This window comes from Haliotis rufescens, unplaced genomic scaffold, assembly GCF_023055435.1.
Source record: "Haliotis rufescens isolate VD_foot unplaced genomic scaffold, xgHalRufe1.0.p SCAF_1, whole genome shotgun sequence".
In the NCBI taxonomy this organism is placed as follows: domain Eukaryota; kingdom Metazoa; phylum Mollusca; class Gastropoda; order Lepetellida; family Haliotidae; genus Haliotis; species Haliotis rufescens.
The window spans coordinates 86,870,194-87,014,372 of NW_025963779.1; the positions used below are offsets into that span (position 1 = coordinate 86,870,194).

Here is a 144,179-nt window from a genome sequence, read left to right on the forward strand (position 1 = left end):
CCTTGGAAAGGTCAACCATGGGACTTTGCCATTATTTCGGGTGGGACATTGGTGGTTTACGCAGTTGTTATCAATATCTCACCACATGACGATGGAAAGGCGAGAAAATTGGCATCAAACCCTGTACTCGTGTGTGTGGATTCGAACCCGGACCTTTAACTTGTCAAGCGATCACAAGAACACCCCATGGTGCCTTGTCGAGTTTAGCCAGGAAATATAAAGTGTGCAGTATTGGTACTACCAGTGTAATATATACTAAAATAAATACCGCAATAGTCACGTACTATTTACAAATACAACATTGTTAATAATCAATATTGTCCCGAATAAGATTTTATTGATGTACCACTGTTTAACATAAATCCCGTTTTGTGTTAATGAACGCGTCACAAACATCGATTGAGATAATGGTATTGCGATGTTTTTTCTTTAGGTACGAGTCTATAGATGAGACCCCGTCGAAATACATAAAACTAGCAGGTGCCCTATAAATGACAGCGTGAGAAAGTCTATAAATTGATCTTTATTACTGCAACAACACAATAGAAGAAAATACAAACATGACAAAACGAATTAACGGCCTTCAATCATGTTAAGTTTGCAACTTCAAAGACGCGTTGAGAGTTGAAGACCTCATATTTACAGATCAACTGTAGGCGGTAAGATTCGCCCGTGTTTGTCGTTACGAAGCTATCAACGGGATGGACTGACGAATCCAGTCGCCCAGAGTTCGGTCAGCGCTCAGCATATACGTTCACTCGACTGCATGTTTTTATATACACAGGCTTAATGTTGGCGAGCATGTAGTGTCCACGCTGAGACCGACTTTTGAAACTTTTGATATTATTGTTTGAACGTTATTAATCGTAACAATTTTAAATTAACAGTCAATTTTAGAGTTCGTAGCATTTGAGTCACGATTCTAAGATGTTGGCTATAGTTGTATTGGTTTTGGTTTTGGCACCATGCGAGGGGATAGAGAATGCCTGGTTTTCTGTGTACGGGGAGCCGGATTATGCTCGTCCTGTGTCCCAGGGCACCGACTGGGGTGAGAAGACGAGGTTGGGGTGCTCTCGCATGTGCGGTCGAAACACCGGGTGTTCGGCGTTTCAGTTCAAGATGACGAACGCCCGACTCGGAAGTTGTGTGGTGTTCGAAACTCTGACACTCAGGAAGAACATGGTGTCGAGTCCGGGAACTCAGTACTATGAGAAGGTATGTATATGCCCACAGATATATGTCATGTCGGTCTATAGTCGATCTGTTTGTATTGTGGATGCGAGAAACGAACAATAGATCATCTTTGAATGTCTCTAAAATACTGCATGGAATATTATTGAGTGAAGAAGATTCGGGAATCCTTTAGATCCGATTCTAGGCCCAAGCATACTTCACATTTCGTTAAACATATTTTATTTTATATAACTATCTATGCAATATTTCGTCCCCAGCGCACATAAATACTATATGACCTCAATTGGAATGTTAAATCTACGACAGTTATAATTTATAATGTTTTGTGCCTAGTGTAAATATGATGTTACTTTTCCGTCTGTTTAAAAAACAATTATATGATGTCTGCCTTCTTATTTATTTCTTAATGCTGGAGTGGAGTAGCCTATATTGTGGTTTAAGCTTTCACACCAGGTGTTTGCGAAAAGGGTAAGTATGCCCTGCGCTATCGACAGTACCCGCCACTCACACAATTTGCATAATTTGCTGCAAACACGTTACATGTGTATACTTTTAAGCATCCTGGTCAAGTGTAGATGGTCCACAAGTTACCTGTTATTCGCTAAGCATTTCAAGGAAGCCGTAGATAAGTATTTGTGTATGGGATTTTGTGGAGGAAAGAGTGAAATGTAGTAAAGGAAACCATGAAATGCTGTGAAGGAAACCATGAAATGCTATGAAGGAAACCACGAAATAATGTGAAGGAAACCATGAAATGCTATGAAGGAAACCATGAAATACTGTGAATGAAACCATGAAATGCTATGAAGGAAATCATGAAATGCTATGAAGGAAACCATGAAAAGCTGTGAAGGAAACCATAAAATGTAGTAAAGGAAACCATGAAATGCTGTGAAGGAAATCATGAAATGCTATGAAGGAAACCACGAAATACTGTGAAGGAAACCATGAAATGCTGTGATGGAAACCATGAAATGCTATGAAGGAAACCACGAAATAATGTGAAGGAAACCATGAAATGCTATGAAGGAAACCATGAAATACTGTGAAGGAAACCATGAAATGCTATGAAGGAAATCATGAAATGCTATGAAGGAAACCATGAAATGCTGTGAAGGAAACCATAAAATGTAGTAAAGGAAACCATGAAATGCTATGAAGGAAATCATGAAATGCTATGAAGGAAATCATGAAATGCTATGAAGGAAACCACGAAATACTGTGAAGGAAAGCATTTAATGCTATGAAGGAAATCATGAAATGCTGTGAAGGAAACCATGAAATGCTATGAAGGAAATCATGAAATGCTGTGAAGGAAATCATGAAATGCTGTGAAGGAAATCATGAAATGCTATGAAGGAAACCATGAAATACTGTGAAGGAAACCATGTAATGCTATGAAGGAAATCATGAAATGCTATGAAGGAAACCATGAAACGCTGTGAAGGAAATCATGAAATGCTGTGAAGGAAATCATGGACTGCAATGAAGGAAACCATGAAATGCTATGAAGGAAACCATGAAATACTGTGAAGGAAATCATGAAATGCTGTGAAGAAAATCATGAAATGCTATGAAGGAAATCATGAAATGCTGGGAAGGAAAGCATGAAATGCTATGAAGGAAACCATGAAATGCTGTGAAGGAAATCATGGATTGCTATGAAGGAAATCGTGGAATGTTGTAAAGGAAATCATGAAATGATATGAAGGCATTAATTGATCCAGGCAAAGTCAATGAAGACAAAAGAATTCAAGTACCATCAATTCTATTTCGAAGAAGGGAAAGTGCAACACAGTGATTAAAGAGGAATCTTGCTTGTTATAGTCAGTTCTTGTAATCTCTTGACAAATTATAATTAATTGTTTCAAATTGTGTGTCAACAAATACACATCCGCCTCCGTAAATATAACATAGAAGGCGCTGTGTTTAGCTACCCACGTTAATTGAAATACAAGTCATCAATGTGCTGTTTCCACAATCAATACGGGGGCGGTCGGGTAGCCTAGTGGTTAAAGCGTTGGCTCGTCACGCCGAAGACCCGGGTTCGATTCCCGACATGGGTACAATGTGTGAAGCCCATTTCTGGTGTCCCCCGCCGTGATATTGCTGGAATATTGCTAAAAGCGGCGTAAAACCATACTCACTCACTCACTCACTCACAATCAATACGCCACAAGTTGCCTCCAGCAAAAACAGTGTAGTCTCGTTAAAAAACGCGTGTGCCATCATCCGAAATAGGGGAGATTTGACAAAGCTACATCCAATATAAGTGTTTAATTAACGCTAATATATAGCAAGAAATAACAAACTGTCTTTTGGATTCCTATGCACGAGTAAACTGTAAACTAAGCACTCGTGAACACATAAAGATTGGCTGCAAATCATATGGCACTATATGACAAAAGGACCTTTTCACTCATGTTTCTATTCCTATGCGTTTTCTGAACTCGAAGTGAACAGCAACGGGTCTGAAACTTATACTTTCTTAAACATTGCATGGCAAAGATATTATCGTGCGTAAATATCAAATGCTCGCATAATGACATTTTTATTCCTAATATATGATATTTGCCATTAATAATCTCTATTTATTGTAGGCTGTTTATGGGGCCCAGGTACGCTATATGCTGCAAGAGAGTGAATGGAAATGGAAATATATTCAGATAATCGTGTACAGATTTATGGTTTATTGAGAACTAGGTCCATCTGGACAAAGCTGTTTCACAGCAAATGGTTTCCGAACCAGCTGTTGTTTATTTTCTTTATAAATCAGCTGGTAACAGAATAGACAGCAATCATACTCATGGCATATTTGTGAGTGAGCGCAGATTGCTTTTTTTGCAGATGATGGTGTCTTACCTATAAATACCGTTATGAATTTATAAAGAAAATTACATTTATTAGAATTATTCTGTGATAAATGGGTCAATCTAATATTATTGTTTTAGTAATGGTAGATATTTGAAGAATTCTAAGAAATGGTATTGCAAGGGTATATAGATATGTCAGTCATTACATAATACATGTGTAAGTATTTAGGTGTCATAATCCCTTCCAGGGTTATTTCGTCCAAAGCTTTGTGAGTCCAAGGCGTTACAAGTTCGAAAGGCATGCTTTCCAGTTCTTAAATTGCTTTAACTGTGATGCAAAATGAATATATTCCTCAAGCTTCTTCTTCAAATATTAGCAGCAGAGCCTCTGAACTTGTTCACAGCAGACGGAATTCAAACTTAAAGTATCGTTTTGATTAGTTTGTGTCACTGGATTTTCTGGGTTATCGATCACTGGAGTGTCTGGTTTGTTTACAGGCCGCAATCGCTTAGCAAGAGTCCTGGACCCACTTGCACAAAGCAATCTTAGCCCTAAGATGATTGTAACTCCCATACATTAAAATAGGCTTACAATGGTCTTATCGCTAAGATCACTTAGCAAGAGTCCTGGTGGGCGGCGTCAGGCAATACCTGCTTACTTTGTTATACACATTGTGTGAATGGCGCATGCTACCTACCGGTCGGGCAGGACATGTTTACCCTTTACCTGGTGCCATCATTGGTGTCAACTCTCAGTGGTCCATTCATATATATTTCACAACTACTTTGCCCATTACGCTCTAAGACTGGAAAATGAAATAAAAAAGGCTCAATTAAACAGACAGTACCTAGCCGCAGTATTTCTGGACTTCAGCAAAGCCTTCGACATGGTATGGCATGACGGACTCCTCACAAAACTAGCACAAAATGGAATAGAAGGGAACATGGCAAACTTCTTAGACAGCTTCCTGCAAGAATGGTCGCTATCAGTTAAAATAGGGAACAATCAATGTGATCCTATGTCATTGGACAATGGTACACCACAAGGCAGCATTATAAGCCCAACCCTGTTGAACATCATGATCAATGATCTTTTTGATCATGTCAACTCTCCTACCCAAACTTCTAAATTCGCTGATGGCGGAGCAATATGGGTAAAACACAGAGATATTTCACAAATCCGAAAAAAACTCCAGTCAGCCCTGGACGGGGTAGATCTAGTGTGCAATAAATGGGGGTTTTCCCTTTCAAGTGAAAAAACTGTTGGAGTTCTATTCAAACGCCGGGGGAAAGATGCTATGATACCCCGTGTCTCCATAAAAGGCAAACTAAGAAGAGAGCAGGCAATAATTATCGATCTGGGGACGAACATCAAACCCTTTGGTTAATAAGATATGGCAAGACAAAATCACTCGAGACGAAGCCCTAGCTCGGAAAAATCTGGGATATTAGTACGTGAATTCATCCGAAGTCACAATTGTGATGACATTCAGCCTCCAGAAAGTCACTACAAAGGTTACACCCTCCCTGGACTTTAAAAACTGACAAAGTTGCCACTGCTTTAACATCAGAAGTCACTAAAAAAGAAAACCAAACCCCACTACGATCAGTAGCTATCACTAAAACTACCTGGGACAGCTGGGCCCATATTTACACTGACGGATCCAAGAATCCTATCAACAACAGTGCTGCTTACGGGATCCATATCCACAGCTCCAAACCCCAAGCACATTCGGTTCGCCTGCCTGATGGTCAGTTAGTATTCACTGCTGAATTGGAGGCAATTCTTCATGCGCTCAAACTCATACCGGAACTTCCGGAAGCAAAGGCAGTCGCCCTATCAGACTCGCTAAGTGCACTTCAAGCCATCAGCGACAGAAACTCAAACTCCAGGCCAAACACAGTCAACAATATTCTATGTGAATTTACAAAACTATCGGACCAAGGGCAACAGGTGGAGCTGCGTTGGATCCCCTCTCACATAGGTAGTCATGGAAATGAAAAAGCAGACACACTGGCGAAGCTAGCTCTAGACAAAGCGGGGATACAGCCTATTCCCTTTAGTAAACTAGAGATAAAAAACAAAATCAAATCCTCTATAGCCCAAAGATGGCAAGCCCAATGGGAAGCAAGTAAGATCGACAGATGGCTATACGAAATTCAACCCAAGATCCAACAAAAGCCAAACTCATACTCAAATGAAAGGAAAATTAAAGTTGCCATCTCACGCCTCAGACTCACAAAAAGTACTATGACAAGGTTTGTTCATCTTGCAATCAGGCTGAATCAATTGCTAACGTGTTACTAGAAAGTCAAGACCATGCCCCAGCCCGGGCTAGGTTAAAACAAGAATTGCAGTTAGATCCGCTATCTGCCATACATCTCCTGAAGCCAAACTAACTCTATTTCTGAGAGTAAGGCAGCTACTCGAACGTATATAAACAGAGCAGCCAGGGATAAAAATGAAATTATATCAATATACGAAAATAGAAATCATATCAATACTGAAACAAAATGTGTAATCTGTTTTCGGAGATTCCATAATTTGCATAAAAAAGTGATCGTTGTACTACGCCGCACCCGGCACAACGACTTAACGGTGTGGTCGAGCAAGTTCTCCCACTGATCATGGCATTGTGAGATTTAACGGTAAAATCGTGCAAACTCGGAACAAAGCATTGTCCTACATACTGGTTGTCAGTCTATTCGAACACACCCTCCTGCGGTTGGTCAGTTCATAACCAATACAAAGAAATAAAAATAATTTAACATCACCCCAGTGACAAAGAAATTACTGTCTGGATGTGATGACATGGGGGGGTATTATAATCAATTTATCACGGTCTATTGGAACGTATTGTATTCAGGATCAACACCACCATCGAAATTGTATTGTGCAGAACGATTGCACTGCTGAGAAGGACACGACCAATAACGTGTCCCAACTTCAAACAAAACTTTATTGTGGTTCTGTGGTGATTCTGTAGGAAGCTACGCGAGGTTCTGATTGTCTAAAGGGTATAGATCTCTGTGTTGTTGATAAAGGTCTTTGCTTCTAACAGTCTTTATCCAGACAACATAAAACACTCCACATTATTCAACACCCGACTCACGACACAACAAAGCCTTGCGTAGCTCCATACGAACAGAACAATGCGAGATGAACAGTTAAAACATCCTTACATATTAGGACACAAAGGCCATTGTTCCAAGAGAAGTTGTAGGTACTCTTAGCAATAATTGTTTCAAGTTTATTTACTTAAGGATCAACACTTACGACAGATAATTAAAGTTTTTCAACAAACATGAATAAATGTAAGCAAAGAGTTCAAACGTACTTACATACACTGCTGTCGCACAACGTTTGGCTTTAGTGTAACTTTTTTTGCGGTTGAACGCTATTAAAGGAAGCTATCGAGCAAAACCCAAAGGTTGGAAGACTTAAAGCAACATGTGACCTTAACACGCCACAGTGAAATTTTGTTTTCAACACACGACACCAGTGTTATAAATACATGTTAAGACCTTTGTGTAGATGAATCAATTGACTCTAAAACTACAACGATAATATTAGAGTAGTACATTGTACTATAGACCTCCTCTGGCCTCATCAGTACCATGAACAATGATTGGATGATAAGTTGAATTAAGCAGCGTTTGGGAAAAACACTCGATCGCTACTTTTAATGCTGGTGTTTCTCCAGAACCGAGCACTTAACAATTTACCTCTATACATTAGGGATTTTCGTGGATTGGAATTATGGCCTGGAATTCAAGTGGCGTTATTTTATTAATGGAGGGCGTTATCGGGTCGTATACGGCTGCAATAGTTATGAACGGTGGTACCCTACATGAATGTATTGTCGTTCCTGCTGCAGCGACACTTCCAACTACAGCGTTACCCACATTCTCGATTATCCAGTGTATTAAATCTCTATTTTGACGAGTACCCTGGGCCCATTCGGAGTCAAATTACATGACTCATTAGGGAGACAATTCTCTGTTCAGAGTGATGGAGGTGGTGACAGGGAGGACATTAAACCCTGGATTATCGAGCATGCACTGACTCAGAGTGAGTGAGTATAGTTTTACGCCGCTTTAGCAATATTCCAGCAATATCACGGCGGGGGACACCAGAAATGGGCTTCACACATTGTACCCATGTCGGGAATCGAACCCGGGTCTTCGCCGTGACGAGCGAACGCTTTAACCACTAGGTTACCCGACCGCCCCGCACTGACTCTGCCCCGCACTGAATACCCTGGGCCCATTCGGAGTCAAATTACATAAGGGAGACAATTCTCCGTTCAGAGTGATGGAGGTGGTGACAGGGTTGTTATCCTAATTGGGAGGATATATAAACCCTGGATTGTCGAGGATGCACTGACTCAGAAGGACAACCAAAAGCTGTTTATTTCGTTCCAGAGGACATGTGAAGTGGACATGCCTATAGACGCCACAGTGATGCACTTCTCAAACTACCATACAGCTATGTTCAGTGGGCCGAAGGTCAGAGTCTACAAGTTTAACATAGTGGGTACCACGATCACTTCCGTTGCTCGGGTTGGTGACTACTCCACCACTGACTTATACCCAGGCTATACAAACTCAGTGGACGCAGCATTTGAGTTCATAGGAACCAACCCTACAAAAACTATACTCCTGAAAGGTAGGTCTGACGTGTTTGTTAACATGCTGAAACATAGATGTGATTTTTAATATGCTAAACTGCTGGAAAATACAATGTGAACGTGGGTTTAGATTCCGTAATCAAAACGCCTTAACGGTTTAAATGTGTTTAGAATTGTATTTAAAATTATAACTTTTAAGGATATAATTTAAATTAATTATATTTGAAAAAGCGATCTGACAATGATCATTTCTTTCATGACTTTTACTTTATTTCATTGGCCTATGATTGAATTTCAAGGATCTTAACTGAAGTACTGTTCAAAGAGCCATTAAACCGAATTCACTTATTAGCTCATAATAGCGTACATGCTGGTTAATTAACAATTATTGTCGTGGCTCTGTATGTGTGTAAAAATCCAAATCACTTTTAGTGCTAAGACCATGCTGCAGGTAGTGTCCGATTTTAAGTTCTTTGCAGGCTGAAATGTTGAAATTATCTATATTTCGCTGAATGGTAGGACTGTCCAAGATTCTGAAATTTAGATATGAATATGACTGATTGTCTTCAGAATAATTTGGTCATGATAATTCATTTGTGGGACCCTCCCTTGCAGGTACAAAGGAATCTTGCTTCCAGAGAGCTACGAGCGGAGCCTTCACTTTCAGCGCATGTGCAGACACTCACTACTTCAGCACCTTCTTTGCCAGCAGTGGTTTGTCCCGCGTGGACTCGATCGCCGTAGACAGCACCACCTCCCCCGACCTGCACGTCACGGCTAGCGGCATCGTATACCATCTTCGTTATTCCAGCAGCTCGGGGAAGTTTGAGATAATACAAAACCATGACATGCTGCTGCAGACCGCAGGTAACCCATGGAGCGGAGCCTTTAAAGGTGCCACAGCCATGTTCAGACTGACCTACAAACGTTTTTACCTCTTTGAAGGTTCAAAATATGTCAAGTATGACACTGTCTCGAAACAGTTCGTTGGAAATCCATCAATCATATGTAGCGACTGAAGCAGACGCTTGGACTTTCCTGACCCACGTACGTTTATGTATGAACACACAATGCCACTTTAGAAAGTGGTCAAATTTAACAAATGTTATTTTGGGGATAACACTTTCTCAGTAAAGTAGAGATTATCGCACTTTTTGGGTTGAGTCCCGTCGGGGATTCGAACCCACACTGCCATAAGGTGACATCTAATCGCCAGCACACAATGGGAGCCGTGTCACTTTACACTTGTCAGAGGGGTACACAAAGTATGTCATCTATACTACCAGTTGTCGGACTTTCATTTTTTGGTGGAAGCCTCGGTGGCTGAGTAGGTTAGATCGCTGACTTTGTGTGCTGGCGATTAGTACTTTAACTGAGAAAGTGTTATCTCAAATATAACATTTGTTAAATACGTATATGTACCTTTAATACAGATTTTACTAATGACCAAAAGGTACCTTGTACATATTTCCTTTAATCCTAGAGGTTTGTCACTGGAAAAATGCAATTTTAGCAAGATTTAATGAGATAATAGTAATGCTTTATTCGTTTTCTGAGGCAAATTTTCATAATTCGGTTTCATCCTAAATCCTTTCCCGGGCAATAGAAAGTATATATCCATGTTTGATGATGGCTAAAAATGGTTATTCGATGGTGATGTATTTGATACGGGTAACGCAGTTGTGCTTTACGCCTGAAGCTTGCGGTGTTCCGACGACAGTGTTTCAGCCAAGTAAAGTTTTGATAACGTTTGTAATTGTTTGGTCAAATTCAAGTGTCAACTTTCTATTGCCCGGCAGTTTATTTACATGGAGTTGAGGAAATTAAATTTAATGCACGTGTTAGGTCATCTCGGTAAGATTTAAGCAGAATCCCTATTGAGTGAGTGAGTGAGTTCGGTTTTACGCCGCTTTCAGCAACATTCCAGCAATATCAAGACGGGGCACACCAGAAATGGGCTTCACACACTGAAACCATGTGGAGAATCAAACCCGATTCTTCGGCATGACGAGCGAACGCTTTAACCATTGGGCTACCCAACCGCCCCTGAATCCATATTAGAACTTGATTTACTAGTGCCCGTGAACGTCACATTTACGACACAATCATGGGGGCAGTGGAATCTTTTATTAGATGTGACTTGATAACACATTCATGTTAACTATAGAAAGTTCAGTTACGTATTTGTATGTACAGATACACGGGGTATGGGTGACCCTGGCTACTAAGCCACCGAACAGAGTTGCGTTTCTTAGCATCACCGGGATCCGATCATCAGTGGTTCGAACTCCGGACTCCCCACTCGCCGTGATATTGCTGGAATATTGCTGAAAGCGGCGTAAAACAATACTCAGTATCACCTGTTGCAGTGCTTGATTACCAAGATAATGATTACTCATGACAGCAATGATGAATAAGTGTGGGAATCAGCGCGACACTATTGTCAATAGTGTGGCGCCATCTTGAACCAGGATGACACCGTAGCGAATTAGCGTGACCCCAGATATCAATGGGGATGTTATTCTCTTGAATCAAATATTATTTTGTTGTGAAAAGTGTGACATTATACGTGATGATATGATACCATGTATACAGAGTATGATAACTTTGACAGGAAAGGTTTGTCTTTCATAAACTGCCTATTTTAATTTTTACTTAAGACAAAATTAATTTGCTTTGTTAAAGTATCGTTTGTGCTTGAAGTACGATTTGTTAAAAGGGAAGTATCAACAGTACATGATGTGCTTTTAAGTAATGTTGTAACTTTCAAGTCGATTACCCTTAAGTGTTGCGGGGCGGTCGGGTAGTCAAGTGGTTAAAGCGTTCGCTCGTCACGCTGAAGACCCGGGTTCGATTCCCGACATGGGTTCATTGTGTGAAGCCCATTTCTGCTGTCCCCCGCCATGATATTGCTGGAATATTGCTAAAAGCGGCGTAAAACCATACTCACTTACTTAAGTGTTGCGGTCAGAAGTTTGTATTTTTAAAAATTATTAATAGTGTTAAGAATGAATAGCGTTAAACAACATACACATACATGTAAGTACTTCTTTGGGATGGGCAACAGCTAATGTGATGAGGAATCTGTTTACTAAAAGCTGTCTTAAGTAAGGCATAATATGCGCCACGCTCATCCAAGCCCTGTCGTACCTTAGGCAGTTGTACCATATAACCCTACAAGCTGTAGTTGTGTTCATTCAACATAATTCGCAGTATACTCATTCCAATGTAGCCATTCTTTGCCACAATTTACGAACACCAAATAGGAAAATAATAGACTCAAACAGGTAATGATGTGTTTTAAGTTACATGTCAAGTTTTGTTTGACCACATTTGTACAATCTTCCCAAAGCAAGAGAAATAACTGACTATAAAAGTCCAGTTTCCATCCCTGCCGAACTAGGCTGGTATTTTGGAGTTACATGTGGGCTGGACTAACGAGTCTATGCATAGTCAAACCAAAATCGCGCAACAAAATCGAAATCCGGTTCGTACACTGTCGTGAAGATTTCGGTCGATTACAGGATTTGCTAAATCGTTGTAAACAAGTATTTTCCCAATCTTGTCATGTTTTTCATCAAGGTGCTCACGTGATTTGAATCACTTCGCGATGTAAGACCCGTTTTATCACAATATAGATCTTGATTATCGATCAGATCGTTTTGACTGGGCGCTGCCATTTTGTTTTAAACAAACGCAGGTGATACGAGAGGTGGAATATGATTGGTCCATAGGAGAGGCATAGAAGGGACACAACTCGTAATAACCACTGGTGGCGATACGATCGAGCCCAGGAATTCCAGCCTAGTTCGGCAAGGGTGGAAACTGGACTTTTAATGTCAGTTAACTCCCTTGCCTCGGGAAGATGCATTTGTACAAAATAGCAGACATAACGACACAGGCAGTGAACAACATTAACCATTTACCCTAAGTTTATTATGCGTATTATGCTTAGTTAATAAAACGGCTCCGTTGAATTTATCGCCACTTTGACCATATATTAATAGTCACTCCCCTTGTTTCGAACTACGGATTACCCAACATATTGGCGATGGTCCCTAGAACTTTCGATAAATATGGTCATGTCACTACATTTATTTTGCGGATATCTCAAAGCAACCGACTATTCTAGTTAGGGCATAAGGACTTTATTCCAGACATAAGGACTTAATTCCAGAACTGTTTTGTTAACAGCCGAACGGTCTAGCAGGAGAAAGACATCATAATATAAACGACAGGAAACATGCAATCGTTTCGCCCTGCTTATCAGTGCATATATATAGAATGCTCTTTATCAGACCAATCAATACCAACTTATATAATTTCTTTAGATTGTATCACAGTGTGTTATCGTGTAAACCAGAAGTCGATCAACATAAAGAAGCACTTAAATGTTAGACGGAAAAAGAAAATAGCACAAAATAAATCTTTTCTCATGCGGCTTGTTGATAAGGAATACAACGTACCGGGACTGCATGTTTTATACTCTCGTTTTTTAGCCCATGGGCTTGAAGTCGGAAAAAGATAACGCTTGAAGAATTGATCTCCCCTACCGGATGTTCTTCAACCTGTGGTGTTGCACGCTTCTATATGGCCAATTAGCACCAATATTGCACCTGAAGCGCTGTTAGTGCTTTCCACGTTCACAAAACACATTGAGCCCATGACGTTGGTGATATTCTAGATTCTCAGTGTGACATTTTAAATGCATATGTCAGACACGCATAACAGCGATAATGGTTTGTTGTTACTTTTTGTCATTTTAATTTTAACGTCATGTCTAATGTTAAATAAAGTGTTTCGCTCTCATTCCTTTTCTATTTATTGTTTTGTTAAAGTAGGGATATTCATTTTTGTCCTTTTGCGTTTTAAGCCCTTGACTTAAATTTAGATAAAATGATACTCAATTAAAACAGGCAAAATCTGTTATTAAGCCCAGGGCTTAAAAACGGGCAGTCCCTGTAATAGCTTCATTATGAGTGGTAGCATTATCATGATGTCATTCAACGTGGTGCTTCCAAATACCTTATTAATTTCGACAGGGCATGTCCTAAACATAGGCGCAGGAATAACATGTGCGAAGCCCATTCTTGCTTTCCTCCGCCGTGTTTTGGTGAGACAACTGCTTCATGAGACGCACAACTATCACTCACTCACTCACTCACTCACTCAATCACCCATCCAACCACCAACCCACTCACTCACTCACTCGTGGAATTTCAGACGTTTTAGGAGGGCTTTAGCGGAGGTGATTATAATTTTACGACAACCATAGAGCAAAACCAGTTTTGAGAATATACCTTAAGTGCACACCGTAGCATTCTAACCCTGTAACGAACAAACTGGGCTACCTCACCGTCTTGGCTACAGCTAGAAGCAAAAATCCATCAAACACCGGCACAGTTATAAGTAGTTGGATCATTTTATTTTAGTTTATCAGCATTTGGTTTTACGTACATACACATGTGAAATCCAAAACAGTGTAATGATTTCAAATTTCTCAACATGTTCATGAAGTGGGATTCTAAACGTTGTGTAATGTTTTCGCGCCATAACGTGTTCTGGGCATGGCTGACGGGGAGGTGATATCGACTACTAACTATATTCAAACGTTCATAAGAGATCAGAATATGGTTTTCGCCCATTTATGAGTGGGGCCGATTTCGCCAGCGAAATATGGGGCCGTTATGACCATCATCCAGATACGTCATGACGTAAAGTACAAAGACATATAGCCGAGACACTGCCATATGTTCCCTATTGCTGTACTATGACAATAAGTACTCTTCCGGTAGGGGTGAATAAGAAATATTATCATGTTATGGATCAAGATTATATACAGATATTGTTCATATTTATTGAACTATATTGATATATCCAATATATTATAGGTTCGGCCAGACTTCCTTTTGGAGCGGTTACGGACTTTTGGTCAAAACTTCAGGGCAATAGGTAACAAAACATTTTTTATAAAAACTCCAACTTGAAATGTTTGTTTTCTTTTTTCAAAATGTTAAGTATATGGATATAGAGTTGGGGGGAAAAACAAATTTATTCTTAACCCAAGTTATATTTATGAAGGTCTGGCCTTTTGTGTTTAGTATAGGTTCATTGCGAAGGGAACAACTAATTACCATATACAAGTATACATGATCGCCGTAATCAACTTGCATGACACAACCTCGTACAGACACAGTTGAGTCAGCGGAGAACTTCACATTTCTAGTGATTGACAAGCGCACAATTGAAACAGTGCTCTGAATAAGTATATTACAATAGACACGTGTCGACATGTCACTGGCTTATTTCTAGTGTGTTGACTGTGGTTGCACTTCCAGTACTGAATGAGATGACGCGCAGGTCTTACAGATGTCGGTGTCTTTGATAAGCCCATCTGATTGAAAACAGGCGACGCAATCTGTGCGTGTGAAAGTAAACAACAGGTGTAACCAATATTGTCTTAATGACTTTATCAGTATTGTCTTAACGTAAACAATAGATGTGACCAATATTGTCTTAATGTAAACAACAGATGTGACCAATAGTGTCTTAATGTAAACAACAGATGTGACCAGTAGTGTCTTAATGTAAACACAGATGTGACAAGTAGTGTTTTAATGTAAACACAGATGTGACCGGTAGTGTCTTAACGTAAACACAGATGTGACAAGTAGTGTTTTAATGTAAACAACAGATGTGACCAGAAATGTCTGAATGTAAACAATAGATGTGACAAGTAGTGTCCGAATGTAAACAACAGATGTGACCAGTAGTGTCTTAATGTAAACAACCGATGTGACCAGTATTGTTTTAATGTAAACACAGATGTGACAAGTAGTGTCTTAATGTAAAAACAGATGTGACAAGTAGTGCCTTAATGTAAACAACAGATGTGACCGGTATTGTGTTAATGTAAACAACAGACTTTATCAGTATTGTCTTAACGTAAACAATAGATGTGACCAATATTGTCTTAATGTAAACAACAGATGTGACCAATAGTGTCTTAATGTAAACACAGATGTGACAAGTAGTGTCTTAATGTAAACACAGATGTGACAAGTAGTGTCTTAATGTAAACAACAGATGTGACCAGTAGTGTCTTAATGTAAACACAGATGTGACAAGTAGTGTTTTAATGTAAACACAGATGTGACCGGTAGTGTCTTAACGTAAACACAGATGTGACAAGTAGTGTTTTAATGTAAACAACAGATGTGACCAGAAATGTCTGAATGTAAACAAAAGATGTGACAAGTAGTGTCCGAATGTAAACAACAGATGTGACCAGTAGTGTCTTAATGTAAACAACCGATGTGACCAGTATTGTTTTAATGTAAACACAGATGTGACAAGTAGTGTCTTAATGTAAAAACAGATGTGACAAGTAGTGCCTTAATGTAAACAACAGATGTGACCGGTATTGTGTTAATGTAAACAACAGACTTTATCAGTATTGTCTTAACGTAAACAATAGATGTGACCAATATTGTCTTAATGTAAACAACAGATGTGACCAGTAGTGTCTTAATGTAAACACAGATGTGACAAGTAGTGTCTTAATGTAAACAACAGATGTGACCAGAAATGTCTGAATGTAAACAATAGATGTGACAAGTAGTGTCTGAATGTAAACAACAGATGTGACAAGTAGTGTCCGAATGTAAACAACAGATATGACAAATAGTGTCTTAATGTAAACAACAGATATGACCATTAATGTATGAATGTCAAAAACAGATGTGACAAGTAGTGTCTGAATGTTAAGAACAGATGTGACCAGAAATGTCTGAATGTAAACACCAGATGTGACAAGTAGTGTCTGAATGTAAACAACAGATATGACCGGTATTAAATGATTGTAAACAGGCCATAAACACTGCTTGTCTAAAGTTAAACAACATATATGACCTGTATCATCTTATTGTAAACAACAGATGTGACCCGCATGTCTTAATGTTAACAACAGATTTGTTAAGACATTGTCCGATTGTGAAACGGCGATGGAACCTGCGTGTCTGAACAGATATTATCAGTATTGTGTCAGTGTAAACAACAGATGCAGTGTTTGAATGTCAATAACTGACAGTGTCTGAACAGCAGATGCATTGTCAGGATTGTAATAACAGCTACGACAAGAAGAGAGTGCTTCAGATTGTGTCTAGAGTGGTGATGTCGTGATGGGGACGTCACTTCTCTCTGTAGTACCGTTCTCCTCCACAATGCTTATCACCTCAGGGCTGACGTTGTAGATCTCCTGGCGTTTCAGCAAAGTTCTGAAAATAGACAATACAAAAAATATACCCTCTTACGTTCGTGTGGCAGTTATTCGTTGACTTCTGTTTCTATTAAATGGTTCATTTGTGCTGAATCGATTGGTTGGTGATACGAACAGTAATGCCTACAGCTACAGTTCCCTCACACTTCAGTGAGCCACTTATAACCTGACATTATCTATTGTCCTTACCATTTGCCTAATTTCCACTGTCTTCGCTACATGCGTTCTGAAACAGGTTCAGACATTTTAACCTTATTGTGGGAACACATATCTTATGCTGTAGATTATAGAAAAACGAAAAGAGTGTATGTCGGTGCTTTGTCGTTTACAACCAGGTTAGGTGCAAATTGTGATGCTTTGAGCCAACTGGAATCGTGTTATGTTTGTTTGTTTGTTGTTTAACGCCGCACGCAACAATATCCCAACTTTATGTCAGCGGGCTGTAAATAGTCGAGTCTGGACCAGCAATCCAGCGATTGACATCGTGAGCATCGATTCACGCAAATGGGATACAATGACATGCATCAACCAAGTCAGCAAGCCTGACCACCCGATCCCGTTAGTCGCCTCTTACGACAAGCATAGTCGCTTCTTATGTTCCTAGGTTTATTATACCATATATGCATCAACCAAGTCAGCGAACCTGACCACCTGATCCCGGTAGTCGCTTTTTACGACAAGCATGGGTTGCTGAAGACCTACATGTATTCTACCCCGGGTCTTCACGGGTCGGATTGTGCTGTAGCCATTACCTTCCACAAGAAGGATCACTTTCGAAGCCTTAGGGAATCAAAGAATGATGTTTTAAATTTTTTACATTTAACAATGATTTTATCAAAATACGAAACATACATGCTACATAGTATTATATTCCCTTTGCGCAAAGGCTTAACTGTCATAACATGTTTATTCATACGGTCAATGCATCATCATTAATACTTGAAGAAAGTTTTGTGTTTCAGTTCATCAAAGAAATGTCAGCATTTTACTCCGAACGATTAAGCTGACCATTAGGGCCCTGTTTGATCTTCAGTTATTGAGCACGTCATCGACGACTTTCGTCTACCAATTGTCCACCCCTTCTTCCCATATTTCACATGGAAAACATTAAATGCAAAATATGTTTACTGTAGAAATAATTAATTTCCTATCAATGAAGATTTCTCAGTTCTGTGTATGGGATACGTGACGTGTAAGGATCCACACCCGGATGTAGAGGCTGCCCATGTTGAACTTGTGTTTGCCCCGCCACTCAATCATTGCCTGAGTAATTCAATAGAAGACGTTGAACACAATCACCTGCAGTTACAGATTGATGGCCTTTAGTCCGATATCTGATTATTGATGAGAAATGAAATTAACGCAATGATCCAGAATGCATAAACACTGGTAAACAACCTTATGATCTATTACTGATACGGATGGTAAACACTAGATACACACATGTGATTGATTAACACATGCTGGTGAAAATGTCGGAGTCGTCCAATGGGCTCTGTTGTTAACAGATTTTTTATGACTATGAAAAGAGTTGTAGCGCTTTTATTAATTTATTTATGGTGTCCACAAACGTATCTCAACCGGTGGTGAAGTTAGTCATGATATGATGGGAGAGCTAGAAATATAGCAATACCCGCAATATTCGGTTATCCCTGGCTGAAGGGGGGTCGTGGGGGAGAGAAAGAATGAATGTCTACAAAACCTATATATCGAGAGGATAATGAGTTTAATAACGATTAAATTGAACTTGCTGGGACTGTCGACTGGCCCGCATATCACGAACACCCCCATTGGTATACGATCAAGTCATCTACTTGGCGTGGCCTGATGGTTAAAACGTTCGCCGTGGTGCCCTGTTTGATTCTAAAATAGTTCCTTTTGTGCCCGTCGTCACCATAATAGGTGGGGTGAATTGAACTGTGGTTTAACGCTGCGTTCAAGAATATTGCGTGCATGCGCGCGTGCGTGCGTGCGTGCGTGCGTGCGTGTGTGTGCTGGTACTAGTCCGGACTAATACCGATTTTATGGTGCTTGCCTACTGAGATCATGTGACCATGCCTCAGCTTAACATGAATACTTTTAATGCAGAAACGTCTTTTGGTATGACGCAGCCGGGGAACTATCTATAAATAAAAAGCGACTCAAACAATTTCCATAAACCTAGGGGCGGTCGGGTAGCCTAGTGGTTTAAGCGTTTGCTCGTCACGCCGAAGACCCGAGTTCGATTCTCGATACGGGTACAATGCGTGAAGCCCATTACTGGTGTCTCCCGCCGTGATATTGCTGGAATATTGCTAAAAGCGTCGAAACACCATACTCACTCACTCACTCCATAATCCTAAGAATTCATTACTTGTCCATTGTACGATTTCGCCAATATCCTAAGCACGTGTCACTAAATCGTCATAAATTAGTAATGACACCAGCACAAGTAAGAGCATAAGTCTCCACGCCACACAGGAACTGTACCCCGGCCACTGGTTCAGTGTGCATTCTCAGCTCCCTGCGGAGTATGCGACATGTTACTGATGTTTTCCTGCTGAAAGCGGCGCAACGTTTCACTCAACTCAAAGGTACAACTGAGGTTGTCATAAACATAATACCTGGAATGGTTACATACTTGTTTTGTCAGCGGTGGATTATTGGAGTTCTCTGTTCACCCCTTATTGTAATGTTATTGTCCGATGGTTGAGGGGATACTATGTGTCGTATACACAGCATTATCACTAAAGCAACCTCTAACATTTAAGATGAGAAGGTTGACGGAACAAAGTTCCATGTAAACAGAATGCCAGAACATTAATACGTCATAACCGCTGCTCTAGAGCAGATAGTATGTGCCTTTAGAACCCACAGATGTTTAACTAGGTCAGGCCAAAACATGCGACAGCCGAATTTGAAAATATACTCATGAAATAATCCTTTCAAGATTTAAGATAAAGCGAAAATATATTTGAAAATATATTTATGAAGATAAAAAATACATTATGTCTTACAATAGTACATTTTGTGACTTTACAGTGTTTCATTATAAGTATCTATCTGACTGGACGCAATCCTTCTTGGCTACAGGTATAGCGCTACTTTTTGTGAACTTCAAATAAAATCTTCTTTTTTTTAAAAACCTTTATTGATTTATTCTCATCTTAGTTATGATCTATGTCAACATCCAACAGCCAAGATATATCTGTGCAAAGTTAATAGGACGACAAGGTAGCCTAATGGTTAAGGCGTGCGTTCGTCACACCGTAGAATGTGAGAACGACATGTTGGGGATGTCTTCATTGATGACATTGATAAAATATTTGTGAGACTAGTCCTAAAGGAAATGCACCAAATTCATTTACTTTGCAAACTCAAGATTCTACACGAACACGTATTTCACCGAAAGAAATCCCAAATAACGAGTTCTCTGTATACATCAGCGACTATCTGTCTGTGTGATATGGCTTCAACGCTCGATGAGCTGACTTACTTACACCACGTGACCTATTGACAATAATGTAGAGGCTGAACCAAGGCTTACCACCCTCTCACAATGGATTCGTCCAATCGCAACACGTATACCTCCAGGGTGATTACTCAAGAGGTGTTTGTTTGTTTTGTTTGTTCTTTAAGGCCGCACGCAGCAATATCCCAACTATATGACAGCGGTCTGTAAATAATCGAGTCTGGACCAGACAATCCAATGACTGACATCTTGAGCATCAGTAGGGGCGGTCGGGTAGCCTAGTGGTTAAAGCGTTCGCTCGTCACGCCGAAGACCCGGGTTCGATTCCCGACATAGGTACAATGTGTGCATCCCATTTCTGGTGTCCTCCGCCGTGATATTGCTGGAATATTGCTAAAAGCGGCGTAAAACCATACTCACTCACTCACTCATGAGCATCAGTCTACGCAATTGGGATACGATGACATCCATCAACCAAGTCAGCGAGCCTGACCACCCGATCCCGTTAGTCGGCTGCTGAAGACCTATTCTACCCTATTAATACCTCTCCCTACATAGAAATCAGGTAACAAAGATAGTCAACGTGTATACATTATATTTACACAAAAAATACCTTGGTGGTCAGTTATCAGGCATGTGACATTTTCCTGCGTTGGGCGGTGGGGTAGCCTAGTGGTTAAACCATTCGCTCATCACACTGAAAAACCTGTTCGATTCCCAACATGGGAACGATGTGTGAAGTTCATGTGTGGTCCGTCCACTATGGCGTGTTGCAACACCCAGCCCACTTGTTCTTTATCTGACCTATTATCACCCCAGTCCTGTTTGACACATCAATGATGGCAGCGTGTATACATGTAGATAAAGGCCATGTCTACCTGAACCTGCGACCGGCTTCCTTCCTAAGGAAGCCAGCATCGCCTTTCCGAGCAAACTACGCTGGGATCCTGGCTTATCGGCCATCTTAATCCCATTTACATCCCCCGCCCTTAATTACAACATTAAGTACAAACACAACTCCACACAAAATGTGTCTACACTATTAATTGTATTTCAATGTATATTAATTTCATGGTCGTGACCCATCTGTCACGTTGTTTGTCAAACACCCTATGGAGGAGAACTGGGAAAGTTTTATCAGAGAACGTAACTGAAGCGAATATTTACAAAAAGACTAAACTAGAACCTCAATATTTTGTTCGCGTGAATGATAAGCCCGTGATTGTTTCTGTGGATAAAACAGCAATCATTGTGAGGACACTTTAAATAAATCACTTTGTTCGTGTGGTTTAAAGACGATGTAGGTTATTTAGCTGTCTTTGTTATTCATCCTTGTCAGGAACAATATGGAATACGTTAAGGTATGATATCATTCCTTGTCGCAAATAAAATAGATACTTGTACAATTATTATAGAAAAACCAGGTAGAGCAATTAGCAGAATCCCATGGTCACGGGCAAACTCACTCACTCACTCACTCACTCACTCACTCACTCACTCATAATCAATCCGTGTTAATATCCATATGGTACTGTTTGTCTGACCCCCAATACATTCAGTCGCCTCGTAAGAGTAGCATTGCCTGTGGGTAAAACTATGGTCTGAGATGTAGAGGACATCTTCGTGGTGTTTTAGACGTTAGATGTGGTGGTTGGGGTACTCACTTTTGCCTGTTGTGGTATGCCAGGAACACGACGATGGCTATCAGAGCCACCCCGCCCAGAACACAGCCCAGCACGATCTCCCACGTCGTGTCACTGTCGCTCTTTAGGGCAAAGTCCTTTGGATCCTTCGTAGATATTCCCAGGGGAACCGTTGTGGAAAGACTGGGAGAGGTCTGGACCCGTGTTATGGTGGGCTCTGGTGATGCTGTAGACATGGAGGGTGTAGTGGATGGGGTTGCCGTAGAGGCAGATGGCGTCACTGATGAGGTTTTAGATGATGGACGATTGCTAGAGGTAGGTTTGTTGCTGCTGACAGAAGTGGATCCGTCGCCATTTGAGGTCCCATTTCCGATGGAAGGTTCGCTCGTTGAGTGGGTACTTGAGGTGCCAGTTGTCACCGGTATATGGGTGCTTGAGGTGCCAGTCGTCACCGGTACGTGGGTGCTTGAGGTGCCAGTCGTCACCGGTATATGGGTGCTTGAGGTGCCAGTCGTCACCGGTACGTGGGTGCTTGAGGTGCCAGTCGTCACCGGTATATGGGTGCTTGAGGTGCCAGTCGTCACCGGTATGTGGGTGCTTGAGGTGCCAGTCGTCACCGGTACGTGAGTGCTTGAGGTGCCAGTCGTCACCGGTACGTGAGTGCTTGAGGTGCCAGTCGTCACCGGTACGTGGGTGCTTGAGGTGCCAGTCGTCAGCGGTACGTGGCTGCTTGAGGTGCCAGTCGTCACTGGTACGTAGGTGCTTGAGGTGCCAGTCGTCACCAGTACGTGGGTGCTTGAGGTGCCAGTCGTCACCGGTACGTGTGTGCTTGAGGTGCCACTCGCCACTGGTACGTGAGTGCTTGAGGTGCCAGTCGTCACTGGTACGTGTGTGCTTGAGGTGCCAGTCGCCACTGGTACGTGAGTGCTTGAGGTGCCAGTCGTCACGTGGGTGCTTGTCTTTGGCGTTGAGATGTTTGAAACCTTCTGAGGTGTGCTTGTGTCGGGTGACGGGGTGCTTGCATTGGGTGAAGAGGTGCTTGCGTTGGGTGACGTTGTGCTTGCGTTGAGTGATGAAGTGCTCATGACGGGTGACGAGCTTCTTGTGTCGGGTGATGAAGTGCTTGTGTCGGGTGACGAGATCCTTGTGTCGGGTGACAAGGTGCTACTTGTCTCCAGGTTCGTAGATATACTAGATGATTCAACACCGACTGCGGTGGACATCGTTGCTGATGATGATCTGGTATAAGACGCCGTTGAGTGTTCTTTGAATGAAACAATACAAGATTCAGTGGGAGAAAATATGGTATGAGATCCAAATAAGGAAAATATCACTTTGGGGCACACATTCATGCCGATGCCCCCAAACCCCGATATAGGTATGATATGTGGTGTAGCACAACAGGCCACTGGCGGAGTAACATTCGATCAGATCTTTGATTACCTGTTGAGACATGACGTGTTTCTGTTGTGGTGGCGTCTGTGGCGACATCCGTGGAAGTGGAACAGTCTGTGATGGGCTCTGTGGGTACTGTCGTGGCCATGGAGGTCCGGGTGGTGCGGGGACACAGTGGGTTTGTTGGGTAGAGCAGACAGTCTGTGAGGCAGTCTTGTCCATAGTAGGTTGTGTCACAATTGTACCGAAACAACAACATGATTCTGACGAGAAAGAGTATTTGCTTTAATATGAATACGGTTCATAGCGGGAAAAAGGAAAAAAAAAGCCACATCAACATTTGTAATGAGGACGTGAGGCGACGGAACTATAATTGAAGGTTGAAAGGGTCAAATTCGTTCTTTGGCACACAGTTCTGTCAATACATGAGAGGGTGAAGTGGGTTTAAAGCCTGGGTATAAAAAACACAAGCGTGTGTACAAGTACGAGCATGTGTACAAGTACGAGCATGTGTACAAGTACGATCATTGTGTATAAGTACGAGCATTGTGTATAAGTACGAGCATGTGTATAAGTACGAGCATGTGTACAAGTACGAGCATGTGTACAAGTACGAGCATGAGTATAAGTACGAGCATGTGTACAAGTACGAGTATGTGTATAAGTACGAGTATGTGTATAAGTACGAGCATGTGTACAAGTACAAGCATGTGTATAAGTACGAGCATGTGTACAAGTACGAGCATGTGTACAAGTACAAGCATGTGTATAAGTACGAGCATGTGTATAAGTACGAGCATGTGTACAAGTACGAGCATGTGTACAAGTACGAGTATGTGTATAAGTACGAGCATGTGTACAAGTACGAGCATGTGTATAAGTACGAGCATGTGTACAAGTACGAGCATGTGTACAAGTACAAGCATGTGTATAAGTACGAGCATGTGTACAAGTACGAGCATGTGTACAAGTACGATCATTGTTTATAAGTACGAGCATGTGTATAAGTACGAACATTGTGTATAAGTACGAGCATGTGTATAAGTACGCACATATGTACAAGTACGAGCATGTGTACACGCACGAGCATGTGTACAAGTACGAGCATGTGTATAAGTACGAGCATGTTAATAAACCAAACATGATCACAACGCGAACTGCGATAAGGGGGTACTACTCTTAACAGCAAATGTCGACGATTTTGACGACTGGCAACCATATTATATGAGTGAATCCATGGGTTACTTGGTCTCAGCACTTACACTGAAGGCGAGGCTACCCGCAACCCTGAGATGTTCTGGTACAAGAAGTGGTCGGAAGACTCCTGTAGGGTCACGTTGTAGTGCATCTCATCCACGGCCTGTAGCGTCATGTTGCTGCTGACGACATCCATGTCCTGGTCAAACACCTGCACCACGATCTGAACCACGCCCTGTAAATAATACGCAATACGTCAAACACCTGCACCCCGATCTGAACCATGCCCTGTACATATTACGCAATACGTCAAACACCTGCACCCCGATCTGAACCATGCCCTGTAAATATTACGCAATACGTCAAACACCTGCACCCCGATCTGAACCATGCCCTGTAAATAATACGAACTGAGTCAAACACCTGCACCCCGATCTGAACCATGCCCTGTAAATAATACGTAATACGTCAAACACCTGCACCCCGATCTGAACCATGCCCTGTAAATAATACGAACTGAGTCAAACACCTGCACCACGATCTGAACCACGCCCTGTAAATAATACGCAATACGTCAAACACCTGCACCCCGATCTGAACCATGCCCTGTAAATAATACGAACTGAGTCAAACACCTGCCACACGATCTTAACCACGCCCTGTAATACATACGTACTAAATCAAAGACCTGCAGCACGATCTGAACTACGACCTGCAAATAATATATACTGAGTCAAACACCTGCAGCACGATCTGAACCACGCCTTTCATATATCAACGAATCCAACAAAAACGCTAAGATTATTCCAAAAACGCTATTAAAGTGACACCAAGGTCACAGTTCTGATATGGACACAAGCAATAAAAATTGTAACGTCATCAAACATGTGACAAAAAAATGACGATATTCTCAATGCGTGGCAACTGTGTCATCGAGTCATGGAATCACAGATGTCCCACTTCCGACAAACATTTATCCACGATTATACACTGCATCATATCTCAATGTAATATGATAAATACCCTGGACTCTTTCCTTACCGTGCCTGCTTTTGGAACCATATTAGAAACACACGAGGCTATATATAGTCGTCCAATCAAATTACACCCATGAGCCAGAGAAACCCTATGCAAAGTTAGTGATAAGCCATGCAGATGGTGACGTCACTCCCAAACCGAAACGAACGGGTCCAGAGAATTTATCCTAACCGAGTGGAGATATAATGCCCTGGATTAAAGGCGGGGGCAACATCTGACAAACACAACACACGTACTGGCCACTTCTTGAAGTCAAAGGAGATCGGGTTGATGGCGTGTTTATATTCATCGGAGAACATGAAGGAGTTGGTGTCGTTGATGGGGCGCCTGGATGGCCGCTTGTTGGTGATGTTACCTCTGCAGAAATAGAGGCGTAAACAGATTAGTGGCTACTGTCCCTGACACAATAATACAGGTTTCATGCTAATGAGGTTGTTGTTGAATGTAAACTGCCGAGGAAAGGATAGTATACACTTGAAAATTGGATTTGAAAAAAAAAATACAAACGTTATCAAAACGTTCCTAGGCTCACATGTTGTGTGATCATGTGTGATGCATGTACTATCACCTGTGATACTTGTATCAAATACATCACCGTCGAATGAACATTTATTGTTTGTTTCATTTTTAATGATTCCACAAATTACATGAACTCCTGTTTAGAAAGGGTCGTATAGACAAACACACATTGAAGTGGCCGTAGTTGTAACACGTTGGTTAATCTTAAACTAATTGTATTTAACCTATTGTATTGTATTTTCCCATTGCATTTAACGGTCAAAATGTAAGCGTTGTCCTTTGCCAAAGATATACAGTGCGTCGCCCATGCTTAGAAAATACCTGTCTTTCCTGAACATACAGGTCAGAGACAAGTACAATAAGTATCGAGACATGGACGCTTTATGATGCATAGACCTAGATACGAGATACGATACATGCCATGACGCACATCATGGCTACTATATTGGATGTTTAGTTGTCGAGGGTATTCCCAGACACGTATAACCTGAGTCAGATATATGGGCACTCTTCTGTAACGGGAACCCACAGAAACATTGCATTCAGCCAGAACATTTACTTGAAGCTAGGTTTACCAGGATGTTTTCCAAGACGTTTACCTGAACGATTGATCACATGGACGCTTACTGGTATGTTTACCTGGACGTTTTCCCGGACTCGTAACTGGACGTTTACCTGGAAGTTTTTTTCTGGACGTTTACCTGGATGCTTACCTGGAAGTTTTCCTAGACGTTCACCTGGAAGTTTTACTAGACGTTTACCTGGACGTGTACCTGGAAGTTTTTCTGGACGTTTACCTGGAAGTTTTTTCTGAACGTTTACCTTTGACGTTTACCTGGAAGTGTTTCTGGACGTTTACCTTGAGGTGTTACTGGACGTTTATCTGGACGTGTACCTAAAGGTATTCCTGGACGTTTACCTGGAAGTGTTTCTGGACGTTTACCTGGAGGTGTTACTGGACGTTTACCTGGACGTGTACCTAAAGGTATTCCTGGACGTTTACCTGGAAGTTTTTCTGGACGTTTACCTGGAAGTTTTTCTGGACGTTTACCTGGAAGTTTTTCTGGACGTTTACCTGGACGTTTTACTGGACGTTTACCTGGACGCCTTACTGTGATGTTTACCTTTAAGCTTACCTGTACGGTTCACTGTGATGTTTACCTGGGCGTTTACCTGGAAGCTTTCCTGGACGTTTGTTTACGTGGACGTTTACCTGGAAGTTTAACTGGACGTTTACCTGGACGTTTACCTGGACGTTTACCTGGAAGTTTTCCTGGACGTTTACCTGGACGTTTACCAGAACGTTTTATTGGACGTGTACCTGGACGTTTATCTGGAATTTTTCCTGGACGTTTACCTGTCCGAGTCTGACACGTGAACACTTACCTGTCCAGTCCATACACGGACACTTGGAAGATTAGGTCGCATGTTTCCATGCAATGTCCAGCACTGTCTCTCTCTCCGTCACAACATTCTCCGTCATACCCCAGGTTTCCGTTGTTCTTGTAACCCAGGAAACCAACGAAGAACTTGCCGTTGGAAGATGTCGGTGGGACCTGAGATAAATGATATTCTACATGTCGAATACATTCACGTAAAAGTGTATCATGCAGAAAGAATGAGGACACAGTTGGTATTCAAACATGTATAAGTAATTTCAGAAACGGCAGTAATTCAGTCAATCATTGTACATGATTGAGTGGACCATCGGCCCCAATGCAGTAATATGGTTCAACGTAAGATCCGTTACTTGTATGATATCTGGTCAAGGTTATCTGAAACGTATCAAGTTAAATCAGACTGATATATTCTTGAAACCCAAATGCATGTTTAAAAAAAAAGCAAATGTATCATAGAACCACTAGAAAATCAACTATGTAAGTCTTGCTCATTTTAGGCCTCGAGACACAGCAAGAATTCCGAGAGGAAAAGGTTCGCGTCCTGTACCTTTTGTATTCCACACATGGCCAAAATCCGTTTTACAAATCAGCATCTGTAATTTTGACAAACAGTTAAGTAAATATTATGATGTTCAGTGAAGTCAACGGTGTTTACCAATTCTCCGTTTAATCCGTTATTGGGGAATAAGGTTATAAACAATGTTGTTCCACTTTCAAAACAACCACGATTTTGATGCAGATTATCCTATTTTCACTTTCTTAATAACACCCGTGAACATCCGGGCTAGAATAGGTCTTCAATAACCCATCCTTGCCGTAAAAGGCGACTATACTTTCGTAAGAGGCGGCTAACGGGATCGGGTGGTCAGGCTCGCTGACTTGGTCGAAGCATGTCGTCGTGTCCCAATTGTATAGATCTATGCTCACGATGTCAATCACTGGATCGTCTAGTCCGGACTCGATTATTTACAGACCGGTGTCATATAGCAGGAATACTGCTGACTGTGGCGTTAAACAACAAACAAACAATAAAAACATAGTACAAAATATACTGTGTTCATTGAGTAAGGTCAGTCTGTGGAATCTGACTTAAGGTATTTGGTGCCTTCTCTGTTATCATCACAATCCTTTTGCTCCAGCTGTCCGTGTAACCGAGGTAACCGCGGCAGTCTGAGTATGTGTCACTGCCGACCTCCCTTGACAGTGTACCCCTATACGGAGAGACGTACAACACACACAGGCATGGGACTCATTAAGTTAGTTCGTCACCCCGAAGTCTCAACACTCTACGATCAAAGGGGCAAGCCTACGGCTCTTAAACAATGTATTTAAGATTAGGACACATTCATTCTAAAAGAAACTGTGTACGCTAAATATTTTTAAAAAAAAAGTAAATTGTCAAACCAAGACACTTAACGCTCTGGGGCTGAAAGCGCTCCTTGTAACTGGATGAAATCTACACCGAGTATTTGGTCTTTGTTTATATCCTACCAGAGTTACGCTAATCCTGATTGGAAAACACTCTTGTGAAGGTGGAGGTGATTGTTGGTAAAAAATGTATGTTTGTATAGATGCACTTTTAACCTCAGGGATAAATTAGTTTACATGAACTTTTTTTGCAAATAAGTTTATGTATCTTAGCTCTTCGTGATACATTACACTGTATGTTTAAAACAGTCTTACAAGAAACACGTGTTCGGCTGTGATAAAACTGATTAAATAATAATGCGGTAGCTCAAACAATTCGTTCTATTCCAAATTGCTATATAAATGTCTAATTCACATATTGAATGCTACATACAGCTCACATGGTCTAGTGTAGTCTGTCATACATACCCTGAAACAATATATCCAATAAGATGTGTCTCGTGTGTTCTCTATGGTGACAGGTTTAAAATGTTTTTATCAACTAATCCAAATTTGTCTTGTGGCTACCAAATGAAGATGCAATCCCGTTCATTATCCTGTTCCAGCTACACTGGTAAAAGTACTTTTACAAAAAGGGTTTCACCTAAACACTATTACTGTAAGAAATCTTACAGCAAAGATAAATTAAGAAATATTGAAATCCTTTCATGAATTTAGATCAACCTCTGGTAGATTTCCAAATTTTATCTATCTGCAAACTATATTTAAACTCTAATGTATCTCAGTTTTGCTACTAGTTTTTACTTCAAAGTTTACAACTGTATTTTATATAAAACAAGTAGCTTATTATTTACCCTTGACTGTGGATTATAATTGATGACATCGTATGACATCTTGAGAGGTCTTAATTCATTTCTTTATGAAACAAATGTTATATTTGGGAAAATACTTTCTTAGTAAAGTACAGATTCTCATCCTTTTGGGGTTGAGCGTTCAATATTATTCTTTACATTTTACCAATCCGGCTTCACGCATTTTATGAAATAAATATGTTTAAGCAAATGTATCTAATGTTGACAACTTGGTGCCACACAATCAACTAGCCTGATAACCGTAGACTTGCATTTGGTAGAACAATGGTTGAATTTCGTAAAACATAACTCCGGTAGGGAGAAAGATAAACTAAATGTTATCCATATGTGCAGGCAACAAAGTCTGCGTTCTGAGGGTCATGTTTGACCATCATTGCAACTAAAGACACTATCTGACCGATGGACTGCGGTTTTTCTTTCGATGGCATTCCGGAAGATGTGATGGAATATTAGTCCTCTATAGTTCTAGCCTTCAACTCACCGTCGCCACACAACACAACAAAATGTACATCCATTTCTCCATGCTCAACCAGATCACCAAGGATCACACTATAGCCACTGATTAGCTCAAGAAGTGATGCTGTAGATTTAAACTCTTTCAAACAAAACGATAAATGGTGGTAGTTTAGTAGGTTCCGCTTCTCGTGGTTCTTCCACTGACAGGCTCTTCTAACTTTTGGTCTGATCGTCCAGCGTGTGACCCCGGGTACTGCGAGAGTGTGTAGCGACAGAGGATGTTGGAATAGAGATAGAAAGTGAGCGACATCGTGACCCCACCCTGCTGATACAGATAATCTCTGACCTCGGGTGGACATGTTCATGCCCGCTTCAGTTATCGCCCCTCTTCACGGGTGCGTCCAGCGTTAATGTGAGTGAGTGAGTATGGTTTTACGCCGCTTTTAGCAATATTCCAGCAATATCACGGCGGGGGACACCAGAAATGGGTTTCACACAATGTACTCATGTCGGGAATCGAACCCGGGTCTTCGGCGTGACGAGCGAACGCTTAACCACTAGGCAACCCGACCGCCCCGCGTTAATGTGACGTGTCGTGGAGTGACATTGTTAAAAATTCAATTAAACTGACCTTCGGTTTTCATCGTTTCTCTCTCGAGTATTTATATTGATAAATTGATAAAGTTCTCAGTGACATTTTGCTGATTTGTGTGTGAGTGAGTGAGTGAGTGAGTGAGTGAGTGAGTGAGTGAGTGAGTGAGTGTTTTACTCTATGCTGAAACCCATAAGCAACGTACTCTGACAGAACAAGAATCAAAATCGGATTGAATCTGGTATTTGAACTCATGATAATCAGGTCTTGTTACAAATATTTCAAGGTGTTTTCTCATAAACCTACAGAACAAAACCGTTATTCAGATGTTGCAATGTATGTCAAGCCAAAAAGTGTTTGATATGGCAAATAGAGTTCCTTCTTCGATATAAGTTGTAGGCTTATCGCTGGTATAGAGGAAAAGTCCTTGGTGGGTTTGACTAGGCAGCGCTTCTTGGGAGAAGTCCCATTCGCTGTCTGGGCTGCGTGGAGAGGGGGCAAAGGCCCTGAACTGATGATGAACCTAACCAGCCTGACTGTGCCAGGATCACCCAAACCCTCTTTGTTGCATTTTTTAAATTTTAATCTGTACATCATCATCATCATCATGGTCGTCGTCGTCGTCGTCGTCGTCGTCATCGTCATCGTCATCAGCATCAGCATCAGCATCAGCATCACAAAATTAATAAGATAACAAAGGTGGAAAATAACAAAGGGTAGAAACTAAAAAGGGAAGCCAACATATGATTGGCGCTGATTGTGTTGTCCTTACATGTACATATATATGCTCTCTGCCTCATGGCATTCATTCACCTGATGAAGGAGTAAGCATACACTCCGAAATGTTGTGTTCCTCATAATAAAGAAGCTGACATCCATATATTCTCTTCCTTAAAAGTCACGAGATAAAACCCTACAAGGTTAAATGTGATTTACACATAAAACACACTATACTTAAAATGTAGCAGGGCGATCACAAGTATAAGTGTCCATACTACACAACAGGTCACACCCTGGCGTTAACAGTTACGCCTTGAGTTTACACATTAACGCTAATGGTAGGCAGTTTTAGTTGAACCATGACTTGAATATGTGCGTCTTTAGCTTGGTTCTGAAAATAGGCAAGTGTTGGAGCAGTTTTCAGATGACATGTTAGAGTATTCCATTTGGTGGCAGCATATATTCTGAAGGATAGATAACCAAAGGTTTTCAGCTTCCATTTGGGGACTTCGAGCAGGTTTTCATGGCCGGAGTTGAGATTTCTTGAGGGACAATAAGACTTTAGAAGTTCGTTCAGATAGCATGGGCGGGCCTGTTACTTGAATGCGCTGGAAGCACTACACAAGACAAGTCATCCGAGGCTGCTTATACCAAACAATGTTAATATTGTAAGCAAGTGTACATTTGTAAATAGCACATGCTAATTGTCCATCTAATAACACCAATAATCAATAGGATACATATGTATATGAACTTCTTCTGACATATTTGTAATGTAAAGTGTGTGTGTGTGTGTGTGTGTGTGTGTGTGTGTGTGTGTGTGTGTGTGTGTGTGTGTGCAAACTTTTACTATAGATCCATCCATCCATCCATCCATCCATCATCTATCTATCTATCTATCTATCTATCTATCTATCTATCTATCTATCTATCTATCTATCTATCTATCTATCTATCTATCTATCTATCTATCTATCTATCTATCTATCTATCTGTCTGTCTGTCTGTCTGTCTGTCTGTCTGTCTGTCTGTCTATCTATCTATCTATCTATCAAGACTTTGAAGTCCACTCGTGCACTTACTGGCGTTGAACGTATTTTAGTGCTGGCGTTATGCTGGTCATTGTAATCAACACTTAGGGAAAATGCTGATGCCGAAACGGCGGCTCTCGCTCTTCTAGAAAGTATTTCATACTTTAACGAAAGAAACTCACCAGTTTACTGTGCCTCTCTCGATAACGAGAAAGCCTTCGATCGTGTTTGGCTTGACAGTCTCTTTTATAAATAACATAAATTTGGTATCAATGGTAAATTATGGAGAATTCTACGTCTATCTTACAATTCGATGTAATCATGTGTTAGCTTTGCTGGCTTCAAATCTGATGTTTTCCCTGTTAAACAGGGTGTAGGTCAGGGTCGTGTCATATCAGCATGGCTCTTTACTCTTTCTATAAATGATTTACTTCATGAACTAAGCAATTCCGGTTGTGGACTATGTCTCCCATGGGGACGATGCACAGGAATACTGTTAGCAGACGACACGACCTTGATCAGTTGTAACACAACAGGTCTTCAAATGCTCCTAAACGCTGCAGAACATTATGGTAACACGTGGCAGTTAAAATACAATGTGTTCAAAAGTGCTGTCTTTTGGATATAATGAAAAAACAGTGTCGCCTGAACATCTTTACATCGGTAACATAAAATTACCTGTTCAAAAGGCAATTGTCTATGTGGGAGTGGACATAAGTACTGTTAAAACCTCTGCACAAAGAACGAGGTTAGTATGTGAAAAACTGAGAAAATTGATAAATGTAAACCATGATTCTGGCCTGTACTTTGGTGGACTTAATCCTATAGCCGCCGTGCGCATCTGGCAACGAGTGGTATTACCCTGTGGCTTATATGGATGTAATGTGTGGGGGAAAACTATCCTTAAAGGAATATAAAATGCTCGAAATCACTCAACGCCATTTCTGTTAGAAAATCCAGGGTTTTAATAAGCGTATGCCTAAAGAAATAGAGAGAGACACAATTGGTGTTATATCAGTACAAGGATACATTGATCAACAAAAGCTTTTTCTCCTTGGTAAGCTATGTAATTCAAACCTAATGTATATTTTCAAACACATGTTTCTCGTCCGACTTGGACAGTTTAGATATAAAGCAACACTAGTTAATAAGAACAAGTGGGACACGAAATCACCAATCTTTAGCATGCTACGTCTTATCTCCAAATATAATTTGTCTGACGAGGTTCCTGATTATATAATGTGTTCATATTTCACCAAGAAACGATTATGGTCAAAACTGGTTAAAGAAAAGATTCAACTACACGAAAAACAATTACTAAACAATGCGCTTCTGAGCAGGTTATCTCTGTCAAGGTATCTAACAATACGATCTGGACGAGAACATAGGTTAAGGAAACTTGCTTTCGACAGACCAGAATATTTTACTTCCTTAGCTAGACTAGTTCGCTTAGGTTCAATGCCAATAGAATCAAAGGAATGTGTTTATGGAACAGTTGCGAATGATATAGTGAAACACGTTTTCACGTCATGTCAAAAGAATTTAGAAGAAAGAAATACCATATTTGATAAATCATTTATTTGCTTGTTGTTAAAATATTTGTGAGAATCTGGACAGACGATGATACCTTTCTGACTTTTCTGCTTGGTGGTTTACCTAAGCAGCTTGAAGATGAATTAGACTACAATGTATGGGCAGAGAGCATGATAAATATTGGTGGTGCAGTTAAAAAGTGGGATGAAGTCATCCGAAGCTGCTTATACTAAACAATGTATATATTGTAAGGAAGTGTACATTTGTAAATATCACATGCTAATTGTCCATCTAATAACACCAATAATAAATAGGATACATATGTATATGAACTTCTTCTGACATATATATAATGTGTGTGTGTGCACGTTTATACTGTAGATGTTGTCTTTTCACTGTATACCTCTTCATGAAATGGAGGAAATAAAGAAGATCGATCTATCTATCTATCTATCTATCTATCTATCTATCTATCTATCTATCTATCTATCTATCTATCTATCTATCTATCTATCTATCTATCTATCTATCTATCTATCTATCTATCTATCTATCTATCTATCTATCTATCTATCTATCTATCTATCTATCTATCTATCTATCTATCTATCTATCTATCTATCTATCTATCTATCTATCTATCTATCTATCTATCTATCTATCTATCTATCTATCTATCTATCTATCTATCTATCTATCTATCTATCTATCTATCTATCTATCTATCTATCTATCTATCTATCTATCTATCTATCTATCTATCTATCTATCTATCTATCTATCTATCTATCTATCTATCTATCTATCTATCTATCTATCTATCTATCTATCTATCTATCTATCTATCTATCTATCTATCTATCTATCTATCTATCTATCTATCTATCTATCTATCTATCTATCTATCTATCTATCTATCTATCTATCTATCTATCTATCTATCTATCTATCTATCTATCTATCTATCTATCTATCTATCTATCTATCTATCTATCTATCTATCTATCTATCTATCTATCTATCTATCTATCTATCTATCTATCTATCTATCTATCTATCTATCTATCTATCTATCTATCTATCTATCTATCTATCAAGACTTTGGAGTCCACACGTGCACTTACTGGCGTTGAAGGTAGTTTAGTGCTGGCGTTATGCTAGTCATTGTAATCAATACTCCAACATTTCTTTTGTTGTCGTAATGTCAATAAACCATTCATCAATCATGCCAGAAAACGCGATGTCTTCAAATATACCACGGATATTGATTTGGGTACTGGAGAACATATGTACTTTGTCCAATACTAAACCAGTTAGACCTCACACATGTTTCGTCAAATAGGATTTTTTTGTGTAAATAATGAATATCAAGCGTCTAGTGACTGTTCCCTTCACGGAGTTGCGCTCAGACAGGCGCGCACACACATTCACTCACTCACTCACGCACGTAGGCACTAGGTGTCACATACGATACGCATGACCAGGGACACGTCCGTATCAGACGTCATCCATGACGTCACATACATTTCAATTCATTTTTGTACAGGTGTTCTCTAAGTACTTTCGTCTCCTTTTTTCATGTTCGTTTATCAAGCATTATTCTGTGGTAAGGGTTTTGGAGCACATATTGATTGTTGACCCATATTATGAGTATGAGCGTAAAATGTTTTATATAGATCGATATGATGTCAACTGGTCTGAGGACGCAGATATGAGTCTCCTGTTACACCTAAGTGGATATACATTGATCAATTACATCTCATCGTGTTCTACAATCAATTACGATTATCACATACTGAAGGTTACATGAAATATAGACCAAAGATTGCTTTAAAAATAAAACTATGAAACGATACACAATTCTAATCTACAAAATAAATACTTTGACAGCATACATGTAGTTTGCGGTTATGTCTGAACATGACTAAATATTTCGGTCATTGCATTAATTGACTGAAAAATCGGTCCATTTATGTCACAGATTGGCTGTGACTATGATACCGAATTGTATTCGTTTTGGTGTTGAATTTCATCAATGATAAACTACCGACATGAAACTGAAATATAAGTAACTTCCTTTCCTGTCTAGAATTTCTACCCACGGTGTGACGAGGAACACCTCTTCCGAGATCAACTAAGTGAGTTAGGGAGTGAGTATGGTTTTACGCCGTTTTTAAGAAAAGTCGAGCAATGTCAAGGCGGGGGACAGCAGAAATGGGCTTCAAACATTCTACCAATGTCGGGAATCGAACCTGGGCCTTCGGCGTGACAAGCGAACGCTTTTACCACAGGGCCAAGGGAACTTACAGGTTGGGGAAGGAGAATTGTTCCATCTCTTTACTACGGGACAAGTCGTACCTACTTACAGAGAACGTAAAGTTGATCATGAACAACGTGGGGTGAAGGGCAACCGGGTGTATCGAAAGGGTATGGGGTGAAGGTCAAACATGTATATCTACAGGGGCTCGGGAAGGAGGTCATACATGTATATATCTACAGAGGCACGAGGTAAAGGTCAAACATTTATCTACAGGAGACGAGGTGAAGGTCAAACATAATAATTATATGTCTGCCAAAGATGCATATATACAGGGCATGGGGTGTCTAACTACAGGGCATGAGGTGTCTAACTACAGGACATGAGGTGTGTAACTACAGGGCATGATGTGTCTAACTACAGGACATGAGGTGTCTAACTACAGGGCATGGGGTGTCTAACTACAGGGCATGAGGTGTCTAACTACAGGACATGAGGTGTCTTACTACAGGGCATAAGGTGTCTAACTACAGTAAAGGTCGGACATGGCTCAGGGAGAAGCCCCGAGTATAGGAGTGGCCACGAACACCTGCTGATATAAAGACGCCGCTGCCGTCTCCGGGGTGTACTCGATCATTCAGGCTTTGGTTGCATCTTAACTTGTTTGTGATATTCCGTATATGTTTTAAACAATCCTGCTTCCCACGCTGTTATCTGTAATCTACAAGTTTAGGTGTTCTGCTATTACCGACATATGGCACGGCCTACGGTAGGTACAGTCAGCGCCAGGGAGACAAACAGGGATATAGACGCCCGGGAAACATTGTAGCTGTCGCATAACAACTGCCATTTAGCGAAAATTGAAGATGAGGACGTAAAATAAAAGTGAAATGATTAGTCAGGCAGTAGCCATCAGAGTTTCATCAGACGACAACTAATATTACAGTGAGACATGTTAACATTGAGTAAAGATGACTGCGTGTCCGTCACAGTAACATCAGACAACTAATATTACAGTCAGACATGTTAACATTGAGTAAAGATGACAACGTGTCGGTACAGTAACATCAGACAACTAATATTACAGTCAGACATGTTAATATTGAGTAAAGATGACAGCGTGTCGCTACAGTAACATCAGACAACTAATATTACAGTGAGACATGTTAACATTGAGTAAAGATGACAGCGTGTCGCTACAGTAACATCAGACAACTAATATTACAGTCAGACATGTTAAAATTGAGAAAAGATGACAGCATGTCTCTGCAGTAACATCAGACAACTAATATTACAGTCAGACATGTTAACATTGAGAAAAGATGACAGCATGTCTCTGCAGTAACATTAGACAACTACATGTTACAGTCAGACATGTTAACATTGAGTAAAGATGACATCGTGTCCGTCACAGTAACATCAGACAACTACATGTTACAGTCAGACATATTAAACATTGAGTAAAGATGACAGCGTATCGCTACAGTAACATCAGACAACTACATATTACAGTCAGTCATGTTAACATTGAGTAAAGATGACAGCGTGTGTCTCACAGTAACATCAGACAACTAATATTACAGTCAGACATGTTAACATTGAGTAAAGATGACAGCGTGTCCGTCACAGTAACATCATACAACTACATGTTGCAGTCAGCCATGTTAACATTGAGTAAAGATGACATCGTGTCCGTCACAGTAACATCAGACAACTACATGTTACAGTCAGACATATTAAACATTGAGTAAAGATGACAGCGTATCGCTACAGTAACATCAGACAACTACATATTACAGTCAGTCATGTTAACATTGAGTAAAGATGACAGCGTGTGTCTCACAGTAACATCAGACAACTAATATTACAGTCAGACATGTTAACATTGAGTAAAGATGACAGCGTGTCCGTCACAGTAACATCAGACAACTACATGTTGCAGTCAGCCATGTTAACATTGAGTAAAGATGACAGCGTGTCCGTCACAGTAACATCAGACAACAACATGTTACAGTCAGACATGTTAACATTGAGTAAAGATGACAGCATGTCGCTACAATAACATCAGACGCATTACAACCACTTCAGTCAGAGATGGTTAAAATTAGCAACAGAGATTCATCATGACATCACAAGCATTTAAACTGTTTAATTTACTTGATAGATCGGATATTGACTGATGTACTAATGGAATGCCAATAAAGAGTGAACTGCATCATATATATTAGGGGGTGTTATATAGTGTTGCCTGTGACGTCACCTAAACCTGTCTCATATTGTCGAGCCAATAATCATTTGAAGCGCACGTAAAAGCTCTTACGTCCACCACACATTCCCGACATGCTTCTCCAAGACACTTTTTTCTAAATAAAGAAACAACAGCCACGTAGAATAATCAGTCCTTGAAATGGTACGAGTGAGTGAGTGAGTGAGTGAGTGAGTGAGTTGGGTTTAACGCCGCTTTTAACAGTATTCCAGTTATATCACGGCGTGTCAGCTTAATGTGGGAGGAAAACCTGAAGTGATGCAGGTCTCAGACGTTTACCACTTCCGTGAAACCCATGAGCACGGGTATGGTGCTGACAAACCTAGAAACATAATCGGGGCGAACCGAGATTCGAACCCACAATCATAGGTTTCTGGCGTGGCCAAGGGACGCAACTCTGCACAGCGAATCGCGGCGCCTTAGACAACTGGGCCCCCCGTGCCCCCCGAACCGGTACGACATATCTGAGAGGCATCATGTCTACCATGGGCTAGTACACAGTAACAGGAGGAAAGTATAATTATACAGTTGTACTATAACATATAGTTCAAGTAAGGCCATTTCTGGTGTCCCCCGTCCTAATTAGTTATTGCTGAAATATTGCTAAAAGCGGCGTGAGCCATACTCACTCACTAAGTAAAGCACTGCTGATTTGACTAATCATTCGGTTTAATTCATGGTTTGTTGAAAAATAATAAATGATATCCTGTGATTTTCTCAACAGAATAACAAATTCGTGTAAGTACAAAAAAGCCTTTGAAACACTCAATTGAACATTGAAACAATGATTTAAAAGTTATGAAATTTCTTAAAACTTAATCTATACCTGTATGAACGAGCATGACATGCATTTGGAGTCACTTTTGTTATTTTGACTTAGGATCGGTGGGCGAAATAGGAAATAGATCTAGGAATAAAAATAGTATTTCTTAAAATGCCAAGTGATTTGGTATTAGTGTCGCGGATCCCCGTAAAATGATATTATTCAAATATATTTCATATTGGGGGCGATCGGGTAGCTTAGCGGTTAAAGCGTTCGCTCGTCACGCCGAAGACCCGGGTTCGATTCCCGACATGGGTGCAATGTGTGAAGCACATTTCTCGTGTCCCACGCCGTGATATTGCTGGAATATTGCTAAAAGCGGCGTAAAACCCTACTCACTCACTCACTCTTACTGTCTCATTATGTATTATGGCAGACCTGTCCGCAGCAAAACAGCAAAAAATAATTTATTTGATTGAGAATAAATAAAACCAGTAGGTAAGTCATGCTCATCTTGCAAAATTGCAAAATTGCTTTTTCTCATGCCTATGCTGCTATTATATACTATTTGCTATACTTTGGGTAGAAAGTCTATCCGAATATGGGATTATATTGACGTACGATTAGAGGCTTTAAAAAACTAAAAGAGCTCCTGAAAATAAAATAGTTCTTGTATTTTCTGCCATCATCACTGAACATGTTTGTTTTTTTAAGAACAGTGACCTAAAAGCAAACCATGAAATAAAAACAATCGACGCCAATATTGGATGCAAAATACCCTGTGGTTATCAGTAGACAATACAATTCTGCATTTCGTGCTGTTTTCGCTCTTTAAAAAATAAACTATAATTCAAATTAAAATACACATGATCTGGAAACGTTATTCCAGATTCGAACAAGCATAGAGATCCATGCGACTGGTTTGAAAGCAGCCAATGACTTGTCAGCGAAAGGCTTAGAGTGACTTCCCTTAGATAACACTATCCCGAAACAGGAAACTGAAAGTAGGATTCTAAGAAATGCCGAACTTCCTTGAACAGGCTATTTGTTATCTGTCTATGCCAGCAATGACGTCATACATGGGGGCAAGGCTTGATTACTCCTTGGACGGATAAGTAATGTCACTTTGGCATCTGACTATGACACCGGGAGCAGCCTCGTACATACTGAGGTTCCCGGAAAGTTATCTATAGCATTTCAACTTATCCGAGCATCCGGCTGTGGCCATATACGACTAACTTGGCAGTGTGATTTCTCCACCAGCTTAATCCAGGTAAGTCTCATAGGCTTATAAATCGGGAACCCTTCTTCCGTTATGACTTCTGCCAAAGGTTAAACTTGCTGATGCACGAATTAAGCACCTGTTAAAACAGTGTCATAAGAGGTATAGGATATACACCCAATGGCTCCTGTGGATATCTTAATATATAATATATACTGTGCATGTGTAAGGGTTGTTTTTTTTAAATGTTTTCCATGTGATTATGCTTCATTTTTTTTATGAACAACATATGCCTTTGAAGTGTGTGTGTGTGTGTGTGTGTGTGTGTGTGTGTGTGTGTGTAGATGTTGTACAGTTAATCTGCTGATTACATGAGACATGGTCAATCCCAGGATGCTACACAATCGTCATCTAACAACCACGTGTAACTCTCCAGGTGTCACTGCCAAACAAACCACATCATCCGGCAAACACATCTCCCTGTCAGGCTGTCACTCAGAATGTCACTGCCAAACACACTGAACCATCCAGTAGACACATCTCACTGCCAAACAAACCACATCATCCAGCAAACACATCTCCCTGTCACTCAGAATGGCACTGCCAAACACACTGAATCATCCAGTAGACACATCTCACTATCACTCTCCAGATGGGTAGAGAAACTGTATTGTCATCCATCATAGCATCAAGTACATCACACAAGACCCGTGAAGATCCGGGGTAGAATAGGTCTTCAGCAACCCATGCTTGCCGTAAAAGGCGACTATGTTTGTCGTAAAAGGCGACTAACGGAATCGGGTGGCCAGGCTCGCTAACTTGATTGATGCATGTCATCGATCCCAATTGCGTTGATCGATGTTCATGATTTCAATCACTGGATTGTCTGGTCCAGACTTAATTATTTACAGACTGCCGTCATATGGCTGGAATATTGCTGGGTGCAGCGTTAAACAACAAACGAACAAAACAAACAAACATCACACAAGACATGCAGGAAGCCTTCATTAGATTGATGTTGAAAAAAAATCAATTCTGATGAGGGTGAAAATATCAATGCTGTCTCGTGTCTGATTGCATGGAGTGAGTATTGTTTTACACTGCTTTTAGCAATATTCCAGCAAAAGCACAGCAGGGGAAACCAGAACTTGGCTTCACACATTGTACCCATGTCGGGAATCGAACCCGGTTCTTCAGTGTGACGAGCGAACACTCTGACCACTAGGCTACCCGACCACCCCTGATTGCATGGAAGTCTGGGTGAAGTACCCATGAGATCACGACCTCCATTTCAGGACCCTATCCCCTCCTGCTATTAATTAGCTCACATCATGCTTTGTTTGTTTGTTGTTTAACGCTGCACTCAGCTATATAAATAGATATATAAATAATCGAGTCTGGATCATACAATCCAGTGATTGGTGTCATGAGCATCGATCCACGTGGTTAGGATATGACGTGGTTAGGATATGATGTAACAACTAAGTCAGCAAGCTTGACCCCCAATTCCGTTAGTCGCCTCTTACAAGAAGGATAGTTGTCTCTTACAACAAGCATGGGTTGCTGAAGATATATTCTAACCGGAGTCAAGGGTAAGCACATGTCATGAGTGTTTGGGTTTGGTTTAAAGGGTTTGACAGTAATCATGTTCTGATGATAGGTGAGCATGATCAGCAAAGGTCATCAAAAATATATATCCCCAATAAATGCGTGCGCATTCAGTTTGTTGCGGCCTGCGTGATTTACTGTATTTGGTGCCATTGAAAATGTGGCAGGTTTTAATAATTACGTTTCAGACTTTATGGGGATTCTGTCTTGTTTGTAATTTGTGTGGCTATTTCAATTTAAAAAGTGTGTACATATTCCATAGTTTCATTGCTCTCTGCTGATTTTCTTTAGTAGGCCTGATAACCGTGCTCATGCATAAATCAGTTCGAGGTTCCTCCCATTAAGTTGACATGTTGATATAACTGAAAAATTGTTCAAAGCAGGCTGCCATGATACAGCTGTAGCATAAACATCAAACAAACTGGTCACACTGTTGGGGGCCTGGGATACTGCCATGCCATACTGTAAAACTTGAAATTAACGTGAGCGTGAATTAAATGCGAAAAATGTGAGTGGTCTTTTGCTGGCATAAATTAACTTCACATTTATGTCTCCAAATGACTATCAACATTAAGACAGGCTCACTGCACACTTAGGATAGTGGAAATACCAACTTGAATATAAACACAGACACGGTTTATTGAGCAGCAGTTGTAACAAGTATATAACAAAGTTATCAGGTCATTCAAAGAATAGGGATTACACAATAGGCTTTCGGTGAGTTATCACTGCTGGGGTCAAGAGTTGTACCCGCTCGTATCAAGCTTGTTGACACCGTCTCCTCATACCATTCAGTGAACTGTTGTTGGTTCAATAATTTTATTGCCTTTGAACTTCTTTAATGCCAGTCAACAGAGTTTTAATCCTTGGTTCGCGACAGCAAGTCAGAAAGCTTCACCCTGACTCTGTATACCTTCATATTGGTGATACCACTGTGTACCCAACTGCCAGTGCCCGTAATCTGGGAATCACCTTTGATTCAACAATGGCCATGGACACTCATATTTCACTAACCAGCAGAGCATGCTACCGTAGCATCTATAACATCAGTAAAGTCCGCCATCTACTTGATACTCCAACAGTTAAATTGTTGATGCAATGTCTTGTGACATCCAAACTGGATTACTGCAATGCATTGTTTGCTAATCTTCCCATGAAAGCCATATCAAAGCTACGACGCATTCAGAACTCTGCAGCTAGATGCATCTCTAAAGTTCCAAGATCCAATCATATCAGTCCTGTCCTCAAAGCACTACATTGGCTTCCAGTCTCCTTTCGTATAAACTATAAGATATGTATCATCACTCACGACTGCCTCAACAATAGCGACTATCCAGACTATCTCAAAGATCTTATATCCCTGTACTCTCCAGAGCATGCTCTCCGATCCTCTGGTGGAGCTCTACTGTATCAGCCTCTGTCTACTTCTGCTATGTCTGACCGTGCCTTCTCCTTTTGCAGTGCACAGTTATGGAACTCTTTGCCTTTGAATCTGAGAAACTCTGCTTCTAAGGAAACGTTTAAGTCTCTCCTCAAAACCCACTTCTTCACTTCAGCTTTTCAATAGATCTCCTGATTGTTGGCATATGTACATAGACATTACTTTTTAACTTTGTCACAGCGCCAGTGAGCAACTGTCGATGGATATTAGGCGCTTTACAAATCAATTATTATTATTATTATTATTATTAAACATATAACTTGTGTATTGTTTTTAGGAAAACTGTTTATTGTTTTTATGGAAGTGTTTTACTCAGTGCTAATAAGCGCTGCTATTTGCTGTTTGATTGGATTAAGGTAAGGATATGTATCATTCCACTGGGTATGGGGTGGGGGAGTCGCATTGATATTTTTGTCTAAGGGACAGCAGTCGTATTAATTTGGAAATGCATACATTTCTAGATTTACACTATCTTCTCTCTTGACCTTCGCATGACTCAATACAGTGAGACAAACTTCAGGTGACAGACATGCGTCAAACATGTCAAACAAATTTATCAAATGTGCTCTGATTGGTTGAAAGTCACCTATCACTTTATTGGCTTGGAGATTGTGTTTTGGACACAATCTGACATGAATCCCATCGTAGAACTTGTTTACACCCAGCACAGAAAGATGAGGCAACACGGAAATATGCAGTGGCTTCTGGTTTATATTTCCTGGTTGCAGTGCATTTTTTATCAGCATTGACGTGATGAAACCAAGGTCAAGGAAATGTTGTTATGCAACAATACAAGTATGTAACATGAATGATTAACACTGAATAATCAGGTTTTGTTTCCTCCTGAACGTTATATTGGGCTCTGCCACGTTTCCCTGAGAGTGGGGGGGGGGGGGGGCTAGCCTTGTGGTTGAAGTGGTCGCGCGTCATGCTGAAGACTCTGGTTCGATTCCCCACATGGATGCAATGTGTGAAGCCCATTTCCATTGCAGGAATATTGCTAAAAGCATCATAAAACTAAACTCACTCACTCACTCATTCCTTGAGAGTGATTCTGATCCTGAGAGAGATAAGGGCAATCCCTCACAATTCACCATCACTATTAGGAAACACTGACCTACAAACTTTTACAGGTTTAATCTTATAAAAGTTGACCTTTTTTTATAAATAATAAAATGAAATACATGCCCATTCTGAAGGTCGTTTATTTCAAAACATATTGTCCCACAGGTCACGTCCGCAATTATATGGGGTTTCATGTTTCCTATCTGTTACAAAAACGACCCAGGTCTCATTCACGGCCCAGTTCGAATGGCATGTCCTGAAAATAGCCATCCATCCATTGAAATAACTCTCAAGTTCTATGAAGGGTTTGTGATAAGAAAACGAAGATGAGACATCACTTTGAAACTATGAAATCCCTGCTTGCCTTAAAAGGCAACTAACAGGATCGGGTGGTCAGGCTCGCTGACTTGGTTGATGCATGTCATGGTATCCCAATTGCGTGGATCAATGCTTATGTCAATCACTGGATTGTCTGGTCCAGAATCGATTATTTACAGATCACTATCATACAGCTTGAATATTGGTGAGTGTGACATTAAACAACAAATAAAAAAACTTTATACATCTCCCAGTCATCATGCTCAAGTGAGTCATGTCAGTCATGGTTGACAATGTGGCTGCTTCTATTTTTTGTATATGATGAAAATCAATAATAACTCAACTTTTCTTTTCAGCTATGAGTTCCACAAATTACACCCAGCCTGTGCCAAGTGATGGTGTGAAGATTAACTTCTATGGTGGCATTCCCTGCTTGTTGATCCCAGAGAGAGAACTCCCATTATCCGTGGAAGAAATATGTGAGAAAGCTGCCAACCATGTTGTCTCCCAACTGCCATCTTTCTCCGACGATGAAGACACTGCCAGTGGAGACAGTAGCCACAGAATGGCTTCATTAACACTCCCGATGTTCTCCCTCATCAACCATGAACACAATCAGTGGATGACGATGAGGGAAAAACTCACTCGGCACGATATTCTCTATGAATTCTTCTTCAGAATACGGTTTCGATTTTATAATGCAAATTTAAGCGATCTGGAAAAATTAGACAGACAAACATGGGAGTACTTGTTCTGGCAGTTCCATGATGACTTTGTTAGCGATAGGTTTTCCACTATGTACAATAAGAACCTTGAACGGCCTAAAGTTTTGGGTTTCGTTGTGATGGGGTATTTCATCCCGAAACTCTGTACCATGGTACAGAACAGCCCAGCTCGAGGTGGCAAGTATCATCCCCTTCAGTCAAACAACGGTCATCCCAGAGTTACAGTCTGTGGTCTGAAGAAACATTTGCCAGAAAGAGAACGTCTCAATTTCAAATGGCCGTGGCCCTATTATCGGTTATATCGGAGTGTTAAGGAGGAAGTGGGGAAGTTTGCCTCGGCCCATGGCAATATTGGTGTGGAGAGATACATGCACACGTACATGAATGGTGTTCTGGAGGAAGTGGCGAAATATGGGTCAGAGTGTTACCATGCAATAGAACTTCTACAAACAAACCCGGAGAGGACACAGCCTGTGGACATTGTCGTGGATCCGTTCTGTTCCAAGCCTCCGGGAATCTACTTCCACATGGTAGGTACTTTCGGTCATGATAAGGAGAAATGCAATTTACACAAACAGAACTGACAACATCTTGGAGGCTGTTGAATTATTTGTATTTTTATATTGTACATGTTGTAGCATTATCATGATGTTTGATGTTTAATTACATATGATAATGCTAATGTTTCCATGGTTACATACGCAATGCTGAATGAATTTCTTGCTTCTTGCCTTGTTTTAAGTTCCAGTACCATCTATTTCTCATCTATGGCACATCATTTTGGCATCATGATTCTTTTGTCGTATCATTTGTGTATGTCAGTTATATATTTGTTATTATTATTTTATATTTTATTTTTTTGTGTATTAAGAATGTTACCCTCAACACCCTTAAAATGTGTTTTATATTTATTAGTTTGCTTAATTTTTTTGTTTTGAGTTTTTGTAAATTTTAGAACATTACTCTCAACACCCTCACACTGTGTTTTACTTTTATTTATTTTGCACTGAGAACAAGAAATTCCATATCAAAACAAACAAATAACATGATGAGAATGATCGAGCCAAAAATTATTATTCAAAATATTTTCTTGCAAGTCATTATTTTTCAGCTTTCACTTCTGAGTATTGTCTCTCTACAGCAAATATTTGACAGTTAATTTCGAGAATTTATTTTTAATTTTTCTGTTTAATGTTTGGCAGCAGTTTGTGTGCACATTTCAAGATATTGAGAACCTGGTCCTAGCCACCTCTTCAGATCCAGCGTTTGGGGTGGAGGTTCGACTGATACGGAGGAATGGTGCCCTAAAGGTATTTCCGTTTCACTGTCATTATCGTGTTTGTAACTCACCTGAAAAGAAGTTTGCCAACCCCTTGAGACAACCAAGATTCATATCATACACGTTGACTCTGTTATTACTGACTGATGTGGATGACAGTATTCTAAGTTTTTTTATATTATTAACCAGCAAATAACTAATTTCAGTTTTAGAAAAGAATCAAAGTAAAATCGTTTATTAATTTGTCATTTCTGAATGAATGCTGATTCTTTTATTAAGTTTTTCTTTTTTTCGCCCCAGAGTGACAGAAGTTGTGTGATATCACTTCAACATGATCCACATGTTATAAGTAGTTGTACTTCTATTATGACATGCTTAAACAATGACCCAATGGTTTTGTACAAATAAAATTATGTAAATAAAATTATCAAAATATAATGCGAACATGTAATCACATGTAGATTTTTTAACCCCCGCCACGAAGTGGAAGGGGGATATGGGAATGGGTGCTGTCCATCCATCCATCCATCCATCCATCAGTATCATTTTGTTTCCGGAGCAGAACTCAAAAACCATGAGAGATATCTTAACCAAATTTGGCACATAGATCGGTCTAGTGGTGAACTGGTGCCTTTTAATAGTTTGAGATTTTTGAATTTTTGGGGTTTTTTTAGTTTCCGTTGCAACAACTTTGACTGAGTAGTGCTCATTTCCAGAGCAGATCTTGAAAACCGTACAATATTTCTTGCCATGCATACAACCGGATATGTGATATTGGCAAGTATTTCATGCTTGTTTTGTTATTTTTAGATGCTAAGGTTCAGAGAGAGCAAGATGGCAGAATCGTTTGTGTCTTGTGTGGATGGATACTGTCGTCTCCTGCACAACTTCTATGACAGCATAGCTACACAGGTGCTTGTGGAGCCCCCCTCACTCACTCAGCTGAAGGAACTGAAGGCCTTTGGGCCGATGCTGTGAGTGTACAACAGCCTACGCTGAAACCAAATCATCACCAGCTGCAACCATTTGGTTTTGTTTAAGGCTAATCCAGAAGACTCGTGGGGAACCTTATTTCACTTTCCTCAGAGTTGTTGTTGGTTCTGCTTGAATGAGACAAAAATATTTACTACTGTCATCCAATTTGTAGCAATATTGAAGGATCGAGAATTGGCTCAGAATCATAGCCCTCAATACCTGCTAGTCTATCATCAGCATCATTGGATTTATATTTGTCCTCAGCACAGGGCGGTTGGTTGGGTAGCCTAGTGGTTAAAATGTTCGTCCCTCACGCCGAAGACCCAGGTTCAATTCTCGACGTGGGTACAATGTGTGAAGCCCATTTCTGGTGTCCCCTGCTGTGATATTGCTGGAATATTGCTAAAAGCGGAGTAAAACCATACTGACTCACTCACTCAATCCTAAGCACAAGTTAGTAGTCTCGGGCTAGCCGACTACCATGATCTTTGAGGGCTACATAACGTCCCAGTGGTTAGAGAAAATGTGTTATTTTATCATGCCAGTCAGCAATACCACAGCTGTATAATGGCAGGCAAATGACTTTCATTTGAGTCAAGTTGTACCCAGTAACAACATGAACAAGTAGTCATCTGCTTCAGTAGATGCTTCAGATGTGACCTCAGCCTTTGATCCCAGAAAAAGAGAAATGCACTTTCATTTGAATCAGAATGGATGCCCTTGCACTATGTTTCTGATGCATGGTCCATTGTCTTCATAGGCGGTTCCAGAGGGGGAACAGGGGTTCCAGACCCCTCCTTTTAAAAACCAAATTTAATATGTTGAAGGCAGTAAAATTGTCTGTGAGAGGATTTTGAAATTTGGACCCATCCCTTTTAAAAATGCTGGATCCGCCCTTGGTCATGACTTGCTCTATAGGTAACCATATGAATCTGAGTCAGGATCAGGCCGTATTGCTCATATCTTGATCATCTTACAAAGACTTGTCATCAGAGTGGGACTGGGACACAGGTGGCCTAGTGGTCTAAGGTGATGCATCCCTTGGTTCCAACATGGGTTCGAATCCTGTATGGTAGCACCATATCATCATCATTAGTTTTAGAAGATTATGAACTTCCGCACCCTGCATCACTTTGGGCTTTCCTCCCACACGGCCGTCATGTCACTCACTTAATGGATCATTTCTCCTACTCACCATTGTACACATATCTGTGTCATATGAACACATCTTGTTACATGTTGAAACAATATCTTAACCCTAAAATTTGTACGAAAAAGAACCTAGTTTGAAACCAACAAACAACCAACAAGCTTTATACAATCAACAAATGTATGACAAAAATTAACTTGGTTTAAAAATCAACATGAATTACTGCACAGCAATTACAATGGCAGCACACAACAGAGTGGCAGTACAATGTTCAATGGCAATATATAACACGACGGCAGTGGTCAGTATCAAAAACACAGAGGTGATAGCAATAGTCAGTGATAATAACATATAGGCCACAGTGGTCAAGCTTCCGAGCTGGTCAAGGCAGGGAATCAGGGATGATGAGCAATCCTCAAATGAATGCTGGTACCAAAGCGATGAAAATGTGTGAGACATACGTAAACACGCTCTTGTCCCACTAGACCGCCTCCGTGGTCTAGTGGTAGAGCGTCCGCCCGGAGAACGGAAGGTCCGAGGTTCGATCCCCGTCCGCGTCATACCAAAAGACGTTAAAAGATGGTACTTGTTGTTACTCTGTCTGGCGTTCGGCATTAAGGGGCTAAAACAAGGACTGGTCGGCTCGGAGTCAGTATACTGTGTCTGAGTGGGGTATTCATGTTAAACTGCGGCATGGTATCTCAGTGAGCTAGCACTATAAATCGGCATCAGTGCGGACTAGTACAAGCAGCCACACACACACAAACACACACACACACACACGTACATGCAAGTCGCTATATAAGTGCAATAATCTTGGACGCGACGTTAAACCCCTTTTCACCTCACCCACCTCTTATCCCACAATATATACAGCCTAACAAGTTACTGGAAATTTCTACAGTGCCCTCGCCAGTCTTGGGGGAACTAGAACATGACAGAGTTTTCTGCATGAGTCCACAGTCTACTGGAATTTTACACACCACACTAGCATCTAAATATAGTAACTTCCTCATGACTGATCACTGTCCAAACACAATGCAATGAGCGTCTACCGAATCTCAACAGAAACAAAGAGACACAGCTACAGTCATTGCTAAAGAATAAAATACACAGCCATATAACAATCTGTTGTAACTGGAATAGTCTCCTTCTCACTCCTTCATTTTGTTGCTAGGAGAAAAGATGCGGAGAGTAAGATGCAGAAAGAGTTATCTGCCTTTGAAGATGACCTCAACCAGCGAGAGGTGTGTTTCCTCATCTACCAGAGTGTCCACAGCCTCACAGAGTTTTGGGTGATGAAGCAGTCTCGCAAGGAGGAATCAGCATCACACCTACGATTGTCTTACAACCGGCGAAACCAGAAATTCACACTGTACAGGGATATTGGAGATCTGATTTTTCACACACCCGGGGACCTTCTGATGCATTTCAGAAAGCAAGCAAACATGATCCGCCCCAAAACTGGTAAGTGTGTCTTAAAACAATAAGGCTTGAATTGGTATTGATTGATCAAAGTCAAATACTAATGTTGCATTGCTATCCATGGCCCAGGTGCAATACACTGGTACATGCTATATTATGATACCTCCATGTCAGAATGATGAGATCTGATTGGTTCATGTGATCTTGATAAAATACTGGAGAGAAGTAATTTTCTCAGCGGTAGAATAAATCCCTTATACCCCGCCATGAACAAAAGAGGCTGCACATGGATTTCTGAGAGGCAGAATAAATCCCTTATACCCCGCCTTGAACAAAACAGGCTGCACAAGGATTTCTGAGAGGCAGAATAAATCCCTTATACCCCACCTTGAAGGAAAAAACGCACGCTTTCTCTGAGTCAATGAAAGTCACATGACAGAGCACAAGTTAATCTCAGCTCAATCGAACAGGTGTTTTGAATTTGTTTTAATTATTTTACAATGTCATATTAAAACATGTCAGGTAGATAAATGTGTTGTGGCAGGATCACGTATAAAGAGTAATGAGGGACGCATAAAACCCCATGTGAGTGAGTGAGTGAGTTGGGTTTAACACCGCTTTTAACAGTATTCCAGTTATATCGCGGCTTGTCAGATTAATGTGGGAGGAAAGCCTGAAGTCATGCAGGTCTCAGACGTTTACCACTTCGATGAAACCCACGAGCACGGGTATGGTGCTGACAAAAATAGAAACTTAATCGGGGCGAAACGAGATTCGAACCCACAATCATAGGTTTCTGGCGTGGCCAAGGGACTCAACTCTGCACAGCGAATCGCGGCGCCTTAGACAACTGGGCCACCCGTGCCCCCCATAAAACCCCATGTGCCCCTCGTGATCCTGCTACAACTTACACTATCAACAGCTAATACTGTGCGGTGCTACATTGGTTTCAATAGATGTAATAAAAGTAAGAAGTACTGAGAATAATGTACTTTACAATTATTTATCTCGAATATACTCTATTTGAAGAAAAGAAGTGTTTGAAATGTCATATAGGTATTACTGAAGTGAGGAATTGCCTGTCTGACTAAATTTTGAACGGCTGAAATTCCTGTTACTGGTTTAATAATGTGTTTAAAATCAATGTGTTGTTGTGGTTCCACTGTGTCAATGTCTGTGTTTTGGAATACCACTTGATCCTGGACAGTTATTTGTTGGTCATTCAGCAGATTCAGCTTTTGTCTCATTGGCTGAATTTCAAATGACTGTAAAATATAGACATTAAGCGAATTTCATCAAACTTTTGTAAAAGCTTTTCCATGTCAAATAACCTGGAAATTTAAGGAAGGAAAAATATTGAAATTGATAAATGTTATCAGCATAGAATTTAAGTAATTTCTTAAAAAAGTACAACCCCAAATATTTTATAGAAGTATTTTTCAATCTTAAGCCAGTATCTATATTTATTGTCTTTATTTTGGGGGATGGGTGTGCGTGCTGGCTTATCCAGTATTTGTCCAATAAGACAAAGGGAAACATTAGCGTACCGGTTAGTATGTCCTGAATACAAATGTACTGACCTGTTCATCATTTTTAGATGATTACTTCAAGGTCACTGACATGTTGAATGGTTACTGCCTTGAAGTCCCTGCATGTCATCCACTGAAATACAGTGAGCCGTCCATACACATTTACTGTATTGTATGATGCAGTGCTGACGACCTAGACTAGTTAAACTTCTCATACAGTATTTGTCATGTAGAGATTTGTATTTCACAGAGATGATCAAAAGATTATATTCATCTTCGGCATAATAAGCTTTAAATAATGGACATTATTGTTTATTTCTGGAAATATTATATGTCTCAGTTTCTGACCTAAGACAATGAGAACAACGAAATTACGAAATGTTGATAGAATAATATTCAAATGTTGATAGAATAATATTCATCAAATACAAATCTGTCCTACATACAACTTGAAAAAGGGTTGAAAGTGTATATTTTTTTTTTTAGTAATTTGAAAGCAGAGTGCCAATCTTGCTTAAACACATATTTATAGATGTAGTAACCTACTCACGAAAGAGGCGAAAGGCACTGCGGAGAGGCCTAACAATTAAATTAATACTTGTATCCATTGTAGAATGCAGCATCTCGGAGCTGTACCGCAGTGATGAAATTGACTACTATTGCTCCACCAACACTCCTGCTACAGGGTCCACCGTGAGGAAGGGTCCGACACTGTTTGGAGTTGACATATGTAAAGAGGACTTCAGCATCGTAGGTAAGTCCCACAATTCCCAAGGAGCAACATTCATAACTTGAGTGTTGCAAGTGTGTTGGCTACTCAATAATGTGCTCATTTGATCTTCATATTTACCATTTGAGTGCACTCTGAGTTTCCCAAATCACCATAAGGTGACTATGCTTGTCGCAAGAGGCGACTATGCTTGTCGCAAGAGGCGACTATGCTTGTCGCAAGAGGCGACAATGCTTGTCGCCAGAGGTGACTATGCTTGTCGCAAGAGGCGACAATGCTTGTCGCGAGAGGCGACTAATGGGATCGGGTGGTCAGGCTCGCTGACTCGGTTGATGCATATCATCGCATCCCAATTGCGTAGATTGATCCTTATGATGTCATTCCCTGGATTGACTGGCCCAGACTCGATTATTTACAGCCCGCCGTCATATAGCTGGAATATTGCTGAGTGCGGCGTTAACAACAAACTAAACATGCTAAACCAAACTGAAAAACCAAATCGCCATAATAACTCATTTGCTTTAAGAACTTGCCATAAAAGGTGACTATGCTTGTGGTAAGAGGCGACTAACAGGATCGGGTGGTCAGGCTCGCTGACTTGGTTGATGCATGTTGGTATGTTTCATCGGAAAATCGAGGCATGTGTCATCCAGCTTGTAGTTGTTATTCCAGCTGATGTAACAGGAGTTTATCATTGGCTCTATATAGGTGATGAATGGGTGAAATCAGGTCCTTGTTCCCCCAACTTTGTCATTAAAGCTAGCTGGACTGATGTTCCAGTGGTTGCAATCTGTGCCATTGTCCAGGTGCTCATACTATCAACCACTGGTTTGTCTTGGCCAGACGTGTTAGGTCTTAGTGGCTGAGTGAGTTTAGTTATAGCACTATTCCAGCAATATCACGGCAGGGGACACCAGAAATGGGCTCAAAATGTTATACCCATGCTTGAAATCAAACCCAGGCCTTCGGCGTGACAAACACACACTTTAACCACTAGGCTTCCCCTCTGCCTCATGTCAATCACTGGATTGTCTGGTCCAGACTCCATTATTTACAGACTGCCAACCTATATAGCTGGAATGTTGTTGAGTGCAGCGTTAAACAACGGACATGCAGATGGCTTATGACACCACTTTGATAAAACTAGTTCCGACTGTGGATCCAGCCAAAATTCTCACTCACTCACTCACTCACTCACTCACTCACTCACTCACTCACTCACTCACTCACTCACTCACTCACTCACTCACTCACTCACTCACTCACTCACTCACTTGTTGTTGCAGGGCGGGGCAGGTTCACCCAGGTGTTGGAAGGCATGCTGTATGATGATGATAAGGATGAGAAGGTCACCATTAAAGAACTTAAACTTGGTGAAGGACACAAAAGTGAGGTTGGTATATCATCTTTTCCATCCGAGCCAGGCAGAATAGTGAGTTGTATCTACCTGTATCTACCTGTGAACCTGGGAGCATTGTCAGTTGTATCTACCTGTGAACCTGGGAGCATTGTTAGTTGTATCTACCTGTGAACCTGGGAGCATTGTCAGTTGTATCTACCTGTGAACCTGGGAGCATTGTCAGTTGTTTCTACCTGTGAACCTGGGAGCATTGTTAGTTGTATCTACCTGTGAACCTGGGAGCATTGTCAGTTGTATCTACCTGTGAACCTGGGAGCATTGTTAGTTGTATGTACCTGTGAATCTGGGAGCATTGTTAGTTGTATCTACCTGTATCTACCTGTGAACCTGGGAGCATTGTTAGTTGTATCTACCTGTGAATCTGGGAGCATTGTTAGTTGTATCTACCTGTGAACCTGGGAGCATTGTCAGTTGTATCTACCTGTGAACCTGGGAGCATTGTTAGTTGTATCTACCTGTGAACGTGGGAGCATTGTCAGTTGTATCTACCTGTGAACTTGGGAACATTGTCAGTTGTATCTACCTGTATCTGCCTGTGAATCTGGGAGCATTGTCAGTTGTATCTACCTGTGAACCTGGGAGCATTGTCAGTTGTATCTACCTGTGATAGACATGTACGCACAGATTTGTTTGATGTTTCTGATTGTCTGATCTACAGGATTTCCAGAAGGGTGTGTGGAAACTCATGCAGTTGGAGCACCACAAGACGTTTGTGAAGCTACATGGCGTGTTGATGGCGCCGCCGTTCCGAGTCATCCTGGAGCATGCCCCTTTGGGGGACCTGCTGACCCTGATGGGGCAGTCCCCCATGCAGTTCAGTCTGACCCAGATCATATCTGTTGTAGAGCAGCTGACACAGGGACTGAAGGCCATGGTAGGACACACAACCACTTGGTGACCAACCTTTAGTATTCTTGAGGGGTGCGGATGTTTGTTAAAGACAGGATATATTTTAGTCACTTCTTAAATATATACAATTATTTCTCAGAAAGGAGTAGCCGAACAACTGGACTTTTGCCCTCAAAGCATCCAGCAAACAATGATTTGTTTGTTTTGTCAGGTGTTACTCCTGTGGCAAATAATTATTTTGCAGTATTTTGTTGAACCAGATTTTCTTTCCAAAAACATCCCAGCAAGGGCCAGAATGATGGAGAATGAACTAACAAGATCCAGATTAATGGGGTTTGGGTTAACAAGGTCCAGATAAATTGGTTTTAGGATTAACAAGGTCCAGATTAATGAAGCATGGATTAACAATGTCCAGATTAATGTAGTTTGTATTTATAAGGGCTGTAATAAGGGAGAATTGATTAACAAGGTCCAGATTAATGGGGTTTGAATTAACAAGGTCCAGATTAATGAAGCATGGATTGACAAGGTCCTGATTAATGGGGTCTGGATTGACAAGGGCCGATGTAATAATGGAGAATGTGGACCAAAGTAAGGAAATCGTAATGAATGAAGAGGGTGACAGTAATGACATGATGAACTTTCACCTCCTGGAGATTTAGAGGTCAAGGTCAAGGCCATGGATCATTTGTCGGAGACAAAACGTGATTCTGTTGTCTACTTATCTCTTACCCCGAACTCTAATCAGCCTCCTAATTGTTTAAAGTCCTATCTTCCACATGCTTGTGAGGTTAGTGTTTTGTTTCTTTCTTTCCTTGTTGTTTAACACCACACTCAGCAATATTCCAGGTACATGACGGCAGTCTGTATATAACAGAGTCTGGACCAGACAATCTAGTGATTGACATCATGAGCATCGATCCATACAATTGGAATACGATGACATGCATCAACCAAGTCAGCGAGTCTGACCACCCGATCCCATTAGTCGCCTCTTATGACAAGTATAGAGTAACATACTTAGTGTTATATACCAACTTGGAAATGTGGGCAATACATTCACTTAATGTGTTCCCAGGAAGAGAAACAAATCTTTCACGGAAACCTGCGGTGTCGGAACATTTTAGTGATGAACGTGACAGCCCTTGATCTGCTTGTGAGGATCAGTGACCCAGGAATGGAAGCCCACTATGTCAGCAATGCTATCAGCGATGAACAGAACATCGAGAGGTCAGTCAACAATGAACATATGTGTGGTGTTGAGTACATCTTCCCGAGGCAAGAGAGTTAACTGACTATAAAAGTCCAGTTTCCACCCTTGCCGAACTAGGCTGGTATTATGGAGTTACATTTTGGCTGGACTAACGAGTTTATGCATAGTCCAATCAAAATGGCGCACCGAAATCAAAATCTGGTTCGTAAACTGTCGTGAGGATTTCGGTCGATTGCAGGATTTGCAAAGCATGTACACCGTCAACTCGTTGTCAGCAGATATTTTCCAAATTTTTCATGTTTTTAATTAAGGTGCTCACGTGATTTGATGCATTTCACGATTTAAGACCCGTTTTACCACAATATAGAACTTGATTATCGATCAGATCATCCTGACTGGGCGCCACCATTTTGTGTGAAGCAAACGCAAGTGATACGAGAGGTGGAATCTGATTGGTCCATAGGAGAGGTTTAGAAGGGACATAACTGGTAATAGCCACTGGTGGCGCTACGATCGAGCCCAGGAATTCCAGCCTAGTTCGGCAAGGGTGGAAACTGGACTTTTAAAGCCTCGGGAAGATGTGTGGAGTATGACTGAACAGCTAACACAATATCCTGCCTAATTCTGCTGTGCTCTCGTTACATGCACATATCATTAATGCACACATCAACCTTTTAATGTCAATCATATTGACATGTAAAGATGACTTTCTGCCATTACTGACTGATATTTTACCTTCTCAACTTTTTAAACTTTTTGCTCTTGGCTTGGCCTGAACTTTGTTTGATGATGTGAGTATGAAGTAACTGCTACATTGTTTTGCAGAAGTACTGAAGATACTGTATGTAAAACACATTGTCCAACATAGCATATGACATCACATACTTATTTCCATGTAAACACTGGAAATTCAGTGTCTAGATATATAATGTTTGGTGCTCTAGGAATAACCGTAGAACAATGTATCGTGACTGAACTGTTGAATCAGGTATTGAGTTTTTACAGTTTATTAGTAAACAAGTAAACAAAATGTATGACATCAAGCACACAGCCGCACAGCGTGCTGTTGAAGCCTGTGAAATGCACTGAAGTGGTTTTGTTCGAAATGAGCCGACAGGACAGTGTAGTGGAAATGTTGACTGGGCAATAATTTCCATATTCTACCATCGAAAGATTGCTATGTGTTGTTGAATGATGCAAGGTACAAAAATACTCTGGATGTAATGTTAAAGTCATCCCAGTTTTGACCAAACTTATTAAGCATAATATTGTGGTCAACATACGAATCATGTGCAAGAATTTAATGCTTCGGTCATGTGCATTGAAATACTTGTTATGATTGGAGATGTGAGAAAAAAATAATGAAAGAAAATGTTGTTTGGTAAAACCTGACACCGCTCTAGTTGTGTCCAGTTCACTTTGATGAACTTGGATGTGTCATGTATGATATGTATGTACACTACTTCATCAATCTAGCGCAACATATACACCTCTTAAGCATGCCAAAATTGGTTCAAAATTATGGTAAGATACTTTACAATTGTTGAAAATGCACGAGAGTTTACTCCAAATTATATTTTGCTTGCAGAGAAATATGTTTGTGACTTGTTCAAAGTTATATAGTTATATATAAAAAAGCGTGAAATATCTTCACAACATTTTTTCGTATTTTTCTTGGTAATAAATGTGATATTTTGAAAATTGTGATCGCTGTAACCAGTTCCTTTCTTACAGACTTCCTTGGGTTGCAGTTGAGAGATTTGACAATCTCCGGAAATTGGATTCAGCTTCTGAGATTTACTCCTTTGCAATGACATGGTGGGAGATGCTGTCAAAGGGAACCCATCCAAATAAGGCCATTAACCTCCCAGCTGATGCATCATGGGTGAGTTCCCTTGTTGGCCTTTAGATGACAGAGTATGCCCCCAGTACCCAATGCTTAGCCTCCTGTTGGAACTCAAGGGAAGAGTAGGCCCCCAGTACCCAATGCTTGGCCTCCTGTTGGGACTCAGAGGACAGAGTACGCCCCCAGTACCCAATGCTTAGCCTCCTGTTGGGACTCAGAGGACAGAGTATGCCCCCAGTACCCAATGCTTAGCCTCCTGTTGGGACTCAGGGGAAGAGTACGCCCCCAGTACCCAATGCTTGGCCTCCTGTTGGGACTCAGAGGAAAAGTACGCCCCCAGTACCCAATGCTTGGCCTCCTGTTGGAACTCAGAGGACAGTGTACGCCCCCAGTACCCAATGCTTAGCCTCCTGTTGGAACTCAAGGGAAGAGTACGCCCCCAGTACCCAATGCTTGGCCTCCTGTTGGGACTCAGAGGAAAAGTACGCCCCCAGTACCCAATGCTTAGCCTCCTGTTGGAACTCAGAGGACAGTGTACGCCCCCAGTACCCAATGCTTAGCCTCCTGTTGGAACTCAAGGGAAGAGTAGGCCCCCAGTACCCAATGCTTGGCCTCCTGTTGGGACTCAGAGGACAGAGTACGCCCCCAGTACCCAATGCTTAGCCTCCTGTTGGAACTCAGAGGACAGAGTATGCCCCCAGTACCCAATGCTTAGCCTCCTGTTGGGACTCAAGGGAAGAGTACGCCCCCAGTACCCAATGCTTGGCCTCCTGTTGGGACTCAGAGGAAAAGTATGCCCCCAGTACCCAATACTTGGCCTCCTGTTGGAACTCAGAGGACAGTGTACGCCCCCAGTACCCAATGCTTAGCCTCCTGTTGGAACTCAAGGGAAGAGTACGCCCCCAGTACCCAATGCTTGGCCTCCTGTTGGGACTCAGAGGACAGAGTACGCATCCAGTACCCAATGCTTAGCCTCTTGTTGGGACTCAGAGGACAGAGTATGCCCCCAGTACCCAATGCTTAGCCTCCTGTTGGGACTCAGGGGAAGAGTACGCCCCCAGTACCCAATGCTTGGCCTCCTGTTGGAACTCAGAGGACAGTGTACGCCCCCAGTACCCAATGCTTAGCCTCCTGTTGGAACTCAAGGGAAGAGTAGGCCCCCAGTACCCAATGCTTGGCCTCCTGTTGGGACTCAGAGGACAGAGTATGCCCCCAGTACCCAATGCTTAGCCTCCTGTTGGGACTCAGAGGACAGAGTATGCCCCCAGTACCCAATGCTTAGCCTCCTGTTGGGACTCAGGGGAAGAGTACGCCCCCAGTACCCAATGCTTGGCCTCCTGTTGGGACTCAGAGGAAAAGTACGCCCCCAGTACCCAATACTTGGCCTCCTGTTGGAACTCAGAGGACAGTGTACGCCCCCAGTACCCAATGCTTAGCCTCCTGTTGGAACTCAAGGGAAGAGTACGCCCCCAGTACCCAATGCTTGGCCTCCTGTTGGGACTCAGAGGAAAAGTACGCCCCCAGTACCCAATGCTTGGCCTCCTGTTGGAACTCAGAGGACAGTGTACGCCCCCAGTACCCAATGCTTAGCCTCCTGTTGGGACTCAGGGGAAGAGTACGCCCCCAGTACCTGATGGTTGAGTCCCTAAGATTGCAGGACAACATAGGTCCCCAGTCCACAATGTCTGTGTCCCTGTGGGGATTCCAAGGCACAGTAGGTCCCCACTACCTAATGCTTGTGTCCCTGTGAGATTCCGAGGCACAGTACGTCCCCGATACCTAATGCTTGTGTCCCTGTGGGATTCCGAGGCACAGGAGGTCCTTGTACCTAATGCTTGTGTCCCTGTGAGATTCCGAGGCACAGTACATCTCCACTACCTAATGCTTATGTTCCTAGATTGCAGGACAGAATAGGTCCTTGTACCTAATGCTTGTGTCCCTGTGTGATTCCGAGGCACAGTACGTTCCCACTACCTAATGCTTGTGTCCCTGTGAGATTCCGAGGCACAGTACGTTCCCACTACCTAATGCTTGTGTCCCTGTGAGATTCCGAGGCACAGTACGTCCCAACTACCTAATGCTTGTGTCCCTGTGAGATTCCGAGGCACAGTACGTCCCCACCAACTTATGCTTGTGTCCCTGTGAGATTCCGAGGCACAGTACGTCCCCACAACCGAATGTCTGTGTCCCTGTGAGATTTCGAGGCACAGTACATCCCCACTACCTAATGCTTGTGTCCCTGTCCCTGTCCATGTCATTTTGAGATTATGTTATTATCCCCCGCCACGAACTCGAAGGGGGATATAGGAATGGGTGCCGTCTGTCCGTCCTTCCATCCATCACATTTCGTTTCCGGAGCAGATCTTGAAAACCGTACCATATTTCTTCACCAAACTTGGCACATAGATAGATCTAGTGGTGAACTGGTGCCTTTTGATAGTTTGGGATTTAAATTTTTTTTTATTTTTCGAGTTTCCATGGCAACAACTTTGCTTTAGACAGAAAATGGCAGTAGTCCTCGTTTCCGGAACAGATCTTATAAAATGTACCATATTTCTTCGTCAAACTTGGCACATAGATAGGTCTAGTGGTGAACTGGTGTCTTTTGATAGTTTGGGATTTTTGAATTTTTGGGGTTTTTTTAGTTTCCATTGCAACGACTTTGATTTAGACTGAAAATGGAGGTAGTCCTCGTTTCCGGAGCAGATCTTGAAAAACGTACTATATTTCTTTACAAAAAGGCCCAGTGAACATAGCTAATGCATTGCACACACCCAACATGTCATATTGGCGGGGAATGTGAGTATTTCATGCTTGTTAACCTATATTTCTCACGCCCCGACCCAATATTTTGTCTGATGTTGTTTGTATTGTGGTAATAAGTGTTGTTATAGTTCTCTCAATGTTTGATATCAAAATAATTTCTTCTTGCAGAAAAACTTTTTCAAAGAGGGCGGCCGCCCCCCTCGGCCTGAGATTGTGACTGTGACCGAGGATGATCCGGCACCGGACTGCAAGGATGGGATCTGGAAGTACATAGAGCTGTGCTGGGACTCAGATCCCGAAAACAGGCCCTCTGTTAAAGACATCTCCCGGAAGGTTTACGAATGTATGTATAGTTCACCTTTTGTCGTCATCCTGTTCAGGGCAGGAATGTTACAAGTGGGTCTATCTGTATTGTCAGGGCAGGGATGTTGCAAGTGGGTCTATCAGTATGTTCAGGGCAGGGATGTTACAAGTGGGTCTATCTGTATGTTCAGGGCAGGAATGTTGCAAGTGGGTCTATCTGTATGCTCAGGGCAGGGATGTTGCAAGTGGGTCTATCAGTATGTTCAGGGCAGGGATGTTGCAAGTGGGTCTATCTGTATGCTCAGGGCAGGGATGTTGCAAGTGGGTCTATCAGTATGTTCAGGGCAGGGATGTTGCAAGTGGGTCTATCAGTATTGTCAGGGCAGGGATGTTGCAAGTGGGTCTATCAGTATGTTCAGGGCAGGGATGTTGCAAGTTGGTCTATCTGTATGTTCAGGGCAGGGATGTTGCAAGTGGGTCTATCTGTATGTTCAGGGCAGGGATGTTGCAAGTGGGTCTATCAGTATGTTCAGGGCAGGGATGTTGCACATGGGTCTATCAGTATGTTCAGGGCAGGGATGTTACAAGTGGGTCTATCTGTATGTTCAGGGCAGGGATGTTGCAAATGGGTCTATCAGTATTGTCAGGGCAGGGATGTTGCAAGTGGGTCTATCTGTATGCTCAGGGCAGGGATGTTGCAAGTGGGTCTATCAGTATGTTCAGGGCAGGGATGTTGCAAGTGGGTCTATCAGTATTGTCAGGGCAGGGATGTTGCAAGTGGGTCTATCAGTATGTTCAGGGCAGGGATGTTGCAAATGGATCTATCTGTATGTTCAGGGCAGGGATGTTGCAAGTGGGTCTATCTGTATGTTCAGGGCAGGGATGTTGCAAGTGGGTCTATCTGTATGTTCAGGGCAGGGATGTTGCACATGGGTCTATCAGTATGTTCAGGGCAGGGATGTTGCAAGTGGGTCCATCAGTATGTTCAGGGCAGGGATGTTGCAAGTGGGTATATCAGTATGTTCAGGGCAGGGATGTTGCAAGTGGGTCTATCAGTATGTTCAGGGCAGGGATGTTGCACATGGGTCTATCAGTATGTTCAGGGCAGGGATGTTGCAAGTGGGTCTATCAGTATGTTCAGGGAAGGAATGTTGCAAGTGGGTCCATCTGTATGTTCAGGGCAGGGATGTTGCAAATGGGTCTATCAGTTTGTTCAGGGCAGGGATGTTGCAAGTGGGTCCATCTGTATGTTCAGGGCAGGGATGTTGCAAGTGGGTCTATCAGTATGTTCAGGGCAGGGATGTTGCAAGTGGGTCTATCAGTATGTTCAGGGCAGGGATGTTGCAAGTGGGTCTATCTGTATGTTCAGGGCAGGGATGTTGCAAGTGGGTCTATCTGTATGTTCAGGGCAGGGATGTTGCAAGTGGGTCTATCTGTATGTTCAGGGCAGGGATGTTGCAAGTGGGTCCATCAGTATGTTCAGGGCAGGGATGTTGCAAGTGGGTCTATCAGTATGTTCAGGGCAGGGATGTTGCAAGTTGGTCTATCTGTATGTTCAGGGCAGGGATGATGAAAGTGGGTCCATCTGTATGTTCAGTGTATGACATTGTAATGACGTGTGGTTGAGTCCAGTGTATGACATTGTAATGACGTGTGGTTGTGTCCAGTGTATGACATGTAATGACGTGTGGTCGTGTCCAGTGTATGACATTGTAATGACGTGTCCAGTGTATGACATTGTATTGACGTGTGGTCGTGTCCAGTGTATGACATTGTGATGACATGTGGTCGTGTCCAGTGTATGACATTGTAAGGATGTGTGGTCGTGTCCAGTGTATGACATTGTAATGACGTGTGGTCGTGTCCAGTGTATGACATTGTAATGACATGTGGTCGTGTCCAGTGTATGACATTGTAAGGATGTGTGGTCGTGTCCAGTGTATGACATTGTAATGATGTGTGGTCGTGTCCAGTGTATGACATTGTAATGAAGTGTGGTAGTGTCCAGTGTATGACATTGTAATGACGTGTGGTCGTGTCCAGTGTATGACATTGTAATGACGTGTGGTAGTGTCCAGTGTATGACATTGTAATGACGTGTGGTAGTGTCCAGTGTATGACATTGTAATGACGTGTGGTAGTGTCCAGTGTATGACATTGTAATGACGTGTGGTAGTGTCCAGTGTATGACATTGTAATGACATGTGGTCGTGTCCAGTGTATGACATTGTAAGGATGTGTGGTCGTGTCCAGTGTATGACATTGTAATGACGTGTGGTAGTGTCCAGTGTATGACATTGTAAGGATGTGTGGTCGTGTCCAGTGTATGACATTGTAATCACATGTGGTTGTTTCCAGTGTATGACATTGTAAGGATGTGTGGTAGTGTCCAGTGTATGACATTGTAATGACGTTGTGGTTGTTTCCAGTGTATGACATTGTAATGACGTTGTGGTTGTTTCCAGTGTATGACATTGTAATGACGTTGTGGTCGTGTCCAGTGTGTGACATTGTAATGATGTGTGGTTGTTTCCAGTGTATGACATTGTAATGACGTTGTGGTTGTTTCCAGTGTGTGACATTGTAATGACGTTGTGGTTGTTTCCAGTGTCTGACATTGTAATGACATGTGGTCGTGTCCAGTGTATGACATTGTAATGACGTTGTGGTTGTTTCCAGTGTCTGACATTGTAATGACGTTGTGGTTGTTTCCAGTGTATGACATTGTAATGACGTTGTGGTTGTTTCCAGTGTATGACATTGTAAGGATGTGTGGTCGTGTCCAGTGTGTGACATTGTAATGACGTTGTGGTCGTGTCCAGTGTGTGACATTGTAATGACGTTGTGGTTGTTTCCAGTGTATGACATTGTAATGACGTTGTGGTTGTTTCCAGTGTGTGACATTGTAATGACGTGTGGTCGTGTCCAGTGTATGACATTGTAATGACGTTGTGGTTGTTTCCAGTGTATGACATTGTAATGACGTTGTGGTTGTTTCCAGTGTATGACATTGTAAGGATGTGTGGTCGTGTCCAGTGTGTGACATTGTAATGACGTTGTGGTCGTGTCCAGTGTATGACATTGTAATGACGTTGTGGTCGTGTCCAGTGTATGACATTGTAATGACGTTGTGGTCGTGTCCAGTGTATGACATTGTAATGACGTTGTGGTTGTTTCCAGTGTATGACATTGTAAGGATGTGTGGTCGTGTCCAGTGTGTGACATTGTAATGACGTTGTGGTCGTGTCCAGTGTGTGACATTGTAATGACGTTGTGGTTGTTTCCAGTGTATGACATTGTAATGACGTTGTGGTTGTTTCCAGTGTATGACATTGTAATGACGTTGTGGTTGTTTCCAGTGTATGACATTGTAATGACGTTGTGGTCGTGTCCAGTGTGTGACATTGTAATGATGTGTAGTCGTGTCCAGTGTGTGACATTGTAATGACGTTGTGGTTGTTTCCAGTGTATGACATTGTAATGACGTTGTGGTTGTTTCCAGTGTATGACATTGTAATGACGTTGTGGTTGTTTCCAGTGTATGACATTGTAATGACGTTGTGGTCGTGTCCAGTGTGTGACATTGTAATGACGTTGTGGTTGTTTCCAGTGTGTGACCAAGTCAGGGAGCAGGAGCAGGACCTGGACATCCCTTCCTGGGAGCAGGTGGTGAAGCAGTGGAAGGAGCAGGTCCATCAGAACCAGAGTCCAGAGGAGAGTGTTCCCGGTAAACCTCTTCTGTTCTACAGTGTGTCATTTTGCAGGGGGCGATCACCGTAATCATTGCGGAGTGCGCCCATCCATTACCTATAGGGTTAGAAATATCTGAGTTCATGCACACTAGTGTATTGTTGAAATCATCCAGATGGCTTTGTTTACGTCATTCAAATCATATTGTGACGTAAGGTCGGAATGACAGCAAACTAGAAACGACGTCACAGATGAAGTTGGTTGACGCCGTTCACCAGTTGTAGTTTTCCAACACATAGGTTATGCTGAGTGCAATTTTCTAAGGGGAGGTCAAAAGGATTAAGAAATATGTAATAAAGAAATTATTACACTTGCATGTGTGCCATGCTGATTTTATGGAACTCATATAATAATTCATGTATTACTTTCTCTCTCTCAGGAAAGACAAGAGTTCTGAAATTGTTTAATAAAAACAGTTTAACACATGCACGTCTAATAATCTCTATGAATGTCATGCCTTGGCAGTGTCCGACATCTGCTATATTTGGCTACAGTGCTTATCCATCTGTAGGAGGCAGGAGTGTCTAATATGCTGCAATTTGTTGTGCAGAGTTTCCTCCCTTTGGCATGCTAGTATCCTGTGATCTTGGGTTTGAATCCCAGATTCGCTGTGACCATGGATCTTGGTTTGTCAGCATGGTCAGGGTCGTACCCATTCTCAAAGGTTTCACTGAGGTGGTGAATGTCTAACATCTGCATCACTTTGCTCTTTCCTTCCAAACAATCGCTTTTCAAAAAATCAAAATTGGAGCCTGTTTTATAGAGGTCAAGGGTCATATGATGATGGCTTTGAGTGATTGCATTTGTGCGTCAATGTGTCAATGTATGTGTATCCCGTTCTTGTTTCAGTCACAGATACTGGTGACACCGTCATCCACTCGGAGCGCCTGGAGGTTGATGAGACTGATAAAGGGAAGCTGGGCGCTGTAAGTGATTACTCCAGTGTGTGTAGTTGCTTGTTCACTGTCCATCTTCTGTAGTCAGGATCATGACTCCACGTCTCACCTTGTAATGTGATAACCATCTTCCCCAGGCTATGGAATTAACTGTCTATGTTGGTCAAGTTTCCACCCTTGCCGAACTAGGCTGGAATTTCTGAGCTCAATCGTAGCACCACCAGTGGCTATTACCAGTTATGTCCCTTCTATGTCTCTCCTATTGACCAGTCAGATTCCATTTCTCATATCACATGCATTTGCTTCAAACAAAATGGAGGTGCCCAGTCAAGACGATCTGATCGATATCAAGATCTATATTGAAAAAAAAAAAAATCATAAAAAAAAGAAAGAAAAAAAAAGAGCTATATTGTGATAAAACTGGTCTTCCATCATGAAGTGTATCAAATCACATGAGCACCTTGATTAAAAACATGAAAAGATTTTGAAAATATCTGTTGACGGCCAGTTAACAGTACACATCTTTTGCACATCCTGCAGTTGACCGAAATCTGCAAGTTGAAATCCATGTTGTTTACGAACCGGACATCAATTTCGTTACGGGATTTTGATTGGACTATGTATAGACTCGTTAGTCCAGCCAGAGTATAACTCCATAACTGCAGCCTAGTTTGGCAAGGGTGGAAACAGGACTTTTACAGTCAGTTAACTCCCTTGCATCAGGAAGATGGTCTCCATGTCGCACCTTGTATTGTGATAACTAGAAAAAGTAAGTGTAGTTTTCTTCTGTTGCTTTCATTAATGTATCTGATGTAATGATGCTGATAATCTGTCATGTGTTGAATCATCCAGAACAAGTGAGATTCTGTACCTCAACAAATAAAGAAAGATTTCCCCTCCCTTTCCATCTGTCTTCAAAATCCTCCAAGTCATTGACGTTCTTTACCTTGAGGATCACACCCCCGTGGTGATTCCCAGTCTAGCCCCATTAAACGAGCCTGGTTATTAGCATAAGAGGTGATTTTGTTGATTGTGTGTCATTGTCCAGTCACAATATCAGTCACTGAATTGTCTTGTCCTGACTACATTATGAATTTACTGGCCGTCATCATTTTGCTGGAATACTGCTGAGTGTGGCATTAAATAACAAAGAAAACAAAACAATCTTTTGCTAGGTCTCACTCACTCACTCACTCACTCAACCCCACCACACCACACCACACCACACCACACCACACCACACCATGATTGTAAGCCTGGTTCAGTCAGAATTATTGTGACACTTTCAGGACACATTGTTGCATGTATGACTGACTGACTGTTCTGCCTATCCCAGGGCTACTACGGGACCGTCAGGAAGGCCAAGCTGTATGAAACAACATGCAACAAGAGCCAGAAGCCAGTTAACTTTAAATTTGTGGCTGTCAAGGAACTGAAGAAGTTTTCTTCAGCAAGTGAAAAAATAGACTTTGTGCAAGAAATTCATCTTGCATCTAAGCTGTCCCACAAAAATATTGTGAAGATTGAAGGAGTCTGTAGCTCACGTGAGTATCTGACACATTCAACTGGACCACTCTGTGTGTAGCAGGGTACCTTTATCATATTCTTCCTAGTGATATCATTATTCATACACCATCATCATAATCATCTGTATGTTCAATGTTTGTCTTGTCTTCAGTTGAATATTAGTCAATAACTCTTTAAACAACTCAACACCCTTATTTTTCAGTCTCTGGGAATCTCTCACCAGATCTTCCCCTTCAACCTTCTGTCTATCTTTAGACTTTTTTCACACCTGTAGGGTTTCCCTCAGTCTATTTATATCTTGCATTAAGCACTTCCTTTGATGCTTAATGCAATGTCTTCTAATTGGCCACCCTGGTCCTCTACAGGTAGCTTCCTTCCATACCTGACTTCCTCCTCACTTCATGTGCTGCTGTTGAGGAGGAAGGACATTTTCTTTTCTTCAGGTATGGAATGGCCACATTTCAATCTGTTTTCATCTGCTTCTGTCAGAAATTAATATCTATATTAGGGTACTGAATTAAATTGAATAACATATATAATATCATTTAAAGAAATATTAAATTAATAAGTGGAATATTTCATATTATAGAATTTGTTTGTAACATAATTAACCACATGGTCCATTTTGGCCCATGTGCTTTTCAAGTGTCCTGTAGTGAACTTATAACAGTAATTTAACATTAAAGTTAGTTTTATCATAGTTATAAAATGGCTTTTGTACTTATATATTTAAGATAAATAATACCTGTGAACTTGCAAATATATGACTTCATGTGCTGCTGTTGAGGAGGAAGGACATTTTCTTTTCTTCAGCTATTTCTTCAACAGCAGCCACCCCCATTGTAATAAACACATTATCATCATCTGCCTGTGTCTGTGTTCTCCAACGGCCCGAGCCGGATCATAACCACTACCCCGGCTACATGTGCATAATCAGGCTATTGGCTACAAAAACAGTAGGGTCATATTTTAAAATAACAGATGGTTACAAAAATACAAAGAGGTATTGCGTGATGGTGATTGATGCATAAGAAAATGCTAGGACTAGGTGTAACATGATATATATAAGGGTGCAAACAACCAAGAAAGACAACTGGTGTGTTCAAGAAATATCAGTGTTTGAGATGACTTGATCAGTGATGAATGTTTGAGATGACTTGATCAGTGATGAATGTCTGAGATGACTTGATCAGTGATGAATGTTTGAGATGACTTGATCAGTGATGAATGTTTGAGATGACTTGATCGGTGATGAATGTTTGAGATGACTTGATCAGTGATGAATGTTTGAGATGACTTGATCAGTGATGAATGTTTGAAATGACTTGATCAGTGATGAATGTTTGAGATGACTTGATCAGTGATGAATGTCTGAGATGACTTGATCGGTGATGAGTGTTTGAGATGACTTGATCAGTGATGAATGTTTGAGATGACTTGATCAGTGATGAATGTTTGAGATGACTTGATCGGTGATGAATGTTTGAGATGACTTGATCAGTGATGAATGTTTGAGATGACTTGATCAGTGATGAATGTTTGAGATGACTTGATCAGTGATGAATGTTTGAGATGACTTGATCAGTGATGAATGTCTGAGATGACTTGATCGGTGATGAGTGTTTGTGATGACTTGATCAGTGATGAATGTTTGAGATGACTTGATCAGTGATGAATGTTTGAGATGACTTGATCAGTGATGAATGTTTGAGATGACTTGATCAGTGATGAGTTTGAGAATTCTTGATCAGTAATAAAGCTTCAGTAAACTCCAGTGTATGCATAACAAGATCATTTTGCAAGTGTATCAAAATAGTTTTTGCCAGGACTCTTGTAAAACAATTCCCAGTCAGACATTTTGTACCCTTGAGACCTACAGTTGGTATCCATGTAGGGTCGGATAATAGGGTGACGGGTACCCATTGGTAAATTTGGACTCGTCCCAGCCCTACTGTGCACGTATAGTTTCTTCAATAGAGCATGTCTAGAGCATGCTAGCGAGACATGTCCATCAACATTAAAGCCACCCAGCACATTAACTCCCTCAGTTCAACTTGGCCAATGCTGTATAAACAAATGTTTGACTAGTCTTAGGGTCATGACCCCTATTTTCTCAAGCATATATAAGTCAGAACAAATGTGTGCATAGTCAGAAATAAATGCGAACATTAGTGACTTGTAGTGTAACCATGGAGTTTTATTGTTATTGTCATTAAACAATATATGACATGACTAACCACAGGACCAGGTAGTCCTATCAGTACCCGGGTCCTACTCAGGACCCACCCGAGTTGAGTACCTAAGTTATAGGGGACGAGGTAGTCATATCAGTACCCAGGTCCTACTCAGGACCCACCCGAGTTCAGTACCTAAGTTATACGGGACGAGGTAGTCATATCAGTACCCGGGTCCTACTCAGGACCCACCCGAGTTGAGTACCTAAGTTATAGGGGACGAGGTAGTCGTATCAGTACCCAGGTCCTACTCAGGACCCACCCGAGTTCAGTACCTAAGTTATACGGGACGAGGTAGTCATATCAGTACCCGGGTCCTACTCAGGACCCACCCGAGTTGAGTACCTAAGTTATACGGGACGAAGTAGTCATATCAGTACCCAGGTCCTACTCAGGACCCACCCGAGTTGAGTACCTAAGTTACACGGGACGAGGTAGTCATATCAGTACCCGGGTCCTACTCAGGACCCACCCGAGTTCAGTACCTAAGTTATATACGGGACCAGGTAGTCCTATCAGTACCCGGGTCCTACTCAGGACCCACCCGAGTTGAGTACCTAAGTTATACGGGACGAGGTAGTCGTATCAGTACCCGGGTCCTACTCAGGACCCACCCGAGTTGAGTACCTAAGTTATACGGGACGAGGTAGTCATATAAGTACCCGGGTCCTACTCAGGACCCACCCGAGTTGAGTACCTAAGTTATACGGGACCAGGTAGTCGTATCAGGACCCACCCGAGTTGAGTACCTAAGTTATACGGGACCAGGTAGTCATATCAGTACCCAGGTCCTACTCAGGACCCACCCGAGTTCAGTACCTAAGTTATAGGGGACGAGGTAGTCGTATCAGTACCCAGGTCCTACTCAGGACCCACCCGAGTTGAGTATCTAAGTTATACGGGACCAGGTAGTCGTATCAGTACCCAGGTCCTACTCAGGACCCACCCGAGTTCAGTACTTAAGTTACCAGTCCCAGCCTTGTGCACAGTGGTAACAGGTGTTATCACCCTGAAAGACAAAATGTGGACGGCACAACTATTGGCGGCAGTATGTTGTCTCAGTAGTACTGTCCAGAGACCCTTCCATGGAAGAGAATCCTTAACTGGCTATAAAAGTCTGATCAATAACCTAAGAAGTATATTTTAATAAAACAGGTCTTACCCTGCGAAGTGCATCAAATCACTTGAGCTCCTTGATGACAAAATCGGTAAAATATCTGTAGACGCCCAGTTGACGGTACACATGCTTTGCCTATCCTGCTGTCCACCAAAATCTGCAAGTTGAAATCCATGAAATCCCTGTCTAGTTCTTATTAGTCCAGCCAAAATGTAACTCATTTCAGCCTCGTTCGGCAAGGGTGGAAACTGGACTTTTATGGTCAGTTACATCGCTTGCCTCGTGAAGATGAGGCCATAGGATTACACACCCTCACCCAAATGTGTTGCGTTGAGTTGCTAACCTGTCATGTTTGTGTCTGCAGCCAAGCAGCTGTTGGTGATGGAGTTTGTGGAACGAGGAGCCCTCAACACCTATCTCCACTCTTTGAGGAACAGTTCCCCAAACCCCATAACCCTATGCAACTTTACTGTAGATGTTGCTGAGGTAAGATTGTATATGAGATGCAACTTGATTGGGAGATGTTACTGGAATTTGTACCCATGTCTTGAGTATTCTACAAGTTTAGAGGTTCATCTTGCAGGTTGCAGGTGTTGAACCCGTGCCTTTGCCATTTTGAATATTACTTACTTATCCTGCATTACTCCTTAATGCATATTACTGCCTGAACATTGTTATGCAAACTTTCATTCTATTGAGGCCCAGAAAGGGTTGACATTTGTTAGACATTTCATGCCGACAATACAAACCTTGATGAGGCACTGTTGGCTTTCAGGGCATGAAATATCTCCACTCAAAGAAGATTGTTCACCGAGACCTTGCTGCTCGCAACATCCTCCTGACTCAAGAGAAAACTGCTAAAATTACTGACTTTGGTTTGTCCCGGCTTCTTAAAGACAAGAATTACTACAAGGGATCCATGGAAAAACCACTGCCTGTACATTGGTAGGTATCTGTTCCCCACATTGCCTGTACATTGGTAGGTATCTGTTCCACACACTGCCTGTACATTGGTAGGTATCTGTTCCACACATTACTGCTACATTGGTAGGTATCTGTTCCACGTATTGCCTGTACATTGGTAGGTATCTGTTCCACACATTGCCTGTACATTGGTAGGTATCTGTTCCACACATTGCTGCTACATTGGTAGGTATCTGTTCCACGCATTGCGGCTACATTGGTAGGTATCTGTTGCACACATTACTGTTACATTGGTAGGTATCTGTTCCACACATTGCCTGTACAATGGTAGGTATCTGTTCCACGCATTGCTGCTACATTGGTAGGTATCTGTTCCACACATTGCCTGTACATTGGTAGGTATCTGTTCCACTCATTGCCTGTACATTGGTAGGTATCTGTTCCACACATTACTGTTACATTGGTAGGTATCTGTTCCACGCATGCCTGTACATTGGTAGGTATCTGTTCCACGCATTGCTGCTACATTGGTAGGTATCTGTTCCACACATTGCCTGTACATTGGTAGGTATCTGTTCCACTCATTGCCTGTACATTGGTAGGTATCTGTTCCACACATTGCTGCTACATTGGTAGGTATCTGTTCCACACATTGCCTGTACATTGGTAGGTATCTGTTGCACTCATTGCCTGTACATTGGTAGGTATCTGTTCCACACATTGCTGCTACATTGGTAGGTATCTGTTCCACACATTGCTGCTACATTGGTAGGTATCTGTTCCACTCATTGCCTGTACATTGGTAGGTATCTGTTCCACACATTGCCTGTACATTGGTAGGTATCTGTTCCACACATTGCTGCTACATTGGTAGGTATCTGTTCCACGCATTGCCTGTACATTGGTAGGTATCTGTTACACACATTGCCTGTACATTGGTAGGTATCTGTTCCACGCATTGCTGCTACATTGGTAGGTATCTGTTCCACGCATTGCCTGTACATTGGTAGGTATCTGTTACACACATTGCCTGTACATTGGTAGGTATCTGTTCCACGCATTGCTGCTACATTGGTAGGTATCTGTTCCACACATTGCCTGTACATTGGTAGGTATCTGTTCCACGCATTGCTGCTACATTGGTAGGTATCTTATCCACACATTGCCTGTACATTGGTAGGTATCTGTTGCTGCTATACTGGTACCACTCTTTGTGGCAGGTGTTCTCCTGAGGCTATAGGGCAACGCCGGTTCAGCACAAAGGGGGATGTGTGGAGTTATGGCATCCTGCTATGGGAGATCTTCAGTCTGGGCAAGAAGCCACACCTGGTCGAAAGTGATGAAAAGATTATTATGCAAGAACTGTTTTTAAGCATGAAAAGAAATAAAAGATTAGAAGAGCCATCTCATTGTGTTGAGGGGTTCTATCAGTTGATGAAGGACAAGTGCTGGCAGTTTGATCCCCAGGCAAGACCAGACTTTGATGAAATTGTGACAATGGTTTATCAACTGCGAAGAAATTGTGACAACAATGGCAGGAGGCTGTCATAAGAGACATGTATACCATAGACAGATGTCTCATGTATCTCGTCTGACCACCCAATCCCATAAGTCACCTCCTTTGACAAACATGGGTTTCTGAAGACCAATTCTAACCCTGATCTACATCCTACGTGGACTTGTGGTAGAGCATCCGCCTGGAGAGCAGAAGGTCAAAGGTTCGATCCACGGCTGTGTCATCCCATATACATGTAGTCAATAGTTGGTACTTGTTGTTAACCTGCACTCAGCATTAAGGGGTTAAAACAAGAACTGGTCGGCTCGGAGTTAGTATACTGCCGCATGGTATCGCAATAAAAACTGCATACGTCCGGACTAGACACACGCACGCACGCACGCACGCACGCACGCACGCACACGCATACACGCGTACGTTACTATATGCGTTAAACCCCCATTCATGATGGTCACATGATGGTGTTCTGTCTCACAAGTCACCTGTCACAGGTTGGGTGTTGTCTGTGATGTGAGATGGCACCACAGTCAACAATCCAGGCATATCGCTCTCCTATGAGGCTTCTATTGTCTTTGGAGGAATGTACAGTCCATGGTTATCAGTGATGACAAAATATGTAATGTCATCAGTTTAGGATTTTAGATATCTAAGCCTTGAGTTTTGAGAAACGGCAATGTACTGTTGTTCTGTCATCAAGCTAACTCTTGTCCGATTCACAGGAACTCATGATATCGTGTTTAGAATAATATATTCGCATAGAAAATAATCACACCCCTCTAAATATATGTATATGGAGGGTGTGATTTTTTTCTATACAAATATATTATGCTGTACACGCTATCATTGAGTTCCTGTGGTACGAATGTCAGATCACTGACAACGTCTAAGTATTGAGAAACAATGCTTTGTACTGTCGTCAAGCTAAACCTGTCAGATTGTTCACAATGCTAATTGTGTTATTTGTAATCCAATTTCTTGGTTTATGTTTTCATTTCCAAGAGCCATGGTCACATCTGGTGAACTGAAACATGTAAATATACTTGCTTCCATGTACAATATGTATTGTATAGTTATTGATGTTTGAGATTTATGGTACAGTTGTTTGTTGTTAGAGATGTTAAATCAACACTCGTCCAACCAAATATTATGAATTGTATTTGGCTGTGACATGTTTAATGTGATATGAACTGTTTGAACATGTCTGTTTTACGTTTCTCACATATTTGGTATATCTGTACTCAAGAGCCCTGTATATGCTTGATGCATCTACTTGCTGTAAAACTCTACATATCAGTGCTAATCACACATCACGTCTCCACCAGCCCTTGTTACATAGCATTACTATCGGGTCTTCCATGGTATACAATGGTACCATCAGGTCTTCCTTGGTATTAGGGGAGACCGTCAAGTCTTACATGGAATTTGGGGAGACCATCAGGTCTTCCTTGGTATTAGGGGAGACCGTCAAGTCTTACATGGAATTTGGGGAGACATCAGGTCTTCCTTGGTATTAGCGGAGACCGTCAAGTCTTACATGGAATTTGGGGAGACCATTAGATCTTCATGGTATTTTGGAAGACCATTAGATCTTCCATGGTATTAGGGGAGACCATTAGATCTTCCATGGTATTAGGGGAGACCATCAGGTCTTCCTTGGTATTAGGGTTAGTTGTTTACCGCCGCACTCAGCAGTATTCCAGCTATATGACGGCAGTCTGTAAGTAATCAAGTCTGGACCAAACAATCCAGTGATTGATATCATGAGCATAGATCTACGCATTAGGACACAATGACATGCATTAACCAAGTCAGCGAGTCTGACCACCCGATCCCGTTAGTCGTCATTTACGGCTAGCATTCGTTGCTGAAGCCTCAACCCCAGATCTCCACAGGTCCTAACTAAATTGAATCATGACTGTAAGATCTATATGATATATATATTCGGCTAAGATTATAATCAACATAGGCGTCACACATACATAATATTATATGTACTGTTTTTTCAGTGGTCATCCTTGGCTGTCCATTTTAATGCCGGGGACCCCAAAATGAATTACTGAGAGTCCCCAGGACTAGACAAATACAACCAAGGCTCGCATTTCGGTAAACCGACACTAACCCCTGGCACATCCCCCATGGTTCTCGCTATCTTAAATTACCTGCCCTTGATTTTCATTACCATTTTACCAACCTAACATCGAGATAAGGAAAAAGAAAATGGTGACGTGGGGGGGGGGGGGGTAACTCATATTGCCCAGAAATCACAGCCACTGCCAGTTGTGACGGACACAAAGATTCCTTTGTGTGTCAGTCAGTTTTGCAACTTAAAATTTCTAGCAAACACTATCGCAATCAGTGGGACGGGCCGCCATGTTTTTGATGTCACCCATCCAACATTGAGGCTGGTTTGTAACCCGCATTCTGATTGGTCCGTTAGACCTAGTAGTGTAGCCAATCAAATTAGCTAAAGGAAGTTGAGGGCAGGTAATTTGAGATTGCAAGAACCACAGGGAAGTCCAGGGCCCCGTTCCACAAAGCGATCTTAGCCCTAAGGTGATTGTAAGTGCCATTCTTTAACATAGGTTTACGATCATCGTAGCGCTAAAATCGATTTGAGGAACAGGGCCCAGGGGATAGTAAGTTTCCTGAAATGCTAGCTCTGGAGATATAGAAGATGGACAATATACAGTTATCAGGAATGAAATGATGAGAAATAAAGAGGTATGTTTGTCACTTTTGTCCATATGAACATGAAATACTTAACATGGGCTGACTTTATTGGTTATGTTGAACTTGGGGAAGTTTGTGGAATGTACCTTGCTTTACTCTTGTTAAGGAATCAAAGAAGTATGATTGCCTTGCTGATGTATGTTTGAGCTAATAAATGTATTACTCTGGAGAAACTATTTTCAATTGTTTCTTTGTATGTCACGAATGTCAATGGATTCAGATGATCCCTAGTGTCTGATGATGGTTGAAGCAGAAAAATGGATATTGGGAGCTCATGCCCTCTCCTCACCCACTCACTCATCCACCCACTCACTCACTCATCCACCCACTCACTCACTCAGACACAGGGCATTGGAGAAGAGTGTACAAGGGAAGCCATCTATAGAGTTTCATCCCTTAGGCACCATACACATGCCCGATCCTATGATCATGGGTTTTAATCCCAGATCAGTTAGTACTGATTGTGATTCTAGGTATGTCAGCACCATACACATGCCGGATCCTATGATCATGGGTTTTAATCCCAGATCCATAAGTTCTGATTGTGATTCTGGGTATGTCAGCACCATACACATGCCGGATCCTATGATCATGGGTTTTAATGCCAGATCAGTTAGTTCTGATTGTGATTCTAGGTATGTCAGCACCAAACACATGCCGGATCCTATGATCATGGGTTTTAATGCCAGATCAGTTAGTTCTGATTGTGATTCTAGGTTTGTCAGCACCATACACATGCCTGATCATATGATCATGGGTTTTAATCCCAGATCCATAAGTTCTGATTGTGATTCTAGGTATGTCAGCACCATACACATGCCGGATCCTATGATCATGGGTTTTAATCCCAGATCCATAAGTTCTGATTGTGATTCGAGGTATGTCAGCACCATACACATGCCGGATCCTATGATCATGGGTTTTAATCCCAGATCAATAAGTTCTGATTGTGATTCTAGGTATGTCAGCACCATACACATGCCGGAACCTAAGACCTGCATCTGTACCAGACCAATCAGTGATTATGAGTACCAGTACATCAACTCATGATCAACCATTCGCCATTCAGACAACCATACATTTAGTCACCTCTTACCTCAAGCACAGGTTGCTGGGGACCAATTCTAACCTGGATTTCCCACAGGGTTGTATATAAGGAACCTTTTGTTTTCAAGTTTATCGCTGTATAGTTTAGAGGAAATCACACCCTCTGGTATTCCAGTTTCAAAATGTATATTATTTGTGTTTCCAAAAGATGAATAGAAACGTAACCCTGTACGAGGATGATACCCGGGGCCCACCGAGCACATATAAGTATAGCTGCACAGGCCAGGACTACAGCATACGTCCCCCTGATGTTCCGGAATAAAAATAGCCCCACGGCAACTTGTGCTTGACATACAATCGGGGTCAGGATCTATGACTTCTTTGACTGTTTGTCATCGCACCGCGTTGCTTACTAACAACCATCATGGTTAACAACCATCTGCGTTAACCAACAACCAACCAACCAAACAAAAAAAGTTAATGAAAAATACTTTTGGACATAATAACACATGTTTATTTTAAGGATCAAAGGTTGTTGCCCTTTTATGGTGCCAGGGACAAGAAGCTGATTTTCAAAATAGGCGTAATTGGCAGCTAGGGGTTACCTCCAAAGGTAACCACTACCATTTGACACCCTTGTGGTGAATAACACAGTTCTGTAACGTCTGTTGACCCGTCACATTCGGCAAAGTACAGTAAAGCTGCACAATCAACACAACAACTTGTTTGGACGAGGGTCCACCATGTTGCGATCAACCACGGGAGCTCGCCTTCACGAACGTGGTCTTCTGCAAGGGTGTTAACTGACTTTAAATCCAGTTTCAAACTGGACTTTTACCGTCAGTTAACGCCCCTGCCTCAGGAAGATGGGTTGAAAAAAGGGTTGTATGAACTCGGTATTCGTGTTCCTTAGCGTAATGCTGCAGATGATCTCGTCCTCAGGAGCACCAGCCGTATCTGATTGGACACGTCCTGTAGGCCTTAGGCCCACCTTTCAGAGACACACTCTCCGATACCCACTCCGGGTGGATGACGAAGTTGCGATCACGTTGATACTTGTGACTGTGGTAGAAGTGACATTTGGTGTCGGTGATGAAGTCGTCGTTGATTTCCCAGTCGTATAGGTTGGCAGGTCCGGAGTCGGATGTCACGGCAAATACGGGACGTCTCGGTACCACCCTGAACAAGCAAATACAAAATGGGAAAAAAGTTAAAAGGAGACAACGATAAAAATGGTAATATGGAGAAGAATACAGCATTTGTTTTCTAATTCCACAACGTCTGTAGCACACTTTGAAACAATTGGGTTGACGCTAACCAACAAACAATTTGGTATCAGCAGTTTACGATGCAGTACATATTGGCAAGTATCCACTGCTGTTCTATCTCAACCGGGCCGTTTGTAAGACGCTGTGGGGAGTTACGTCCTTTATTCGTGGCAGGATTCGCAAACCGTGGGTTTGAATCTCACCTTCCCACTGTTTATAATCTTGGTTTGTCAGCATCATCACTTAAGTCATGAACACAAACAACCTGCGTCATCCCGTGGGGATCCGCGTTAGAATTATATGACCCCAACAACCTTTGTTGATCGTAAGAGGCGACCAAATGGATCGGTGGTCAGGCTCGGTGACTTGGTTAACTGCCTTTCGTGGTACCCCGACGGCGTGGACCGTCGCTCACAATATCAACCACTGAACTTTCGGCTCCAGACTTGCATCTTTACAGACCTCCGTCATATGGCTGGAAGAGTTGTTAAACAACAACCAAAGAAACAGCTTTCGTCACCTTTGGCTTTCCTTCCACCTTGGCCCGACACGCCATGGTATGTGAACTTAAATACTGTGTAATGTGGCGTTAACTCACTCACTCACTCACTCACTCAAACCATAAACCTAATTTACGTACTTTGTAACCTGGTCTTCCCACTGGCTGATGTCAACTCGGGAAAATTTCCTGTCGTCAGTCCTTTCATCAAACAGGTGCGGCACGGGCACCGATACACGAGTGAGGGCGTCAAACCCTCCCCGCCTTCTGGAGCTGCTGGGCACGTGGTCAACGATGGATGTCCGGACCGGCTGGGCAGACCTGACCAGGCCTCTGGGGTAACGTGTCGGAGAGCCCAGGTCCACGTCAATTATCCTATTGGATGGGTCACATGATGACACTCGGCTCCGACGCCCATTGGATAGTCGGGATTCTACAAGAAGCAAAATCCAGATACAGACCGAATCTGGGTGAGGTGAGGTGAAATGGGTTTAAACGTGGCGTCCAAGATCATTGTGTGTGTGTCTGTGTGTCTGTGTGTGTGCGTGCTTGCGTGTGTGCGTGCTTGCTTGCGTGCGTGCGTGCGTGCGTGCGTGCGTGTGTTAGGCTGCTTGTACTTGTCCGGACTAATGCCGATTTTATAATGCTTGCCCACCGAGATGCCATGCCGAAGTAAACACGAATTCCCCTATTAGATACAGCATACTGACTCCAAGCCGTGTAGTCCTTGTTTAGCCCCTTATTGCCGAGCGCCAGACAGGGTAACAACAAGAACCATCTTTTAACGTATTTTGGTATGACGCGGCCGGGGATCGAAAACCCCAGACCTTCTGCTCTCCGGGCGGACGCTCTACCACTAGACCACGGAGGCGGTCTCTGAAATAACCTGGTTCACCAGTACAAACTTAGAGGTTAAATTGATCAGAGATCGCAAAAGCCTTCCTGTGAGGAAGTGAGTGAGTTAGGTTTAACGCCGCTTTGAAGGGAAGTCAGCTTGATGTTTGGTGAAAGCCTGAAGTGATGTAGTTCTTAGACGTTAACCACTTTTGTAAATCCAACGAGCACGGGTATTGTGCTGACAAACCTAGAAGCAATCAGAGCGAATCTGAAACTCGAGGGGCGGTCGGATAGCCTAGTGGTTAAAGCGTTCGCTCGTCACGCCGAAGACCCGGGTTCGATTTCCGACATGGGTACAATGTGTGAAGCCCATTTCTGGTGTCCCCTGCCGTGATATTGCTGGAATATTGCTAAAAGCGGCGTTAAACCTTACTCGCTCACTCACTGAAACTCGAACCCACGATCATTGTTTTCTGGCGCGCCTAAGGGACACAACTGCGCAGTGACTTGCGGCGCCTTTGACGATTGGACCACCAATGCGCCCTCTCATACCTGGTGCGACGATCGACATGGCAGTGTGAACGGGGTATAACAAGGATGTCGCGTCGATGAAAAAATCCCAACATGCAACGTCATCCCGTGTGGATGCCGGGTTGGACTAGGTCCCTAGCAAACCAGAAATGGGCTACACACATTGTACCCTGTTGGGAAAAGAACCCGGGTTTTTGGCGAGACGAGCGAACGCTTTAACCACTAGGGTACCCCATCGCCCCATGCAGTACTAAAGACGGATTGGAGTTATAAACGCATGCATGCGGAACTTTAAGTAAATAAATCTCACTATGGGGCCCCGGAATTCGCTAGCTGTTAGGATTCATCAGATGTGTACATTAGATTCACGCCGAGTATGATCTATGCTTTGTCAGCGCAATACGTCGTTAGTGGGTTTCATATTTACATTACACATAACTTTTACTACCGGAATCACTTTGAGCTTTCCTCAAACATCAGGGGCAGTGGGGTAGCCAAGTGGTGTAAGCGTTCGCTCGTCACGCCGAAGACCCGGGTTCGATTCTCGACATGGCTACAATGTGTGAAGCCCATTGCTGGTGCCGTGATATTGCTGGAATATTGCTAAAAGGGGCGTAATACCATACTCACTCACTCACTCACACAGTAAATTGACACCCTGTGATAAAATTGAAATCCTGCTCAGATCGGCATTAATCCCAACTCACACACTAACTCCCAGAGTCACTTCAGACTCACCTGCGGGGAACGGGTGGTCCAGTCGTCGCGATTCGCTGTGCAGAGTTGCGTCCCTTGGGCACGCCAGAAACCTATGATTGTGGGTTCGAATCCCGGTTCGCCCCGATTATGTTTCTAGGTTTGTCAGCACCATACCCGTGCTCGTGGGTTTCACCGAAGTGGTAAACGTCTGAGACCTACATCACTTCGGGCGTTCCTCCCACATTAAGCTGACACGCCGCGATATAACTGGAATACTGTTAAAGGCGACGTTAAACCCAACTCACTCACTCACTCACTCACTCAGACTCACCTGCTTGTTCTACTAATGTCTGAGTATCGATCTTGGCACTGGCGTCCAGCTCCGACCCGACATTCGGGTACATAGAAACATTGGCAGCTGTCCTGGGCTGAAACATGGAACAGTCGCTGTTCATCAAACCACATAATAGGGTTTTTAAGGAAGCAATATATTGCGACTTCTATAAAAATGGATACAAACTGATAACGAATGATTTACATTTCTAGTCCTGCGGGACCCGAAACAGTGTGGATGGTGACATTCATCAAACATTTCATGTAGATGTAGATTCCATGTAACGTACACTTCTGTTCTGATATAACACATAACCGTACGGATAAAGATGAAATGATTTTCAAGGCCCCGTTCCACAAAGCGATCTTAGCGTTAAAATCATCCTAAGCCTATGTTAAATTATTAGAGCCACGATCATCTTAAAGCTATTGTCGCTTTGTGGACCTGGGCCTAGTAAATTAATCTCACTGAACATTATAACAATTGTTCCATTGTTTTAATTGTTTGCGTGGCTTAGTTTTTTACATTCATATGAGATCAGGAAACCTACACTTTTTCTCAGAGAACTCATAGAGGTTCCGGGGTTCGATCCCCGGCCGCGTCATACCAAAAGACGTTAAAAGATGGTACTTCTTGTAACCCTGTTTGGCGCTCGGCATTAAGGGGCTAAAACAAAGATTGGTCGGCTCGGTGTCTGAGTGGGGTATTCACGTCATGTTTAATGGAGGGTATACAAATGAAACCAAATACACAGAGAATCACATCGGAGTGTCTTTTGATATCAAATATATCAACACGAGCTGATAAAAGTGAAAAAACTCCGAGGCTTGCCGAGGACCTTTTCCACTTTTATCAACGAGTGTTGATATTTTTTATATCAAAAGACACGAGGGTGAGATTTAATTTATCATCTAACATCATTCTTCCAACCTTTTCAGTTTGTAGACAGCAATAGTCAGTGTCTTCGGTGTAAAAAGTACTGCTAACAGCTTCAGTAGCTTTGCAGACCATTGTGATGCATTTTCATTGCAGCGATATCTACACTGTAGATATCGCTTGATCTCACCCAAGCGATAACTCTTGTGGAGATCAGTTTTGGAGGATAAAAATTGTTATTCGATGGTGATGTATTTGTTATATGCGATATTACATGCATCAGATCAATAACTATCTCACAACAGTCTGCCCGTAACGTTTTCATAACATTTGTAATGTTTTGGTCAAATCCAAATTTCAAGTGTATACTTTCTTTTGCCCGGCAGTATAGAAACACAGACTTGAGAGATTTCTTTGAGAGTTTAACATCTTAATTACTGTATATTACGTCTAGACTCAAAATTATGTGGTGTATGGAGTGCCGTAAAGATGTTGTTTGTTTGTTGTTTTAAAGTAAGCAATATCCCAGTTATATGACGACGGCCTGTAAATAATCGAGTCCATAAAATATACCAGACAATCCAATGATTGATGTAATGAGCTACGTCCAATGCTGTGGGTATACGATGACACCCAACCCGACAAGTCTACGAGCCCGACCACCCGATGCGTTTAGTCGCCTTTTAAGACAAGCATATTATTTCTGGGAACCAACAGAATCCCCACGAAGTAGGAAGACAGTGACAAGGCAAGTCTATCAAAATCATAATATTTTTGGGAGGTATTAATTATCACCAAGAATACATTGTAAAATATACACGGTTTTCTGATATAACACGTACATGACCTGTGAAGATCCGGGCGAGAATTGGTCTTCAGCAACCCATGCTTGCCGTAAATGGCGACTACTTCTCGTAAGAGGCGACTAACCGGATCGGATGGTGAGACTCGCTGACTTGGTTGATGCATGTTATCGTATCCCAATTGCGTGGATCGATGTTCATGGTGACAATCACTGGATTGTCTGGCCCAGATTCGATTACTTATAGACCGCCGTCATATAGCTGGAATATTGCTGATTTGGGCGTTAAACAACAAACAAACAAACTTGACACTTATATGAGACCACTATGGTAAACATTACATAGATGGACAGGTCATGTGGACCAATTTGGACTAATTTATAGGCAGCTGTTTTAGATTCATGTTGACCATCTGTGTTGTGTCGTGCCGCACGACGCACACAGCTGTGACACTGGCACGTGCATTTGATGTGCCACGTGTGCACACCAGTACCACAGATGTCGGGCCATGCTATTGTTAAACACACAAGCTGCGTCACAGTTCACGCTATGCAGACGCCAAATGTTCACAAGCTTCTATTTATCAGGTCATGAAACAGCATGCATTAAATTTACACAAATAATGTTTCACCACGCAATGCAAGTCATTTTATATTAAATAACGAAAAAATATACATGAAGCTTGGAGTTAGAGGGAACGACACTTCATTGAAATCATTGGGCAGACAAACGAGGGTGTTAGAATTTCGGATCAGAGTTTGCCCAAGCACTCATGCTTGTAAATTTGTTGTTTGGATTTGGTAAACGCCGCACTCAGTAAAACTCCATCTATATGACGGCGGTCTGTAAATAATCGAGCCTAGACCAGACAATCCAGTGATTGACATCATCAACATCGCTCCACGCAATTGGGATACGATGACCTGCATCAACCAAGTCACCGAGCCTCACCCCCAGATCATGATAGTCGCCTTTTACGACAAGCATAGTCGCCTTTTACGGCAAGCATGGGTTGCTGAAGACCTATTCTACCCCGGATCTTCACGGGTCATGCTTGTCGGTAAAGAGCAGACGAAAATAAGACATCGTGTCACCAGCTTCATTGTGTCATCGTATACCCCGACGGCAAGGATGCTTGTTCATGCTATCAATCACTGCTTTCCTTGCCCAAACCCTATCATGTACAGGTCGCCGTGATATAGAGAATCTCAACCGAGTGTCTTTTGATATCAAATATATCAACACAAGTTGATAAAAGTGGACAAACTCCGAGTGTTGATATATTTAATATCAAACGACACGAGGGTGAGATTTTATTTATCATCCAATATCATTCTTCCAACTTTTTCAATTTGTAGAGAGTAATAAGCAGTGTCTTAAGTGTAAAAAGTACTGCAAACAGCTTCAGTAGCAGAGCCATTAGTGGTGTCATTTGATTGTGACGTCATGGTAACCAGTGACATCACAGTGGTCTGCAAAGCATTGCGATGTAATTTCGTTGCAGCGATATCTACAGTGTTGATATCGCTTGATCTCATCCAAGCGATATCTCCTGTGGGGACCAGATTTGGATGTTTTATGCTGTTCTATTGATGACAGCGGCATAAATCAACATTCAATTTGTCAGAATGAGGGTGAATATGAGATTCGAGATTCAAAGCCAGCGGATTCTGGTAGAGCGAAGGGGGGCAATCTTTTAACAAAATTGTATGATGATATTTTGACACTTATTTCATGTTGATGTTAAAATATGATTGTTATCATACCGTTATCATAATATCGGGGGTTAACCAAAACACGGAAAAGGCAAAGTGTCAGGTGCATGCTTCTTTCTAACATATGTTTGGTTGTGGTTGAACATACTTAATACTTATATATACATATTCAAGCCCTTTATTGAGCAGCCATAACTTGACCGAGAAAGTTTGACTCTATTTGATAAAAGGTTAATATATTATTAGCTGCTTCGTATTCGTCTGTTCAAATAAATGGTTGCTTAGCAACAAATATGACGTCATCAACCAGAACCGTTGTCAAGGTACAAATTTAAAATAGGAATTTAAACATAGCCAACGAATACGAGTTTGTGTATGTACTCTGATCCGCCGACAAGAGACACGGTCGCTGGTATAATCGTCACTCGTCAAACAGGTCTTGTGGCTAGCTGACGCTGAATCAACTCCTTCAGCCTGTCATTAAAAGTAGGCTAATATTCACACCAAAAGAATTAAAAATACCTCAAACATTCTTGTACAACGGCAACAACTTGTTCTGTGTCCCCGTGGACCCGAGCTACAGGTATGAGAGAATGTAATGTATGGAGGTGCACAGGTCCTGCCTTAGACACATCAGAGAGGGGAAATGGTAATTCTTTCTGTTGTGTCCAGTTATATACTGCACACACGGAGGAATTAAAGGGCAAATCGTATCTCGTAACCCGATATCCTCTGATTGTATAACCAAACATGGGTCTAAGTGACATGCACGGCAGAGCCGCAAAGAAGCGACTCGTCGGAGCGAGTAACAGGCGGAAGATTATAGCCATTGTTATACAGGTGGCTTTGTCCTTCCAGTAATTCTTGGATACCGGTGGTAGTGTCGGGGTATCAATACGAAACTGTCTCGACTGTTCGCGTAAAATACCCTCAGATAACTTATCTTATTTCCTTAAAATATCAGTTTTCTTAAACACATGTACGAAAGGTGTTAATATATGCATGTATGTTTGGCACATTGAGTTTTGTAATACATGTATTGTTAAATATCACTCACTACTATTATCACTACTACCACTATTACTGCTATACCACAGCTACCACTACTACTACTACTACTACTACTACTACTACTGCTGCTGCTGCTGCTACTACTACTACTACTACTATTATCACTACTGCCACTATTACTGCTATACCACAGCTACCACTACTACTACTACTACTACTACTACTACTGCTGCTGCTGCTGCTACTACTACTACTACTACTATTATCACTACTGCCACTATTACTGCTATACCACAGCTACCACTACTACTACTACTACTACTACTACTACTGCTGCTGCTGCTGCTACTACTACTACTACTACTATTATCACTACTACCACTATTACTGCTATACCACAGCTACCACTACTACCACTACTACTGCTACTACTACGAATACTACTACGAATACTACAACTACTTCTACTACGAGATGCACCTGAACGGCTAGATAAACTACACGAGGTTTCACAAGTCAAAGATGGTCAGCTCCTCGAACGATTCGAACAGAGCAGCCAGGGATATTCTATCAATTTCTAAAAATAGAAATTCAATTCATACAACAACGAAAAAGAAATCTTATCGATATTAAAACTCCCAACAGATATTTGTACCCAACTCACACCCATGAGTCCCCAGGAGAGGCAGGTCAGCAGAAATTGCTGAGGCAGAATGCGACCTCTGAAAGCTCTCAATGCTACTGTCGAACCAATTCGACAGAGTGTTTCGCAAGCCGTGCCCCAACTGTCAACTCTATTCGACAGGCGGACGGCATAAGAACACCCGTATATGAAACTCGTGTTACTCTTTACCAAGTTGGCTATACATATCTTTTTAATAATCTATTGTATGCACGAATGCTCAGTTTAAAAAAAAAAATTATGTACTTCAAAAGAAAATCCCGCAAGTTAGAAACGTATCAGTCAAATATCTTGGCACACAACAACTCGTAGGGGCCATTGTTGACTTGAGGCATGCAGTCCGATATTTTCTTAATTATTATGTTATAATTTTTTACAGTGAATACAGTGTACACTGAGGTACGGGTGTCTCTAGCGGGATGTACAATGAGGTACAGGTGTCTCTAGCAGGGTGTACAATGAGGTACAGGTGTCTCTAACGGGGTGTACAATGAGGTACAGATGACTCTAGCAGGGTGTACAATGAGGTACAGGTGTCTTTTGCGGGATGTACAATGAGGTACAGGTGTCTCTAGCGGGGTGTACAATGAGGTACATGTGTCTCTAGCGGGATGTACAATGAGGTAGATGTGTCTCTAGCAGGGTGTACAATGAGGTACAGGTGTCTCTAGCGGGTTGTACAATGAGGTACATGTGTCTCTAGCGGGTTGTACAATGAGGTACATGTGTCTCTAGCGGGGTGTACACTGAGGTACAGGTGTCTCTAGCGGGTTGTACAATGGGGTAGATGTGTCTCTAGCGGGTTGTACAACGAGGTACATGTATCTCTAGCGGGGTGTACAATGAGGTAGATGTGTCTCTAGCGGGTTGTACAACGAGGTACATGTGTCTCTAGCGGGTTGTACAACGAGGTACATGTATCTCTAGCGGGGTGTACACTGAGGTACAGGTGTCTCTAGCGGGGTGTACAATGGGGTAGATGTGTTTCTAGCGGGGTGTACAATGAGGTACAGGTGTCTCTAGCGGGGTGTACAATGAGGTACATGTGTCTCTAGGGGGATGTACAATGAGGTATAGGTGTCTCTAGCGGGGTGTACAATGAAGTACAGGTGTCTCCAGCGGGGTGTACAACGAGGTACAGGTGTCTCCAGCGGGGTGTACAACGAGGTACAGGTGTCTCTAGCAGGGTGTACAATGAGGTACAGGTATCTCTGGAGGGATGTACAATTAGGTACAGATGTCTTCAGCGGGTTGTACAATGAGGTACAGGTGTCTCTAGCGGGATGTACAATGAGGTACATGTGTCTCTAGCGGGGTGTACAATGAGGTACAGGTGTCTCCAGCGTGATGTACAATGAGGTACATGTGTCTCTAGCAGGGTGTACAATGAGGTACGGGTGTCTCTAGAGGGATGTACAATTAGGTACAGATGTCTCCAGCGGGGTGTACAATGAGGTACATGTGTCTCTAGGGGGATGTACAATGAGGTATAGGTGTCTCTAGCGGGGTGTACAATGAGGTACAGGTGTCTCCAGCGGGGTGTACAACGAGGTACATGTGTCTCTAGCAGGGTGTACAATGAGGTACAGGTGTCTCTGGAGGGATGTACAATTAGGTACAGATGTCTCCAGCGGGTTGTACAATGAGGTACATGTATCTCTAGCGGGGTGTACAATGAGGTACAGGTGTCTCTAGCGGGTTGTACAATGGGGTAGATGTGTCTCTAGCGGGTTGTACAATGAGGTACATGTGTCTCTAGCGGGGTGTACAATGAGGTACATGTGTCTCTGGAGGGATGTACAATGAGGTACAGATGTCTCCAGCGGGGTGTACAATGAGGTACAGGTGTCTCTAGCAGGGTGTACAATGAGGTACAGGTGTCTCTAGCGTTAAGAAATAAAGTTACTTAAAAGCTAAGTCAATCTAGACTTGCCAAATCATTCTAGACTTGAGCTGGACACCTTTTGTAATTTATTCTTCAGGGCCTGGGACACAGACAAGACTGCTGGGGACATGCGGACGTTTGCAACTCCCAAATACCGACGTGTGTACCCACTGGCGGGAATTATAGGATAATACTGATTACAAGGAATAGTTGGGCACATCTAGGCTATGCCAAAGCGTATTACGCATCCACATGGAAGTATTGACAAAATAATGCGTGTGTACGTATAAATAAACGGGGTATATTTCTTAGCTATGTAAACACCCTGCCAATCATTGAATAAAGTTGCCAGTGTTATTTGTTGAAAGTGAAGTAAATAGAGGATATTAGGCTTTACTTGTCAAAACACGTATATCTCATATAGGGGCCTGACAAAGGTGGTATTTCATGAGTGGCACATTATTACGTAGCCAGCATATTTTACAATGCCAGTACAATGGCAAACAGAAAGCGACAAGTATATATGAAAATACAATTTGAAACTTCACATACTTCGAATATCACGATGGTTATATAACCGTATACTAATACATTGAGTGTACGAAACTGTGCACAGGGGAAACTGTCTGTATGTCTGTCTGTCTGCCTGCCTGCCTGTCTGCCTCTCTCTCTCTCTCTCTCTCTCTCTCTCTCTCTCTCTGCCTGTGCGTGCGTGCGTGCGTGCGTGCGTGCGTGCGTGTGTGTGTTCTCATATCCATGTTCGGTGTTTAATGAAAGAATTATGGTTAAACTACACGTCATAAAACTGCAACTAGTTTCGTATTGTTTATTCCGTAATGATGCCACCGGCCCATTTTGCGATCTCTGATCAATTTGAACCTCTAAGTTTATACTGGTGAGCCAGATTATAGACCGCCTCCATGGTCTAGTGGTAGAGCGTTCGCCCGGAGAGCAGACGGTCTGGGGTTCGATCCCCGGCCGCGTCATACCAAAATACGTTAAAAGATGGTTCTTGTTGTTACCCTGTCTGGCGCTCGGCAATAGGGGCTAAAAGAAAGACTATACGGCTTGGAGTCAGTATGCTGTGTCTAATAGGGGAATTCGTGTTTACTGAGGCATGGCATCTCGGTGGGCAAGCATTATAAAATCGGCATTTGTCCGCACAAGTACAAGCAGCCTAACACACACACACACACACACACACACACACACACACACACATACTCACTTAGGATAATAAATAATTGGCTGTTGCCAACATTTGCGGGGCGGTGGGGTAGCTTTGTGGATAAAGCGTTCGCTCGTCACGCCGAAGACCCGGGTTTGATTCCCCACGAGTACAATGTGTGAAGCCCATTCCTGGCGTCCCCCGTCGTGATATTGCTGGAATATTGCTAAAAGCGGCGTAAAACAATACCCAAACACACTCAAACTAGAGGGATGTACACTCAAACATTTGGAACATTTACAGGTGATCGGATACAACGGGTAAATATCTCCAAACGCAATACAGCTAAATCATACTTGTACATGTTGTATAAGAAAAACAGCAAGAGTACCAAGCGAGAATGGCGTGGCAATTATTTTTATTCATCTATATATGGAACTTGCGTGGTGACGTGTGATCCAAAATGTCTCCCTCCGTTTTTAAAACAGGGTCAACATTTTCATCACTTTTTAGGGACAGACATTAAAAATAGACACTTGTAGGAAGATCGCGACATTTAGGGGATGGTAGAACAGAGTATATTTACATTATTCTCTCCATACGGGACTAACTTAACTAGTTGTACCCCATCACAAATAGGAACGTTCAGCAGGTCCATAAAACCCCTTATGCTGATCGCCACAATGAGCGTATACGTCCTGTTAACAAGTTGCTGAATAAAACATTAACTTAAACAAATGCAAATACTCTTTTAATCACATTATTCAACAAATTCCACAGTCAGTCGTATGCAAGTACTAAAACAATCTGGAGTAGAAAAAGTCACTATGTATATAGATTAAGCATTTTACAAGGGCGATGATGTATGCGTTTAAGTGACTTTATCGATACGAACATTTGGCTTTAACACATAAAAAGTATTATGAAAAAGTTGTGGGTATAGTCGTGATTTGTTGACGCGAGACCTGTCACTAATTATTATATAGCTTCATCTACAGGTCCACAACCTTATATGCATGCTTCTAAAAAGTATACATGTATTTGAATTTGTCATTTAAATATAATTTTTAAGTGTCAAACAGTTTACTATCAAAATGAATGTTTAAGTTTATATTCAGCACAGATTTTAATTTTCAAATTTGTATTTTGAATAAGCGTCCATCATTCTCAATCCGACATAACATGTTCGAGTTCTCTCCCTTGTATCCTTACATTCCGCATTGCAGGTGTGGCGACAGACAGGTCACAACGAGCTGAACCATGTTGCGTTTTGGCGACATGACTGTTAGACGGAATTATAGTTTTGAGCAGTTGCAACGTTCACGTCTAAACGTTCGTGGATGTCCCAATGGTTTAAAGAAAAGCAATTCGATAACCCTTCCTCGATCCCCTGATCGAAGGTTTGAATCCCAGAATGGACGCTACTACGCTTTGGTCTGCTAGCACCACACATGTGTACGGGTTTCCCTGAAGAGGCAACCGCCTGCGTCAAACTGGGTTTTCTGCGCACATTGACCGGAAATTCTGTTCCATGCGGTGTTATACTCATTGACAATGCATGCGTATGTCTTGCATACCACACGAAAATATATCGTTTACGAGGCTCATAGCTCTCTCAAGTCGGCAGACATTCCAGGACCAAACATGACAAAAAATATGAATACACAATGCCTTTTAGAAAGTGGTCAAAAGTAACAAATGTTATATTGGGAATAAAGTACAAACACTAGTACTTTGAGGGGTTGAGTCCCATGCGGGATTAGGTGCCTCACTCTGAGAGTGTGGGTTCGAATCCCGCATGGAACTCAACCCCCAAAAGTTGTACTTTACCATTAAAGTGTTATCCCAAATATAACATTTGTTCCATCTGACCATTTCCTAAATGGCATTGTGTTTTCATACCTTTCGGCCATGGGGGCCGTGCCAATTTACACTTGTCAGAGGGGTACACAAAGAACGTGATCTTGACTACCAGTTATCAGACTTCCATTTTGTGGAAGCCTCGGTGGCTGAGTCGAACAGTTCGCTGACTTTGTGTGCTGTCGGATAGGTGCCTCACTCTGAGAGCGTGGGTTCGAATCCCGCATGGGATTCAACCCCTCAAAGTACTAGAATTTCTTGTTTACCAGGAAAGTGTTATTCTAAACACAGCATTTGTTACATAACAAATATATTACTCGTTACTTCCCCTTCAATTTATTTAAGTCTTATAGAATGGAACGACATTTCTTTATGGAAGGTCTCGCATTTGTATAAAAGTTATATAAAAGTAAGAAGTATAAATGAGACCATGAGATGCATTGAATTAAAAAGTTTGGCATTTCAGAACGACTGGCAACACACTCTTACCAAATAACAGCCATTTCTGTAATTAATCTCAGACAAAATAGGCTTGATCGAATTATGACGCATATATACTTTCATTTCCAAACTCTGCCTGCAAGAATTAGTGAACAAAATCTAACTTAAAGATTAAATGATTTTAGCAATTCATAGTTTAGAACCCCGGTGGGAACTGACAATGCGTTAGTTCAAATAAACACTGGTCTGTTCATGGCTCCAAAACGCAGTCAGTCTGATTCAATCTCTAGCGACGTAAACTGACGAAGGTTACCGAAGGCGAAGGTATCTCCGACCTCGCTAAGGTTGGTCTGACAAGTAGAACAGGCCGATTCAAATGTTGACACTACGAAGAGTGGAAATCGCTGTATGTGGGAGTAGATGTGAAGGGCTTACATTGTGCAGTGGGATGGTAGCAGGGAGCGGTTGGATTTCTGTGGCAGTTATCCAGCGACATGACAGGCAGACTTTAGTGTTATCGTTGTGCATATCCGACCCGAGAGAGTTGTGCACAGAGGACATCTGAGCTCTCAATCTAGTGATATTTAAGTGCAAATGTGTCCGAAATGACAACACGTCGGCCTGGGGAATTGTTCCGTACTACACCTGACACAGGTATGTATATTAGCGGCGTCTTTGATCTTTGCCCACAGCGAAATCCGCCGATGAACCTCCGTGTTAGGCGCATGCCCGCATACATCTCTGCGGAGTCGAGGAGCTTGCCCTGTATCGATCTTGTTAGATAATAATCCCGTATTGATAGATTTGACACATATTACATCCGAACTGGGATGTATTGTATGTAGATAGGTTACATAGATCCTGCTGGTCGTGAAAGAACAGGCAACGAACCGTTACTTGCTTCTGCCGTTCTCTGGTTCCAATTGACCGGTCGTGGCCGAATTTAATCAACTAGAAACTAAGGTTATTTGTCAATAACAGAAAGAAATAGGGAAAACTTCACATTGCCTAATATTGTTAAATGACAAAAAGTATACAAATCAGATACAAGATTAGGATATTTCAAATTAATCTGATCAGTGGATTTCCAGGTCAATGGTCCTGTTGGTGTGAACTATGAATAAAGTCGCTCATCCATGACCAAGGCGAGACTTCCTGACTTAGAAAGCCAGCAAGTGCTCTCTCCCTAGGCTTGTGTATATATGGGTTACAAATGAACATATGTGTAAAAACATTTCAAGTACTTGCATTGCATTGTGTTCTACAAAGATTCTTTGATAATGCACAGTCCTTTCTAACATGTTATACACATAGGTGATATCATCTTTTGAAATAGCTGTGTGCTAGTTACCCAGTGCCATTCATACTTTGTCTGAATGGGCAATCTGTCTGCAATCTCCCTGGAGAAATATAACGCTGCTTCGACAATAAAGACATGACAGGTTAATGATTTATTTTCAGGTGTGATAAGACAGTGATGATGTGTTTTGTACGTCTTAATCTGTTGCTGTGAGATACACCATGTTTACACCATTAAAGTTGAGACTGACATTACCTGTTAATTGCTGTGGATCAATGATATGTTACCACCCCAACTGGGACAATAACCATATGATCATAGTTACAATGATCCGTCGACCTTTTGAGTTTCACATACACATTGTATGTTACTGTTGATAATGGTACCGTAGCTTATTTTGATAAAAAGTAAATAATCACTTCTTGCTTTGTTCTCAGGAACACCTACAAATTGGTGAACATCACAAGTGTTACGTACAAATTGGTGAACATGACAAGTGTTACATACAAATTGGTGAACATGACAAGTGTTACGTACAAACTGGTGAACATGACAAGTGTTACGTACAAACTGGTGAACATGACAAGTGTTTCATACAAATTGGTGAACATGACAAGTGTTATGTACAAATTGGTGAACATGACAAGTGTTTCATACTAATTGGTGAACATGACAAGTGTTACGTACAAATTGGTGAACATGACAAGTGTTTCATACAAATTGGTGAACATGACAAGTGTTACGTACAAACTGGTGAACATGACAAGTGTTTCATACAAATTGGTGAACATGACAAGTGTAACGTACAAACTGGTGAACATGACAAGTGTTACATACAAATTGGTGAACATGACAAGTGTAACATACAAACTGGTGAACATGACAAGTGTTACGAACAAATTGGTGAACATGACAAGTGTTACATACAAATTGGTGAACATGACAAGTTTAACGTACAAACTGGTGAACATGACAAGTGTTACATACAAATTGGTGAACATGACAAGTGTAACATACAAACTGGTGAACATGACAAGTGTTACGAACAAATTGGTGAACATGACAAGTGTTACATACAAATTGGTGAACATGACAAGTTTTACGTACAAATTGGTGAACATGACAAGTGTTACGTGCAAATTGGTGAACATGACAAGTGTTACGTACAAGTTGGTGAACATGACAAGTGTTTCATACAAATTGGTGAACATGACAAGTGTTACATACAAATTAGTGAACATGACAAGTGTTTCATACAAATTCGTGAACATGACAAGTGTTACGTACAAATTGGTGAACATGACAAGTGTTTCATACAAACTGGTGAACATGACAAGTGTTACATACAAATTGGTGAACATGACAAGTGTTACATACAAATTGGTGAACATGACAAGTGTTACATACAAATTGGTGAACATGACAAGTGTTTTTGAAAGTCTTGTACATAAGCTAGAGAGAACCGGCACACATTATTTCATGGTGAGAACATCACTTTCAGAACTGCTCTAAACTGGTGAAATTTCAAAATATATATTTAAATACAGGGTGGTCCTGATATTATCTACATGCACAATATAAGAGTACTGATACAGATGAAGTAATAACACTTTGAAATATCTGCTGAATTGTCAACAATGTCATTAATATTAGATCTTAGCGCTCGCAACCTTGAAAACGTTAACACGGGACATTCTGAACGACAGCTATTGGTTGTACAACTGATTCCAAATGCTAGACAATGACATGCTAGACAATGACATGCTAGATATTTGAACTTGAAGAGACTTTCCATAGACCTTGGGAAGTACTGCCATACAATCTCAGTCATCTATTGGACATTCCAGAATTTTCTTTTGTTCAGAATTTTGAATAGAAACTTTGTCAGAATATTTTTCAAAGCATAGTCTGGAATGGAAGTTGCCAAACTAGTACAGTAAGGCTTGAGGAAGCTGCTTTCGGATTGGCTAATGTTGATTTCCTGCTTGTCATTTCATTTGTCAGTCAAAGTTCATGAAAGGTCATTCTGAAATGAACTGCAATGGGATGTCCTCAGATCCTTGTGTAATGGAAGCGAGCTCCAAGATTTGATTTGAATAAGATCAATTCTAGATTTTAGTCAGTGTAAGTGTTCAGCCTTTGTAAAACACGGTTATATAATTGTCAGATTCTGAGGCATGGTTACCTCCACAGTCATGGGACTTTACATCTACTTGTATCTTAAAGATTCTGCTGCATATGAAATTGGTATGTCTATCAAGGGTCAAGGTCATCTCTGAGGTTATTGTGATCAAGGGTCAAGGTCATCTCTGAGGTTATTGTGAACCATGGTTGTATCATTCATTGCCAGTTACTGTTGCACTTGTACTTGTACAATCCTGAGGCTTGGGCAATTGTTGGATCTTAGGAAGTTGTCTTGATGAAGCTCAAGGTCTGGATGTACATGATGGTACTTTAAGACTTGATGCTTTCAGGAAGTGGCGGTAATGGGGCTGCCTCTGTTTTTGTAAGTAACTGGCAAACACATCGAGATCAACACAATGGCAGAAATTCTGCTCTTTTGCCAGGGGGAGTTGTAGATGGGAATTCACACTGCAGGGATGGAAATGTAGGGTTTTTTCAAGTGTGCCACAGGACAGACATAAGCACATTGCAGAGTGCCCTTTTGTAACTTAAGTGCGCCAACGAGAATAATATTTCTGATCAATCTTCCAACACAGGGAATGTCATTTCACCATGGGCCATGTTATCAGCAGTTGTCATTCAGAAAGTTTGCCCACTTCATTAACATTGATAATTATCACAAGGTATTGATATTTCTTCCAGGTTTTACCTTGACTAACAAATCTGGGGGCGCAAAGTACCCCAATAATTTTTTTCAAGAATCCTTAGAGGAAATATGAGGGTCGAGTTAGTAATGAAATGGTGTAGTGTTGTTTACTGTAAGATTTGATAGTTAATTTAATTACAGGACCTATATAGGGGCGTTCGAGTTGTCTAGTGGATGTAGCGTTCGCTCGTCATGCAGAAGACGCGGGTTCAATTCCCGAAATGGGTACAATGTGTGAAGCCCATTTCTGGTGTCCCTGCCGAGATATTGCTAGAATATTGCTAAAAGCGGCATAAAACCATATTCACTCACTCACTCACTCACTCACTACAGGACCTATATATTTCTTGTGGAGAATTTGGTACAATGAATATTATTGTGCGTCCCTCAGGATGAAATAAGTTTTTTTCTCTGCACCCATTCTTTTCCTTAGTACATATTGGACACACATTTCTGAGTTGTGTAAAACCCTGTTTCTTTCTAAGTGTCCCCATCAGGCATCGGGAACATATAGCAGCCATGGCATTACCATTTTAACCATGAGGGCTAAAATACAAGGAATGTCAGTCCCAGCACTGTATTCCTATGTTCAAACAACACAAGAAGGCACTGCAGTATTGCTGTCAAAGACATTCAGAGTACAAGCCACTCCTTTCACTGGTATTCATACCTGGGGCCTTCAGTAGGTATTTAGTAGGTGCAGTCACCCAGATGGGCTGTGTGAATGGTTAGGGGCTGTAGAAAATCTTGTTATCTCACAGTAATGTTTTGTATTCATCATTCGCACGATTATTTGATTTTTTAGACCAGACAAATTTGTTGTCTTGTCTAAGGGTGACCCTATTCGGGATATTGAAAATAACAATAAATCAGACTCAACATAATTATTTTAAAAGACATTACATATTTTTCTTTCTTTTCTTTCTAAATTTGTAAATGTTTGTGAGACAAGGACTGGGACTGATCTTGTCTGATGATGTTCTGTGTCATCCGGGGGGATGTGGTACAAAGTAGCCTGTGCTTGTCAGGAGAGAAACTTGAAGTGGAGTGGTTGGTCTGGCTTGGTAAGTCCCTCCTTCCCTCCCTCCCTCCCTCACTCACTCACTCACTCACTCACCCAGACCCGTGAAAATTCCAGGTTAGAATTTAGCAAACCATGAGGCGACTAAAGGGATCCAGTTTTCAGGCTCGCCGACTTGGTTGATGCATGTCATTGTATCCCGATTGGATAGATGGATGCTCATGATGTCAATCACTGGATTGTCAGGTGCAGACTTGATTATTTAGAGACCGCATTCTTATAGCTGGACTCTTGCTGAGTGTGGCATTGATCAATGCTCATTATTTCATTCACTGGAAGAATAGGTATCCTGAACCAAGGGGTCTTGTAACACATAAATTAGCAGGTAAAGGATACTGGGTCACACTTTACTATATAAAATGGAAGCGATGTATCGAGGTTAACTCACCAAGCTTGTTCGAAGACCAATTCAACAATGTTCCCTGTAAATACTCATATATAACTGTACACTCATCTCAAGCCAATAAATTTAGCAGACATTGATGAAAACAATCAAAGCCGTACTTTGGGAAGTAACATAGTCAGAAGCTCATTATTTCGTGATTTTTCATACTGCTGACATACCAATGTTTGTGTTTTTTTTAACCATGTATACAAAGACCACGCGTCTAAACACACGGAAAGCACCTATCATCCCGCCCATCGTCATTCCAGATGGTATAATGAGTTTACGTATTTTTATTCATCTCAATCGTCAGTTTGGCATGCGCTGTTTGCCATAGACAACCTTAGCCTTGCATAACCTGCACTGGGGTTTACCTGTTGACATCCTTTCCCTTTTCTATGGCACTGATACTGGTTGTACCATGCATGTTGTAGCTGGTAGTTTATGTGTTATAAGCCTCCTCGTCCTGCACTCCTCAACTGCCTGATGTAGGAGGTGACTGAATTGGATCCTGTGGTTGATTGTTATTATGGACTGGTACAGGATGTTGTTCATACTGTCAACCACTGGTGTGTCTGGCCCAGGGTGCATGGTGAAGCTGGAATGTTACTGATAATGCATTTGAACAACATCTGCTTCATTCAAGTCAATTCAACATAAGACCTGTGAAGATCCGGGTAAGAATAGGTAGAATGTAAGAGGCGACTAACGGAATCGGGTGGTCAGGCTCGCTGACATGGTTGATGCATGTCATCTTGTCCCAATTGTGCGGATCAATGCTCATGATGTCAATCAGTGGATTGTCTGGTCCAGACTCGATTTTTTACAGACCACTGGAATATTGCTGAGTGCGGCGTTAAACAAGAAAGAAAGAAAGCAATTCAACATAAGCAATTGTAATTAAAACATTTCTGAATCACATGGGCACATATACCAGCAGTTCCATAGGGACCTGAAGTTAGCAGCGGGTTCGTTATTCGTTATTTGTTTTTCAAATAAAAAAAACAAGCCAGCACCGGGTTGTTATTGAAAGGCTGTATGTTAAACAACTACAGTAATGTGGTCAAATACACTGAAACTCATTTGATATATGACAGCAGGTTCGTCTTACATCATCATCCAAAAGCTGTTTAGTTATTCAGAACTTTTGAATAACAAAAAACAAACCCTTATTATTCATCCATAAACTATAGGAAAGAATCCGACTGAATAGTGTTATTGATAAAATATGATTGGTGCTGTTTAGATTCCAGTTGCTGGACAGCACTTAGTAGCTAAAAACTGCTTGAACATAGATTAGACTACCTTACATTTGACAATTTGTTGGACATGAACTGAAAACTAAAATGCTGCAGTTTCGTTTTTTGTTATTCAAAAGTACTGAAAAACTAAACAGCTTTTAGATGATGTAAGACGCAGTTTAGTTTTTCGTTATTCAAAAAGTACAGAATAACAAAACAGCTTTTGCATGATGATGTAAGACGAACCTGCTGTCATATATTAAATGAGTTTCAGTGTATTAGACCACATCACTGCAGTTGTTAAATATATAGCCTTTGAATAACGAACCCGCTGCTAACTTCAGGTCCCTAGGCCATGCTTGGTTGTAAAAACTTTATCATATTTATAGCTTAGTGGGGCTACCCAGTGTTTTTCTGGTCTAACAAATACCACTTTGTGTGATACATTTTGTATTCTTAGCAGTAAATATGAGACAATAAACAACAGCATATTAAGGCCATATACAGGGTATTACACATCTCTGTGACCAGTGTATACATGTGTATAGTTGTTGTACAGTGTCTCAACAGTGTGGTGGTGGTGGTGGGAAGATGGGTTATTAATATTTCACATTGTGTGAACTGTGGAAACAGGATTGAGCTGGCTGTCAGCTGGATGTTCTTCCTCATCATTTAGAGGGAGGTCAGGGCGAGGGTAAAAACTCTGACATGAAGTCAGGCTCGCTGACTTGGTTGATGCATATCATCGATCCCAATTGTATGGATCGCTGCTCATGATATTAATCTCTGGATTGTCTGGTCAAGACTCAATTATTTACAGACTGCCGCCATATAGCTGGAATATATCCTGAGTGGTGTTAAACAACCAACCAACCAGGAGACCCCAATAATTAATATTAAGGGTCCTTGCAGGCAATATTAGGGTCCTGTAAAGTAATGAAATTGTTTTGTATTGCGTACGGTTTGATAATTAGAGCCTGGAATGAATCAATGATCATGTGGACAGTGGACATGATTGATGGATAAAATGACAGACACCCATCACTGCTCTTGATGTGTTTTAGGTACAATGAATATTATAGTGCATCTCTAGAGACGCAGTATATTCTTTTTCTGCATCCATTCTCTATATTTGTGCATGCTGGGCATACACTTGTGAGTCTTGTAAGACCCTGCCACAGAAACAAAATTAAGATATGTTTTCCAGCTTTTGCCTTATTGCATTGAATTCCCCGTTTTTCATCCAGGAAAGGTGAGTGTCGGTCAAGGTGTCCTTATGTCCTGCCCCTCTATTGACTCTTGAAACAGAGCGTTGCTCAAGACACCATCCCTTGATTTACAAATGGCTCCCACCTGCATATTACAGAATTCGGTCTGGCCATCTCAGCTCATCAGTTGTGAGGACATTTTATCAGTGTCAGTAACTTGTCTGTTCTTGTGATGTAACTGCTTCAATAGAACTGCCAGAGACTTCAAATCTCTTAGTTCTAAATTTGTAGCCCTCAAGAAAAGTGTCTCAGGGAATGACGTTGCCATGGAGATAGTGATCCGTTTAGTCCCAGTGTCTTCGTATAGGATAGTATTATTCATCCCATCAGACTGGTCAATCGCAGTTTCAGATTTGCCATTAGGTTCCCTTGGAGATTTGTGCACTTCACAGTTGCTGTTGCCATCAACCCACTCACCACTCTTACACCAGGGCAGTTGTTTTCATTGGTTTAATTGCTAAATATGCATATTTCAATTCTTACAGTTCCTTGTGGTTTGAGGCACCTCAGTTGAACTGTAAAATAGGGCGTACTTCAGCTGTACCAGGACCCATGGGTTGTGTTCACATCTGGCTGTACCAGGACCCATGGGTTGTGTTCACATCTGGCTGTACCCGGACCCATGGGTTGTGTTCACATCTGGCTGTACCCGGACCCATGGGTTGTGTTCACATCTGGCTGTACCCGGACCCATGGGTTGTGTTCACATCTGGTTGTACCCGGACCCATGGGTTGTGTTCACATCTGGCTGTACCCGGACCCATGGGTTATGTTCACATCTCGCTGTACCCGGACCCATGGGTTGTGTTCACATCTGGTTGTATCCGGACCCATGGGTTGTGTTCACATCTCGCTGTACCCGGACACATGGGTTGTGTTCACATCTGGTTGTACCCGGACCCATGGGTTGTGTTCACATCTCGCTGTACCCGGACCCATGGGTTGTGTTCACATCTGGCTGTACCCGGACCCATGGGTTGTGTTCACATCTGGTTGTACCCGGACTCATGGGTTGTGTTCACATCTGGCTGTACCCGGACCCATGGGTTGTGTTCACATCTGGCTGTACCCGGACCCATGGGTTGTGTTCACATCTGGTTGTACCCGGACCCATGGGTTGTGTTCACATCTCGCTGTACCCGGACACATGGGTTGTGTTCACATCTGGTTGTACCCGGACCCATGGGTTGTGTTCACATCTCGCTGTACCCGGACCCATGGGTTATGTTCACATCTGGTTGTACCCGGACCCATGGGTTGTGTTCACATCTCGCTGTACCCGGACCCATGGGTTGTGTTCACATCTGGGTGTACCCGGACCCATGGGTTTTGTTCACATCTGGTTGTACCCGGACCCATGGGTTGTGTTCACATCTCGCTGTACCCGGACCCATGGGTTGTGTTCACATCTGGGTGTACCCGGACCCATGGGTTGTGTTCACATCTCGCTGTACCCGGACCCATGGGTTGCGTTCACATCTGGTTGTACCCGGACCCATGGGTTGTGTTCACATCTGGGTGTACCAGAACCCATGGGTTGTGTTCACATCTGGGTGTACTTCAGCTGTACCCGGAGCCATGGGTTGTGTTCACATCTGGGTGTACTTAAGCTGTACCCGGAGCCATGAGTTGTGTTCACATCTGGGTGTACTTCAGCTGTACCCGTAGCCATGGGTTGTGTTCACATCTGGGTGTACTTCAGCTGTACCCGGAGCCATGGGTTGTGTTCACATCTGGGTGTACTTCAGCTGTACCCGGAGCCATGGGTTGTGTTCACATCTGGGTGTACTTCAGCTTACCTGGAGCCATGGGTTGTGTTCACATCTGGGTGTACTTCAGCTGTACCCGGAGCCATGGGTTGTGTTCACATCTGGGTGTACTTCGGCTGTACCTGGAGCCATGGGTTGTGTTCACATCTGGGTGTACCAGGACCCATTGGTTGTGTTCACATCTGGGTGTACTTCAGCTTACCTGGAGCCATGGGTTGTGTTCACATATGGGTGTACTAAGCTGTACCCGGAGCCATGGGTTGTGTTCACATATGGGTGTACCAGGACCCATTGGTTGTGTTCACATCTGGGTGTACTTCAGCTTACCTGGAGCCATGAGTTGTGTTCACATCTGGGTGTACTTCAGCTTACCTGGAGCCATGGGTTGTGTTCACATCTGGGTGTACTTCAGCTGTACCCGGAGCCATGGGTTGTGTTCACATATGGGTGTACCAGGACCCATTGGTTGTGTTCACATCTGGGTGTACTTCAGCTTACCTGGAGCCATGAGTTGTGTTCACATCTGGGTGTACTTCAGCTGTACCCGGAGCCATGGGTTGTGTTCACATCTGGGTGTACCAGGACCCATTGGTTGTGTTCACATCTGGGTGTATTTCACTCACAAAATATGAAACTACCCACAACCAGGTTTGATAAATGTAATTGTTTTTAGATAGCCATGCAAAAATGATTGGCCACAACAGATAGTTTGGTTGACTGGTAATTTGCAAATGTGTGGCCAACATTGATCCTTTCGTAGTTTTCAAATTTTCTTTGAACCAGTCAGAATACCTCAGTTTATGATGAACTGGTCCTGAACAATATTTGCTGCCATTTGTACAGATGAGCGTATGTTTATGTTGTGTAATGATTTACACACAGCTCCCCGCCAAGTGTGCACAGTGGACATTTACTGAATCACATGCATGTGTTTGTTATTGATCTATCACAGGATGAAGTCAACCATTTTTATCTGGCGTAAAGGCTGACGAAGGGCAGATTGAGGGGGGATGGGAGTGTTGTGTCAGAGAGTCATTGGATGATGTACAGATTCACTGATCTGCTGCGGCTGCAGGGTAACCCACTATGTTTCAACATCACTGACTGATGATGGAATGTTTTATGAGTCCCACCCTTCTTGGGAATTTATTTAACTGTCTGGAGATAATTACGTGCCAAAAATTACTTTCATAAGTGTTCACATGTCATCAATGAGGGAAATTGTATTAAGGGTAACTTTGATAGTGTCTCTAAGCCCAAAAAGGAAATATTTTCATCAGAACTTTAGAGTGAGTGAGTGAGTGAGTGAGTGAGTGAGTAATGTTTAACACTGCTTTAAGCAATATTCCAGCAATATCACGGCGGGGGACACCAGAAATGGGCTTCACACATTGTACCCATGTCGGGAATCGAACCCGGGTCTTCGGCGTGACGAGCGAACACTTTAACCACTAGGCTACCCGACCGCCCTAGAACTTTAGAGGAAATATCAAGATCCCTCTACTTACATGTTTCCCAGTTTCAGAGAAAGGGCGATCACTGTATCCATGGAACAGTACCTTTCATCATTGATGTACATTTTTGTGTATAATTGTGTTTTTATATTGTCTTCTTGGTGTTCAGCTCACTGATGAACTATGAGAAGGAATAGATATGATGTATTAAAGCTTGGGACATAATTTTGGTGAATGACACCCCAAGAAACAAGGGCCACATCCCACATGGTGATTTTCGTATGAGACGTACGATCGTCTTAGCACTAAGATCGTTTTGTAGAATGAGGCCAAGGACTTATTGCGGAACAAAACTCCTTTAAGGAATTTGTTTCCAGTATTGGTGGCAGAAGCATAACAGTGTATGAAAGGGTTAAATAGGCCCTTGAATATCACCTTGGAGTCCCACCTTTGTCAGTGGCCACTGATACAAGCGTAATCCTTTCAGCTCAGCTAACTTGTTGACACCATTCATATGCCGCCCATAAACCTTTCAGATGTGTATGAACTGTGGTGTCACTAATATGCCTGTATGAACATAGAGTGCTCCCCCTTTGTTGGGGAGACTTACACCTACGTGATTTAATTGCACATCAACACAAACATTGGGTCAGTCGTTTGTGCTCCGATCATGATGAAAATATTTTGCAGATGATCAGTCTATTGTGGACTTGTGGCCCGTGGGTTATGCCTTTGGAAGCAATGTGTTTTAGTTTTGGTGATATAAAGGTGTTGGTCGCTGTTGTATATTGTCTGCAGCCTGCTGTGACATCCCCTGGCAGGAGTCATGCTCTGGTGGCCAGGTCGCCATATTATCATCCCACTCTGTAGCAACATAACTGGCATCTCGGGGGCTGCTGCATGGGAACAAAATTACACCAGTCCACCTGCTTTAATAAAGTTCCCCCACAACTTGATTACCATTATAATGAAGATTCTGTAACAACCAGGGTATATGTGATTATCTCATCTACCTTTTGTAGATGTGTAATAAGACCCGAAAACATATTGGCTCAGTTGGAGTTTCTGCTAGTTCAAGGATAAATGTTTTCTATCTGCCTTTGTAAGTGTGTAATAAGACCCTGAACACATATTGGCTTAGCTGAAGATGAACTGAAGTGCAGGTTGAAAGCATGTCTTTTTGCTCTGATAGTTTTAAAGTATGATAACTGTTGTATTATTAGTGAGTGCTTTGCTTTCTGTGTAGCCTGAGCAACCAAATGAAGAAGATACACTGCCTGTCTTACGTAGGACACTGTTAAGTGCTGGAGGATTGCATCTGCCGTCCATGAGGAAAACACTTCATTGTGAGGATGTTGTGAATTATTCACATGAACATGCTTACCAGAATAGACACTGGGCAGAAATAACCATGTTGCAAGACAATGTGGCTGCATGGGCCATCATTGTACCAAGTTATAAAGGCTGTTGGTTGCCTAGTACATGTCTGTATGACATCAGTACACATATAAGACACTTTGACTGCAGGTGCCCTGTATAGCATCAGTACACAGATAAGACACTGTGACTGCAGGTGCCCTGTATAGCATCAGTACACAGATGAGACACTGTGACTACAGGTGCCCTGTATAGCATCAGTACACACATAAGACACTGTGACTGCAGGTGCCCTGTATAGCATCAGTACACATATAAGACACTGTGACTACAGGTGCCCTGTATAGCATCAGTACACATATAAGACACTGTGACTACAGGTGCCCTGTATAGCATCAGTACACATATAAGACACCATGACAACAGGTGCCCTGTATAGCATCAGTACACAGATAAGACACTGTGACTGCAGGTGCCCTGTATAGCATCAGTACACATATAAGACACTGTGACTGCAGGTGCCCTGTATAGCATCAGTACACATATAAGACACTGTGACTGCAGGTGCCCTGTATAGCATCAGTACACATATAAGACACTGTGACTGCAGGTGCCCTGTATAGCATCAGTACACACATAAGACACTGTGACTACAGGTGCCCTGTAAAGCATCAGTACACATATAAGACACCATGACAACAGGTGCCCTGTATAGCATCAGTACACATATAAGACACTGTGACTACAGGTGCCCTGTATAACATCAGTACACAGATGAGACACTGTGACTACAGGTGCCCTGTATAACATCAGTACACATATAAGACACTGTGACTGCAGGTGCCCTGTATAGCATCAGTACACAGATGAGACACTGTGACTACAGGTGCCCAGACAGACGCTGTGTGTTGCCTGGCACATGCCTACATAATATCAATATAAAAAAACCCATTGTGATGCTCTATTAAGTCTATTCATTGATCAGCTTTATATTAGCCCATATGTTTCACAATAACACACTTTAGTAATGAACTGTTGCATGGGCATAAGAAAGGCTGTGGTTTGGCTTGTCCTTCTGTATAACATCAGTACACAGATAAGACACTGTGATTACAGGTACCCTAATAGACGCTGTGTGTTGCCTGGTACATGCCTTCATTATATCAATATAAAAAACCATTGTGATACTCTATTAAGTCTATTGATTGATCAGCTATATATTAGCCCATATGCTTCACAATAGCTCACTATGAGCTGTTGCATGGTCATATGCTAGCACTGCATGTGTGAAACCAGTCGAACCATCAATGCTTGGGGAGCACCATCACACAGGGGGCGGTCGGGTAGCCAAGTGGTTAAAGCGTTCACTCGTCACGCTGAAGACCCGGGTTCGATTCCCGACATGGGTACAATGTGTGAATTTCTGGTGTCCCCCGCCGTGATATTGCTGGAATATTGCTAAAAGCGGTGTAAAACCATACTCACTCACCATCACACAGTCTGGTCACCAGTGGATCTCCATCTTAGTCAGCTTTCACAACAGGGGGTATGAGGGACCGGAATACATGGGGGATATATTATAGGAAGCACAATGTCTGTAAATAAAAGAGTCTGGACCAGACAATCCAGTGATTAATATCATGAGCATCGATCCACGCAATTGGGATTGATGACATGAATCAACCAAGTCAGCGAGCCTGACTACCAGATCCCGTTAGTCGCCTCTTACGACAAGCATAGTCAGGTGGAGATGAGAAGGGGTGGAGATGAGAGGGGGTGGAGATGAGAGGGGGTGGAGATGAGAGGGGGTGGACCCTGCAGGGTGTTGTTCCCTCCCTTGTCTACACTCGGCCCACCTGTAGCTGATGGACCACCTCGGTGGTCTAGTGGATAGAGTGTCTGCCAGGATAGTGGAGGTCAGGGGATCAATCCCGGGCTATGTCAAAATATGTTAAAAGATGGTACTTGTTGTTACCCTGTCTGGTGCTCGGCATTAAGGGGTTAAAACAAGGACTGGTCAGTATACTGTGTCTGAGTGGGTATCCATGTTAACCTATGGCATGGTACCTCAGCGAGCTAGCACTATAGAACTGGCATCGGTCTGGACTAGTACATGTCTGGCGCTCGGCATTAAGGGGCTAAAACAAGGACTGGTCGGCTCGGAGTCAGTATACTGTGTCTGAGTGGGGTATTCATGTTAAACTGCGGCATGGTATCTCAGTGAGCTAGCACTATAAATCGGCATCAGTCCGGACTAGTACAAGCAGCCACACACACACGTACATGCACATCGCTATATAAGTGCAATAATCTTGGACGCGACGTTAAACCCAATGTCACCTCACCTGGACTAGTACAATCAGCCACACATACACAAGCGTGCATACATGTTGCTATATTAGTGCAACAATCTTGAACGCGAAATTAAATCCCATTTCACCTCGCCTCACTTCATGGTCTTGTCAGAGCTGCATAATACATGGCAGTGAAAGCGATGCCGGTTCATGTAATCAAACCAAGCATCCGTTACAATCAAATGCCAGAAAACTGAATATAGCACTATATATTGACGTGTAGAAATAATGGATTTGCTACATGGCAGGATGCTGAATACAGCTGTATATCTTCACTCAAAGGAAGCATGGCTCCCGTACAAGCTGGTGATATTTGACAGAAAGGCCAGCACACCACTGGTATTTCCAGGGTGTAATAGATGTCATGCAGACATCATTTATTCATGCAGGGCCAGTGTCAGAGCTGAAGTACACGTTCACATTCACTCTACCGGGACAGCAGCAAGACAGCAGTATTCAAGGCCAGATCCAGCATTTTTGAAAGGGAGGGGTCGAAAATATCAAAACCCTCTCTGGGATAATTTTACTGTCTACAACATACTACATCTGGTTTTCAAAAGGAGGGGAGACTGGAACCCCTGTGTGTTGTAGTTACTGCATGTTCCAATAAGCACACATTTCACGTTGCTCACCCAAATACAGATCCCCAACAGCCATTCTATTGGTTACATCTAAATAGTTGTCTTGCAGGGGATCCCTCACACAGCTATAATCCCTCACACAGCTATAATCCCTCACACAGCTATGATCCATCATAGCTATAATCCACCATGCAGCTATAACCCTTCACACAGCTCTAATTCCCCCCCCCCCCCCCCCCCCCCAACAGCTATAACCCTTCACACAGCTCTAATTCCCCCCAAACAGCTATAACCCTTCAAACAGCTCTAATTCCCCCCCAACAGCTATAATCCTTCACACTGCTCTAATTCCCCCCCAACAGCTATAACCCTTCACACAGCTCTAATTCCCCCCAAACAGCTATAACCCTTCACACAGCTCTAACCCCCCCCCCCCAAACAGCTATAACCCTTCACACAGCTCTAATTCCCCCCGACAGCTATAACCCTTCACACAGCTCTAATTCCCCCCAAACAGCTATAACCCTTCACACGGCTCTAATTCCCCCCCCCCCCAACAGCTATAATCCTTCACACTGCTCTAATTCCCCCCCAACAGCTATAACCCTTCACACAGCTCTAATTCCCCCCAAACAGCTATAACCCTTCACACAGCTCTAACCCCCCCCCCCCAAACAGCTATAACCCTTCACACAGCTCAAATTCCCCCCCAACAGCTATAACCCTTCACACAGCTCTAATTCCCCCCAAACAGCTATAACCCTTCACACAGCTCTAATTCCCCCCCAACAGCTATAACCCTTCACACAGCTCTAATTCCCCCCGACAGCTATAACCCTTCACACAGCTCTAATTCCCCCCAAACAGCTATAACCCTTCACACAGCTCTAATTCCCCCCCAACAGCTATAATCCTTCACACAGCTCTAATTCCCCCCCCCAACAGCTATAACCCTTCACACAGCTCTAATTCCCCCCAAACAGCTATAACCCTTCACACAGCTCTAATCCCCCCCCCCCTCCCCCCCCCCACACACACACACTCACACAGCCATAACCCTTCACACAGCTCTAATCCCTCACACAGCTCTAATCCCTCACACAGGTCTAATCCCCCACACAGCTCTAATCCCCCACACAGCTATAACCCTTCACACAGCTCTAATTCCCCCCCCCCCCCCCCACACAGCTATAACCCTTCACACAGCTCTAATCCCTCACACAGGTCTAATCCGCCACACCTATTATCCCTCTATAATCTCCCCCACCTATATTCTCTCACACAGCTCTAATCCCTCATACCGCTATAACCCTTCACACACCTCTAATCCCTCACACAGCTCTAATCCCTCATTTAGCTCTAATCCCTCACACAGCTCTAATCCCTCACACAGGTCTAATCCCTTCCACAGCTCTAATTCCCCCCCACACAGCTATAACCCTTCACACAGCTCTAATCCCTCACACACCTATAATTCCTCACACCTATAATCCCTCTATAATCCCTCACACACTTATAATCCCTCTATAATTCCTTACACAAGATAATCCCAAGTAGCTGTTATCCCCAATAGCTATTATCACTACACATCTAAGAATCATATGACTTTGTTAAATCATGTATATGCAGGGATAGAAGCGGCAACTGGATGTTGTCAGTGGATTGGTTGTCAAGAAAAGTGACTTGTTTCATTGGTGTGTCTTAGTAACCCAGTATTGTAGGACATTGTAAGGGCGGTTCCAGCATTTTCAAAAGGGAGGGGTCCAAAATATCAAACTCCTCTCTCAGATAATTGTACTGCCTACAACATACCACTTTGGTTTTCAAAAGGGGTGGGGCGGAGGGGTGTGGTGTGGGTCCCTCTGGATCCACCTATGCATTGCTCATAATATCAATCACTGTTTTTACTGTACATCATATGATAATTTACAGGCCATAAGTGATATAGCTCAAATAATGCTGAGTGTTGAGTGAAACAATAAAACTAAGCCCTGTACCCATGAATATCCCTTATATTGATCAATTGTCCATCAGCAGCTCGCCATGCTCAGCAGTTTCGAGGTGCAAGACAACTACATCCTGTGTCACTGTAGCTATTCTTCGTCCATTAAGTTTGCTTGTCTTGATAAGCGGAAATACCGAATCACCGGTAGATTTCAAGAATTATTGCTGTTTCTGGCTTAGTTTACGAGAAAATATGCAAGGTAATCTTAATCCCTGGATGTAAAACAATGCCTAGCAGAAAAAAAACAACAATTTAAATGGTAAATCAACATGTCTGGTGATTTTTGTATCTCAAATTTCAAATTTGTATTGACGAAGTTACTTATCACCCGTTCGTTTACCGGAATTCGCTGAAGGGGTACGGTGTCATTTTTTTCTGCATATAATATTCAAAATTTGTTTTCCAAAATACTGAATCCACTAGAGGGGGTTGCACATTACACTTGGGTGCGCACTATACTCAAGAAAATACAGTACTGTTCAGAGTGGTTTAAACTTGGCTCAGAATTGATATTATTCCAAATATATTGACTGTTCTTATCTCTGTTAATACTGGATGAAATACTCCATACTTCACATGCACCCTTTTCCTTGCTTCAGTAACATAGCCATGATAATATATTAACAGATCCATGCTTGAGTAAACTGCATCCCATAAATGTATTGTGAAGTATGTACATTAACAGAGAAATGTTTACTTCATGGAGATATATGGTGCTCATTTAGCCTGCCAAATTCGCAATGGGTATCGAGGCTGTCGCTCAGAGGCTTTTGTGAAAGCAACACTTTCATAATCGTCTAAATGTATTCTTCTCATGCACAACACATGCTTTTAAGCTTCAGACTATGTCATGGGTAATGAACCTGTTACATTTTTTATGAGAAATGTCTCAAAGGCCTTAGAGAGTAATCTTTAATGAGGGCCTTGTAATACCAGGGTGTTCGGGTGGCCTAGTGGTGTAGGCATAGCTTGTCATGACACACACCTGGGTTTGATTCCCAAAGGCCATGGTTGGTGTCCCTCGTGGTGATGCATTCTTGATTATCCAGGGTATTATATCTCAAGCCTATTGTTATGAATTCCCTAGACCGTTCACAACCATAGCTGGATTCTCAGTCAAATTTGAAATATTCTAAAAATAGCTGTGTCAAATCAATTTACAATCTTGATCAAGAGGAAATCTGTGTACAGTGAACAGCGTTTATAACGAACTCAAAGGGACCACTTATTTTAGTTCGTTATAACTAAAGTTCATTATGAGCACATATACAACATATATACAGCAAATGGACGGGACCCTAAAAAACAGTTTGTTTTATCCGTGAGTTTGTTATTAACGTGTTTGGTATAAACATAGTTTACTGTAATTAGAGAGGGGGAGATTCTGAAGTCACTTCCTAATAAAGCTATGGTGGTCATTGTAACTGTCTTAAAAAAAATTTAAAATCTTATTTCTTATATAAAGGTTTGTTCTCCAGGTATCTGTTGTGGCCAATCAAAACCAAAACTTGAAAAAAATGTCCTTAGTCTATATACATTTATAGGAGTATGATTGAGTCGCTGGTGGCCCGGGGATGTTGACTGAGTCATCTGGTCTCATGTAGATGTACGAGTGTTTGCCTAGGACTTACAGCTTGTAACTCAATCTGTTATCCCCTGTGTCAGGTGCAAGTGTTGTGAGAACACTTCAGATCTTTGTTAGCCACAGCAGATTATCCTATTTATATTGCCCTGTAATCTGCATGATCTGTATGGTCTGTGGAAAGTGAGACCGGCTTGGGTCAAGTGGGGTGTGGCCTCTGGGGCTCGGCCTCCCTTGAGGCGGACATTGGCCTACTAATTTCTTATGGATTTGTACTCGATGGGAGTGCACAGGGTTACAAATTTGCAGGGCCCCGTTACACAAAGCTATCTTAGAACAGAGATGATTTTAACTTCCATACTTTAACATAGGTTTACGATACTTGTAGCGCTACGATCACTTTGTGCAACGGGGCCAAGCCCAAAACATCAGCCTGTTGGAGTGTGCCCTCCACAACGTAACTATTCACTGGTCCGCTAGTCAAATGCCAAAACATCACCCTTGACCAGTAATTATAAAATTGAGGTGGTGGTCACACTTGTGGAAAATATAAAATGTCAATCTGCATATTTAGTTTATCCTTGACAGATTGAAAGGACAGAAGTTGATGGCATATTTTGAAACATTAAAGGGTGAAAACTAAGTTATTGTTGCATTTTGCATTCCCGATCCAGAAATGTTTTCTTTTTCTTTTTTAACACATTTTTGCCATTATCTCTTTATCATGTGACATCTGTCTTAAAATAATAGATATTTGAGATGGGATTTCACTCAATGAAGTAACCATAGAAACTAGGTTTGAATACCTCTTTGAGTGAACCGCCCTATATACCTTATTGTGAAAAATGACTTGCAGACATTTTTGTCTGCAAAATCACCAATATATTGAGAAACACCCATCTAAGTGTATTTGAAATGTTAGTGAGTAGTTTATTGAGCAAGCAGACATTACATTGATGTATGGAGCTTAAAAGCGGTTCCAGCGTTCATCACTTGTCTATTTATAGGATCATGACTCCATGTTTATGAGATTGGTGTATTTTGCATCGATATAAGATCAGGAAAATGTCCAGATAAATAGGGTCGGGATTAGTTTGTTGTTTTTTTTGGGTTTTTTTTATAGTTTTTTTTAAAATTCATCTCAGCAGGTACAGCATTTATATATACATGTCATGTCAATATAGTTGTGGTACATGGTTTTAAAAAAATGTACATCTTTCCATACAATAAAGTCTTGCCTGTAAAGTCCACGTACTGTATCAGTGCATCACTGTTCAGTTTTTAACAAAGTGTGGAAGGAAGACCAAAAACTACAAAAGTTTGCATAGTTACAATTTTTGAATGACATTACCTTTGTAGCATTGTAATATCATGTTACCTCATGCTGAATGTGTTCAAAATGTGGCCTTAATCCTTTCCTGCATTGTCTGTATATTACTTGTTTTGTTATTAAAGTACGATATTCAATGGGTTCTTGTGTTTGCCTTGAAATCAAAACAAAACATTTTCTCTGTTTAAATCAATGGTTCCTTCCACAACAGATTTTAACCAGATATAGTCTCTCCCAAATATTTCTTACATGTTCACAATCATTCAACATATGGATTATAGTTTCAGGTTGATTTGTACAGAAAGGAGAATCAACATATCCAATTTTATATAAATATTTGTTAGTTGTAAGAATGTAGTGAATAATCTTAAACTGAAACCATCTAATCGGGGTCGGGATTTTTTGGTTTCACGGTCTGTAATAGTAACTATAATACATTGGAACAACATTAGGATTGAGCATTAACCTAGTCCCTCTGAATCCAGCCAGGCAGGTATTGTAGGTCGCAGCATTGGCAGGTTATGGTGTGTACATCTTAATCACAGCTGTTGGCTTTGTTCTCAATACCCGGAGAATCAAACAGCAACACCAGTATTGATATGTTTCCTGAGAGTAAAAAAACAACAAATTTCCATGATTGAGGGTTTGAGATATCGGCTGAGATAACTGATTTGAAAGACTGAGAACAAAGAAGCAGCAGTAGATCATGTAGGACCCTGGTGACCGGCCGACAGGCTAGGGCAGACATGGGGTGCAGCTTGCCGCAACACGAGCTGACTGCGGGGAACACGATACACATGATGTAGATGCTTCGGTGCAGAGTTCATGTCGCACCTTCCCACATTCTCACTGGGTAAACAGAATAAGTTACAGTGACACTGGTAAACACAATGAGTTACACTGACATGGTGTGGTCGGGGAATAGTATCTGAAACAAGGTGGAGAAATCCCATACTAAACCTACTCATAACTTATTTGTTGATAGGTGGCCCAGTTGTTTAAATACAGTACATTCCCCAATATCCCCCAGTCCTGGGTTTGAATCCCACATTTATCTGAAATGACAATTTTTGTTTTCTGTGATGAAATGTGTGTTATTTTTATTCAAACATGGAAATGAAAATTTATGTTGTAGAAATAGATTCATTTCCAGCCCTATGGCAATAGTAATTAACTTGAGTGGCTTGAGAAATGATTAAGGAGCCAGTGAAATGTACCTGGCAAATAGCCCTCCATCTGGTTAAGTCACAGGGAAAATTAGAATCTAAGATCTTGTGCTTGCCCAATTTAATTAAAAATGTCTCAGCTGTCATGCACATATTCCATGTCATGTATATATTCCTCCCACATTAACATACCACATGCTACAATATGTAATATATTCCTGATTGAACAGATTCTGCATGTTTTGAGATTGGTGTGTCCCTCATGTCCTGGGGTGGGTGTGTCCCTCATGTCCCGAGGTGGGTGTGTCCCTCATTTCCTGGGGTGGGTGTGTCCCTCATGTCCCGAGGTGGTTGTGTCCCTCATGTCCTGGGGTGGGTGTGTCCCTCATGTCCTGAGGTGGGTGTGTCCCTCATGTCCTGGGGTGGGTGTGTCCCTCATGTCCTGAGGTGGGTGTGTCCCTCATGTCCTGAGGTGGGTGTGTCTCTCATGTCCTGAGGTGGGTGTGTCCCTCATGTCCTGAAGTGGGTCTGTCCTTCGTGTCCTGAGGTGGGTGTGTTCCTCATGACCTGAGGTGGGTGTGTCCCTCATGTCCTGAAGTGGGTGTGTCCCTCATGTCCTGAGGTGGGTGTGTCCCTCATGTCCTGAGGTGGTTGTGTCCCTCATGTCCTGGGGTGGGTGTGTCCCTCATGTCCTGAGTTGGGTGTGTCCCTCATGTCCTGGGGTGGTTGTGTCCCTCATGTCCTGAAGTGGGTGTGTCCCTCATGTCCTGAGGTGGGGTGTCGTTCATGTCCTGAGGCGAGTGTGTCCCTCATGTCCTGAGGTGGTTTTATTCCTCATGTCCTGAGGAGGGTGTGTCCCTCACGTCCTGAGGGGGGGTGTCCTTCATGAGGTGGGTGTGTCCCTCAGGTCCCATGGTGGGGGTGTCCTTCATCTCCTCAGTCGGGTGTGTCTGTCATGTCCTGAGGTGGATGTGTCCTTCATCTCTTTAGGTGGGTGTGTCTGTCATGTCCTGAGGTGGATGTGTCCTTCATCTCTTTAGGTGGGTGTGTCTGTCATGTCCTGAGGTGGATGTGTCCTTCATCTCCTCAGGTTGGTTGTGTCCTTCATCTCCTCAGGTTGGTGTGTCCCTCATGTCCTCAGATTGTTGCCACCCTCATGATTTCTTCTTGTGTTTCAGGTTGGAAGGAGAATGATGTATCTGGTTTTATATTGACTGGTGGTCAGTCACTGGAGTCAGTGTTGGAGGTCATCAAGGCTGGCGGCAGCGGCGGCGGTGGGGAGGAGAAGATACAGCAGGATGATACTCGGGAAAACACAGCTAAGGACGATGATGTGGAGAAGGTGAGGTTCACACACGTTTCCCCATTGCTGGAGCACTGCTATGTGTCATATCAGCCATGTCAGTGTTAAACACTACACATTGTTGTGTTATAGGACCTATCAAACTGGAAAGATCATATTAAACTGATACTGATACTTGTGAGGGGACGATGACAACTTGACAAGACAAGGAGGTGTGTTTACAATGCGTTTACGTACTACAGAAATGATCAATCACAGACGTGTCACAGAATTCACTTCTGGCAGTAAATTGCGCACTTAGCCAAAATCATTTGAATGAAATGTATAAACTAATGATCTTACATTTGTATGTCAGAATTAAAGCTGAACAGAATGAAAGAAAAAAATCATGATAGTGTGCATTTCTGACCAGCCCTGGGAAAAAGTCGTTATGATGAAATTATGATTATAGTCAAGAATATGGGTAGTATGGTTGGTATTAGTCATGTGACACTGGTTACAACATTGTTGTTTATACCAAAAGAAAATGCCTATCAAAACAGTGACTATTTTGAATACTTTAAAATTTGTGTTGTATTTTCCGTTAGATGGAAATGTTGAAAGTGTCTAACATTATTAAAATGTGTGTCAATGTTGAGCCTACTGTGTCGCAAAGTACATTCATAGATGTGCCTTACTTCCTGCAGGTTGTAGAGGACGAGATGGAGGAGGACCAAGAAGTGGGCCAGGGGACGCGGGAAGTGCTGGACAAGGCCCTGGCCCAGCTGGAGGCTCTCAACCTCGTAGAGGCCGAGAGGCTCTTCCTCAAGGCCTACCAGAGACTGGAGGATACGCCTGAGGAGAACTACCGATCCAAGATTGAGATCTTCATTGGTCTTTCCGAGACATGCACCAGGAGGAGTCGAACAAGCAGACAGAGTCCGTTAGAATGGCAGTGGCTGTGTGTTCATGCTACTACCTTGTTGCAGGAGACAATAGAGATGTGTATAACTGAAATAGAGTTGGAGCAGGATAACCAGTGGATGGACTGGTACCAGTCCAAGCGGGACTGGGCAGTGAACAGAGTGCGGGGGCTTGAAGATGTGCTAGCTAGAACCATCCACAACTGGCTCAGGGAAAACTGGAGGGTTGTGGATCCTTATCATACCCAGAATGTGATGGGATCCCTCACACCTACTACATCTACAAAGTTTCCCCTTTCCAGTCTGCTTGGTTTGGGCATCAAGCCATACCAGTCTGGCTTCCTGACTCAGTCTTTCAGCTTGGAGAGTCTGCATGAGGCTCCTCTTAATGAAGCCATGACTATCGGGAATGCAAATTGGTTCAAAAGACTGCAGTTATATTGCAAGAGACGATTGTATAATAAAAACATTCAAGAGATTCTAGATGAAGTGTTGCACTTCCGAGGCTCATTGGACTTTGACAGAAGTTCTTCTCAGAGGCTAAGTCTTGATACTCTAACAGATGGCAGTGACGCAGAGTACAGTGACCATGCTGATGTAGACGCTGAAGCCAAAGTTGACACTGCTGTGAAGGAACACTCACTGAGTTATGAACTAGCCGCCAGTGATGTTGACAAAAATGGTTGGGACTTTTTTCTTGAAGAAAGAAAAAACTGTGAAATTAGTGGAATCTTGCAGCTAGCTTCTGAGCCTTCAGAGGAGAACGACCTCCCAGGAGCCACATCCCAGGAAGCAACATCGCCAGAACCACCAGTTAAAAAAGAATTTGTTTCCCCACTTCAAGAGCAACCAATCAAGCTGGTCATTGCAAAAGTGTTCCATAAAGTTGTTGCCAAGCTACTCCATGAAGAGGAGTACCAGAAGGCTGAAATGTTGTGTGAGGAGATTCTCCAGATTGTAGATGACATTCAGGATGGAACAGTACGACTTCTTAGGTTCAGTGCCCAATTACTACAGAACATTGGCATTCTCTGTCTTCGCCAAGGAGATGCTTCGAAGGGCATGGTGCACCTTGAGAGGGCTCTGCAGATATTTCGAGATCTCCAAGAACGTGATGCCCACCGAGAAGTGGCCCTTGTTTTGATTGATCTGGGCAATGCCCATGTTGCCAAAGTCCTTCATGAGGATGCCTTGCATAAGCATATCATCACTGCCATGAGCGAGTTCTTCGAGAAGGAAGCATCTGATGAATCAGATAGTGCTGATTCCAGTCCTGAAAGCAAGAGATCAGATGAGACAGTATCAGCCGAGGACATGAACAGTATCAATGAAGCCATCACCTGTTACACAGAAGCTCTGATGGTTCTTGAGAACAATGATGAATCTAACATAGACTACCTGGCAAAGGCTCTCAGGAAGCTAGGGGACTGCCACTTTGTGGTGAAAAACTATAATGAGTCTCTAGACTCTTATGAGAGATCCATGGGGTACTTGAGAGCATCCAGCGCACATGGGAAGGATTCTCTGTTACAGAATGCTCATGTGCTGTGTATGTTAGGCGTGTCTACCTTCATGCTCCATGTGTATCCTCGGGCTGCCTCTGTGTTTGAACTGGCCTACAGGATGACCAGACAGGCACAATTTTCTTACAGAGTAGATTCTGATAATTTCTTCCAAGGACTCCTTCACTCCCTCTTGGGCATTTGCTACTACAAGATGAAGTCATATCACAAGTGTGTGTCAATGTGCTACCAGGCTTTTGAAGTGTTTTGGAATATGTACGGCGAGAAAATTCCTGAACTGAAAAAGGAAAAATTTTGGTTAATTTGTCAAAATCTCTACATATTGGGTAACTCTTATAATGTCCTAAATTTACAACACAAAGCAATTAAATATTTAAACATAGGGCGAACATTGATGCAAGAGAGTAAGAATGGTGAAAAGAGACAATGTATGAGAATCCTCCAGATTCTGGGTGACTGCTACTTTGCACAGTACGACTACAAGACTGCTCTTACCTACTACAATGAAGCTCTTGACTTTGGAAACCATGAGAACATGACATTTTCCGAGCCTCAGACAACAGACGAGATGACCACATCTTCAGATGACATGGCTCTCCACAACCAGCTCCTCAGTCGATCTGCTGATGCCCACATCAGCATGAACCAGTATCAGAATGCTGTGCACTATTTGGAACAGGCTAGGGACATCCAGGATGTCTTGGGAGAGGACATCAAGGGGGATCTTGTCTCCACTCTGTACCAGCTGGGGCAGATGCACTCCTTCGCTGGGGATGTGGACAAGGCAATTGACTCCTACATGGAAAGTATAGAGATAAGCAAAGAATTACATGATGGAGACGTTGGTCCTGAAATGTGTTCCATGTTGGGCAATCTGGCCACGATGTGTTACGTGAAGGCCTGCATCTGTGAATCCATCGATCAGGAGTTGGAGCTTATTCTCAAGGCAGAGCAGTACTTCCAAGATGCCATTGCGATCAACATGAACCAGAGTGTTTGTGTCAAGTATGCCAACTTCCTATACAGTCAGGGAAACTATGACGATGCTATCATGTACTTGGAGGATGCTCTGAAGGCTCAGAGGGAATCTGATGATATTGTGTTTGGGGGGTTGGAGAAGGTTACCCTGCCTGAACCTCTTCAGGATGAGGTTGATGCACAGGAGGAGGTTGTGATGCCCTCTAGATGTCTTGGCAAATACATCCTTGTCCTTTCAAATGTGATGCTGCGGCAACCAAAGTTGGCCGAGAAATGGATCATCCAGCTCATGAAGGATGTGTATGAAACAGACATTCCATTCCTGTGGTCAGTGTTGGGCTATGCATTTATGGAACTTGGGCTATTTGAGGAGGCAGCTATCAGTTTCGGCACTGCAGCAACGCTGGATCCTGAGTACAACCTGGCCATAGACAACCACTGTCTTTGTCTGTGCATCATGACCTTGGTGGCTATTGAGAGAGTCATTTCCACCATTTTCGTCCATAAGAAGATCTGGTATGAGGATCAGAGCACCCCTGAACTGCCGGAAGGCAACGGGTACTAGGAGCATTGGGTGTGTCCAAGCATCAAAGTTAACTGGAGGGGAGAAAGACATAATATTTATACTTTCATCTGATGTTACTTATAAGTAGACATGATTCTCATGGAGGACTCATGATTGTGTGTTCAATGTGGACTATTAAATGAATAGCTCTGACCTCTGGGGGGTTACTTTGGATAATTCAGTGCTAGAAAGTCCACAGATCTCAGAGTATAGGAAGCACAGTGTGAAGACTATATCCCAGCCAAACACTGTTGACGAGTTCACTGGACGGTGCTGTGAACGTAGTTACTGCTACAGATATATCTCATAATGATAATCATGACACAAGAAACTCGGGGTGAACAGATGTGAGACTCAACAAAAATGGCATCCTATGAAAAATCTTGTTCTATAATTCAGGTAAAAATGTTTCAACAGTGAAATGTGCTGATATGTTTACCTACAGCTAAGGTCTTTAGTCAGTAAGGTTTGTTGTTCTTTGCTCTGAAATTGTTACTTCATTTTCAACCAAATTCTCATTTGATCTTGGAAACTTTCTGTTTCATGTATATATTATGGTGCGTGTGATGAATATCTTTCTTTGAAAAAACAACAGCTATTGAGAAATGTTTTCATGTTAAAAAGCTATTTTAAGTAACATCTTAACTATGACCCATTGAGGAACTTGGTTAAAATATATCGCATGCACGCTACTGCTTGTTGTAAGAGACAACTAATTTGGTGGTCAGGCTGGGTCATCATACCCTGATGCTATGGGATATTGCTTTAAATATCAACCACTGGTCGTCTGGCCCAAACTCGGCTGTAGAGGTTGCTGTAATATTGCTAGAATATTGCTGACTGCATCATTAAACAACATTCATTCAATCCTGGAATATAGCTGCGTGTGAATGTTCAAATTTAGGAATCATGATTAAGTAATTATGAAAATATCATAGGAACATAAGCGATATGGAATATTTGTTAACAGAACTGATTTACAAATACTCATGAAACTGTTCTTAGATATGGAATAGCCATCCACAGAATAGCTTAAACCATCCAGAGAATATACAGTGTAATGTGCTCTTATAGTTCTACTCCTGGCTTCCATGTAGATAAGGAGGAGGAGGCTTTGGTGGGTGGAGTCTGACACTGACATATGGGATGTAATGGAGCTGATCACATGGCCAGCAGGGTACATCAAAGAGGGGGAGGGCCAGGCTAACTGTCCTGCCTTACAAACAGGATGTCACATCAGTTATACGTTCACATTTAATCTGAAAGGGGAATCCTGCTTTGATAGCTTGACAGGAACCAGGGTGATGGGTTCAAATTCAGTGTTGGCATATAGAATCACATGGGTTACAAATCCACTAATCCAGGCACTATGCTGTGGTGTTCTTGAAACAGGCTGTTTAGGCAACTGAGTACATTAACTGTTGAAGGGTTTGATTCACATGAAGCATGTTTGGTAGGAATATCATATCAAGTAAAGCCGGTGTTGTGGGGGTTGAGGGGCGGGGTGGGGTGCACATGGAGCAGGTTTCTTCATCTGCTGGTTACCCGGACAACTAGATGTTGCGAGGCATGATGTTTGGAAGTGAGATGGATTGGGATTAAATCTTAAAGTTGATTCATTATCACCTGAGAAAAATTTGGACATCACAGTGTCTCAGCATATGTTGGACTAAATCTCAAAGTGATGCAGGCTGCAGATGGTTACCATGGTTATGGTCTATCTGCACAGAGTGCTGACAATCCAAGGATCATAATCAGAGCCCTGTTCCACAAAGGTGCTGACTGTCTCCTTGGTCTAGTGGTAGAGCGTCCTCCTGGAGAGCGGAAGGTCGGGGTTTCTATCCCCAGCCTGGTCATACCAAAAGAGGTTAAAAGATGGTACTTGTTGTTACCCTGTCTGGCATTGGACATTAAAGTGCTGAAACAAAGACTGGTCGGCTGAGAGTCAGTATAGTGGGGTCTGAGTGGGGTATTCATGTGAAACTGCGACATGGTATCTCAGTGGGTTAGCACTATTAAATCGGCATTAGTTTGGACTACTGGTAGTACAAGCAGCCACCCACACACACTCACACATGCATGCCTGTCGCTATGTAAGTGCAATAATCTTGGATGCGACGTTTATCCCCACTTCACCTCACCTCACCTCACAAAGGTGCTGAGGTGATTGTAACTCTCATACTTTCACATAGACTTACAACTGCTGTAACACTATGATCGCTTTGTGGAACAGGCTTAAGTGGGATTCAAACCCCAAACAACCTGCCTTGCTAAGGGATGCAACTCTATTCTGGTTCCTTAGAGTGCCACCTGTGCCCACTACTGCCTGATGAATGATATGCCTTTTTATTAACATGATTATCTCATAGATGTACTACCATATTTTGTGCATCTTTCCAACTGATATTATTAGAGTTATAGTTCTGAATGAACTGATGGCTTCAGCTGTGTGTCAATGTATTCCGTTTCACAGGAAACCAGGTTGACCTGTTGCTAGTATGTGGACAAACAGACAGTATGTTCAGGGCTTGACCATCAGACTATGAAATTAACCTCTGCAGGGCATCCCATTCCACTCACTTGTCTAGACTCCGCATGTCTTGGTCACAGTTGGTGGTGGAAAGAATGCAATAAACAGGTTAGACAAGGCGGCCACAAGGCACAGTTTACAAGTTTCCAGGTAATGAATGCATTGCCTGAGGTACACCCAGGTAGCACATCACTGATCTGAGACTCACCCTTAAAAACTGTCCATTTAGACAGAAACACTATCAAAATCTTTCCGACATTCAGGTTAAACAAGCGAGCAATCAATTAGTGGGTGAAAAGGCCCAAATTAATCATACACTGCTTGATTACATCTAGTTTGTGAACTTGTTTATGTGGTAAAGTATTTAATTGCAACTTGTTGATAATTAAATGTCAGGCATTACCATGTGTGTGTTTAGAATTTCCCAGCAGCTATTTTTAGTTTTAGGGATGGTATCAGGCTCTCTAGTCCTGAAAGTTTAGCTTTGATGAGGTATTAATTCCCTGGGAGATACGTGCACCTGCCTAAATAAAACAGGGCACACTGCTGAACAGGAATCCACAACAAATTGATTATTTTTTCTTAAATAATTTTTCTTAAATGGGGACATGGAGGACACGTTTCCAGTGCCGTAGCCAGCCGGGGGGGCAGGGAGGGCAGTTGCCCCCCCTAGATTTTTTTTATAGAAAACAGTTTTATTTGAATCAAGTTAGGGACAAGTGATACTTGTACAAATATTTGACCCCCTGTCAAAAAAAGTTAACTACGGCCTTGGTTTCATTATTTTGTCTTGGTTGTAATGGTTTTTTCTCAGCAGAAATTAATAGTTCTAATAAAAGTGACGCTTGATAAGTACCAATTATTTTATTGATTTTGTTTTTCTTGCTTCTGAGCTTAGTCCAAATGGTCCTACCGATGGTTTTTACGGATTCCCTGATGGGAATTGGCTGCAAGATTGACGATGTGGCATTCAGCAATAATCACTCCCTCACTCAATATGTATTACAGTATCAAAATATTGTAATCTGTTAGAAAAACTAGACATTTATCTCTTTGGAACAAGCAATTCGATTCGGAAGAACAAATTGTCTATTTGTTGTGGCCCAATCCTTGTAAAAGATATTTTTTTAGATATTGCCTTGTGATGTTTATTGATTTGCTATTACAGATATTTCCATTGCACATGCAATATGTCCATGATATATGTTTCTGACATGTTGTATCTGTGCCATTTTGAATCTGTAGCTGTGTTTCGTGCTATTCATGAATGTCAGAGCTTACAAAGTACCCTTGCCCCAGCCATGTGCAAATGTCATGTCACTGTAACGTTCCTGCGTTTATCATGTCTATTATTGACATATGCAATCTCCTCTCTGAAGTTCAGGTTAGTTGGATGTATGGAGTATTTCCGTAGGAAGTACACTGTACCTTGTACCGGTATACAGAAATATGATTCAATATGGATGTTATTTGCCAACTGTGGTCATATCTTGCCTCTTTAATAATCCATACACGCTAATGTTTCTTTTGCAAAAGTACCTGAACCGATTTGACGAGATGCTCTTGTTTATTCTCCATGTATCCAGTTCCAGGGCATTATTCGCGATCCCGTGATTGATCACCGAGATCTCAGGTATTCATGTTAGTTTATGCTGTCGTAAAACAATTGACAGGTGACTTTGAATCAAATGTTACATTGTGGTATATATTTTGAATTCATAGTGATCATTCTTAAATGTTTGGTTTAGATATAATGGCCAGACTAGTTTCATGTCTTGTCTCTGATTTGCTTGACTTAAGTCCAGGAGGAATGAAGATTTTAGTCTAAATGTTAAATGTTGATTTGAGGCAAATTTACTGAAACAAACCCCTTGAATACACGTTCCATGTAAAATACTTACAAAAGGATGTTAACATCACTTGAGGTTATCTATAAACCTAAAAATTAACAAGTCTGGCCAAATCATGAAAAAATGTACCTCGGATAATCTAAGCTCAGTGATATAGATCAAATTCAGATTTGCTCATCGATACACTTACGAAGTAGTCTAGGAATGCATGTATGTGAATGCAACACACTATCTGCCTTACAATGACGCAGCTGTGATAATGTCTGCTTCCAGGCTTGCTAACTATGTCAATATTAAGTCCATGAAATCATAAAATACTCATTATTTTTTATAAATCATATTCATAAATAATTCAACATCCCTCTTTTGAAGGTTTTCATAATGGTGTTATTCTGAGTGTTTGACATGAGGAAAGATGTGGCCATGCATGACTGGACAGGGTTGTGTGGCGAGGAGAGACTTCTGGTTGACAAGGCTTCACCTGGAGCACCTGCTGCTTGTAGGCTCTGCAGGCACTAAACCTGTCTTTGTGAAAAAGTGCTGATCGGGTAGTTTGCAACTCAAAACAGATCATGCCCTTGGTGAAATAGTATGTAAATTACCTCAGAAATTGTAGACCAGGAGTGATTTATGTGCTTGTTATCTGTTGTGATCAAGTCAATGGAGGTTTTCAATTTCGTCCTTGACATTCAATTATCGATCAAAAAGAGATATGTTTGGTACAAGCTTGTGCGGAATTACGCCAAATGCAAGCTGTGTCAGATGAACAAGATATATTGATAAATTAAGGGATTCCCCTAGATACCTGTGTCATTAGCAAGTACACAGGATTTTATGAGGTGAAAGATCAGTTTGTAAAACCTGGTACCCACTAAAAAAACAGCAACAAAATTATCACTTACAAATGAAATTCATTGTTGGTTGCAGTCCGGTGAGCAACCCTTATTGTATGGCCTGAGGAGAGTTACATGATAGGCTTGAGAGTAAAATGTTCATGGTGATGTGATAAGTTGGTGCCATTTAAATAATCATTATGTCGTAATTACTAAATCTTTGCTCCACAGGCCAGATTGTATCAGATGGCTTTTTCTGATAAAGATGATAAATTGGCATGAACATACAATCTTTATGGGAACTGTTTCATCAATATTCAATATATATGGAAACACAATTCATTAGTTATCACATTTAAATCAACAACTAGAAATCAGCTCCACTTGACCAAGTGCAGACCTCCAATACTGATCACTTGGGCAGGAACAGTACTAATATTTCATAGGCACTGATCTGTTCTCATGTTAGAACCCGTTTGAAACGAAGCTACAGACCAGAACATGGAGAAAAAAATCATTACTTGATTCTATGTCTGTTATGCCAGAGCTCTTGGTGCAGTAGTTAAGTCTGCAATTGATTTTTTTTGTCAGTCAGAGTTATCAGTGGGTGGCCTGGAGTCTGGCTAGCTCTCACAGGATGCAGAGTCAGGAGCTTACATTCTGTGTAATGAAAACACAGAAAGATAAGGGTGTTGGAGACTATTATATCTTCGGTTTGAAACAACTGATATGTTATGAGTACATGCAAACACCATTATCCTTGTGATGTAAAAGGTTATACATTGTATCTTGTGCTCTTGAGTCATATTAATAAATATATGTGATGTATGAGGTGAGTTTAGAGCCACCTTAGCAATATTCCAGCCATACTACGGCAGTCGACACCATGAATGGGCTTCACACACTGGGACCAGGCAGGAATCAACCAACATAATGAGTTGATTTTGCCACTACTACCCATCTGCCTCCATATGTGATGAATGATGTGCATACTCAACTAGCAGATGAGTATTACCAGGAGGAACAAATCACATAACTGTAGTCCCTGAACTAAGCATTTTGTTTGATTACGTCTTTCAAAGTTGTATCAAAGCTTTGGTAGACATAGGAGCATATACAGTTTTTTATCCATGTTTGTTGGCTTCCTGAGTAGAAGGCAGGGGGAATGTCTTACATAGATCATTCTGTTTGTTTTAGTATTGAGTTTAAGGAATCATAAAGTTAATAACAGTCCCGGTGGAAGATGTACCTGCCATGTACGGTTGTCAACAGTTCTCCTTACTTTAACAGGCTTCCACATAGCGAGCACTTCTGTGTACATAGCGACTATGAGAACAGTGACATTACAGTCCACATAGTGACCATTGCTATGTCCATAACGGCCATGAGGTCAGTGACAAAGGCCACATAGTGAACACTGCTATGTCCATAACGGCCATGAGGTCACTGACATTAGAGACCACATGGTCAGCACTTCTATGTACATAATGACTATGAGAACAGTGACATTAGAGACCACATAGTGAACACTGCTATGTCCATAACGGCCAAGAGGTCACTGACATTAGAGGCCACATGGTCAGCACTTCTATGTACATAATGGCCATGAGGTCACTGACATTAGAGACCACAAAGTGAACACTTATATGTACATAATGGCCAAGAGGTCACTTGACATTAGAGGCATTGAAACCATGTCCTGGTTCAAACAATGTCTACCATTTCTTCTGCACACACCCGTCTTCTTACACTAATCTCTATACACTTCCTATCATCTGATCTTGTTTCAACACTACTCTCTATACACTTCCTATCATCTGATCTTGTTTCAACACTACTCTCTATACACTTCCTATCATCTGATCTTGTTTCCCCTTGTAAACCTATACATGGTTTGGAGATTAGGTTAGCACAGCTTACATGGAAATACCATGATGTAATGCACGTGCTGATGACATTGATGTAACAAAACCATAATTACTCTAATAATATTAGTTGTTTAGAGAAACATTTTATTTTATTTTTTAAATGGTTAAGACATCCAACAACAATTATATTATTATATATGTATAGTGTATGTGAAAAAAAGACTTTGAACAATTGTTAATCAAGTGACGACATATCCTAATATGTTCACGATTTTCTAAATTTCTAAAAACAAAAGAAGTAACTATGGTGTGTTGTACATATATTATAGAATAATTATGGCTTGTGTTCTGAACACCTCAACCTGAAGTTGGTTCTGCGAAGTGGAATGAGTTTTTCGCCTTGCATCGAGTTGTTTGCAGATGCAAGCTTGGCTAAAGCCTCGACCTTGCAAAAATCAAATACTCACTGATTTCATATGCAACTTTATACACCTTTCTCAAGTTAGTTAACCAGTTGTATCTCTGTAACATACTGCTTACTTTGTCTGTCTGAAGTATTCAATAGTTTGAATCTTTCTTTTCAGTGTTTCTTCCAATGCATGACTTACACACACATTTACCTTATCTATCTCCAATACACAATACTTCTCACTGGGAACAAGTGTATGTGAATCTGTCGACTTGAGTTTCACGGCCTACTTCCATTTCATTCACTTGCAGTGTCATCATAGAAATTAGCTTCACATTTATGATATTACAGTAATAATTGGCTGAAACAACAATAATCTCCAGGATTATGTATGATATTTTACTTTGTTACCCTGATTATATGTTTATCAGTTGGTCACAATTTATAATGGCTTGTATATGCAATAGTTCTCTGTAAGACAGCATATTGGTTTAACTTAGCATTCAATAACAAGGAGTTTGTTTTTGATTAATATGTTTGTACATTCTCATGGTTTTTATTTTCATTTTGTAATATATTTTATACTTGTGAAATAGTCATTATGAATATTTGTTAAATATGTTTAGCTGATACTTGTGCAAACATTTACTTTGTTATCTGTGATAGAAGTAGTGTACATGGCATGCTTTAATATGATCTTATGGTGCTTGCTACACTGGAGATGTCACCACACTCACAGGGATCTTGTCCAAACATTTGTACAATTAATGTATTGTGTTCAACACATTTGAAATTGTGTCATTAGCTGTGATTGCATTATCACACATTAACAGAACAAACTATATATTAAATTATTAATGCAAATATCTCATTTGAATTATTTGGCTGTTCTATTTGATTTTGAATACATAAGAACATGGTCCCTAACTATTTAATCTCAAACTGAATTTGTACTGCAGGAATCATGCTGTCAGCAGACAACCTCAACAATTTTTTAAGGCCAGACAAATGTTTTGTTGTGTTTCATGCATACTCCTGGTCACAGAAAAAAGATTTCATGAGTGATTTGAGTCCGATTTCCTAAAATGCAAACAAAATGATTTTTCTTCAATCTCAACATTTTTGTTCTAAAGTTAGGGTAACACTAAAAGAAAATAAATTTGGCTGGCCTAAGGGATTTTTTCCATGACCAAGGATTGTGCCAACTTTGTGGCCAGTATCAAGCTGAACTGGCACATCAGGTACATGTCGGGCTTGAGATCAGTAACCATCTTGAGTTGACATGCTAAAAACCTGAATTTTTGGACCTGATTAAAGATCAAAGTAGACAGCAAACTTGTTCATTCCCAAATCAAAACCATCTGCATGTTCCTGCAGTATGACCACAGTGTCCATGTAGATCTCTCTGGTACAGCTTCAGCTAATTTTATTAGAGCCATTTCAGTAATGATATATCAGGTTGTTTGTTATATTCTGATTGATGCTTTTTTACTTTGATATATCAAATTCCTAAAACAGCTGCCACACATACCTGGTTATATAAACACTTGTTATATCTCCGACATACATTTTAATAAACAATATTCCCAGTATCTTCTGTTTTGTTTTCAGTAACATGGTTGCAGACATGGTCCATTGCCTAAACCCTTATGTTATTTACTCAGTTGTCTCGGGCAGACCTAATCATCAATGTCATCACGAAGCTGCATCTCCTAGGCGTGCCAGAAAACATCGATCATCTGGTTCTGTTTTACAGTGAAGGATATGCTGAACGGGAGAAGAATTGAAAACAATAAGTTTTAAGCTAATGATATTACCTAATTGTGTAACAGTGACTTTTTGCTCTCGTGTTACTGACCCATTACACTCGCCATAAAATTTACTTTGGTACACATCAAATTTTACAGAACACATTTTCTTCTTGTGTGTTTATGATCCACCAACATCACCTGATTTGTGTGACCCTGCACCCTTGGTTGCATGTCGTATGCTGAACTAAAATACTGCATCACCCCATTGTTTCAGCTGAAGATTATCTGTAACTAACGAGTATGCTCATGCATTAATTCGAAGCACCTGCATTACACAATGTTCTGGCAACAATGATCAAATTGCACAATATGCATGTGCTGTATGAATATACAGGCTAGTTAAAATTCAGCTCATTTATATATATATTTATTTAAATTGTCATGCAGTAGTTTATTACTTTGATGCTCTATTTTAAGTCTGATAATGCAGGATCCTTTTTCATATTTCAACAAAAGAATATACCTTACAAGAATAATGACTCAGCCATTAAGTCCTTGAGACAAATAAAGTGTCCATGTTCATAAGTTACATTACTTTTTGATAAACATACTCTTTGTACCAAGCATTTGTTACAATGTTTGTTGCAGCCAATACATTTTTTTCCACTACTTTATCTATTCATAACTTAAGCATTTCTTAATCACTGCACAAACACACATCTCATATGCCTAACCTAGCACTAACCTTGCAATGATATATGCTAGACTTCCAGCAACAAGTAAATTTAGCTAGACGTTGTTGGCAATCAAACTTTGCCACAGTAAAAAAAAATGTGAAAATTTAGTCATTTTCTCCTCAAATAGAGTTAGTTACACATAAACTAATAGTAACAAATGAGCCATGGACTATTTGGATATGACCACTGGTGTCTTCCCTGTAGTTGGTGAATGAGATTTTATGCCTCTTTCAGCAATATTCCAGCAATAGCACAATGGGGACACGAAGAATGAGCTCCATAGATGTTGGAATGTTGGTCTTACAACGGACTGTTCTCACCAAAAACCCATGCCTGGTGTAGATAAGCCTCAGCATTTCTGTCCTCTGGTAAATACCAGATATTGCAGATATTGACCATTAACCTATGACCTAGCCTGTCAGTTGATGGGCTGATGTGGAAAGACGGTTTACGTTTTGATTTTTAAGCATTATCTGACCCAGACAGTAAAATTCTTTCAGTTAGGTGTAATGCCATGTTGGATCAAAGAAGATGACCACAGATGTATATGAAAGTGAAATAACATGGAAGGATATCCAATCTAAACATAAACATAGTGAGACAGGTAAAATACTTTCAGTGGTCGCCTTGTTTGAATTGGGCTAGCTACTACTCTGTTAAAGTGAAGCTGTTGACAGTCAGTGAAGCCAGTCTGGTCCATCAAAAACAAGGTCAAAGTTCAACAAAGACTGTCTTGATTTCTATCAATATAATTGAGTTGTGTATTATCAGTTTTTCTTGTCTTGACAGAAACACTGAATTAACTGCACAAAGGAACAAAAGATTACACTAATAAAACAGCCACTTAAAATGCAAAATGTTTAATGACAAATATACATACAAATTACAATGTATATTACATTATATAACATAAGTGACAAAATACTCTCTGCACATTCAACTCTTCAAAATTAGACATGTTTCCCATATACAGTCAAAGTGGAACTTGTAATATAAGATAGCTATGTAATAAATTGCAAAGAACAAAGAAAAACGAAGTGTGGTTTATTTCACTATAAAACATTATTCTATCTTGATGTCATTTCTGGAGATTTCAACATGCGTTCGCAACTTGATGAACATATATTGGACAACATTATTTTTGAAAGGGGAGTGTCCAGTCAGCTGCTCCCCACAGATGTAGCTGGACAACAGATAAATGCAATGACCAAACAATTGCATCCAAAAGCAGGAGAGATAATCGGTACTGGGAGAAAAGGTACAGGCATGTATAAAATGACATGAGGATTGTGAGAATATGTGGGAAATACCCACCTGTGCATAAAGTGGACTTGTCCGACATTGCAAAGATCGGATTCTATTGTTTGAATCATCATCATTGAAAAAGGGGTAAATGTTTAAAGCTTGTACGTTTTATCCTCATCCTTAAAGAGGCTGTACATAATGTTGACATCTCATATAAAAAATAAATGACATTTCTTAAATAAATTGAATTGATCAGATATTTCACCAAAAAAAACTCATTGTTTTGACGATGTGATAAAATCCAGATAATTTTGGCTAGCCCAGTATGTTTTGGAATGTAACAAATTGACACAGAATTCAGTAACATCTTGTTATCCTAATGAAGAATCTGGTTCTCAACCTTTACATCTGAACTTACATAAGATGTCCAGCAGCGATATGGATGACTGAATAAATCCCAACTAAGGATCATTCCATGTATCCCTAACACTAAAAATGAAACCATTATTTCCACATGATGACTGTTATTAGCCTCAACATATTTAAAAAAGATGTTATTGCTGTTATAACTATGATTTGTAAACCAAAACATTATTCTGAACCAATAATTTTTGAATATTATCACCCTTGAATAATCGCATTATACTGTGGTGGTTGTACATGCACATAGTTGTTCGTCAGATGAGAGTTATGTTCCAAAACCCCTCTCCACTTTAACATTGTCTTGTTAGTGGCAAAAATACTCTCAAGATGAGACAAAGCTCACTCAAATTTACTTGGGGTAAAAATTTGACAGGTTAATGGCTTTAAAATGAATTGCTAGACAGAACACATGTTATCTTATCCCTTGAGATTCCTGTTTTGAAGTTACCCGACAACCATACATCACAAACCACCAAAAAGAGATACATAACATTGTTAAACCTCACAGACACACATTTAACTTTCCCAGCAGGATACATGCATGAGAAAGTCTGAGAAAAAACACTTTTACCATTTCAAACCTAAAGTTTTACCATGCGCATCTCTTTAAAAGTAGTTTGTTTACCATGTAAACATTTTAGGAATCAAGAAATCATGATTATTCACAGAGTCCTTAATATTGATTCTACCTGGGGTAAGATGCATCACACTCTCATGATTTCATGAAAACAACACATCCATTCTGACCAGGATAAAATGGCTCCAGAGCACCTGTTACCTTCGGCAGATTGTCAATATGCACTACATCTGAAAAGGAAAAGATCATACTAAGGTAATGAACAGTAGACTCTATAATGTGGTAAAAGACGTTGACGTAAACCTCTTCAGTGCAGCATATTGCGAAAAGCAAAGTAAACCTTCACTCACATTAATGTTCTGATAACAATATGCAAATTTCATATATATATTTACATTAATGATAATATTTCCCAAACACAATTGTAAATGTCACTTGAATTTATGATGAAATACTCCAAAGTCTGAGGTGATTGTCACATTATGACCCTAACCTTCATTGAATATGCCATTAAGACGAGGCATGAGATAAAGGAACAAATTTCTGATGCATTACTTCAATGTCTTGCTTAAAATGTGACCTTGACCTTGACCTCAACCTGGTAAAACCTGTTTGTGCCAAAACAAAAGTTTCAGGTTCGCTTACCTGAACTTGTCATATGACATAATTTTTAGCAGATTTACTATGTTAATATAAGGATGTTTATGACCTGAGCTTACGAGACCGAAATAAAACTAACTAGTCTAAAGTTTTGGACTAGTGGCTAAAGTCGTATACTAAAAGGTACTTTCAGCATACATCTATAATCTTTGCAAGAGCACTCTATCAGTCAGCTGGCAGCTATCTGCAGCTGGAACAACATGAACCAGAAACACCAAGAGCAAGCAACTTACTTGAAGTAACAATTACTTCATAAACAACTTTCACAGTGACCCTGACCTGATACAAAGTCACTTAAACCTATAACAGTTCATGGTCTAACTTTGTAACCCTAACAGAAAATAGTGACAGATGGTATCCTTAATTTCCTTGGAACACTCACTTGCTTCATCTGCATTCTCCACAGTTGTTGAAGTGGTCTTCTTGGAACTTTGTCTTGGACTTCTCCTTTGAGTTGAATTGTCACTTTTTGCCTACAACAAATTGTTTTCTGAATCAGTACAATGTTTACATGGTATATGCCCCGTGTTTATGCTTGTGATTTCAGTTCAGCATAACTTGGAAAGATACGGCTGTTCAAAATGCTTATAATAATCATGATAATTCTTCAAAGGGTTAATTAATAACGTTAATTTTTACCAATAAACATTCTCACTCACCGGCATCTAATTTTACCTAAATTTGGCCAACACAATATATTGAAATCAAAGTTTTTTTAAGTAATAATAAAAAGCAGCAAAAGATATTTTTATTGCATATCAAATTTCACAACACATGAATAAACGACTGACTAAAGATGGCCCAAATTTTTTAAAAATAACCATGCTAACAAGGATTCAGGATCATAAATAGAGAAAGACTAGATTTGGACAAATGAAAATAGAGGTACCCATAATTAAAATGCCTTCCAACATGTTAATGTTCAAAATCAAATGATGTTTTCTAACAAATATTTGTACCACACTCTGGTAGGATCAGCTCAGGACCCTCATCACATGGCACTGAAACGTACAATACCAGCGGCTTACCTATTACAGACACTACAACATGTACAATGTAGTACAAACAACCACGGTAACATCTTCAATCCAAGGGAGGTAACTCTAAAATACCATTTTCACACATTTCTCCCATTTACCAATCTCATTAAAATCAGATCTAAGTTCTCGCTGCTGCTAAACAAAGATCTGAGGACATCCCATTAGGGGTCACGTCAGAACGACCTTTCGCGAACTTTCACCGACCACTGAAATGACTTACAAGAAGTGGACATCAGCCAATTAGAAAGCAGCTTTCTCGAGCTATACGGCACTCGTTTTAACCTGGCGAGTTCCATTTCAGACTACGCTTGAAAGATATGTTGACACAGTTCTCAATTAAAATTTGGAAAACTGAACAAACGAACATTCCGGGATGTCTAATATATGGTTGAGATTGTATGGCAGTGCTTCCCACGTACTGTGCAACGCCTCTTCTGTTCAAATGTCTATCCCATGGAACCGAGAGATAGACGATAATTTTGACGGAATCAGTCTTTCGGAATACCCCGTGTTAACGTTTTCGAGGTTGCATGATCAGAAAACACATTCCGACTGTCACTTTCATGATCTGGTAAGTGACGCTTTGATTGGTTGAAAGGTTGTTCTGACGTGACCCGTAATGGAATGTCCTCAGATCTTTGTGAGAACAAAGATCTGATATTAATGAGATTACCCATTTACTTATCAGTTGTCATTACTCAGACACATGCAGAGAACAAGGTGTTTCATCATCCAAAACTGGCTCCCACAGGAGATATCCCTTGGATTAGATCAAGCGATATCTACAGTCTACACTGTAGATATCGTTGCAATGAAATTACATCACAATGCTTTGCAGACCATAGTGATGTCACCGGTTACCATGACGTCACAATCAAATGACATCACTAATGGCTCTGCTACTGAAGCTGTTAGCAGTACTTTTTACACTGAAAACACTGCTAATTACTGTCTACAAATTGAAAAAGTTGGAAGAATGATGTTGGATGATAAATAAAATCTCACCCTTGTGTCTTTTGACATCAAATATATCAACACTCGTTGATATATTTGATATCAAAAGACACTCAGGTGAGATTCTCTATTTCTCTGTAATAACAATCTGCAGAAACTAACAAATTATAGAGTACAAGTGATTGTTTGCATAATATGAAAGATTAGTCAACAAGAAGGATGATGCAAACACTGAGCTGATGAAATACCTTATCAGTTGCCTGACTTGTGTTACCTCTCTGACCACCTGAAACAAAGAGGGTGCCGACTGTGAGGTGAAGGTATACATTTTACAATTTATACATGCACAATATACAAGTGAATGAATGAATGCTTTTCATGATGCAGCCAGTATGGTCATCAGTGTTACAGCTGCAGGCAGACTCAACAAGAAGAAACATTTTTAATTCTATTTCACATTTCTTAAAGTTCGGAAGACATACAACAAAACGAAAAAGATCATGTTAATATGTACCAGTTTCTGCTAAGCTACAGATACAGCCTCCCTTACCTTCAGTGTTTTGGTGTTGTCTACTGTTTGCCTTTGGTGGACTCTTATCAGCTGTATTCTTCTAAAATACCGAATTGTTGATGAATAAGATTATAAAGAAACATAATCATCATATATAATCATCAGTTATATATTGCCTACACAGCAGGTATTTTTCACATGCAGGAGTGAGGTTAAGTGAGTGAAGTTTGATGCCACTTTTAACAATATTTCAGTTAACATGTGGAGGGAAACCTAAAATGATGCAGGCCTGAGACGTTTGCCGTAGTGAAACCCACAAGCACAGTATGGTGCTGACGAACCTAGAAAAATAACCTGGCATTTGAACTGATGAGCATAGGTTTCAAGCATGGCTAAGGGACACAACTCTGTATAGAAACTATAATTATGAAGATAAAGTGTAAATGAACGGTAACATTACATTCTTCACCATTTGGCTTTCTTTACTGGGTAAATTACAAATATAGTCTGAGTAAATCTGAATATTAATAAACTGGTGAAGAGAACTTTACACTGTCATCAAAATGACACAAGTTCTTGTGTGTTTGTGCAACTATGTTCCGATCAGTATTTTAAAAAATATGATGACATAAAATAAAACAAACCAAGAAAAAACATTATATTTCAGTGTGGTTTGTTCTTCACAGGCTTTAAAGTATACATCTATATGTAACACTGATGTGCTTTAATAGAGCATAATCAGGGTTGCAATATCTTGCATTTGGAATAATACTTTGCTATCAATACTATCACACATGGTTTGTTTCATAGAAACTGCTTTGTAGAGAATTATATCATCATTACTGGGGGTCTTTTGTCTCACGACACAATATGTTTAATGTATGGTGAAGTAAGGTTAAATGGGGTTTAACATCACTTACAAGATAATTGCACTTATATGGTGACGTACATATATATGTGTATGCATGGTTGCTTGTTCCAGCCAGGACTGATCCCAGTTTTATAGTGCTAACCCACTGAGATACCATACCACAGTCTAACATGGATACCCTACTCAGACACAGCATACAGACTCTTAGTTTACAAGTCCTTATTTTATCCCCTTTAATGCCAAGCATGAGGTAAGACAACAAGTGCTATCTCTTTTGATTTGATGCAGAGAGTGATCAAATCACTGACCATCGGCTCTCCGGAGACACTCTCACACATGGAGGCGGTCTGTTTAATGTAACATTACATGCCCATTCTTATTCTTGAAAGTCCACTTACACTTGTGTCATTATGTTTTAGTACAGACAAGGAATTCATCCAGTACTGTTTGTAGCGAATATTGGTGCTGGAAGTGCACATTTCATTAACTTCCAACACATTCTTCTAGAGCAAGGAACTTTGTGTCCTCAAATATATAACAATTTAACAGTAAAATTGTTCAGATTGTCATATGAAAAAGGGTTTGTCCAATATAAAATTGATACATGAATTAACCTTATGGCCATCAGAACTCACCTGTACATCACCTATTGACGTGTTTGTCTTTCTTGAATTGGAGTGTGTTGGACCTAAAACAGTAAAGTATATGCTCACTTGACTGGACTCCAATTTGAATAAATTATTTCTTATGATCAATCAAAGATATCTACAATAAATCATGCATTCCTCAGCTTTACAAATGTCTGCAGTGATGAGCCAAGAACTACATGTACCTGTCACTCTTGCCTCTGAGACAGATTCTTCATCAGAGTCCTAGAAGAAACACAAATGGAGAGACAAATGTAATGAATCAGTCTACTGAACAAAACTTTACGAATGTTGAAACTTAAGATATATCATTGGACCAAAAATATTTGCTTCTAGATACCTGATCTTATGTATTCTAGATTCTAAGTAAACATTATACAATATGATGCACCTCACCTCCAGATGATCTGCTGAATGGTTTTCCCATGCTAATTTGGTTTGGCCTCGGATCACTGAAAATAGGGAAAACAAACAATTTTTGAGATGTTTAATGTTTGAAAACATGCGAGTTTGTGAGATGATATGAATTACTTTAAGAAGTGTTTTACAAATAACCCAAAGCTTGATTCAAATAACCTTTCTAAATCAAGATGTGTCTGGCTTATATTGTGTACAGCTGAACTATTCTTATGCTGTTTTACTTCTTTTTCCAATAAGAATCTTTTCATCACATTATCATGACAAAGCAAAATTAGTATACATAAACATAGCATAAAATGTATTCAATGACAGCTGGCAAGAGAAAGGCCATGTATAACATGCAGACACCTGAAGTCAGTTGTGTAAGATTGTAACCCTTTTATCACTGATATGTGATATAAATTTACCTTCCATAACTTCCAGAGGTGGCAGAAAGTAGTCTCCCAGTACCACCTTTGTCATGTCTTCCTTCCTGACACATTCCGAGATGTAGGCAGAGTGAAAGATGGCCAGGTGTTCGTTGATGTAGGCACTGCTGTCATACAACCTGTTCACACAGTACCATTAAGAAGGAATACTAGAAACATGAATGCTGTCTTCAGTAAACATTTAAAATCATGACTTTCTATCCATCTAAACATTTGTAAAACATGCAGAAGGAAACCTTTACAAGTCAACAGTTTAACATGTCAACAAAGATAGACACCTGACAAGGTTGCTGTTTCATTGACAGTCAAAACTTTTCTGCATCAAAACTAACACTTAAATCTAATGGTTTCAACAAAATATGTCATATGGAGAAACATACATGCCAAAGTTCATCTCATGCTGGCAATTTCAAGGAGATGTCTACAGAGCCAAATATTACTTGTGAAATAAGTTAAAAGCACATTTTGAGGAGAAAATGGACAATCAACGCCCATAAATAGGTTTTTAAATACAGTTGCTGTGTTTGTCATATTGAAAATCAGATTTGAATCTCTTCCACAAAAAGGAGTGTCATCACTGGTGGGAATAAGCATGTGTAGTACCAGCTTCATTGGTCCAGAGGTTTCAAAGGAAATGTTTATGACGCATGACAGAAAAAGAGGCTTTACACATACACAACATGAGCTCACTTGACTTTCGGTCAGGTGAGCTAAATAATTCTTCCATCTTTACTGCATGTTAACAGAGATCACTGCTGTCACCACTCTGATTTTATGTTATGGATTACAGACAGCATTGATCATTGCTGACACTAATCATGCCAATCTAGATTTGAGGTGAGGTGAGGTGAAATGGGGTTTAATGTCGCGTCCAAGATTATTGCACTTATATAGCTACGTGCATGCACGTGTATGCGTGTGTGTGTGTGGCTGCTTGTACTAGTCCGGACTGATGCCGATTTATAGTGCTAGCTCACTGAGATACCATGCCGCAGTTTAACATGAATACCCCACTCAGACACAGTATACTGACTCCGAGCCGACCAGACTTGTTTTAGCCCCTTAATGCCGAGGGCCAGACAGGGTAACAACAAGTACCATCTTTTAACGTCTTTTGGTATGACGCGGTCAGGAATCGAACCCCCGACCTCCCGCTCTCCGGGCGGACGCTCTACCACTAGACCACAGAGGCTGTCCAATCTAGATTTGATTACTTATAGGTCTTTGGGATGATTTTCAGAAGTTTTCCAATAAATTGTATATTTATATACTTATCCTATCTCACACTATGCATTTCTTCCTTCTTCTTCGATCCTATGTGGAAATGTGCTTCAACAAAGTTTCCAGCTTCTAAAACCAAACTCACCTGGACACATCCTAGCATCACCATGGTCACACACCCAACAACTGGGTTACACATGTAAGCCTGTGCATAGCTCCCTCACATGACCTGATCTGCAACATCATTCTCTTTTGTCAGAGCTAACAGGCTAAAGGAGCTAATAATACAGGGATGGTCAGGTGGGCATATAGTGTGTGAGATAGGATAAGTATATAAATATACAATGTAGAGGAAATTTCCAAATTGTTACACTTATCCCATCTCACACTATGCATTTATCCCACATTTTTAGAACATGGGCACAGAATCCCGAGCATGGAAAGACTACAACCGCGAGATGTACACGAGGAAGGTGGTTCCAAACAGGGACATAAATAATAAATTTGAAACACTGTCCAGTGTTGTAAATGACAAGAACTCGTGAATGGGGAAAACATACGAACAACTGTGAAACGATCCCGAAATACACTAATGAGATCTGCATGAGATTGTGTATAACATGCAAAATGTGTTTTCACATGAGACATCGTTTCATGAACAACCGTGTAGCTGTTAAGAAACAAGCACTACAGCGTACGACTTATAATCAATCTGGAACAGGTCACCAGTCAATCGATTCTACAAGACAGGATGCAGCACTATCTCCGAAAGAAAATAGAGTGCAACTGCTCGGCATCTCATTTAACTCTTCGTCAAGGCTATCAATCACACCCAAGGGATTGAAGCATGCCCAGACGAGAAGGCAAAAGATCAACAATATCCTCCAAATGTTGACGGTGAAGACAGAGGTCAACAGAAACCTGCAGATGAGTGTCCCTTTGTATGTCTTTAGCCACTTCCTGCAAAAAGAGAGGACCAAGGAAGCTGTAAACTGCTCATTCCAGTGACAATGCTGGAGAACTCCCCTACGACGGAGGGACATAATGGAACATGCCTGATAAGAGATGAGGTTGAGGATTGCCGTAATCTTGTCTTGGATCAGGAGGAACGAACTACGAAGAAAGCCATCATCTCGAGATTTGTGTAAGTAGACAACAAATTCTGCCTCCGAAGGGTGATTCTATTCAGAATAGCATGTGTCAAAGCCGCACCTGCCCTGACAATTACAGCAACACGCAGGTGGATCTGAGTTGGAAAAAGTATGTCTAGGCAGCCCTTTCCCCTTGATGAGGAGAGAAACGGCTAAACTATAAAGGTAGTGAAACCAAAGGAAAAAAACCAAAATGTATTCTCTATACTGACAAACATGTCTCCACTGTGTGGCGATGCGAAAGAGAATGATGTGGCCAATATAGACATGCGATCAGGACGGGTAAGGTTGCTATGCACGGGATTATGTGCATGACCCAATTGTTGGCTGTATGACCCTGGTGATGTTGGGATGTGTTTGAGTGAACTGTTTTTAGAAACTGGAAACTTTCTTCAAGCACGTTTTCGGTGAAACCGCATTATCAGTGGTTCATTTTGGGAAAGGGAAGTCACTCTAATTTCAAACAGGAGCTATCTCCGTTGTTTTCGTATTTGCAAGAAATGGCGTCACCCACGCTGTACGTTGTTTGTCCAACTATTAAATGCCCAGCTTATCCCTAAGGTAAAACGTATTCTTAATTAAATGTTGGAATGCATTATATATTTATGTTTCCATCCGTACATCTTCTAAGATTGGTTTAGTGCTGATAGTGCTTTAGTGCATTTTCTAAAATGTGGGCCCACATTTTGCCCGTCATCTATGGTGATTGAAACAAGTGGGCCCACATTTGTATTTCGCCTAGCTTCGTTAGTTCTGATAATCAATTCCTAAATGTGGGCAGACGTTCTTCCGTCATATTGATTGCAACAGGAGGGACCACATTTATTTATCGCGATATTCTACTTAAATATTGATAATCATTTTCTCAAATGTGGGCCAACATTGTTCCCGTCATATATGGTGATCGAAACAAGTGGGCCCACATTTGTATATCGCCTAGTGGATAGACGTTCTTCCATCATAGTGATTGCAACGGGAGGGACCACATTAAAAAATCGCCAAGCTTCATAAGCTTGGCTTACTTATAACCATTTTCTAACATGTGGGCCCACATTGTCTTATAGTGATCGAAACAGGTGGGCCCACATTTGTAAATCGCTGGGTTTCATTGGGTTGACAAAGTCATTTAGGCTAGTGGGCTCACATTTGTCATTACTTTGCATGGGTATGTGACATTATATATTATTCTTATTTTGTAATATTGATGGGAAATATCTTTAAAAATCATTTCGTGTGACGTTAATTTCACGAATGGCACGAAAGTCTTTGAAGTTTGAATAACGTCGTCATAGCTGACCACACTAGTTTTACAAAAATAGTTACAAAGCAAGATCTACTTCAAATTAAATTTACAGAGGCAATACCACTCATTCTACTTTTTCCAGTATAACACATCATTCTAATCATAAGTGTTGGTGGCGATATAAGCCTGAAAATATGTCTACACTTGAATTGATCTCGGACATGATACAAGCCTCAAACGTTTCCGAGAACTTGTTCCATAAAAAAGGATTAACTCATGAATATTAATGACCCGACGACCTAGTTTGGCGATGTTCGTAGAAGTGAGTTCTGCTGTATTGCCATCGCATTTGTACATTTTAATCCAATTATAAGTCATAATACTTATTTTAAATAGACAAAATAGCAGTTCGTAATGCAGGTTTGTTTACGTAGTACATATTCTCAACAACAAGTGCGTTTAGTTTCGAATGTGGGCCCACCTCGAACTTTGGATTAGGTAAACGGAGTTAGCTCCCTTCTCGAACCACTGATAATGCGGTTTCGCCACGTTTTCACATAGGATCAAAGAAGAAATGCATAGTATGAGACATCTTCCCAAGGCAAGAGAGTTAACTGAGTTTAAAAGTCCAGTTTCCTCCCTTGCCGAACTAGGCTGGTATTATGGAGTTACATTTTGGCTGGGCTAATGAGTCTATGCATAGTCCAATCAAAATCGCGCACCGAAATCAAAATCCGGTTCATAAACTGTCATGCAGATTTCGGTCGATTGCAGGATTAGCAAAACATGTGCACCGCCAACTCGTTTTCAGCAGATATTTTCCAAATCTTTCATGTTTTTTATGAAGATGCTCACGTGATTTGATGCATTTCGCAATGTAAGACCCGTTTTATCACAATATAGATCTTTATTATCTATCAGATCGTCATGACTGGGCGCCACCATTTTGTGTGAAGCAAACACAAGTGATACAAGAAGTGGAATCTGATTGGTCCATAGAAGAGGCTTAGAATGGACATAACTGGTAATAGCCACTGGTGGCGCTACGATCGAGCCCAGTAATTCCAGCCTAGTTCGGCAGGGGTGGAAACTGGACTTTTAAAGTCAGTTAACGCTCTTGCCTCGGGAAGATGAGTATGAGATAGGAAAGTGTACAAATATAGCTTTAATATTAACATTTCTGACAGAATCATCAACCATTCTGACATCATTCCATTCACTTTTTGCATTCCTTATTCTCACATCCCTTCGTCATCTTGATGATCAAATTATATAACTTAAAACATAACTTTTTAATAACGTACTTTCTTGTATCAGCAACCTGACATTCATCGCTGAACACAAATTGTGCCTTTTCAATAGAAACTTCTTTTCCATCATGCTGCTCTGAAATAGACAGAAATAAATATGCAGCCTAAACATGTTTAAGTATCAGGACTGTTCATACCAATACAAGCATTATGCAGACGGACCAAAACTTGTTCATTCAGTTGTCTTTGGACACGTTAAAAATCCTTACAAGAGAAAATCATTGTTTACATTTATGACTTCATTTGTGTTTTGAAACACACTTACAATGTAACATACAAGTCTAATCAAAATTCAGCAATCTATCATCATTATACAGGATTCACTCTTGGAATTTTCTGACATGGGCCCTTTATGTAAAAATTTCAAATATTCCAGAGGAACACCCACACTTGCCCATGTTAAAACGCCCCATTGTATTTGAAAATGAGGACCTTTTTTCAAATTTAGGGGCTAAAAACACAAGGCCCAAAACTATGCCTGATTATACTGAGAAAATGTCTCATTTCACATAAAAAACTGACTGTCCTGAAATAAACCACGTCTGTGGAGATTAGTCCCCCTACCCAGCTGCCAACATTTGGTCTTAATCCGGAGTACTGCATTTTACCGGGCACACTTTTTCGGATTTCAATTAGCGCTGATTGGAGGATCGAATTAACTTTGCCAGCTTGAAGCTAAGCTAGGCTAATGAATTAATCTAATTAGCCAACAACCTACCATGGGACCATGGGTGCTATCACAAATCAGCATCAGCACCCGATTGTTTACCTTTATGAGCATGTGCAAAAGCCATCTTTCCACGAAACTCGATGAAAATTATATTGAGTTTTTCAATTTACACTGGATTTATTCGTTAAAATAGATAGCCTACCCATACGTTACTTCACAACTAGCCCGAAGGATCGTAAAGCAGTGTTTGATTGGCAAGTGGTGCCCAACCCTTAGGATCATGAAGGGGTGTTTGATCGGAAAGGAATACCTAACCTTAATGATCGTAAAGGAGTGATTGATTGGATTGGGGATCCAAAGGCTAAGATAGATTTGGGGGTAACCTACCCTAACCAGGACACAACTACCCTTAAGGATCGAAGAAGCATGCGAGATGTGTGAAGCGAGACCCAGCCTGGGCCAGAGACCATATACTAATATATATAATCTCTGCCTGGTCCAATTTGCCGTGGTCCAAGTAAGCTGCGCCCGGTAAACTGCATTGTTAGTATTTGTTACCATATTGTTTTCACTTACTCCAAAGTCGAACTCTCTTAGAGGGTACACTGGATGAAAACCAAGCTGTCTGTCCATGAAACATTATCTCAACTCGTACATCACACGTCCACCGGTGGTGTGTGTTAGGCCACTCTGGAAAGATAAACACACTGTTACGCTCAAGCGCATGCACGATCGAAAACTGGACATTTTCTGTATCGATAAGATGAAATGAAAACCTCAGCTACTGTGAAACTGATGAAACTGTGCAAGATCACATATTAATATATATCTAAACTAAAAATGAATATCTTATAGATCAATGTGTACCTGGACCACATGGGAAACATATTAATCAATAAGGTTTTCGAAAGTACCGCGAGCAGACGCCTCTACTGTTTACTTCCGTGAAGCGGAAGAATATGTTATTTGAACCACATTACGAGTCAATCGAAATATATTTCCATAGTTTGTAATTTTAGTATATGGAAATGTACTTTTACGTAGTCGACCATAGTTTTATTTTTGATTTCGGAGTACTTAGATGCATTTCAACATATAAAATAATACGAACTGTACAATGCTAAAGTAGTTCTGCTATGCAGGTGTTAGATGGTTACTTCCGGTTTTCTGTGACTAACAATGGAACCGAAGAGAAGAGTTCCTGAAACCGGTGGCCTTCCAGCAGGTTGGAAAAGAGAGGAAGTTGTCCGTAAATCAGGGCTTTCAGCTGGCAAAACAGACGTGTATTACTACAGGTAAAAAACGGATAGCATTGCAATTGCTGAAGCTGTCAAGTTTCAAAGTACAGACCCTCAGTTTTCGTTCACCGATTTACATATTGAGTATCTGTAACTTTCATCCAGATTAGCCCAGTAGTCGTATGATTTAGAGAGAAATGTGTGCCATGGAATCAGTGACAACATTGGCCATGGAATTGAAACAATTACCATATGCCTTAAGGCCTCTATGTTACTCTTATACTGTCACATTCTCTACACTACCATGACTACCAGTAGCCTAGTTACAATTTAAAAATCCAAGGAAACTAAATTTAAAAAAACCCCAAAACATTTCTTGTAAGTTTCAAGAAGGTTCACTTTATTCGGCTGCTCAGTAAAACTTTATGATCTAGTTCAATCAACAGTATATGCTTATGACTCTAGTGACACAGATACCGGCATTACCTTCTTCCAGTTTCAAATATCACTGTCACAATACCTGAAAATAAAATGGCTGTCTACTAGTACTACTACTGTCTATTTCTGTACAGCTTGACTCTCACTTAAAACAAAACAGATGATGTCATATAATAATCATATTTAAAGGGGCACTGATCTAACGCAATTCCCCGGGACTGGTTGTTGCCTTTGTTCTTGTTTTTTCCCAGTGAATACCCGGATGTATAGCAGAAATCTAGACTAGTTCGCGACCTCTGCTGCGCCATTCGTAAGCGCATTAGTCACTTTTATGGGTAGTAATAAGGGCGTATGGTCACATTGATCAACAAAATGAAATACAGTTTTCGATATAATAAGGAAATGTATGTATCTTTGTGAGTAGCATCGGTAATGGTGACGAAGTTTTGATGTCACTTGCTTGGTAATTTTGCGATTTTCGTTTACACTATTTTTACTTGCAACACAAAGTATATATTTCACCTGAGCA

General features: G+C 41.4%; 8 protein-coding genes across 11 annotated transcripts in view; 4 read left to right on the forward strand and 4 right to left on the reverse strand.

The window, feature by feature from the left end:
* Positions 1 to 663: 663 nt before the first annotated feature.
* LOC124147043 lies at positions 664 to 9,748 on the forward strand. Its single transcript, XM_046517644.2, has 3 exons — positions 664 to 1,215; positions 8,433 to 8,676; positions 9,254 to 9,748. Exons 1-3 carry the CDS (start codon positions 928 to 930, stop codon positions 9,655 to 9,657), a joined length of 936 nt encoding a protein of 311 aa, XP_046373600.2. The 5' UTR covers positions 664 to 927; the 3' UTR covers positions 9,658 to 9,748.
* Positions 9,749 to 15,109: 5,361 nt separating this feature from the next.
* LOC124147054 (flocculation protein FLO11-like) lies at positions 15,110 to 25,305 on the reverse strand. The gene is made up of 4 exons (XM_046517658.2): positions 24,668 to 25,305; positions 23,454 to 23,668; positions 22,032 to 23,274; positions 15,110 to 16,914 (listed from the first exon to the last, which is right to left on the reverse strand). Exons 1-4 carry the CDS (start codon positions 24,796 to 24,798, stop codon positions 16,800 to 16,802), a joined length of 1,704 nt encoding a protein of 567 aa, XP_046373614.2. The 5' UTR covers positions 24,799 to 25,305; the 3' UTR covers positions 15,110 to 16,799.
* Positions 25,306 to 25,801: 496 nt separating this feature from the next.
* On the reverse strand, positions 25,802 to 30,492 carry LOC125372182. The gene is made up of 3 exons (XM_048381356.1): positions 30,281 to 30,492; positions 27,546 to 27,715; positions 25,802 to 25,997 (listed from the first exon to the last, which is right to left on the reverse strand). The coding sequence occupies exons 1-3, from the start codon at positions 30,320 to 30,322 to the stop codon at positions 25,802 to 25,804; spliced, it is 408 nt and encodes a 135-aa protein (XP_048237313.1). The 5' UTR covers positions 30,323 to 30,492.
* A 9,895-nt stretch (positions 30,493 to 40,387) lies between these two features.
* On the forward strand, positions 40,388 to 76,151 carry LOC124147086 (tyrosine-protein kinase JAK2-like). 3 transcript variants are annotated; one of them, XR_007223082.1, is made up of 18 exons: positions 40,388 to 40,690; positions 45,428 to 46,326; positions 46,999 to 47,106; positions 47,886 to 48,049; positions 50,378 to 50,667; positions 52,768 to 52,908; positions 54,171 to 54,277; positions 54,963 to 55,178; positions 56,232 to 56,383; positions 58,101 to 58,251; positions 61,147 to 61,321; positions 64,892 to 65,008; positions 65,881 to 65,957; positions 67,264 to 67,471; positions 71,170 to 71,291; positions 71,581 to 71,750; positions 72,950 to 74,623; positions 74,684 to 76,151. XR_007223082.1 is itself a non-coding variant. In XM_048402882.1 (17 exons), the coding sequence occupies exons 2-17, from the start codon at positions 45,430 to 45,432 to the stop codon at positions 73,278 to 73,280; spliced, it is 3,426 nt and encodes a 1,141-aa protein (XP_048258839.1). In that variant the 5' UTR covers positions 40,388 to 40,690; positions 45,428 to 45,429; the 3' UTR covers positions 73,281 to 76,151. The 3 variants fall into 3 exon arrangements, 2 of the variants coding, with proteins under 2 accessions (XP_048258839.1, XP_048258846.1); XM_048402882.1 differs by having other exon boundaries at positions 72,950 to 76,151; XM_048402889.1 differs by having other exon boundaries at positions 47,002 to 47,106; positions 72,950 to 76,151.
* A 1,370-nt stretch (positions 76,152 to 77,521) lies between these two features.
* Positions 77,522 to 85,242, reverse strand: LOC124147042. Its single transcript, XM_046517643.2, has 4 exons — positions 85,107 to 85,242; positions 81,188 to 81,284; positions 78,931 to 79,222; positions 77,522 to 78,201 (listed from the first exon to the last, which is right to left on the reverse strand). Exons 1-4 carry the CDS (start codon positions 85,113 to 85,115, stop codon positions 77,961 to 77,963), a joined length of 639 nt encoding a protein of 212 aa, XP_046373599.2. The 5' UTR covers positions 85,116 to 85,242; the 3' UTR covers positions 77,522 to 77,960.
* Positions 85,243 to 91,930: 6,688 nt separating this feature from the next.
* Positions 91,931 to 120,240, forward strand: LOC124147085. Its single transcript, XM_046517700.2, has 3 exons — positions 91,931 to 92,285; positions 114,533 to 114,696; positions 115,344 to 120,240. Exons 1-3 carry the CDS (start codon positions 92,237 to 92,239, stop codon positions 118,623 to 118,625), a joined length of 3,495 nt encoding a protein of 1,164 aa, XP_046373656.1. The 5' UTR covers positions 91,931 to 92,236; the 3' UTR covers positions 118,626 to 120,240.
* A 9,207-nt stretch (positions 120,241 to 129,447) lies between these two features.
* LOC124147084 (telomere repeats-binding bouquet formation protein 2-like) lies at positions 129,448 to 142,950 on the reverse strand. The gene is made up of 11 exons (XM_046517698.2): positions 142,842 to 142,950; positions 142,551 to 142,664; positions 141,299 to 141,380; positions 136,359 to 136,498; positions 135,928 to 135,983; positions 135,717 to 135,756; positions 135,520 to 135,572; positions 134,053 to 134,113; positions 133,751 to 133,788; positions 131,891 to 131,981; positions 129,448 to 131,078 (listed from the first exon to the last, which is right to left on the reverse strand). Exons 2-11 carry the CDS (start codon positions 142,612 to 142,614, stop codon positions 130,984 to 130,986), a joined length of 720 nt encoding a protein of 239 aa, XP_046373654.2. The 5' UTR covers positions 142,615 to 142,664; positions 142,842 to 142,950; the 3' UTR covers positions 129,448 to 130,983.
* Positions 142,951 to 143,111: 161 nt separating this feature from the next.
* The window catches only part of LOC124147082 (methyl-CpG-binding domain protein 2-like), a 10,966-nt gene continuing 9,898 nt past the window's right edge, over positions 143,112 to 144,179 (forward strand). For both annotated transcript variants that reach the window (XM_046517695.2, XM_046517696.2), the window contains exon 1: positions 143,112 to 143,269. In XM_046517695.2, the coding sequence (XP_046373651.1) occupies positions 143,154 to 143,269 (116 nt within the window). In that variant the 5' untranslated portion in view covers positions 143,112 to 143,153. The remainder of the gene's footprint in view (positions 143,270 to 144,179) is intronic.

What these genes read in the sequence shown, in the direction of transcription:
- LOC124147043 (XM_046517644.2), top strand. Translation starts at nt 928, where the DNA reads ATGTTGGCTATAGTTGTATTGGTTTTGGTTTTGGCACCATGCGAGGGG. An exon ending in GAACTCAGTACTATGAGAAG is followed by an intron (nt 1,216 to 8,432) that starts GTATGTATATGC and finishes ATTTCGTTCCAG; the next exon opens with AGGACATGTGAAGTGGACAT. An exon ending in AAAAACTATACTCCTGAAAG is followed by an intron (nt 8,677 to 9,253) that starts GTAGGTCTGACG and finishes CCTCCCTTGCAG; the next exon opens with GTACAAAGGAATCTTGCTTC.
- LOC124147054 (XM_046517658.2), bottom strand. Translation starts at nt 24,798, where the DNA reads ATGGATGTCGTCAGCAGCAACATGACGCTACAGGCCGTGGATGAGATG. An exon ending in CGGGTAGCCTCGCCTTCAGT is followed by an intron (nt 23,669 to 24,667) that starts GTAAGTGCTGAG and finishes CTTTCTCGTCAG; the next exon opens with AATCATGTTGTTGTTTCGGT. An exon ending in AACACGTCATGTCTCAACAG is followed by an intron (nt 23,275 to 23,453) that starts GTAATCAAAGAT and finishes TTTCATTCAAAG; the next exon opens with AACACTCAACGGCGTCTTAT.
- LOC125372182 (XM_048381356.1), bottom strand. Translation starts at nt 30,322, where the DNA reads ATGGAGAAATGGATGTACATTTTGTTGTGTTGTGTGGCGACG. An exon ending in TGTTGTGTTGTGTGGCGACG is followed by an intron (nt 27,716 to 30,280) that starts GTGAGTTGAAGG and finishes CATTTATCTCAG; the next exon opens with GTCCCACCGACATCTTCCAA. An exon ending in TCCGTGTATGGACTGGACAG is followed by an intron (nt 25,998 to 27,545) that starts GTAAGTGTTCAC and finishes CTATTTCTGCAG; the next exon opens with AGGTAACATCACCAACAAGC.
- LOC124147086 (XM_048402882.1), top strand. Translation starts at nt 45,430, where the DNA reads ATGAGTTCCACAAATTACACCCAGCCTGTGCCAAGTGATGGTGTGAAG. An exon ending in CGGGAATCTACTTCCACATG is followed by an intron (nt 46,327 to 46,998) that starts GTAGGTACTTTC and finishes AATGTTTGGCAG; the next exon opens with CAGTTTGTGTGCACATTTCA. An exon ending in AGAGGACTTCAGCATCGTAG is followed by an intron (nt 52,909 to 54,170) that starts GTAAGTCCCACA and finishes TTGTTGTTGCAG; the next exon opens with GGCGGGGCAGGTTCACCCAG.
- LOC124147042 (XM_046517643.2), bottom strand. An exon ending in GACATTAGTAGAACAAGCAG is followed by an intron (nt 79,223 to 81,187) that starts GTGAGTCTGAGT and finishes TGCTTCTTGTAG; the next exon opens with AATCCCGACTATCCAATGGG. An exon ending in TGGGAAGACCAGGTTACAAA is followed by an intron (nt 78,202 to 78,930) that starts GTACGTAAATTA and finishes TTGCTTGTTCAG; the next exon opens with GGTGGTACCGAGACGTCCCG.
- LOC124147085 (XM_046517700.2), top strand. Translation starts at nt 92,237, where the DNA reads ATGACAACACGTCGGCCTGGGGAATTGTTCCGTACTACACCTGACACA. An exon ending in CCGTACTACACCTGACACAG is followed by an intron (nt 92,286 to 114,532) that starts GTATGTATATTA and finishes CTTGTGTTTCAG; the next exon opens with GTTGGAAGGAGAATGATGTA. An exon ending in AGGACGATGATGTGGAGAAG is followed by an intron (nt 114,697 to 115,343) that starts GTGAGGTTCACA and finishes TACTTCCTGCAG; the next exon opens with GTTGTAGAGGACGAGATGGA.
- LOC124147084 (XM_046517698.2), bottom strand. Translation starts at nt 142,614, where the DNA reads ATGTTTCATGGACAGACAGCTTGGTTTTCATCCAGTGTACCCTCTAAG. An exon ending in CAGGTTGCTGATACAAGAAA is followed by an intron (nt 136,499 to 141,298) that starts GTACGTTATTAA and finishes CTGTGTGAACAG; the next exon opens with GTTGTATGACAGCAGTGCCT. An exon ending in CTCAGAGGCAAGAGTGACAG is followed by an intron (nt 135,573 to 135,716) that starts GTACATGTAGTT and finishes TTACTGTTTTAG; the next exon opens with GTCCAACACACTCCAATTCA.